Source organism: Opisthocomus hoazin, chromosome 3 (genome assembly GCF_030867145.1).
Source record: "Opisthocomus hoazin isolate bOpiHoa1 chromosome 3, bOpiHoa1.hap1, whole genome shotgun sequence".
In the NCBI taxonomy this organism is placed as follows: Eukaryota; Metazoa; Chordata; class Aves; order Opisthocomiformes; family Opisthocomidae; genus Opisthocomus; species Opisthocomus hoazin.
This window is the reverse complement of record NC_134416.1, coordinates 21437208-21567879: the sequence shown is the minus strand read 5'-3', so window position 1 is coordinate 21567879 and position 130672 is coordinate 21437208. Positions and strand designations below refer to the sequence as shown.

General features: G+C 40.7%; 3 protein-coding genes across 6 annotated transcripts; 2 read left to right on the top strand and 1 right to left on the bottom strand.

The window, feature by feature from the left end:
- Nucleotides 1–37815: 37815 nt before the first annotated feature.
- On the bottom strand, nucleotides 37816–89973 carry NUDCD1 (NudC domain containing 1). 2 transcript variants are annotated; one of them, XM_075415675.1, is made up of 10 exons: nucleotides 89831–89973; nucleotides 80213–80367; nucleotides 68838–69023; nucleotides 66150–66333; nucleotides 61132–61317; nucleotides 58313–58520; nucleotides 53345–53489; nucleotides 50966–51091; nucleotides 45067–45226; nucleotides 37816–40784 (listed from the first exon to the last, which is right to left on the bottom strand). In XM_075415675.1, exons 1-10 carry the CDS (start codon nucleotides 89946–89948, stop codon nucleotides 40492–40494), a joined length of 1761 nt encoding a protein of 586 aa, XP_075271790.1. In that variant the 5' UTR covers nucleotides 89949–89973; the 3' UTR covers nucleotides 37816–40491. The 2 variants fall into 2 exon arrangements, with proteins under 2 accessions (XP_075271790.1, XP_075271791.1); XM_075415676.1 differs by lacking the exon at nucleotides 89831–89973 and adding an exon at nucleotides 84142–84204.
- A 102-nt stretch (nucleotides 89974–90075) lies between these two features.
- Nucleotides 90076–95158, top strand: ENY2 (ENY2 transcription and export complex 2 subunit). Of its 2 annotated transcripts, none has more exons than XM_075415673.1 (5): nucleotides 90076–90150; nucleotides 90536–90629; nucleotides 92481–92551; nucleotides 93890–93964; nucleotides 94874–95158. In XM_075415673.1, the coding sequence occupies exons 2-5, from the start codon at nucleotides 90562–90564 to the stop codon at nucleotides 94948–94950; spliced, it is 291 nt and encodes a 96-aa protein (XP_075271788.1). In that variant the 5' UTR covers nucleotides 90076–90150; nucleotides 90536–90561; the 3' UTR covers nucleotides 94951–95158. The 2 variants fall into 2 exon arrangements, with proteins under 2 accessions (XP_075271788.1, XP_075271789.1); XM_075415674.1 differs by lacking the exon at nucleotides 90076–90150 and adding an exon at nucleotides 90313–90438.
- A 9654-nt stretch (nucleotides 95159–104812) lies between these two features.
- On the top strand, nucleotides 104813–126625 carry EBAG9 (estrogen receptor binding site associated antigen 9). 2 transcript variants are annotated; one of them, XM_075415671.1, is made up of 8 exons: nucleotides 104813–104956; nucleotides 110511–110686; nucleotides 111588–111685; nucleotides 115152–115230; nucleotides 115417–115575; nucleotides 117467–117574; nucleotides 119211–119302; nucleotides 126090–126625. In XM_075415671.1, exons 3-8 carry the CDS (start codon nucleotides 111603–111605, stop codon nucleotides 126208–126210), a joined length of 642 nt encoding a protein of 213 aa, XP_075271786.1. In that variant the 5' UTR covers nucleotides 104813–104956; nucleotides 110511–110686; nucleotides 111588–111602; the 3' UTR covers nucleotides 126211–126625. The 2 variants fall into 2 exon arrangements, with proteins under 2 accessions (XP_075271786.1, XP_075271787.1); XM_075415672.1 differs by lacking the exon at nucleotides 110511–110686.
- Nucleotides 126626–130672: the final 4047 nt, after the last annotated feature.

Here is a 130672-nt window from a genome sequence, read left to right as displayed (position 1 = left end):
GGGGGGTTGGACTAGATGACCCACAGAGGTCCCTTCCAACCCCTACCATTCTGTGATTCTGTGATTTCTAAAATTTAACCTATTGACCTGTGACATTAATCTTGCTACACCTTCTTATTCTTATCTTATGCTAGGTCAATTGGTTTTTAACCCAGCCATGATAAGGCCTATACAGGGGACAACTGAGAGCAGCATTCCATGTTCATATGGTTTCTTAACACATCTGTGTTCACACAATTGAATCTATGTTTTAGTTCTATGATTTTATTCTATTCTATGGTCATAATCAATCTTCTCTATAATCAATCTCTAACAGAGAGGAAGACTGAAGGACAGGACAGCGTGCAGAGCAGGACCTGATCGTGAAGACCAGGGTGGAGGCAGAGGTTAGGGAGCTGGGAGAAAAAGACTTTTTTGCACTGGTAGAGTAGTGTGAGGAAGAGACACTGGAATGCCATTATCTATATCACTGAAGTGTCAGAGCCATTCGGATGGCTAGCACCATTCCAAAACATCCCTTGGTGAGTTTCAGGAGCAAACATGGCCCAGGGCTCTTCCAATATTCCAGTACTCTGACAGAATCTGTACTGTTTGAGAGGATGCACAGGATATGGGCTACTCAATGGTGTAAACACAGCCAAAGGAGGAGAATGGCCATGCTATGTGGTGAAATGGGTGGAGTACGGGGAGAAGACAGAAGGCTGCAATCCTCCAAAAAAATCTGTCAGCCCTTCCTAGCTCGTTCACTTCAGCTGTCCCCATGAGCGCCTGCGCAGAGCTCGTTCTGCCACTCCAAAAGAAGCATGTTTTGCAGCCACCAGGAAAAAGCCACCAGCCCTGAGGAAAAAGCTGGATGCTGGAACTTTCAGCCTTAGGGGTCCTGGGAGAGGGACATTCAATGTTCCTGAGTTCAAGAAGATTTGGGAAGGGGATTTTTACCTGCAGGGTGTTTTACAGGCATGAGCACAGTAATGCTGTTTCTCGCAGTCATTCTGATGGACAAATCCACTAGGCTGGAAACAAAATCAATGCAAAAATAACCTCTGATCCCCTTATCACAAGGAGTTCTGCCATAGATTTTTTACCTTGCCTCAAGGAAACCTCTTAAATCCTGTCTCAAATCACCTGGAAAACTAGAGTTAATTGTCAGCTTGCAGGGTTTGTGGTGCATTCTGAGAAACATAGAAGAACATTCAGTGTCTCGGGATTTTCCACAGATTTTCTCTTTTTAAGTACAAACAGGTCATGCATGGGTTCCACAAGAGACTCACAAAGCACAAAATATAAATGATGTTATTTCTCTTTTTTTGTTTGTTGATTTCTTTGCTCCTAGTACAGTTCTGCTGCTCTGCAGAAATTCAATTCTGTCTGTTAAAACATGAGCAGAACTTCAAAAAAAGGAGAAGTTCTAGATGCCAAATATTGTAAGCGTACAGCTTGGCTGTTCTCTTTGACAATTTTTATTAGTAAAATGCATCTTGGTTTGTTTTCAATGTAATTTGAAAAGTCAGTTAATACAAATGATGTTATGACTTTTATATCATTCATGGGGTGATAAGAGACAGGCACAGATTCAAGCTCATTCAGAAACAGCACTTGCAGATAGCAAAAGATACTTTATCACCACTAATATGAAAGAGGTGAAATATTTGTAATTAAAATACCGACATAAGAAAGAAAACAAGAAAAAAAAAAGAAAAGAGAAGGAAGCATCATCCTTTTGGAACTGGCTAGTTTAAGTCCAGTGTAAGTTAACATGTTTTCTTCTGAAAGGCATTAACAGGTAGAAATGGAAGGAAAACTATTATCCAAATCTTCGTTGTTTTTGTTTTTTTTTTTAAATCACTGATAATAATTCAACAGCTCTTAGAAACCACGAGAAACACAAATGAAAAAAATGTTCCCTCTTCTGGGCCAGCAGCTGCCATCCATGGACTTTCTGAGCAAATGGAATCTTTGAAAAAAAATACACTTAGGTATTGAGTGTAGCCCAGTTATAAGCTCCAGTATGAAATCTCAATTTTCAGTGCTACTGCAGTTGTTTCTCTACTCTGTAACAGAACTGTTTGGTCTCTGTGAATTATTTTGTAGGCTTGCTCTTCAATTTCAAGTAAAACTGCATTCTTTATTCTTACCAGCTTCTCAGGGGAAAAAATGCTGGTCAGACACTTAGCAGGGAGCGTGAGAGTCCGTGCTTCAAAAGTGGGAACTTCAGGAATATCTTGCCTAAAGGACAAGAGCATGATCCAGTCTGGGCACTTCATTCTTTTACTGCAATAAGTTGTATTAAAAATTTTTAATTCCTTTTACATTTACTGCATACCATTACATCACAATCTTATACTAAATTGAAAATGCACACAACCATGAAATTAGAGGAAACAAATTTAAAAGGAGTGTAATTTTATGAGCTAAATTTTAAATAGAATTAAAATTCCCTTTAAAATATAAAATAATTTTAAATTTAAAAGAGATTTTAATTCCATTTAAAACCAGTATTTGCTTCTATTTATAAAGAAAGATTCCTCTGATACAGCCAGCGCTGGCCACTGCTGGAGACAGGGTGTTGAACCTGCAAAATAAGTCTGACCAAATATGGCTACACTTGCATTGGTGTTATTTCAGGAATGAAAGGCTTAAAATTCAAACATTTAAATACAAACATATCTTTTTTTTAAAGATTAAAGAAATCAAAAATAGCTCATTTAGATTGTTATTCTTGACTGTGTTCACACGTACATACACACAGTTGTACACGCATGTGTATATATGTGTATATCTACTATAGCTTAATATGAAACCATATCTTCCTCTCAAATAAGTCTACTGCATTACCTTTGGATGCTTGTGGACATGTAACTACCGTGGTAAGATCCAAGGATTTTCAGATATTTTTGGACTGGGAAATGGGGAACAAATTCCTCTCAAGACTGCAAGAAGACCAGAGGGAAAGAGCAAGAATATATTTAATTCCAGGCACACCATTAGTTGTTCAGTGCAAAATCAATTCATTTAGACATTCAGTATAAAAGAAATTGAGTAATAACTTTTTTTTTTTTTTTTTAGCAATGAACTGTCAAAATATCACAAAGACAGATATAGAGAAAGAGAAAAAAACCAGAAGATACAGACACAGTCTGACTTCTGGTAGAAATGTAAAAATTTCTCCTATATAAGAGGAAACAGCATCGAAAATCTCATAGTTTATGGCATGCTTCTCTAATAATCATAGTTGTTAACAAGAATTTAATAACTTACCTGGTAAATAGACACCAGAATTAACAGAGAATGATTAGTTAAAAGTCATCAAGTCATGGGTTAAAGCCATAAAGGAAGAGTTTAGGCAAATTCTGTTATGAAGAGTGATAAAGATAAGAAAAACAACTTTTTGACTTGTAGATTATTTAGAAGGTTTTTTAATGAACAACCTGTATTCAAAATTTAAACTGTTTTGATTGACCTGATGTGAAATCAAATGGAATCTTACTTCATTAGAGGAAGACAGTTTCTACGTAGGCATCCAGCAAAGTTAGTGGTTAATAACTGGATTAAAAGTGGATTAAATCTGAAATTGCAATAAGCAGCCCAAACAGTACCTAATTTCTGTTGTACTGAACTAGAAGGAAACTGTAAAAATGAACCCTTTCAGAAATCCAGGTTTTTCTTGCAAAATTTTACATCAGATACTGTAAAATTAATAGAACAATTAAATGCGTGGATGTTTGGAAGCAATTCCCCTGTGAATTGTGATCCAGCAGAGCCACCGGTACCTGTTGAAGCTTCAAACTAACTTGTCCATCGTGGTCATCACCTGGTGAGAGCACAGACACGCGAGCATTTCCGGGTCTCAGCCAAGGGCGCTGGGCTGCTGCTGGGGAGGGAATGCTCAGTCGGGGTCCCGAGGACCTCAGCATCCTTCAGCCCCATGGGGCCCCAACTCTTAGCCTACACCTCACTGAGTTTCCCTCCTGAAATACATGCACTCACACTCACCATTGTATGTTGCTTCCGAAAGTGATACCGTAAAATGAAACAACACCCAACACTCTGCAGAAATGCACTAGGGCAGCACGGACCTACACAGATTAAACCGGCCTGGTGGAGCTTTTCTCTTTTGTGCAGAGCTCAGTCTTCCCCTTCCCAGAGAGCTCTCAGGCTCATGCTGTCATTTAGAGTCTCTTTCAGCGCTTGATTTCAGTGAGGAAAAAATTAAGAAAAAGCAAAGCCACATCTATGCTGACAGATCTCTATCCCGAATGCACGGTATTCCATCAGACAGGGAGGTATTTCTGCTCTGCACACATTTCAGATCCAAACAGGTGGAGGAGAAAATCTGTCTGCCAAGGCCAAAGCATGGGGCAAACAGACAGCAAGAAATCATGGAAAATAATAACAATTTCACATTACAAATTTCTGTTGAGTGTGGGGTAGATCAACATTGCTAAAAAACATTTATAGCTTGCATTGATCCAAATGGGGAATCATGAAAATAAGATTATAATAAGAGATTTTCACCCAAAAACTTCACTTGACTTACAGCTTCCAATAAAAAAGTACAGAAAGCAGGTGGAGTCTAAAATAATTGGCATCCATCCAACAATGAGTATTTGTGAGGTGAGAGATCTCTCCATGTATGATGTGCATACCCTGAGTTTATATCAATTTCAGAACATAATGACACAGGTCTCCTGCAACCTCCACAGCAGAATGAGGGCCTGTAACAAAGGAACAAAACTCTTGTCCAAAACCATCTTTTTCTTTCAAGCTCTGGACAGTAACTATATGTAACAAAATAAATAATAATGTGAGATGGCTCCCAGTGTCTGGAGGAACTACAGGCAGCGATTCAGGATAACAGATCAGTCTCATATGCCACTGATTTACATTTGAAATACAGCAAAGCACACTTAGAATGAAATTATGGAAAGATTTATCATTTCTTGAAAGGCAGTCTATACTGCATTAGGCAGATATTGTCATTTAGGAGGACAAAGAGCAGAAATTGCAAAAGGTCGGTGAGTTATTCAGCACATAAGATGCAAGTTTAGAAATGAAATGGTAAAAGAGGGCTCTGTTGTGTGGAAGCCGCTTCAAGAATTGACTCTTTATAATGTAAACATGAAATTTTAAAATGTAATACCGGAGCCTACCCTGTTTATGCAGAACAACAGTTAGAAGAGAGAGCAACATTATGAGAGGACACAACGGATGTGTGGAAGAAGCAGATGGCAATGTCTCTACTGCAGTGAGAATGGGTTAGTCTAATTTTTTAGAGGTCACATCTAGTAACAAGTTGCATATCAAAGAAACTTCAAAAGCTGTCGCTGTTACACTAAAATAGGATGCAACAAGATGCTTGAAAGAGACTGCTGTGTCTGATGTACTAAGAAACATAAGGGAGCACGGAGTGAGCTCAGGTAGTAAGATTGTGTTTTTCTGAATCACAAACTGTAGTTTAATTTCCCCAGTGATATGATATTCTGGAGTTTCAGACTGAAGTTCAATAGGCTACTTCTTATTTTGACTTCTTAAATTAAATATTTTGGTGTTAAGGAAAACTGTTCTGCAGGTGATAATTGCATGTAGTGAATAGTAGAGAATTCCATGGCAACTCGGCATGGGCTCTGTTCTGCCGCCATCGACGCTGTTAAGCTGTTGCACATCTCTGGAGCACACCTAGCCCCATGCCAAGCAACACTCTCGCAAGGAAAGGGCAGGAGTTCGCCTGGCCTGGCAGTATTCCCAACAAGCACTTTGGGTGTTGCCACCCTCTTTGCGAGTGTGAGAGAATTTATACGGTACGGACACACACCATGTGGTGCCTGTCAGCTCTGAAGCTAGCAAGCAGATGGTGGTCTAGTTTGAGTGTTAGCATACGCGCAGCCACTCTACCTCACGGGAACTAAATGACTTTACTGTCTTTTATTTACAAATCCTGTTCTCCAAAAGTAGTAACTCACCTTTCTACCCAGTCTCCATAATGAAGTTAAACTCACAGCAGCTGTTCTCTGCCCACTGTCTGCTTTCTTGAATGACAGTAGATGGACTAGCAAAAGATATCACTTCTCCCTAAAAAATATCACTCTGCTATTATAAACAAGAAGACGAAAAAAATTTTACTAGAATATGGAGTTATATTTTTCACAGAATAAGTGTTTTATACTGTTTGCAGATTGTGCTGTTCACCAGAAGCTAACAATTGGACAAGACAAATGAGCAGTACAATGTGAAGAAAGAAGACCAAGTGAACATGGTTAAAAAAACACCACAGGAGGGGTAAATGCCATCTAATTATGCCAGGACTAATTACAACTTTGTAAGTGCCTTTCTCAAAGACTCCAATTTTGTGCTGAAGTGCTATTGAAATTCTTCCTACCACCAAATTCATCAAACACAAGTGTATGCTTGGTGACCTCTATGTGCTTAAAAGCTTTGCAGGGCAGCATTGGCTAACGAATTAGAAATTTCTTTTTAAATAAGAAAGTGTATACATAAGCACATATATAAGCACTCTCACTTCAGTAAGACAAATCCCCTTCCCTTTGCACCCCACAGGTCAAGCTCCCAACTCCAGTTGCTGCCCCTGGCACAAAAAGCCTACCGCTGGTGTCCTGTTTTCTGCCAAGGAAACCACAGCACAACTTCACCTTGACCGTGCACACCAGCTCTAGAGACTGTGGCCTCTGCCTGACACTCCCCACGACACCAGGGGCACGACCACTGCTTACATGGAGACAGTGCCTCGTAGAGAATATGTCCCCCTTCCTCCACGCCGGCTACCATGAGTACGCTGCCGCATACCTGGATAACAGAGTAGTTGTGATGCTAGCAGAAATGGTAGCACCATTTGTCAGATGCCTATAGCAAACAACGGATAAACTCCATCTTTTGTTAAAATGTAAGACTAAATCTGGAACAGGGGGTGATTTTCTGCTCTTATTCCAGTGGTAAGACATTGCAGACTTTTCAAGCCTGATGGGATCTTACTCCTAAAAACTAATCTCGTTCTGGGGACAACTGTCACAGTAAGAGAAGACACGGGGATGAATTCTCTCTTCCCTCTTACTGAGAGCTGACAGAAGTCAGATTTTTCTGATGATGATTTTAACAAAAAAGCTGGACTTCTGACAGCATTTCTGAAATCTAATCTCTAAGGCTGTGCCAGAAGTAGCAAGTCTGCATGAATGTATTAGATACACAGTGGGGAATAAAAGATTGCATTGAAAAATATCTCATATGGGAAATAAGTTCTTTTAATTCCTTCTCTTTCAGTACTCAAATGAAACTCTTTGAAGTGATTTCCCTCAGTAAACCCAAGTGAACAGACAGGATATGTAGGACAGCTGCCATCAGCCAGGCAGCTATATGTAAATTTATAATATATATCTTGTAAGGCTAACCACTAAAACCTTTGTTTGTTAACAGTGGGTTTAATCAGCATACACTGACATCCATAAGAGAAACAAACAACAAGTAACCTCTGAGCTCTGCAGCTGGGATTCAGTCTCCAGACTTCTGAGTGAAGATGTTTTACTTTAATCTGTTGTCAGAAGGACTTTTTTTAAGGTTTATTTTTCCTCCAAAGGATCCTATCTAATGCACCCTTTCCCTTTTACTCTAGACCATTTATTATCCCCTAAATGTGCTATCCAAGCTGCAAATCCCATTTGATGGTTTATGGCTGGGAGGGAGTTGGAGTTTGATTTCTGACTTTGGTTTGTTTCCTTAGTTCACTAAGATAAAACAGTGAAACTCTTAGAGCACATAAAAACTAGTATCAGCCCCCACAAGCCAAGCATCCCTTCTGCTCTCCAGAACATCGCTGCTTTGTGAAGCTGCTGTTTTTAGAGACAGGCTTTGCACAAGGCTTACACCTGGCAGGCAGATGTCTCCGGTAAATCGTTATGCCTCACTTTCATCAAAGATATTTCCTTCTTGATTCTGGCATCAGTAAGGACATTGAGGGGGCATTATCCCACGGCATGTACTCTCTACCACTAAGGTTGTAAGAATCAGTGAAAATTTCTCCCAGTTTGTACACTCAATTTCAGGAAAGTTTTGAATACCTAAAGAGGCTGTGTAGAGTATTTGTGTTCTGGGTTTTATTTAACTTATTTTCTTGAGTTGTTTATTTGTTCTGTCCCCAATAATGTGGCTGCAACAGGCTAAGCTATGAATTGCAAAGGATATGGATAATCAACAGGTGCTTTGCATTAACAGGGACTGTGTGTTTACGAGGTATGAGTGCTTAAAGTTTGCAAAGCTCCTTTAGGAAAGGAGTAATAGAAGTGCTGATCATCAGTACAGCTACCCCTTCTTGCTTATTTTCCCCAGGTAGCAAGTCTGTAAAAAAGAAACAAGTATTATGGAGGAGAGGGGGGGGGAGATTTTCTCTCTAATTAAATTATAAACCACTGTAAAGGTCAAAGTGGTGTGTTACTGTGTCATCTTTCACAGAATGACTAAGAGATTTAAAACCTAATTTTTGTGACAAGAAGAGAGAATGTCACATGAATCATATCCTTTGTGCATGACTAGGAGTTGTACCAATCTAATCCATCATCGCTATAATCTTCAGAATGTCATTTTTCATAGTCCCTCATTTGAGGAAACTAATTGAAAATCAATAGAAATAATTGAAAATTAGAGGCTTGTTTTGCTGATCAGGAATGGAAGGGCGAGGCAAACACACCTTCTGCTTCTACTTCTGTTACCATCAATTCCATCAACAAATAGAAATATATCAAAAATTGGTTTGAGATTTTCTCAGTTTCAGACCTTGGTTGAAAAATACAGTATTAATTACTTATGCATAGAGTATTTATTCCTACAGTTGATCCAGCTGGTTGCAGAAATGAAAAAAAGCAGTCAAAGATTTGTGTAGTGTAGCATTTGTCTTTTAGGATGAGTAATTTCAGAAATGCAAAGGGCTGGAGTGAGGGAAGCAAGATTGCACTAGACTACATGTCCTTTAATAATGCCACATGAAATCAGAGAATAAAGCTTGAAAAGAAATATTTAATCTGAATATTGTATCAAGCAAATGGATCAGAACTTGCAAACTTACTCTGAGGAAACAAGAGTCCCTGGACCTAACTCCCCTAGGCCTTAGAGATACCAGAGCCCATCAAACCATGCACCACTTTCAGCTCCCTTTCCCTCCCTTCAGCTGCCACTGCTTCTTTAATAGCTCAGCATGAGGACCGGTCAAGGAGCATCCCTGATTATACACAGGCTGTTTCTGTCGCAGGCTCTTTCACAACAGATAAACAGCAGATGTGCTCTAAGCAAAACATCTGAATAGTTCAGAAATTGCTTTCTTCAAGTAACACATTTTAGCATCCCGAAAATTTAAAATATCAAAATAAATTGAAAATTCAGAGTTGCTATTACCATCTGCAATGTCAGGTCCTGTACTTGCCTTCAAGTACAGTGCAGTGCAGTGGTGAATTCTCCCAGACAACTAAATATATGCAGCTAAGGAGCGAGTGTTAGACCTGGTAGTACGTGATTTTAGCCTCAGGACAGTAAAGCATTACTTGCTACTAGAGAATAACTCGCAGTGAGTAATAAAACTAAGAAAAGACTACAAGAGAGGAGAAAGCCGCTGAGTACTTGCAGCAGTTCTGTTTTTTGTGACCATACTGAGGAAGGGGATATAGTATGCTTCTCACTATACTTTGTATGCTACTTACACCTCACACTTACATTGAGAAGGTGTTTTATTTCAGAACTGATTCTATGTGGCAGTTTCAGTGCCCACTGAAAGCTGTTGTGGGTAAAGACCTGTAAGTTAATGTTAGTGCTTTGCTAAGTAACTATTTTCCTTTTGAATAGAATGAAAAAGAAAGATGATGAATATAAAGAGCAGATCAATAATTTGAAACAGTCACCTTCTGGTACTGCAAGCCCGGAGGATGCAATAAAACCATATTGAGTCTTACTTATTATTGAAACTCATTCAGTTCATCTTTCTTGCCTATCCTCTCCTCTCCAGCTACTCTAACTTTTCTCAGCTGTGGTGATTTACAGTCATTGACAGGGATGAGCTTGTTCCAGTATACGGAGCCATGCAGCAGAGACACTGAAGTGCCATAAGGCTTGACTTCCAGCAAAGGAGGATCTCAGAGAAGCTAGGCTACCAAAGAAGACATAGTCTAATGCTGTGAAACTTACTCCTGTTGGAGACTCAGATGGGGCATCCTGGGACTCACCTGCATGTTTCTGCTGGGCTAGGGGACCGGCATACAGAGATGCACGTTTCCCTGCTATATCCCAGGATGAAGAAGATGAGAGATTCAAGCAGGCCAGACAGAATTTCATGAAGAAGAACTAACTTCTGGAAATTGCAAATGATTTCTGAAGTTTAATCAATTTAAAATTAGAGGACATGGAAGCTGTCAACTGCATCAGCACCTTCCCAGTGGTAGAGGAGCATATGCTGTTGGTAATGTGGAGAGCTAAAAATGAGTCCCAGACACATCTCAATTTCTCTCTGACACATGAGGTTTTATAGAGGAAAAAGGAAGCTTTGACTTTTCTAGTACTGAAGAACACATTTCTTAATTATACAGGCATTAGTGTTTATCAGATTTTTCAGACAGAAAGAACCAGTAGCTTCAAAGTGCAGACACCTACTCTTCTTTTCACTGGGTGAAAATTAAGATGGCTATGATATTACTGTTGAATGTCAGCATTGCCAATTAATTTGATAACCTTCTAAGTACATAAGAAATGAGAGGAAACATCTTATTATGGAGAGCCAAACTATCCACTTTGAATGAATGACAGCTCACTTTCATGACAAACTAATAATGTGTAGTCTTGCTGAAGGATATTTGGGCTGATTTTGTTTCTTTATAAATGAGATCAACTTTCAGATGCTGGGTTTGATAACTTCAACTGGCACTGACTCAAGAACAAATTAAGTTTATCCTAAAAAGTGCGACAATGTGATCTTGATTCCATGGCTGTTGAAGGCATACCCTATGACATGTTCAAAGGAATCACAGATCTCATTAAGCCGTTGCCAACAACAATTGATTATGCTCCTTTAGTAGCTTGTTTCATGTATTTTCTAGGTGAGGGGTTGATATTTATGCTCAAAACTCTAGGGCCAGTTATTTAGGAAAAGTGAGTCTTTCCTAAATTCATAGCATATCTGAAGATTCAGAGAAAACTGAAGATGGCTTTAAGTTTAAAACTATTTTTTCAAGCAGTTAACTTACTCTCTTGAGACTTCATCCAGCCTCTTTGTTTGGTACAAAGGCCAGATTTTCCATACATTTCTGGGGCTAGAAGTGAAAGTCCTGCCTGAAATTATCATCACCTCTCCACGTGTGTTCAGAAAGCTCTGCTATGATTTCAAGGCCAATGGCATAAGGGTACAGATGAGAAGTTGCTCACCTGTAATTTAGGTGGTCTGAAGATGACATTTGACAAGATTTCCATATTTACTTCTAGATGCAGAAAACTCTCAATAGAAAGCAAGGAATGATTTGACTATGGGAGACATTAAATAATTTGAAAGAATCGTTCAGGTCAAAGTCAAATCTTTGGATTTAATAGACAGAACTACCCTACTTGTAACAGTGCTGTCTAGGAGTGATAGTAACTAGACAACTGTAACAACCATGTCCTTAATTAAAGCCGTGTTTAAAGTAGTATTCTGAGAACCAAAGTCAATAGGCTCAAGATTTCATCCTTCCTGTGTAGCTGTTTATGAGTTCTTTGTTTACTTTCTTGTCCTTTCCTTTTTTCCTGATTACAATTTTCTTCATCTTATACTTTAGCCTCATTTTATCCTAGAGTAAAATGTTTTTTAACCATATAATATCATGGTATTTAATTCAATATAATTATGACCTGCATTGTCATTAATTTGTCATCCTCGTAGTAGCTTCATCTTGGGTGAAAGTGCAGATTCAAAAAAGACAACCTCTCTGATCCTAAGGGAAGACACTGAGCTCCCTGAGCAAGAAGGCATGTTGTATTTTGCTATAGGTAGAAGACAGAGGTGAACAGTACAAAGCAAGGAAGGTACCTGCCTCATTTACAGTATTTTCAAAGGAAACACAAGGTGACATGAGGGATCCCAAACTGCCCATGAATAGTCCTGGAGCTCAAGAGATCAGATCCCATATCCTCCCACAGAAAAGTAGAAGCCTGTGTTCAACAGCCAGAGTCTAATAACAGAATCACAAAATCACAGAATAGTAGGGGTTGGAAGGGACCTCTGGGGATCATCTAGTCCAAACCCCCTGCCAAAGCAGGGTCACCTACAGCAGGCTGCACAGGAACGCGTCCAGGCAGGTCTTGAATATCTCCAGAGAAGGAGAATCCACAACCTCCCTGGGCAGCCTGTTCCAGTGCTCCGTCACCCTCAGAGGGAAGAAGTTCTTCCTCATGTTCAGACGGAACTTCCTGTGCCTCAGTTTGTGCCCATTGCCCCTTGTCCTGTCACTGGGCACCACCGACAAGAGTCTGGCCCCATCCTCCTGACACCCACCCTTGAGATATTTATAAGCATTTATTAGGTCCCCTCTCAGCCTTCTCTTCTTCAGGCTAAACGAGCCCAGCTCCCTCAGTCTTTCCTCATAAGAGAGATGCTCCAGTCCCCTCACCATCCTTGTAGCCCTCCGCTGGACTCTCTCCAGTAGCTCCTCATCTTTCTTGAACTGGGGAGACCAGATCTGGACAAAGTACTCCAGATGGGGCCTCCCTAGGGCAGAGTAGAGGGGAAGGAAAACCTCCCTCAACCTGATGGCCACACTCCTCTTGATGCACCCCAGGATCCCATTGGCCTTCTTGGCAGCCAGGGCACACTGCTGGCTCATGGTCAACCTGTCATCCACAAGGACACCCAGGTCCCTCTCCGCAGAGCTGCTCTCCAGCAGGTCCGCCCCAAGCCTGTACTGGTGCATGGGGTTGTTCCTTCCCAGGTGCAGGACCCTGCCCTTGCCCTTGTTGAATTTCATCAGGTTCCTCTCTGCCCAACTCTCCAGCCTGTCCAGGTCTCGCTGAATGGCAGCACAGCCTGCTAGTGTGTCCACTACTCCTCCCAGTTTGGTTTCATCAGCAAACTTGCTGATGGTACATTCTGACTCTTCAGCCAGGTCGTTGATGAAGAAGTTAAACAAGACTGGGCCCAGTACTGACCCCTGGGGGACACCACTAGTTACCAGCCTCCAACTAGACTCAGCGCCGCTGATGACAGCCCTTTGAGTTCTGCCATTCAGCCAGTTCTCAAGCCACCTCACCGACCACTCATCCAGCCCATACTTCCTGAGCTTCCCTAGGAGGATGTTATGGGAGACAGTGTCAAAAGCCCTGCTGAAGTCGAGGTAGACAACATCCACTGCTCTCCCTTCATCTACCCAGCCAGTCATGCCACCGTAAAAAGCTACCAGATTGGTCAGGCATGATTTCCCCTTGGTTAATCCATGCTGACTACTCCTGATAACCTTCTTTTCCTCCACTTGCTTGATGATGACTTCTAGAATGAGCTGCTCCATCATCTTTCCTGGGATGGAGGTGGGGCTGACCAGCCTACAGTTCCCTGGGTCCTCCTTCTTGCCCTTTTTGATGATTGTAGTGACACTGGCTTTTCTCCAGTCCTCGGGCACCTCTCCTGTCCTCCAGGACCTTTCAAAGATGATGGAGAGTGGCTCAGCAACAACGTCCGCCAGCTCCCTCAGCACTCTTGGGTGCATTCCATCGGGGCCCATGGATTTGTGGGCGTCCAGATTGCTTAAGCGATTCAATCTGTATTTGAAACAGAAGTCTCTAACTAAATTTGAGATTTTGAAGACCCTTAATGGAGGCAAGACTTAGGAGCACTGAATGCCAACTAGAATTTCTAATATTTCTAGAATGAGCTTGTCTATAACAAATTCAATCTCCTACATGAATGTCCTACAGCAAAAACTACTGTAGCTTTCTCTATGATAGAGTCAATATATTTAACTCTCCATGATGTAGCATCAAATGTGCCAGAGCACATCAGGTCTCTTGAGAAGAGGAAATAAGCCATCATCGCTGTCATTTTCAAATCAAAATTTTGCCTTAATTTTAGTGCAAATATAATCTTTCTTTATTAGAACTAGAAACTCTTCCTAACTAGATGAGTAATCAAAGATGCAAAATGCTTATAATTGGGTGGCTAGTCAGAGCTGCAGACTGTCTGGTTGCTTAGAGCTAGACATGCTTTCATGTTCAGCTGAATAATTAAAATTGAATGTTTTCTTGTAGAAAATGAGATACTCCAGGCATAATTTGCAAAATATTTAAGTATTAGCGGCTTGAAGACTCTGTCAAGCTAGAGAGGAAGAACTAAAAATGCACGTAAGTATCTGTGCTTTGAATTTGGATTTGTTTTCCCCCATCACAAGTCTAGTTTTTCAAAGCAATGAAAGGTGGGGGAAGTTGTCCCTTAAACAGTGGCTGTGCTCCTCAGAGATTCCACCTGTTTCAGCCAGGAAAGATTAAAAATATGTCCATACGATCAGGTGCACCTGCTTCAATCACAGTAAATAGCAGAGTAATGGAGGACTTGGTAATTTTTGTCATCAATGCCTGGTACTTGTGGAGTGCTTTTCAATTCTGCGTCTTTTGCAAGGCTAATTTATCATCATTGGGAGGCAGGTATTAAGGTTACACCATGGACTGGGCTCTAAAAGTGGCTTCCTTTTAGAGTCTGAGCATATATGACTCCAGAGTGATCTCCTTCTAATTCTCCAGCTTTAGGTACAAGAGTTTTGACTGACATGTTCAGATCCAAAAATTGAATGAGATTTAAAGTCAAAAGTAGATACTCAAAACGTTTGACTCCCAAGACTACACAGGGAAATTTATACAGCTACCATTTAACATTTCCATATAATCTGAACAACTTCATAGGCTGTATGGAGTCAAATCATACTAGGGTACAGTGCTAAAACACCCAAACTGGTGGCAAAAGCCGTTCAGATAGAATAGTTTCACATAGGTTCTTTTGGCAGAATTGCATGTAGACTAACATGGATGACACACTGTGGATGACACACCATGGATATATCTATGGTACCTTCAGTTCTAGAGCTGGTTGTTTGAAGTTAGGTTGGCCGTCTATGCCTGGCACTTGTCTCCGTGTTGACACAAACACAGTAATTTAAATAAAAACCCCTTCTCTCAGAATTATAAGAGATGAACTGTGTGTTGTTACCCTCGTGCAGTACTAATCCCTTATCTCCTTGCTGTGTGCAGCATGCTGAGGTTCAAAAACTTTTCCAAGTCAGTTTGCTGGACCAAACTAAATTAAGATGCTTCCCCTTCAAACTCCCATCCTTGAGAAAAGTTTCCCACCAATTAGCATTGCTGAAGGGCAGGAAAAGCTGACTTCAGACCAAGCATTGTCAAAGCTAAATATATGGAGCTTTAGGCACAAGAACAAATGTAGATGCTGGATGCATCTTTATAAACAGAGGTAGTAAAGCATTCACATATGTGCAGAATCTCCACAGGTGTTGATGGGACAAGCATTTTTCCCATGACAGTGTAATTTTACTTTCACCAGAGTGAAAGCAACAGGCTCTACAGGTTTATGATTGAATACCAAGGTAGCAGAATTTACAACTATGAGTGCAAATTTTAATCAAATGCAGTTATAAGGATCCCTCTATAGAGAACTGTGGTTGGTTATTTTGCAACAGTTCAGCACTTTTAAAAGACAGAATTTTACTGCTTCTTCTCTGTCTCAACTTTTGTTGATTAAGAACCTCTACTGTTATTCTAACAGGTCCAGGAGGAACAGGGAAAACTAGATACGATGCCTATCATTTACTAGAAGGGAAGAAGGTGGCATTGGAAATTATAGATCTAGCCCACTAACAAAACAGGAGCCAAAATGTTTTCATTAAAAGTCAACGATGAGATACAAAAAGAGTTACATATATATCTGAAATTCAGAAGGGGTTTTGACACTGTCTGGAATGATGTCCTCATCAGCCAGCCAAGGAATTTCATTCTAGAAGAAACAACATAATATAGCACAAAATTCACTGAAAAGCATCTTCCCTAGTGAGTAATTTTCAGTATCTCAGTGACATTACGAATGCCTCAGCTAAAATACTGTCTGCTTTTGGATGGTGAACTTTAAGATAGATGTAGGCAAACTAAGAATCTGAAGTAGATTGTTAGCAATGACAAGATCTTAAAAACCAGGACCCTTAAAGAGAGCTTGAAGGATTTGAGAGTTGATGTAGAAAAGTTAGATTGAAAGATGCAGGATAATTAACTGTTAACTCAGGCACTTCAAAAAAACAAAGAGAGTCACTAAAAGACCTTTAGTTTGGATCAGAAGTTCCCTTGGAGGTAAATCTCCTAGTTACCTTTACAATGGTTTGCATCCTGGAAGTCTTGGACTGTGCAGTCTGGATTCCTTTTGGATAAAACTAAAGGACAAACTGTGCTCCAGTAGCAGTCCTAATTAACCGCAACTACTACGGGGCTGATGCAAAGCTGCCAAGAATACTAGTCCAAAATAAAACAATAAATATATTAATATGCTTAATTAATTTGTTCATTTATTCAGGTCCAAATGGGTCTTTTTTCTTTCAATACCAAAGGAACCTCACACATTAGCAGAAATCATCCTAAAGCAGCACTTCTGAAGATCTAATTTAGATCTATCTAATCTGCACAGAGTTTTACCACCTCAGTTGGTCTCTTAATAGGAAGTGCAATCTGCAAAGTCCTTGATTACCTGAGGCACCTTCATCTGCCTGGTACATCACATCCAAGTATTCTGCATGCTGGAGTGCTCATTGAAATGTGCTGCTGATGGAAGACGCACGAGAAAAACACAGCTGGTGTCCTGTTAACTGAGCAGCTGCATCTCGATCAAAGCATCTTTGAAGCACAGCACAACAGGAACCTGTGAACCAGATGATGTCAATTGTATTTGAAACATTGGGAGTTTGGGGCTCAAATCTTACCACAGTGCATAAGCAAAATGTTGGGATGATGTTGGATGACACTGCTGCTGGATCAGTCAATAGCCAATCAAACACAGCATTAACATGAAATTCATTATTACAAGTATACTATGACCCTGTAATGTATTTTATAGCAGTATCTTTATTGTAAACAATATTTTTCTCACCCTCAGCACTCACACACAACAGGAAATTAAACAATATTAGCTCATGGTACTTCTCTGCCTATTTGCCTGTTAATTGAACAATAAACCATAGATGTTTGCGATGTTATCTTCAAGTCTGCACTTGAGGTGTTCTCCATTTAACTACCACTAGCACATGCTTAAAATATGATGAGCTTGAGGGTAAAGAAAAGGAAAAAGTGAAAACACACTTGAAAACATCATGGAAGGTTCCAACCAGAAGTTGAGGTCATTTATCCAAGAAGTGGGCAAAAGTACAGACCAGCTTCAAGTGTGGACTGGTGAAAAGGTTTTAAGGAGGTCTGCAACTAGGAAACATGTGTGGGAGAAGTGGCGCATGTTGAAACCAGAAGCCCATACCAGAATAGGGTAATGATGGGTAGAGATGCATAGTGTTGGACAGCATCCTCCATCTGTTGTTTCGTTTCATTCCTTCCAACACATCCTCCTACTAAATTATTTTCTTTATCTCTCCACTTGTCTCTATTTTCACATTCTCTGGAAAGCTTCTATCACTGTGAAAATATTAGACTGCTGCAAAGATCTCTTGCTTTCAAATGCTGGAAACAAATCTTTCCAACGTGGAAGCAAGAATCATCACCTATGGTCTTCCAGCATCTCAAGAAATAACTTAGGGTTCTTCCCAAAGCTCTTGAGAGGAAAGACAGGTCACAATTGTTTTGTGATAACCCAAAGGCTTTGAGTGTATCAGAATGTTTTCACTATTTAGAAATTGAAGTTTGCTGTTTGCTTTTTCTTTTGGATGTATTTATTTTTTATATACATTTTTCCATGTTCACTTATGCATTTCAGGGAAATTCCCTTCTCTGCAATTTTTGAAAATCATAAATATTTATGAATTTTTCTCAAATAAACACTACATTTAGGTAGTGAAGTTGTTGTCTTCCTCTGACCTACAGGCAAATTGTCTGGCCCACATTTTACAAACACAGAAATTGCTGGAGGCTTATGAAAACCGTGGCACATCAATTCTTGTGGCAATTGTACATGATCTTCTACACCCTACACCCAGGGAACTCTCACCCAGGGAACTACAAGGAAAATCTTGTGCTATCCCTGACATTTCCCCCAATGAGAAATTACCTACATCACTAAAATACTAAGAAATCACCAAAAATAGTGAAAGCCACCACAGTGCATTTTTTGAGTACTGCCATTTCTCTGCCAGTGGATCACTCTCCATTATATTAAAAATGAATACAGCATACAGACTACACTACAAATTCAACTTATAGCAATAAAAAACCTATCATTGTTTAAACAATGATGCTTTTACTATGCTTCTGTGCACCATAAGACACAGTATGTAATTTTGAAGCATATGAGAAGGCATGTGTCCAAAACTGTACGCTTTTCCTCAAAATGGAAGGCAAGGGAGCTGTGATAGCATGTTCTCATCAACTGTGGTCAAACAGTTAGCAATTGTCAGGGGTTTTAAATAATTCTAAAAGCTTCTGAACTTTAACCCTTCTCAGTGACTCTCCCTCTCTTGCTGCCACTGATGACCTCCACAACACAGTGATACCTGTAAATGTAAAATTTCCACTTACTAGAGTAATTCTAATTAAACTAAACTAGCTCCTTGCTGTTTTGAGAAGACAGGAAAACACTAAGATAAAGAGGCTCCTAAATAACGCTACTTAGACAAACTTGACTTGCTGTTTTGGGGGGGGATAGGAAAGCTCTAAGACAGAGAGACTCCTAAATAATGTTATTTGGACAGCTCAGCCTTGGGAGGGCAGATGCACTAAGCTACAGAGATAAAGAGACACCAAGAGGGCGACAAGACCAGAGCAAAACAACCTGGAAGGACACGGTATAAGTGATCTTAGAACTGAGTTTGCGCAGAAACAAAAGGTCAGCCAGCGGACACTGTAATGAGGTGTATAAGCCTTCATCTTGAGACCCCAAAAGAGCACCCTAGGATGCTAACAGACATGCATGAAAGACATTAACACATGCTAATTACTTCCTGGAAAAGTCATGAATATGCTAAGCATTTATTAGAAATATAATGAATATGTATATTATGATTGTATTTAACCTGAAATGGCAGGGTGTTTGGCGTGCATGTTTGGAGGAGAGATCCCCCGTGTGCCCGGCACCGCAATAAAGAATACCTGCTTAACAGCCCTCTGACTATTGAGTCTTCAACTCCGGCTATTCACGGCATCAACAGCCTGCAGGATTCATTTAAGCAGGTATCATTCAGTTACCTTAACGTTCCCAGTTAGTATGCATCCATCACAGAATCATTAAGGTTGGAAAAGACCTCTAAGATCATCAAGTCCAACAATCCACTCAACACCACCATGCCTACTAAACCATGTCCCTAAGTGCCACATCTACACGTTTTTTAAACACCTCCAGGGATGGTGACTCAACCACTTCCCTGGGCAGCCTGTTCCAGTGCTTGACCACTCTTTCAGTAAAGAAATCTTTCCTAAAATCCAGTCTAAACCTCCCCTGATGCAACTTGAGGCCATTTCCTCTCATCCTATCACTAGTTAGTTGGAGAAGAGGCCAACACCTGCCTCACTACAACCTCCTTTCAGGTAGTTGTAGAGAGCAAGAAGGTCTCCCCTCAGCCTCCTCTTCTCCAGACTATACAGCCCCAGCTCACTTAGCCACTCCTCATAAGACTTGTTCTCTAGGCCCTTCACCAGCTTCGTTGCCCTTCTCTGGACATGCTCCAGCACCTCAATGTCCTTCTTGTAGTGAGGGGCCCAAAACTGAACACAGTACTCCAGGTGCAGCTTCAACAGTGCCAAATACAGGGGCACAATCCCTTCTCTACTCCTGCTGGCCACACTATTCCTGATAAAAGCCAGGATGCTGTTGGCCTTCTTGGCCACCTGGGCACACTGCTGGCTCATGTTCAGCTGTCTGTCGACCAACACACCAAGGTCTTTTTCCTTTGGGCATCTTTCCAGCCACTCCTCCGCAAGCCTGTAGTGTTGCATGGGGTTATTGCCACCCAAGTGCAGGACCCGGCACTTGGTCTTGTTGAAACTCATACAGTTGGCTTCAGCCCATCGATCCAGTCTGTCCAGATCCCTCTGCAGAGCCTTCCTACCCTCAAGCAGATCGACACTCCTGCTCAGCTTGTTGTTATCTGCAAATTTACTGAGGGACCACTCAATCCCCTTATCCACATCATTGATAAAGACGTTAAACAAGACTGGCCCCAAAACTGAGTCCTGGGGAACACCACTTGTGACCAGCCACCAACTGAGTTTAACTCCATTCACCACCAGTCTCTGGGCTCAGCCATCCAGCCAGTTTTTTATCCAGTGAAGTGTACACTCATCCAAACCATGGGCAGCCAGTTTCTCCAGGAGGATGCTGCGGGGAACAGTGTCAAAGGCCTTACTAAAGTCCAGGTAGACAACATCCACAGCCTTTCTCTCATCCACTAGGCAGGTCACCTGGTCATAGAAGGAGATCAGGTTGGTCAAGCAGGACCTGCCTGTCTTGAATCCATGCTGGCTGGGCCTGATCTCCTGGTTGTCCTTCACGTGCCCGGTGAGTGCACTCAGGATGAATCGCTCCATAATCTTCCCCAGCATCGAGGTCAGGCTGACAGGCCTGTAGTTGCCAGGATCCTCCTTCCGGCCCTTCTTGTAGATGGGTGTTACACTGGCGAGACTCCAGTCATCTGGGACCTCCCCTGTTAACCAGGACTGCTGATGGATGATGGAGAGTGGCTTGGCCAGCTCCCTCAGTACTCGGGTGGATCCCATCTGGCTCCCTAGACTTGTGAGTGTGCAGGTGGCATAGCAGGTCATTAATCGCTTCCCCCTGGGTTACGGGAGGTTTATTCTGCTCTCCATCCCTGTCTTCCAGCACTGGGACCAACTACCCTGGGAATAACCAGTCTGACTATTAAACACTGAGGCAAAGAAGGCACTCAGTACCTCAGCCTTTTCCTCATCCTTGGTGGCAATATTCCCCCCCCCCCACATCCAATAAAGGATGGAGATTCTCCTTGGCCCTCTTTTTGTTGTTAATGAATTAAAAAAAAAAAAAAAAATTTGTTATCCCTTACAGGAGTGTCCAGCCTGAGTTCTAGCTGGGCTTTAGCTTTTCTAATTTCCTCTCTGCATGACCTAACGAGACTCCTGTACTCCTCTTGGGTTGCCTGCCCTTTCTTCCAAAAGCGGTAAGCTCTCCTTTTTATCCTGTCTTCCAGCAAGAGCTTCCTGTTCAGCCAGGTTGGTCATCTTGCCCGCCGGTTCTTCTTGTGGCACATGGGGACAGCCTGCTCCTGTGCCTTTAAGACTTCCTCCCTGAAGAATGTCCAGGCTGCCTGGACCCCTTTGCCCTTCAGAACTCTCTCAACCAGTGTCCTGAACAGGCCAAAGTCTGCCCTTCGAAAGTCCATGGTAGTGGTTTTGCTGACTCCCCTATTTACTTCACCAAGAATCAAGAATTCTGTCATTTCATGGTCACTAAGCCCAAGACAGCCTCCGACCACCACATCTCCCACCAGTCCTTCTCTGTTTGTAGACAGCACGTCAAGCGAGGCACCTCCCCTGGTAGGCTCACTTGCCAGCTGCATCAGAAAGTTATCTTCTGCACACTCCAGGAACCTCCTGGACTGTTTCCTCTCTGCTGTGTTTTATTTCCAGCAGATGTCTGGTATGTTAAATTCCCCCATGAGAAAAAGGGTTAGCGATTGTGAGACTTCTACTAGTCGTTTGTAGAATGTTTCATCTACCTCTTCATCCTGGTTAGGTGGTCTGTAACAGACACCTAGCAGGATGTCTGCCTTGTTGGCCTTCCCCCTCATCATTACCCATAAGCGCTCGACCTTACCATCACAACCGTTGAGCTCTATACAACCAAAACACTCCCTAACATACAGATCCACCTCACAACCTCTTCATTAACCAAATGCAGCATCCAATTTTCATGCTTCATCTAGAACAGTGATAACTGGGTGGACTCTGTAGGATCACTGCAGAGTTTGTTTTGCATCCTTCATGAATTTCTAGTCGTGGAAATTGCACTTTCATAATACAGACAACTTACAGACAATTGTACTCTAAGCAGTACAATTTTCTAAATGAAGCATTTGTTATACATGCTTTGTCAACTTCTATGACCAATATTTCTAAGAAAAAGCAGAATTACTCAAGGTAGGAGACCATAAGCTTGTATCTCTCCAGGCCATCCCAGCAGGTCACAAGAGCGCCACTCTCCTACTCATAGAAAAAAGTAGGTCTGATTTCCTGAAAACCATAGCAGCATGCACTTTTCCAGACACTGTGGTAAGTACAATGGGACAGTCAATCAGCAGAGCACTGCAGAACAGATGGGGTAGGGATTCTCTAGAGAGTCCTGCGTGTTGAAGCCATCAATAAACTTCCAAGGTCTGACAAACCTTGAATACATAGTGGTGATACCTTTTAAACAGAGGTGAGTATCTGAAACTCATTGATGGTTTCCAGGAGAATGCCACTTGACATCCTGAAGCTTGATTCAGTTATCACAGATCTGCAACATAATCCTTTCACACCTTCAACCTTTACTTTTCAAGACCAAAGAGAGCACCCCACCATGAAACTATTAAGAGGAACTCTTCTTGCCTTATCTATTCTCCTATCTTCTCTTTATGAATGTGTATCTTGTGGTGACATGAAGCGCCTACAAACACAAATGCATGCAAGCACATTTTCGTGCATTTCTGACCCCAGAATGCTGTGGTGGCAATGTGAAGGTAGCAACAGCTACTCAAACAATTGGTACTTCATAAAACAGTAGGATTAGAAGTCCCGTGGATTCTGAATTAAACACCTGGAAAAGGAAGTCTACCATTTCCAGCTATGTTCTGCTAGATATTCCACGTGGTACTGCAAGGAAAATCTCCAAAACCTTAAAAATTGGTAGCAAAGAAATGCTTTAAAGGAAATCCATTCTGTGTGGTTTTAGCAAAGTAAATAACAGATGTTAATTTGGAAGTGGTTATCATGTATTAATTAGCACAGAACCTTTATGAGCCTGATTTCGTGCTGTATCAGCCTGCATAATAAGCTGCAAATAAGGACAGAAACCCAGCAAGATCTAGCATTTATTTTTATACTACACTTACAGATTATTTTACATTTTATACATACATTGCATAGTATGCATATATTTTGCATAGGATATTTGCATATACGCACAGTTAGGGCCTAGTTATTCTAAAGGCAACTTTGCTTCCTCTTGATTTCCCCAAATCAGGGAAAAATTGGGATCCACCAAATCCCAGTTCCATCAGATATCCCAAGGTGTGACAGCTGCACATTATTTCAAAATACTTTGCTGTTATTGTTTGAGAAGCATTATGTAGTTTGTACTCTAATTGCCTGAGCAGTAGGAGCCAAATTTATTTCCACAAAAATCAGAAATTTCTTCTCACCTAGGACAGGTACACATTGACCCAGGATTATTAAAGAGGATATTACCCAAGAGGAACGTGCCTGGAGAAATTTAACATCTGCCTAAAATTTTAAGAACTTCCACATATTTAAGGTTTAAAACCCAGTCTTTTTGTATTAAGAAAACTGGAATATTTTTTCTTTGAAACACAGTTGAAAAGAGTAGAAATATTTCAAAACAGATGTGTGATAGCTCTTTGGATATCCTAAGCCAGTTGCCATTTGCTTCTCAGAAAGTGGATTTTACTATCTGTTTGCCTTAAATTTGTGCATGACAGTTGTCTACTTGGCATGCTTCCCAGTTTTCCAGCTCTGGAAGGTATTGGCAGTGCTTTCACTGTGTAGCTCTGCCTTTACTGACAAATTTCTTTGTAAAACTCTCATTTCTCACCTAGCAATCTTATATTTTCTGAGACAGGCAGCATCACATCTTAACTTTGGCAGAGAAAAACACACTTTTAAAATAACTTCTAGTTTAAAATATATTCTGTTATCTGGACTATTATTGAGGATGATCGCTTCCGTGGTAGCTTGCTTTCAGGCTGGAATTTTTGTTATCCAAAGTTGTCTGTTCTCTCCTCCAAGGGATTCCTCATCCTTTCCTTGACATTACGAAAGGAAAGAAAAAACAACAGCCGGAAAATAAAAATGGTTAAGAGCTGTCTTTCTTCTCTTTATAATATGAATGGGAATATATATTAAAAACGGGAAGCTTGGCTTTAGATTCGACATTGCAGAACTACTCTTCAACCCAAATCCCTCCAGTCACACCGCCTCTCATGTGCCCTACAAACACGATACGTATGTCACGTTGCACATCAGTTGCTTCACCCACCATGAAGCGTAGGTCCCTTGGTGGTGGCTGTGGCAGAAGTTTGGGGCTGTTCAGTTCTCTCTCTGACAGCGGCGAGCTCTGGTCAGCGGAGTTTAATCCTGTGGTCTGCGACACCACTGTTTCGGTACAAAATTGATGATCACGGTTGTCCCAGAGCTGCTGGGCCCTGCATTTTGGGAAGCTCTCAGGAGATGCAGCCCCGGGGTGAACCTCCTGGCTCCCCGGAGTCTGCTGGCTCGGGAGGTGGAGGGCTGGGGCGGCTGGCCGGGGCTTCCCGCATTTCTCCCAAGCGGCGAGACCTGCCCAAGAGCAGGCTTACAGACGGCATGTCTGTGCTGACTGCATTACCGCATTCCTTCACGGGTCAGAATAAACACACAGGAGTGACATGAGGTTAGCGCTTCAAGCCACAGAGCAGGTTTTGTTTCTAGTGGGGACCAACCTCAGAATCACAGAATGGTAGGGGTTGGAAGGGACCTCTGTGGGTCATCTAGTCCAACCCCCCTGCCAAAGCGGGGTCACCTACAGCAGGCCGCACAGGACCTTGTCCAGGTGGGTCTTGAATATCTCCAGAGAAGGAGACTCCACAACCTCCCTGGGCAGCCTGTTCCAGTGCTCCGTCACCCTCAGAGGGAAGAAATTCTTCCTCATGTTCAGACAGAACTTCCTGTGATTCTGTTTGTGCCCACTGCCCCTTGTGCTGTCGCTGGGCACTACTGAAAAGAGTCTGGCCCCATCCTCCTGACACCCACCCTTCAGATATTTATAAGCATATATTAGGTCCCCTCGCAGCCTTCTCTTCTTCAGGCTGAACAAGCCCAGCTCCCTCAGCCTCTCCTCATAGGAGAGATGCTCCAGTCCCCTCACCATCCTCGTAGCCCTAAAAATACTCTGGTTTCTCTTCAGCTTGTGTAAATCTCGAAACAGTCCTCAAAAATTTCCTGTCATCTCTGGATGTGCTAAGACAGCTTTGTGATTTGCAGTTGGTCTGTGACTCTTTATGCACTTCAGACCCAAAACAGGGTCTCCAGGCAGGGCAGAGATGGACGGGGAAGGGGACCTCCAGGAAAGACCAGATTTAAAGCAGTTTGACGCATCATCCAAGACTTGTGGGGGAAAGCAGACAATATCCAGAACTGAAGTGACAGAAAACAGATATGAGCAGCAGGGAAGGAAAAAAAAAACAACCCACACCTACAGGCAACTCAGTCAGGACCTGAAAAGGCAGAGGTTTAATTAATTCCAGACCTAGATAATTAGCTAGATTTTTAGCCATGATAATTTAGAGCGTAATTTGTGACATCTTCCTGTCAACACTGCTGAAAGTGAGACTGAACACAACCACTCTCCCACTCAGTAAATAAAGACAGGCCATCTAAAATCAACAAAGAGCACTTAAGCACTTCAGCAGGCTTTTTCACTTCATTAGGTTTAGCCATACACTAATCAAAGTAGAGGTACTCTTGTTCTCTAGTCCTTATCTTGTCTGAAAATCCTCTTGCATTTCAGATGTGCCAGCATATGCAACGTGGGGACAGAGTTGGATCTGCACGATGGTGCTGCTCCCTGTCTAAGTTATTCCCCTTTTTGCACTCAGAGCACATGCACGTCCCAGCCCGGCTGCATTCGCTCCCTTATGTGCGCCGACACACGGGCACGAACAGTGTGTGTTTTGTGCGAGAGATCCACCTCCCAGGCTAGACTGGGCCTCAGGCTATCTTATCAAATGTTGAGTCTCTAAGATTTCCACATTACAGGCTGAGATTCAAGGCCAGTTATAGCTAGTCTGTATCATCATCCTTTTTAAGACTCTCCTCCAGTACAAATTCATACTGTTCAGCAGCCCAGTATCCTTTCCATCCTCATGCGTTTTCACACCATCTCTGCAATTCAGTCACACTCAGGACTGGACACAGACTGTGTGTCTTTTTTTTTTTTTTTTTTTAAGGATTTAGTTAATGATATACACACTCTTGGAAACAACTTGTTCCACAGAATATAAGATTAAGGAAATCAGTCTTGTTTCCTAGAAATTTTTTTGAGGGACTTCCTGATGCTGGTGTCAAAGAACAGTAGCTCTTACTGATGCCTTTGCCTCACTTGTGGTGTTTGTAGGGTTTCTTTCCTCTTCCCAGCAGCTTATTATAATGAAATTCACAGAAGTCATATTGTGTGGAATTGTTCATTTCTCTGTTGAACTGGGTAGAAGTCAGTCAACATAGAAAACCAGGCAAAAAGTAAATTAACTTTTCATTCAGTAAGAATGTATGTTTTTAAATTTAGCTGAGAGCATAATCAAGTTGAGAGCATCCTTTATACTTCCGGAAAAATATTTATCTCCAAAAATTCAATGAGCAACAATTGCAAATGGTACTTGAAAGCCATGTCATATCAAAGGATCAAAGATTTCTCTCATGGAGAATGAATGGCTAGCACGCAACACACTCGGTATAGTCTGTGTCACTGAGCATACCACTGAAAGACGTCAATTTTCTTTTTTAGGATAAAAAGATGAAAAAAGGAGAGAGAGAATAAAGTAGGTTGCTGAGATCCATCTTTTTTGATGTAGCAAGAGAAAAAACCTGTCAACTTGAGCCTTCCCAAGAGTCACAGAAAGAGTGGTAATAGGTTTTATTCCTACCACTGTCATACTTCTAGGATGTAAAAGATCTCCTTTTTTGTGCTTCTTCTCAGGTTCATGTTGATCTTTTTTTGCTTCTCCCCTCAGATCTTTCTAGTACCCCACCGCAGGTGCAAACCTCCCCAGGGAGACAAAGCTATTCAGATGAATACCAAGCTGAAAGTGAGCTCTCATGAGCTGGTTTGCTGCCAGTAAAGGCACATAAAAAAACCACAAAAATTACGTCTCAGCTTTGACTGTCTTCAGTATTTTATTCTGCTCTGGCAGCAGAATAGGAAAATTCTTTCCCACCAGATAAGTATCCCTCTGAATGAACCCTCACGTGCAGGTCTCTGGGTGAGGGGCTCAGAGGACAGAGCCAGGAGGGATGCCTCTGGCTCCACAGCAAACGGCAGCAGGGACAGGCCAGATCCATGTACGGAGCCCAGGACACTGAAAAAGAGAGCTTTCCAGACGAACTGCAGTTTCAGCTTTCAAACTGAATGCCAAAAAGTTTTAAGAGCGCTGTTTAACTCATCTCACAGCAGACCTTAGCTGTGAGATTCCAGGGCTTTCGAGGAGAACACCACCATCTCTGTTCGGTTACTTAACTGAGAAGCGATCATAAACAAACTCCTAAACTAAGACCCGCCTGGACGCGGTCCTGTGCAGCCTGCTGTAGGTGACCCTGCTTCAGCAGGGGGGTTGGACTAGATGACCCACAGAGGTCCCTTCCAACCCCTACCATTCTGTGATTCTGTAAACCTAAATCTCAAAAGGAGAGCTGGGTGGGATGAAGGGTCTCCAGCTCCAATTCACGGCATAAGTTTTAGAATATCTTCATTTACAGTGGAGTTGGGTATTCTCCACAAGAACAACTGCTTCACTAAGACATGTTTAATACTGTAAATCAAATGCCTTTTTAAATATAATTTACTGAGAAAGCAAAGCACTAATTTCCTTCTCATGGCATCTGTCAAACAGCCCTTCCTCTTCCTTTCATATATGGCTGCGGTGATGAGCTCCAGAGCACATCTGTTAATGATGCTGACCTATAGGCAGTTCCTCAGCTCTGCTTTTGCCTCATCCTAAAAAGACTAAATCTGACTGTAAATGAGTAAGTCTGAGTCCTTTCCAGGAAGGAGAAATCTTAGCAGCTGCAAAGTGCCATAATTGGCATAAAGCTCTGTGCCAGGTATGCCTGAGCCAGCACATGTCAGGGAAAAGGCAACTCTTACCTCCATTTCTCCATCTGACTCACTAGCACCTAGGCATTGCTCACCTCAGTCAACACCAGTGCAGCCTGCAAACCAGAAAACTTTACCATTTCCCCTTGGGATCATTTTTTAATCCTGTGTCAACAGTATTCGAGGCCAAGAGAAAATCCAGCCCAACACAATTTAGCATGAGAGCTGGCCAAATAGGTGTATGGCTCCTTTTCTCCACCCATGCTGCCAGAGAAAACTTGTCACAGTTCCACATACCTCTGTTTAAAACCTAAAAACAAGAGGAGAAAAACACACACTCTGCCAGGTAAGACACCAATTTCTTATTTATCAGCAAGCACCATAAATCAGTGGCTCTGCACAAACAGGAACCAATAATTCCTGTAGTTTAAACAGCCAGTTGGCAAAACTAGAACATAGTGTAAATCTGTCATTCATCCTACAGATTAGTTCTCAATAAGTAGTAGTGAAGTCATTTCTACTTGTAAATAGAGCTAAGTGTATAGAGTACTTTACAAAGAAACAGATCCCAAACAGCTGATTATGTGGAGGCCTGAACTGCCAGTATTTACTGTCTGGCATGCAAGTGAAGACCAGACAAAAGCCCTAGCAGCAAAATGAAGTGACATCCATACGGAGAGTACGAATTGAACAAGTAGTTGATGATTTATGTCATATCCTTACCAGGAACAGCTTTCTACCCATACTGGATTTTGACCCATGTATTCACACTGCTAACACCTGAAGATTTCTAACAGATTTTGAGTCCATTTGTTGTAGTTTGTTGTAGAGATCACTGGGTTATTAAGTTCCGGGGCTTCAGAGTCAACAAAGCAGTTCAAAAAATTAAGCTAGCTAGTAATGTCAGGGGCAGAAAAATTAAGGTTGAGGTCTTCAAAGCAGCAACAAAGAACCTCTTCCAGCACCCTTAATGCCATAAAAATTTTTATTCACTGACCAAACAGCCTTGAATTTTGAGGGCATCGCATCTTAATTGTGTCTATTTTTCCCCTGACGTGCTGCAGTCCCTATCTGATGATTTACAAGAAGTGGCTGCCTTTGAGGTGGAGCCAGACACATCTTTCTCTCTTGATTACAGTAAAATTCAGAACAGAGTGGAGAACCACGCTGTGATGCTCAAGCCTGACTAGTAACTCCTCAGCAGGCCATGCGTATTACCAAGCAGCTGGAATAAAAACAATAACAAAAAAAAGCAGCTGTCTGCTGCCTAGCCCTTAACCAGGAGATGGCATCTGGACAGGGTGACCACAGAGTATGTTTCTGCAGACAGGACATCTAAGAGCTTGATGGAAAAGAACACAGGTAGAGGGGGAAGTCATGACGGATATGCACAGCTATTTCATCTCCAGATAAATGCATCCTGTATACCCTGCCAAGAGAGAAACAAAAAAATCAAACTGCCAGATGATGGACACGTGTAAAAAAGTGCTTGTAAACACAAGATACAGACAATCACATCAGCAACGGGTTGGAGCAATAGGTTTGGACTAGAACCCCCTCTTCACCTGGATGTCTTCTGCTTTTTCAGGTCTGTAGGGTACTAGAGGTACCAGACAGTACCTCAACCAACAGGATTTGCCTTAATAAACATGGACTTGTTCTTGAAACTAATGCTTGTCTTGAGCATCAGAGATGTAGGAACATTTAGGAAGATTCTCTGCAATATGACCAAAAGAAGGGGTTTCACAATTATCTGAAGCAACAGACACTTGGGAACTTGAAGCACATGAGTGTGTAACATTTAACCACTAAATTAAGCTATTCTTTCCTGGCCTGTAGCGGAAGGGGAAGAGAAATAATATGTATTAGTATATATGATCAGTGTGTGTTCAATAACAATAGCAAGTAGAACCAGCAGGCTGCTATTAACAGAAGTGAGTTAATCTAGATTTCAAACCATATGGACATCTCCACGATCTCACTTGGGCAACAGACTTTCTAAGTCTGAAATACATTACAGCATGGTCACCGTTCTGGATTGCCACTGGAGATTGTCTGGAGACAAGAACATTTTAATTTATAGTAAAACCAGAACAAAATTTTACATAGAAAGCCAAATTCTGCAAAGCTTGTACAGCAAGAATGAGCAAGCTTGAAAAAAACCTTGACAATTTCTGCATCAGAGAATGATGTTTCAACAATACAGAAGAAAATGAAATGAAAACAAATATGTAACTAAGATGAGGATCATGGAGAAAGGAAAGAGGAAAGCCCTGAAAGAGAAGATAAATCTAAATTACCCTATAACAGAGGGTCCTTGTGTTAAGAGCCCAGGCAATTTTCAGTGACAGCAGCAACACATGGACAGGACAAGACCACTCATTATCTGCAAGGGCATGCTCCTGGACACGCTGTATGTTAGGGCTGCCAAGGTAACAGAACGAAAAGAGATGATATGGGTTGGAAGGGCAATATATATAAAATCTAACCACTGGCAGCTCCCAAAGCACATGAGACAGCCTTCCACTGAGGGCTCCAGAATACCAGCTAGTGTGGGGTATCACACACAGGTACAGCTGCTTAACTGCCCCTTTCTTTCACTCAGAAGTCAGCATTCACACCTATGTCAAAGCTTTATTCATTCCTGCCACTGCAAAGAACACCAGCCCCAATGGACCTGCAGTTTAACACAACAAACCCTCGGCCTTTTCTCCCTTCCTGTGAGTTTTGAAGTACAGTCGCATCAGTGGCTCTATTGGGGCTGGTCTGGGGGCAAGATTCTGGCCACGGTTCTTCAAGCGAAAACATTCCCTTCTAGAAGATAAGAGTTATAGAAAACAATACAACAAACCAGTGTAAAAACGCTCACCGATTTAGTGTTCTGGTGCCCAGCTTGAATGCAAGCACAGAGCAAACTCAGAAGCAGTAATAAAAGGCGAAAACCATTCCAGAGCTTCACAGGAAACAGAGCTTAAAAAAAAGTTTAGGTACATGTGGATAAAATATGCACTTCTTTCTTAAAATCCTCCTGCACTTTTAGTTAAATCAGCTACAAGTTATAAAATATAAGCTATTTAAAACTAATTAAAAATACAAACTTCCTGTTAGCGTGTGGTTGTCTTGAAGTACAGTTTTCTCTGCAGAGGGATCAAAGAGCCATATTGCCACGGATTCACAGCAGCCACGGTTATTCCTTTGTTAGCAAACACACACACGGATGCTCAGACAGGGCAGTGTCAGCTGCTCCATTCAGGTTGACTTCCTTGACGAGGGATGATGACAGGGACAATCGTTGATGCATCACAGGCAGAGTTTTGCTTTCAGAGGCGCGACAGGAGCTGGCTGGCAGGAGGTGACTCTGTGTTTGCTTCCACTCTGGGCGCCAGCCCGAGAGGGTCCCTGGGGCTCCTCTCTGCCCCAGACCTGCGAGGCAGCCTGGAGCCGGGGGCCAACCCCGCAGCCCCCACCTTCAGCTAGAGCAACGTCGGTCCTCCTGCGCTACGCGAGAAAAATAATTTCACTGGTGTCTCATCAATACGCTCACTAAAGCTGTTTGTTTGGGTTACTGGAGACACTGAATGCTGCCGGTTGTCAGTTAATTTTATTTAACTAAAATCTGATTAGATTTCCATGTAAGTTTAGTGATACTACTCTCACATGAAGATGATGTGATTTTTAATATGCCTTCAAAGTAAATCTAAACAAACAATGTGATGCACCATTACTGTTTACTATGTATATTTCTTTTCTTTCTAGGAAAGCACAATATTAAGAATTCCAGCTCATGCGGCTTAGGGCACACAGGCCACACAAAGTCTTGGCTGAAGTGAAAACAGCACGCTACCACGCAGCTTTGCCGGGTCATTTATGTTCTGTTACAGAGATAGCTGGAATATTCTCCATACAGCTCCCATCCTGGTGCTGTAACAACAATTTCAACATCCTCCCCCAGGGAGAACATCAGCCCCAACAACAAAGTCAGCCACATCCTTCGTAAGACGTTTGGAGGGCTGACTGGTCACAGGGTTTTAGGGACAGGGGCCACCACAGAGCACATCAGGCAGAAGGAATAATCAAGTTTTCAACCTATTTTTTTTTCTGACTCGAAAACAAAAATTTCGCTAGAAGAATGCCCAAATCAACGATCTTCTGACATGCCCCTGCTGCTACACACAGGCATCCTGAAGAGACAGCTCCAAACATCTTTGCTTTGAACTTGCCTTTGTGCATTGTTTCCAATGCATTTCTTTTCTGATAAGTTTGTTATTTCTGCCAAAGAAAAGACACCGAGGAAAGGAAGGAATCTTGTATAAAAACCTTTCTCTCTTTTATAAAGGGAGAAAGCATGTATTTTGAAGCCCATAAGTAAAAGGGATGGCTCTAAAGCAATTTTTAATTACTCTGTTTCAGTAATTAAAGAAGTTAATACAGTTGTTCATAGAATATTTTTAGAGTCTAAGAAAAAAGCCTGTAAACATCAGGAAACATGCTTGCAACTAGCTACAGGGCAGCACAAATATATTAAAAAAACAAGCTCCTTTTATTTATATTTCAGTCTTAGTAGAAGTCCAGACTTTTTTTTTTAAGTTCTTTTTTTAAGGGCTGCTTCTCTGACTTTTTAAGCTGGATGCTGGCTTGTTTTTTGTTTTTCAAATGTTTGTATATTGATTCAGCTACTTTCCTGAAGCACCAGCATGCGAACATCTGAACCCCATCAGGCTCATATACATCAATGCTTAGAGTTATTAATTTCCCTAAGCGGTACAACCATTTGTAACCCCCTGCCATATGGCTCCATTCTCTCCTCATCTTCTGTGCACATTTTCATACATATAAACACATATGATACTTAATTTATTTAAAATATACCCTCAGCTTTCTCTGAGCGTTTTTCTCAGTTGGCAGCAATCATACAATCTGTTTCCTCTCAAGTATTTGAACAGGAAAAACTGAAAATGGCTTAGAAAGTAACGCACCTTCCTTGACCTGGCTTTTGAAGAGTTTCTCCAAATTTTGGCTCTGTGCTGTTGTCGCAGGAGCTCTAACCCACGCCACAGCTAAAGGCACAAAAGTTTCCTCCATTAAAACTGAGAAGGAAATGCAAGCTGGCCCAGACAGCACATGGAAGCAACATGGTTTAGCCATGGTTCAGAAGCGTGTGCCCAAAAGCTGTTGCTTAAAGTCCATGAGAGGCGGACAGACTGAGCTTTGGCCTGACCACTTCATTATGTATTTTATATTTCAAACCCAACCACACGTATACCTTGCATTTCAGAGGAAAGCTCTGTGCATACAGGCACAGCTGGACATCATTGGGACAAACACATTATTGCTCTAACTCCATCCAGTCAGAATCTCTGCAGAGCTGCAAGGCAGCACAGACTGGGTTCTGCAAGTTGCTTCTTCCTAGGCTATCATCTTGCCTCGGGATGATGACGGCTGCTATGCTTAAGCAACATCCAGAAGCAGTAGGATCTAAGCAGCTGTGCTCCCTGGGCATCAGCAGGTTGCTTTCAACTGGATGCTTTTAAAGCACCACAAAGTGCTTGCTAGTCCTCTCTAGCATCGTTGACTTTGACCACTGACAGTACTAAGGAGGCAAAGCTCCACCTTCTTACTCGTAGCACCTAATGAGTTGCAAAGTGAACTAGTTCTTAAGGGTTTCAAGAAACTTAGTTCACATAATAAAGACTGAGTAACCAACTGAAAATTAAATACTAATGAGAAGTGCTAATTATCTCCAGTTCTGAATTAGTCTTCTCAAGTTTACCTACAGGTCAGTGAATAATTCCACTAGAAAACTGGAGTTGTGGGAACTCATTAATTGTAAATATTAATCAGCTCAAAGTCAAAACCACATAAATTATTTGTCACGATATAAATCACATCTGAAATAGAAATGCACCTCCAAGAATCTACTTTGTGCTCTTTCATAGAATCACAGAATCATTAAGGTTGGAAAAGATCTCTAAGACCATCAAGTCCAACCAGCCACCCAACACTACCATGCCTACTAAACCATATACCAAAGTGCCACATCTACATGTTTTTTAAACACCTCCAGGGATGGTGACTCAACCACTTCCCTGGGCAGCCTGTTCCAGTGCTTGACCACTCTTTCAGTAAAGAAATTTTTCCTAATACCCAATCTAAACTTCCCCTGATGCAACTGGAGGCCATTGCCTCTCATCCTATTGCTGGTTAGATGGGAGATGAACACCTGCCTCACTACAACCTCCTTTCAGGTAGTTGTAGCAAGCAATAGGGTCTCCCCTCAGCCTCCTCTTCTCCAGACTAAACAGCCCCAGTTCCCTCAGCCGCTCCTCCTAAGACTTGTTCTCCAGACCCTTCACCAGCCTCATTGCCCTTCTTTGGACACGCTTTCCTTCCAAAGTAGATACTGCAGTCTGTTAGCACATTAACTTACAGAGATTTGTGATGTTAGATAACTGAGCAAGAGCACTAAAATCTGTGTAGACACATCAGATGTGTTCACACAGCAGAACGTTGTGCTGACTAGTCCACAGCTCCTTTTGTCTCGGCACCCGAGACCACCCAGTACATTGAATTACACAGAGCTCAGAGACTGTAGCAATGTAAACTGCCACAGTGAACCTATTACAAATAAGCTGACTTCACTTTTTTGCCCACTTCCCGATGGAACAGCTAGCAGTTCAAGCAACTCGCACACTAATTTTTCTCCACAGCATTAAGACACACCAGGTTCAGACTTTGAGGATATTGCATCTGTTTCTTAAAGCACAAGACAAAGATTTCTCAGAACAGAGAGAAAAAGATTATTGAGGTACTTCCCAGGAAAAAAAAAGTGAAACAAATCACAAAGCAGCCTGAGTTTTAGGGTATTTTTGGTTTCATGTGAAAATGCAGATTTTATCAGATGTCACATTGGATCCAAAGAGGCTCAGAACTGCACTGTTAACAGCAGTCAATACTTTTTTTATTGAAGTATCTTGTTAGCTATTATACTTGTGAATTTTTCAGACAGTAGTGAGCACCTGGAGCTACACCAGGCAAGAAACAGCACAAAAGGAGTAACGCCGATCACACCGGCATCCAGGCATTTTTGCCGATGACTTACCCTTGCCAAATGCATATAAAGCGGGAACAGAGGCAGCGTTGATCACACACGTTCTCCTTCTGATCACTCCAACTGCTTTGAATGGAGTATTGCATGTATTTCTAGGAGATTTTAAACGGCAACCTGTGTATATTTTATCCTGCCTTAGCAAGCTTACTCTGCACAGGTTCCCATGTTTTTACTCTTTTTAGAATCTGACATTGCAACTCACAAAAATGTCTTCAAAGTATCAGTTTCTATTTCTGTTTAGATGGTCATCGGCTCTTGATCAAATCAAGAGCCAGTGTTCCTGGTCTCTTTACGACTAGACATATCCATCTTGTACCTCATGCCCATATTTTAGATACCGCATGTGCAAGCCTAATTCATTTATTCAGGAAATTCCAATAAATCGTTCGACCTTAAATTACCATAAAGCACTCTATATTTATTAAAGCGGACACATGGAACAGGGAGAATGAACAGTTTCAAAGAGAAAAATCATCAAAGGCCCATCAGCAGCAATTTCAGTGATAAAGTGACTGAATTAGTATTCAGTGGATCTTATTTTTTTTTCCCCACTAAACCTCACTAATTTTTATAAATGTTTATTACTCCTGCATCATTCTTCCAACTTGAGGCATCTGCTTAATACTTGGCCTCTGAGCTGTTTATGTTTGGGTGTAACGCAATGCTGATATCATATATTTAACCCTCAGCAGACGAAAAACTCCACAGGATTCGTAACTGATGTTTTCACACAGAGCAGTTATCACGGCATTACAACACACTTCTGCCAGACTTACAGGTGTTTGCATTTTGATGTGGGAAAACAACACATGCAGGAAAACTTGACCAGTAAAAAAGGTAAACCAAAAACATTATACAGATTGCAAGGGGCCTTTGAATTAATAATCAGGATTTCTTCACATTCAAGAACTTATTCCCAAGTGTAAATCCATGTTTTAGCAGAAAGCAAAATATTTATATTTAATACCAATGAAGAGGTTAATGAAGGATTTATGCTTTGCTGTCAGTAATGTTAAAACATTTTCCTCTCCGGAATCCGCCCCATCTTCCCCAATACTTTGAGGCAGTATGAATATATACGTGTGTGGGCATACACGGGTGCAGATGAAAATACAACCACATATACAAACACAACTCTTTCATATTCAGAATGTAACTAACGCATTAAGAAAAGCTCGTGGCTAATGTATATTCATCACAGCATAATAAAAGTGACACTATCATTTCTTAAAATTTGAATTTCCTGTGTTGCTCTTGACAATTCCATGCAAGTGCCAATTTACTTAGATTGCAAAACCACACTGGAATGGTTTATATTTTTCCTAGAGCATTAGATCAGTAAAGATTATGGTAAATATTTTCGAGGTCTACATCTGAACTTGTTAATTACATCTATCATCATATTTTAATCGATACCCAGCTACCACATCATGGTAAACATCTTCGTTAAACGAAAGTAATTTTTCAGAAGTAGCTTAAACCTTTTTTTAAAGGGAAAAAAACCCCTGATTCCAACAAATACTTCTCCAAGCAAAATAGTACTAAACCTTGAGTTTGAAATTGTTGCAATACTCTTGACCAGAAGGCTTGGTTGATACTTGGTTCTTCTACCTCAAAGACTGCAGCTTAATTGTCTTTTGAACTTGCTGATCTTTATCCATAGCACAAATGCAAATGCATTGCATGGGGAAGAGGGGAAACAAATCTCACCAGATTTCCAGAAAGCTGTTACGAATGGCACATAGGACTGGAAGCACAAAATTTCAAACCAAACCAAAAATTGGTATTACATTCTAATGAGTGATTGACTGCAGGCTTCAAGTTCATCTAATCTGCATAATGAGAATAGCAAATATAAATTGACAGAAGGCAAGGAAACTCAAAAAATATAGTGGTAATAATGTCCATTATTGAAAGGAAGCACAGCAAACAAATAGAAGATAAGCTTCAACCTTATTTGTTACTCTCACAAGGTCTGCTGTTTCATTAATGAAGAGCCACTTTTTGACACAGGACATACATAGACCAAATCCTTCCTCTTCTCCTTCACTCACCTGCAAAAAAACAGCCCTGGGCTGAAGTAGGGGGAGAGGAGGGAAGCGCAGATCTCTCTCTCCCATCTAGAAGGGTTTGTCCAGATCATCTGAGTCTTGTACACAGCAAAGACACAGGACGAGATGGTGCAATGTGCACTTCAACACAAGAATACACCTAAACACTTAACCACCCCCTCCAGTAATCACCTCTATAAATCTGTATGTCGGCAGATACGGGACAGGAAAGAAGACTGTACAGGGATTTTCACAGACATGAACAGATGTGACTTGGCAGTGCAGACGCCCTTCAAAACTCTGCCCTAACAGAAAGCTCCTTAACAAGTCTTATTTTAAGAAATTTCTTATTTCCATTTTTCTATTTTGTTTCAGTAGCATAAGAAGGATGCACATTTAAAATTAACAGAAATACTTTAAAATAATTTAAAAAGCCCTTTATTAATAAATTTAACATTTTTTCCATTTATTAAACTTGTAGAAGAATACATGATACATTCTAAATATGCAGCCAAGGAAAATACTGAAAAAGAGTATTAGAAATAAATAATGCAAGTCTGTAATAGCCAAATATTTTATCAGAAATTCTGTAAACAGACTGTGATTGGGACTTCTCAGGAAGTACTGTGTCTTACAATGTAAGATTGGAAGAAATAAAATCCTACAAAAATTGAAGTATGGTTCTCAGAGAACCACCTCTTTTAAATATCCACATTCTATACTTTGTATAAGCCTACATTAATACACTAAGCCTTAAAATTAAGGGAACACAGAAATGGAAATGCTGATAGGAAGTGCCTCCCTGAGGCTTGCAGCCATTTAGTTATTGTAGCTTGCTGTGCAACAGCATGCAAGAGTCCTCAAGGCAAGAAAACTTTTAAATTATACAATGCGCTTAACTCTCAGAAAGCACAACAGAAGAGAGACTATCTGACACATCCTTTCCGAGAACACCATGACTGCAAATAGATGAGTAACATGTTTAGTTGTTCCCAGGAGCAAACAAGAACCCCATTGAAACAGATACACATTTGGGCAGAATGAGAGTTTTAGTCATTACATATCGTAATAGGGCTTCTGACGAGGCAACCGTTTACCTGACTATTTCCTCTGTTGCAGGAGACAGCAGAAGTATGTTTCCAGCATACCCACAGCAAGCAGAATTTGACAAAGAACAGCTGAAATTCTCATCTACATGGCAGCTTCGTGCAGTAGACCTGAGGTGACAAAAGCACGTTGCCTGTGTATCCCTCATTCCTCCATTTCCCCACTATCACAATGTGTTCTTAATTGCATTCCCAATGATTAAATCTCAGGTTACCAAGTAATATTCATAAAAATTTCAAACCACTTGCTTTATGCTGCAAAGTAATCAACTACATAAAAATAATATCTGAAAGGCCTCTGTATGAATTCTATCACCTTGTTTGACATTTCGCCCAACAAGGAAAATCTAGACACAAAACAGTCATGAAACAGTAATACATTCACTGAGCCTTTTTAAAAAGTATTTTCAAGACAGTTTTAAAAAAACAGAATGAGAAGGGAAGGTTTGCAAATCCAGTCTAACTTACCCAGACAAGGAGGAGAAAAAACAGGTTCCTTGAAAAGCTCCTGTACTTGCAGGCTTTTTTGCAAGCCACAACTGCTTGTCTCCTTCTGAAATTCTCACTGTATTATTTAATCATTTCACTGATACAAATACGGAGAATTTACAGGAGAGTCAAACAATCACAACTAAGAAACTGTTAGTCCATAAAAAAGGAACACTTCTTCTCAACAGATTCTTACAGAGGTGTGAAATAATATTGGAAGAGATACAAACTATTACCCTCCTTGTTGTATTTGAGTCTGGTCTCAGTACTTTGGTACCACAGATCCCAGCAGCTTTCCTGACAGTACACAATATATTTGGCATTATTTGCTACAGAGTTGTAAGCAAACTATGAAAAAAAACCCAACCCAGAGTGGAGCTGTCACAGCTGACCCTTTTTTGGTTTAACTGTATTGACAATGTCAATTTAAAGTAAGACAGAAAAATCTTCAGATCAAACTATTCAGTACAATTAACCATGCCAGTTTGTCATAGCCTGTGTACTCTCACATTGTAAATACACCACATTTGGACTTGTGCATCACAGACAGAATGGCTAACTAATAACAGTATTTACAGTGGTCTCTGAGGCAGAAGCAGCACTTCTGCGTTTCCCATCTCAGGCTGCAATACAGGTGCTTTTTCTGTTAGCCATTTTCTAACTGTAAATTAGTCACTTGAGGATGAAGTACAATGTCAAATGAAAATGACACAGCTGAGAGTATAACTAGACCTCGACTAGTACTATTCAGTATGTAATCACCAGCTATACACTAACCCATACTTTACTTCAGGAAAAAGCTACTAAAAGCCATTCCAGTGTCTCTTAAAACGTGAACAGATTTCACTGCAAGCAGGAGTAAGTCCCAAATTGATAATCTAAAACATGCATATACAATGAAATTATTCCACTTGAATGAATTGCCTGTACAAAAAACATAATACTCCATTCATTCCATTCACATTTCACTCAATACTATTGAATATTGAAATATTAAATAATTTTTTGGCCAATAGTATTTGAATTTGGGATTTTTTTTTCTTTATGATACACACTTCCTTACTTTGCATATCATATGTTTGTAACTCAAGGCTTTATTTTCTTTATCTGACTGCTTCTTTCATAGGTTAACAGTGGCACTTAAAAACAGAAGTGAATTTTCAACACTCAGAAGTATGGCAAACACAGTCATCTGGAAAAAAACAATGAATAAATCTATTCACCTATGCAACAGCAGCCTCTGACAATTGCTTTGAGAAAGACGCTAGGGCAGAAGACATTTTCCCATAGCTCTGAAAAAGATTACTTCAGTGACAGCAAAGTTGAAAAACTTTCTCATTATCTTACAGACAAATTCTGATGAAAAATTTTGAGTCCCCTGTAAAATATCTCCTTTTTAAACTTCGGCAAATTGTACCGAAATTCTCAGATCATTTACCTAGCCAGTTCTTTAACAAATTGTTAACACAAACTACAGCAGAATATACTGAATAATTAATTTCCAGAGTTCACCTTTATTAAAAACAAGGTTTTTGTTGTGAGAACAAATAATCTCTCACTTGTAGCTTGAAAGCCTAAGATAGGATCATTGGCTTCCAGGGTTGCTACCAGCTGCTTAGCAACCTGTCCTACTTGTCTTCCTTCCTTCCTGTTGTAGAGCACTGTGGACAGAGGAGTCGGCTGACGATAGATGAAAACTCGTCGCAAGCACTCACAAAGAGCAGCGTAGGAGTAATCTGGAGCACAAGCCATAAACTTCTTGTCTTGTTTTGATGCTTGGACATAACCTTCACAGCCCAAAAAGAAGTAGAAGGGATAAGTATTATATTGGTTTCAACGGCACTTTAACTGGCTAAGACAAAAATCAAGATTAGCTTAAAAAACAATATGCAATTAGTAACAAAAAAAGAAAGAAAGAGAGAAATGTTATTTAATAAACCAATAGTTTTTGGAGGTATGCATTAACCAATTTAACACCAATATATAATTCTTCTGCACATCTTCCTAACTGGCATTTTTCGTGCATGTGTATGTATAGCTGGATACTGTTCCCACACCTAGCCCCTCTCCGCCTGACACGGTCTTCCACTTTCTCAGCAGGATCATAAGGCACGGATACACATCCTGGCCCAGCACTGGTAGTCTACACAGAATAACCCTCTTCTGTCCCCTCCTGTCCCAGTTTACAACTACATTTACCCTTCAAGATTTCTGAGCCTACCTAATCTTGAACAGACACTTAAAACTTGTCTTCTATTTAGAACTGACCGAAAAAACATGAGTTACTTTCCAGCATACTGTAATCTTTGTTAATGTTCACCGAGAAGGAAAAAGTTTCCTTTTCCTCTTCCACTACAGAACTCAATCAGTAAACAGACTTATTTCAGACTGATTTCCTTTCAGACTTTTGTAGAGAGACTAGAGATACAATCTTTGCAAAGTGATCTACCATCTTTCTGAAAGGTTATTTGCTTCACTTCCATTGAACAATGAATGGCAACAGGTATCTCTGAAAGACAGCACCTCCGCGAACAGCAAGCAGGCTAGAGTTTACTTTTTTTGACTCTCTCTCTTTCCCTATTATCATAGGGTAGAGTTCAAAGTACTTGTACTGAGGCTGGCTGGGATGGAGTTAATTTTCTTCACAGCAGACCATAAGCTGCTGTGTTTTGAATTTCTGACTAAACCAGCATTGATACCACACGATTTTTTGGCTGTTGCTGAGCAGTGCTGGCTCATTGTCATGGCTTTCTGTTTTTTCAGCGTTGCCTGCATCCCCATAGGTTGGGGACGCACAAGAAGTCAGGAGAGAACACAGCCAGGACAGCTGACCCCAGCTGACCAAAATGCTCAGCCCAGGAGTTTCCTTACTTTTCTCTCCCTATTCTCTCCGTGGTCAGGGCAAGGGAGTAGGAAGGGAGAAAGCAGTGCAGAGCAGTGCTTAGGTGCCCACCAGGGCTAACCCACTACTGGACCACTGCACTTTAACCCTACATTTTCACACCTTATGGGCGTTTTTGCTGTTTTGGTTTGGGGATTTTTGTTTTGGGTTGTTTTTTTTTTTTTTTCTTTTTTTTAAAATGTTAACCCTAAGACTTCTAAATTTACAAATGCTTGCTACTGCCCTCAAAACATGATCTCTGTTCAAATCCAGCTTGACAATTTTCACCACAAAACAATTAGTAAATATACAGATAGACTATCAGTTGACATGATTGCTGCACTGGGAAATATCTGGACAGCCAGAAGAAAATTTTCCAAGTGTAAGTTGGTTAAATTGATTCATATATTTAAACACTAGCACTAACAAATCCTAGAAGTAGGATTTAAGCATCAGCTTGCAGGTGTGTCCTGGGTTCAGCTGGGATACGGTTAATTTTCACAAGCAGCTGGTTGGGCTGACCCCATCAGCCAATCAAATGGGATATTCTATACCACGTGATGTCATGCTCAGTATTTAAGTAGGGAGCTGGCTGAAGGAGAGGCTTTTGCTACTCATGAGCAAGACGAGCATTGGGTGGTGAGAACACTGCATGTTGTATATGCTCAATATTATTGATTGTTGTTTTCTTCTCCCTTTACCATTCTGTTAAACTGTTCTCATCCCAGCCCATAAGTTTTGCCTTTTTTCCTTCAGATTCTCCTCCCCATCCCACTGGGGAGGGGAGAGGAGTGAGAGAGTAACCGCGTGGCTCTTTTGTGGCAAATTGAGGCAAAACCACAACAAGGTGAAAGAAGCTTCTGAGCCAGGGGACTTGTATTTAAATGGTATTTCCCAGAAAATCGTAGGCTCTTTATTTTTTCAAAAAACAAATTTAAAAAATGTCACTGTCCTCTATTTTTCTGCTTTATAGATACAACTCTGTTAGGAGTGGGGGATTTATATAGCAAGACTAATGAGCAGTCAGTGAAAAATACAGGCTCCTTCAGTAAACTGTGGTAAGAACAGGCAAGATCATTAGACATTAGCAGTCAAAGGTCTATTCAAGACCAGTTGTTTTTTTCAATAGCAGGTTGTTAGGACACACATATAGAACAAAACACTTGGTCCCTTCAGTTTCCCTTTGGTTCCTTCCTTAGGTTTCAGTCCAGGATTTGAATTAAAAACATTAATTTTTCAAACATCATCTTGTATAGCATGTTAAAAACCAACTCCAAGAGCTCAAGCAGAGGAAGAAGGAAATAGGGCTACTATCATTGCTTCAGTCAATATAACGAATACTCTAGGTTTTGGAAAAACATTCTTTTATCCTAGAAAATACTAATTTTTACCACTAGCTCTTGCAAAGTACTTCTAAATTTGGTTGTAGGTAAACAAGCTGATGACTAACATCACCTCTGGGACATAAAAGGTGAATTAGACTAGTGCATAAATGTAAACTTAAATTTAATACTGCAAAACAATAGTACAATAAGGAGAAAAAGCAGAGCAACAACCACAGAATCACAGAATGGCAGGGGTTGGAAGGGACCTCTATGGGTCACGTAGTCCAACCCCCCTGCCAAAGCAGGGTCACCTACAGCAGGCTGCACAGGACCTTGTCCAGGCGGGTCTTGAATATCTCCAGATAAGGAGGCTCCACAACCTCCCTCACCTTAGGTACAAAAAGCTCAAAGATATCAATTTCTTTCCTGTTATTCTCAAAACAATAGAAACAGTCTTAAAACAGTACTACAAAATCAGCACAGAAACTTGAAACTAATACTAATTTGAAAAAATTTCTTAATCTTTATCATCTGGTTTTTTTCCCAGCATAATGAAATTTGAAATGACTAAACAAAGAACAAATTGTGAAATTAATCTCTTTTGTTAGAGGAGTTGTTCAGATGCTTACAGCTTAATTTGATCTTAAGTTAAAAGAACAGGCTATTAAAAAATCATTCCTATTACAAAACTAAATAAATTACAAAAACTCAGAACAAAACCAATTATGCGTTATGGTAACCTATGTGAGCTCTATAAAACAGCTAATAACTTCCCTTTCATTTTGGACCTAGCCTGAGTGTGGTGTAGTCAAACAAATGTATTTGTGGGAGGAAGGGAATAAATTGTCACATTCATGGCATTATTGAAGGAATGGGTCTAGAGAACACTTAGAGAGCATAAAGACTATAGTTGCCACAGCAGAAGCAAATTCTAGACCAGATTAATTTTCACGAAAAAATATTTATCTGTTTCTTACTTGATAGGTACAATGCTGGGTTACATGGACCATCCTATTTGATCTGATTTGGCAATTCTTACTCTTGCATCCCTATTTTTCAAAGTATTTTCTTCTTCTGAGCTTTAGGATTCTGCTTCCGACAGTGGGTAAAAACAAATTCTTAGTCCTGATTGCAAGAATACACCAACAACTAATGATTCTTCACAATCACATTTTCTACCTTTCTGGCAGTCTCTAACTTCAGAAGAGCTAGGGGCTTCTTGAACCAGAGCTGGCACAGCTACGCTCTTGATGGATTTTTCCTGTCATAATGATTTTTTCTCAACTCTAAATCCCTGAAAAAATTCCACGTCCACAAAGTTTTGCAGCAGAGGATTCCATAGCTTAAATGTGCATACATGAAGTATTTCTCTTCACTTCTTTCGAACCTACTATGTACCAGCATCATTTGATGCTCCTAGCTGTTACAACAGAAGAAACAGCGAACAATCTATGTCCAATTCTTCAGATTTGTCACCTGGGCCAATGAGATAGCAAAAATCTAAAAGTCACTTATTTAAACATCTTACTATAAGCACATATACAGCTAGACATGTCATCAATGAACTGCAGCTGTTTCCCTGATGAGGTGATGATTGTGCTTTGAAGCATCTAAGTTCACTCATCCAAGGAACTCTCCTTTTTACTGTGCAGTACTGTGCTTGCACCCTGTATATGGTCTGAAAAGGCTTGTTTTCCTCCAAGGCATTAGCATTTTATTTCTTATGTTCTAATACTTCTAAAATTAAGCTACCATGCTGCAGAATTATAGTACCTTTCAATTCAAATCTAATTAAGTGAAATATCAACAGAAGCCATGCTAAGAGCATTCGAGAGGAGTGTGACACAGAAGTTAATTTCCTACCTAAAGCATTAAAAGTTGCTATGTGTTCCCACATGTTCTCTGGTTGGTCAGAGTGGGGCTGCCAGAGGAGAGCATCAACATCATGCCTCAGGCAGAAGCACGGCATCTCTCTGGGATCCACAACAACTGAGAAAAGATACTGGTTGCTTCCAAGATTAATCTGAAAACAAAACCAAGAAATACAAAATATTGATTCAAAGCATAACTAGCAGACTGTGTCACACATACTACTGAAGTTAAACAATCAACAGCTTCATGTTTATTAGCTGATAAAATGTTTGAATACATTATGCTGCATCCCACTGATCAACAGCTCAATACACTGCAGGTAGCTAATACATTTCAAGCATACGCAATTAAGTTTCTTGGGATAATATCTAGGGAAACATTCTGTCCACTACACCAGCAAATGGGAATGTGCTTTGTGTAGAAACGGTTGTCTAGGATAGAGGATCTTAACCTACAACTTTTGATCTTAGTAAAAGATTCTCTCTAAGTATTCACATCTGGTTTTCTGCAGTGCCAACAGGAAAGGAAATACTGTTCCTGTGCGGTAAAATTGGCAAGCACTGGAACAAGGAACAGTTAAGATACTAAAATTATGATTTGTCAACAATTTTTATTTACTCACAATCAAATAATTACTAAATTTCAGATTAGCACACTCTTCATCAAATATATCTAGATCACCAAAAACATTCAATAACCACTTCTATTCACCAGGAACGACCAATTACATAAGAAAGACAAGACAGGCATACCCTGCTACCTGAATAAACAGTAGTAAAACTAAACAATAAAACAGCACATATTTTGATTTTTCTCAGTAAAGCATTCTAAAGGAAGTTAATAGCAACACTTTTAATGTGGCACTATGACTAGCAAATGCTCAAAGGGGAAAGAACAATATCTTCCCTTAAGGTCTATCGAGAAAGAAAGCTCAGAAATTCCTGTTTGTACTCAGAGCTGATCTACATTGTTCATGTTACCAGATGAACAAACACTTCTGAACTATTTTTTATATCCAGAAGCTACATCTGCAACAGCAACATGTAGGATTACACTCTAATACATGGTACAATACATTACTCCTCAGTGAGCTCAGTCGTCAGACACTGACACTTGTTGAGTAATGGTTCTCAAACAGTTGTCACAGCACTCTCTTTATTACATGTATTGTGGCAATAACTGTGAACTGGAAGCCTTTTATGCTATCATTCTACAAATGTCACAGGATGAAGGCTCTGTCTTGAAGACCTTAATTTACACTTAATATAAGATCCAGTGGACAGAATCAACAGCTGTTGAGACCCAGAAATTTGTTTACTCGAGGTTATACAGTCTATAGCAGAACTAATATAATTATCACAATTTATTAAGTCTAATGGCTCAACTTCAAAACAGCCTTCCACTACTACGCTGTTCAACAGCCATACAATTCTTCAGTTGTATTAAAACTACAACAGAGGTGAAATAATCCTCAGTCCCAATTAGGGCCAGATGCAATCATGAAATCAGGGCTACTAATTTTTTAAGCAACTCAAAGGCAAAGAAACATTAATAAAGACAATGTCACAAACTCCACTGCTAAGGTGCCTTAAAGAGAGAACAGGAGGCAGGTGTTATACTGGTGCAGCTGTGTGCCACAGTGGGTCCACTGGAGCTGTCTGGAACCAGCAGTGTCTGCCACAGTGCGGCCCCAGCCTCTTCTTGCAGAGGGCAGCCCTGCAGCCCCCCTGCTGCCAGCCCTTGGGTACAAACACCCAATACAGCTCCACAAGCTGAGGCACCAGGGATAAGTGTCTCCTCTTTCTTAGTGTTGTATCTCAACCAACAGCAGCGAAGCATCTTTGAGGTGGACAACACGGAACAGTCTTCTCATCCACAGCTCACTTCATTATGCATCAGTGCTTGAGCCAAGGGAAAGGGTCAGACTCAGGAATCAACTCCTATGAAATTTCTTTGAGCCGAGAAAGTAGTTTCACTGAGAATCAAGAAAACTCCCCAAATGTTCATGACACCACAGTAAAATGCCAACATTAGCATAAAAGTAGCTTTGAAGTCACGAGCAATCACTATTTTCAGCCAAAGGTACAATAGTATGTTACCTACATATGACAAGAATAAAGCCTTATAGCACACAGCACTGAGTAATTTGTAAACGTCTTTCAACAGCAGCTACATAGTTTTACGAGACAAGCACTTAATATTTCGTAAATCCCTTTTCAAGTAAAGCACATGACAAAATTCTAAAAATACATTCTTTTAGAAGTACCATGTCAAAAATGTGATAGTTTTACAAACATCGTGTTTTTGGTTTCAATAAAAATAAACATCTGTAGTTAAGCAAAAAACCCCACCAAAATATCCAACATGCAATTTAAATCTACACCCCCTAACAATAACATTATTACATACATGATAAGTACAAGTGTCATGTTATTAGCTATCATTAATTTTTTACATCACAAACAGTTTTGAACAGACTAAAAGAATTAAGTTTTTTTTCCAGGTTTCAGTAAGGTTGTGGAATATGTTGAAAAATATTTTACATGTACAGCACCTCAGCAAAGTAATTCTGAACTTTGATTAGTTTTTCACCCCAGAAATAATTTATAGTGTTTTGAAAAACCAAATAAATGCTATTTAAGTTGGGTTAGTTGCCTATTTTACATGCAACTGGGATACAGATCACACTTGGACAAGACAGCCCAAATGCAAAAAAAGTTTTGAGAGTGTTGTCAGAACATGAGAAACTCAACTGCAATAAAAAAAACCCCAAAACATTCAAACCTGAATCAGTTATTCAGGTAAAGCATTCAGAACCAGAAAACCTTGCCTCTTCTCTTGTCTATCACCCCTAGAGCATCTCCACTCCAACAGACACACGCAAATACATGACATGCCTCCCACACTCCTGTAGCTCAGATGCAAGCATGACGTATTTCACAGACTGACACGCAGTTTTAGTTAACAGAGGTCATTCTGGCACCTACTGAGAAGGCAGGCTCATGCTTCCATGTAGGCATACGAGCAAGGAAAGAGCGACCTTATATGGCAGCTAGTAGAAAGTGAATATTAGTTCTTCTGTTGTGTTTCCATAATCCACCAATCAACCAGAAAAGCCTCCTGCCACAAATCAACTGCTGTCTGAAATTACCTACTGCGATTGACTATTCACAGACCCACATTTACATAGTCCATTTCCTATTTTGTCCTTGCTCCACAAATCACTGGGAATACTCTCTTCTTTTGTACCTAAAAAACAAGCAACATCTCTTCCCTTAAGACATCCCAGTTTTGCTAAGGATTGGGACACCTGGGTTTCCTCACTGCAAGCACACGGCACCACTTTGTACTTCAGGCATCTTTCAGCATTTTTTCAACTACTAGTTTCTGTACATTTTGTCATGCACCTGCCTGCAACTGGTTTTAACAGGATGTATAATACAGAACTCAACCATATGGTAATATACACGCTAATCTACATAGCACAGAAGGCAAACTTCATGTTGTAAATGCTACTGCAAGCAGATCAAAAAACAAGGTAGCATTTTTTAAGTAGCCCATACTTCACCTCATAAAGCCCTCCACAGTAAAAAAAAAATGTTGTCCATCACGCATCTCTAGTTTCCGATGGTTTGGAAACACAACATACTGAAGTTTAGGCCACTGTTAACCTAACTTAAATAATTTATATTAATAAAACAAATATTTCTCTGTAGGAGAAACTGAATAACTGCATTTGAGCTGAAGGAGACAAATGTAATTTTGCCACCCAAGAACAGACCAGTATAGCAATATATTTGACAAAGATTGCTGGCTGTCAAACCTATTTATTTCAGCTAGATATTGCCAGTGAAATGCACTAGAAAATGTCAAGAAAAATAGAATCAAGTCTCTTTACAGAACAGATATCATTACATCATCAATGTTCTATAGACTTAAACTATACTTCAAGTGGAAAATGTTCCTGTATAAATATTTCACGGTCTTAAATTCTGTAAGATTCTGGACACGTTTCACAAAATTCTCTCCAACTTAAGAGCAAAAAGACATATACAACTGTACACTACTGATGATGGTTTACGACAAAAATGAAAAGCTGTATCAGCCACACTTCCAAAGGAACAGGCCCCCAAGTTGCTAACTAAAAAAAATCCCAAATAATCTGAAAGAACAAAATCAAAGTGAAAACATATTCCTGTTATGGTGAAAAATCTACTGAAATACTCATGTTTCTATGCCCTCCAACAAGGAACAAAATCACAGGATCACATTGTTGAGGTTGCAAGGGACTTCTGGAGATCTTCTAGTCCAATCCTCCCTGCCCAAAGCAGGGTCAGCTAGAGCAGGTTATACATGTATGAACATTTCCTACCCACCATAAATGTCCTTTGACCACAATGCTTTAAACACATTAGCTTTTGGATTACTTTTATGCTACTCATTTTTAAGAGCTCTTTACAAACACCCTGGAGTTCAAATTCGCTCCACAATGTCTTGCTGCCTGCTAGAAAGCAGCATACATCAGATCTGCCTTTCTTGATCCCATGATATCATGTTCCTCCTCGTCTGTGAAATGTCTCTGGGGCACAAACTTCTTATCCTTCAGGGCAAGAAGCAGTAGTTTTTGTTAAGTTATTCAGAACTTTATCCAGTCCGGTCTCGAAAACCTCAAGGACAGAGGCTGCATAACCTTACTTGGCAACCAATCCATGCTACAATCCTGGTATAGAAGTTTTTTCTTCCATCCAGTTTGAACCTCTTGTTTCTATGTATGCCTGATGTCTCTTCTTTCTTACCATGCATCACTGAACAGCTAAAATCCACTTGAACTGAGCTGCTTTAAAATGTCCTTCTACCAATTACTGATTTTATTTTTATTTTCTGATAAATATTACTTATCACACTCTATCCACAAAATGGACTACTTTCTTGGTGGAGCACGCTAGCCTTATTTTTTTCTTCAGCAGCACAAATACATGTACAGGCATATATATATACAGACACAGATATACATACGTATCTGTATTGCCAACGGAAAAAAGATAATGATATTTTTATTTCTAAAAAAAACGAACAAACCAAGATCTGTAAGACACGGACTTAAGACTTCTGAGCTTTTCTGAAGAAACGGGAAATTATGAACTGATGCAAAATCTTATCCTGTAACTATGACATTTTCTGTACAAAACAGGTTATCCAATACGTGCTTTGTGTGACACAAGGCAGCGATGAGGTGCAGCACCAACATTTATTACAAATATAGTAGAGACATCTGGAAAAAAACCCCAAGCCCCCAAAATCCCCAAGACAACTTAATCTGCGATGCTTTCATATGATCATTTTGTTTCCCGCTTTAGCCAATGGACCAGATAAAGCCCTAACTTCCTGTTAGCCAATGTTGCTTACAACCCAGATCAAACCTCCTAGTCAAGCATGTTGCTTACAACCTTATTTCCAGTGTAATTGACAAACAAGTATCATAAAGAGATCTGTTCTCCAGTACCTTCGTAAAAATGGTCAACTTTCTACCAGGCTACCCGAAAAATTACTGAGAAAAATGCAAAATAAAGAATCGAAAAGAACTGCGCACCACCAAGAGAGACCCCTTTCTTGTAATTATTCTGACCTAATTTTGCTTTCACAAATGGCTAACTTGTGGAAGTATATATATTTTTTAAATCAGAATAAAAGCAGCCTTGTTTTTACATTAAAATGACGCTAAAGAACACATACTGGTTGATGATTTCTTTCACTACCATGATTTTACATTATGCAATAAATTTATGTGGTTTCAAGAGTTTGCATAGGTTTTTGTTCTGATAATAAAATTCAACTTGCATATCATAAAAAAGTATTTTAAAATATTTCTGTAACAATTTGCAGCACTTACTACATGAGTGACTTTCAAGGTATCACCATCAAATCTGCACAAGCTTGCACTATCTTCAAGAAAAGCATCACATTCTTCTAATTCTTGAGCATTACAAGGTGGGTTTTCCTTTTCAGGGTTTGGATTCTGAAATAGACAGACAATGAAGTACACTGAAAATCCAAGCTACTGAATATACGTGTGTGTATATATATATATAAAAAATCCCTTTTCATCACAAAAAGGTTCAATAGAACAGGAAGAATCATTTGCATATCCTTACATACTTACAGGTCAAGCTACTATGTACTTATTCAAAACAAACAGAACCACTTCTGCTATGGATGACAGCATGAGTGGTAGGTACAACAAAACCATTTCAGTTTCAGGAAAGGTACGTAAGCCACTAAAACATGGACAATGAATTCCCTTCTGTAAGTAGCAAAAACATATACTCCTGAAAAATCTACGAAGGTTTAGTAAATTTACATCAATGTAAGCTTCTTTCAGATTGCCACTGGAAACGCTCTTCAAAAAAATGGGTTAATTTTGTAAGTAGGTCTAAATACATGCCTCCTTTTAGCTTTGCTAATAATGATTTAAAATTAATAATGTTGTTATACATATTTTTTCAATACACTCAAGAAAAAAGGACATGTATTTTTTAACATCCCACAAGTCAAAGAAAGGAAAAACGATCACTTTTACTACTAATTCGAGAGCAAGACAGAACACTACTCCATACAGAAACAGATTACTTCAGTTAATGACATCTTCCTTGCATAATTTTCAGAACAACCAAGCTACATTACCCTCGTGATATACTTAAAGAACCAGTATCATGGTAACAGAAAGAGACCTTGATTTAACAGATGGCAAAAAATACACACTTCCTCATTAAGTATGAATTAATGTTGCTCTTGCACAAAAAAGACACATCTTGACAACTAATACAAGCCAAAAGCTGAGGCCGAACAGAACATGTAAGGGAAGATTAGACAGGGCACTGACTCAATTCATCTGACAGGGAGGAGTTCTTGAGTTCCTGTGCTCATTTCTTCATCCATTTCAGCTGATGAAGGAGAAGTTGTATTTTGGTTCAGCACAGGAAGTGAAGGAGATCATCACAATTTTTTTTTTAATTGCTAAGACAATTAAGTACAAAGAAAACAAACATTAAGAGATAACAGAGAAACACCCTTAAATGACAGAAAATAGACAAATTAAGGGTCATTCACTGCAGGCTAATGCAGATGACCTACAACAGAGTATATTGCCTCTTTAGAGGCTAGTCTTTGGGGTTCACCTCTTCTCTATCAAGCATTGTTGATGGCCTCTGATTTAATGACTTGTTGAGTGGCTTTTAAAAAAACCTTCCAGGTAAACATCACTACCACAAGCAATTGAGATGACCCAAAAAAATCCATGCCTTTATTATACATATATCGTGAAAGCTGCAGTATAACAAAATACGTAACACTTATTTAAATGAATAGTTACCCAAGATTTTTTTTACATGATAGTTATTGCACACAAGCTGAAAAGTTGTGACAAAAAAATAAAATCATGACTTTAAGCACTATAAGCCCTAACCCTAGGTTGGAGTTACAAGAGAAAAGAAAAATGAAGTTCCCAATAAATCTATGGTCAAAAGATATACTACAACATCTTGCCCACAAATACTGAGCGAGAGAGGAGAGAAACCAATTTAGAGCACGAAGCACTTTTCAGCTTTATTAAAAAAAGTAATTATACAAAACTAATATATCAAGACCTATAGGGGCTCACACTTCACAAGTCTTAGATGAGATGCCATTTTCTAATTAAACCAAAAGGGGAAGTATCAAGCAAAGAGCAGTTAAAAATTACATTCTATTTTGTTTTAAGTAGACTTCCTGTATAACAATAATGCCAGAAAGTTCATGAGTCATGAATGATTATGCTTTCCTAAATTTTTCTTAAAAATGTCTTCTATACTCACAGTCTATACGCCAAGTACAGCATCCCTAGGAAGACAGTATAAAAGTGTTGCTAACCTATCGATAAACAAGAAACAGGTATCCTTCAAAATTACTTAAATCAAGTGCTTTCAAACAAACTGTCACATTGTAAGTGGTGAAAATAAAATTTATTTTCAGTGTTAAATCAGACTTCTGTTCTGGTGCACAGACGCTACCATGGAAGCTAAATTCAGTCCCCCATGAAGATGATATTACTGTTCAAATTATATTCACAATTTGTGCCATTAGTTTGTTAACAGTTTCAGTTATAAATGAATGTAGAGTTAGGATTCTGAATAGTAAATGAACTGATGTGCAAACGAAGCGCAAATTAGGGTATCAAGAAAATACAACACGCAAACGTACAAGAATTTTAGATGTTTTATTTTCAACTCCTTACCATTACTTCAGAGGTAAGATGCATCAGGCTTTCAGTTATTTCAGAGCACTGGGAAGAGTCCATTATGAATTCCCCTCTTGTGTCACCAACTATTAGCTCTGGCCACTGGGGTCCCTCATTTTTCTTAATTAGAGAAATTTCCAAACTAAAATGCAAATAGAAGACAAAGAGTAGTACATGAAAACACTGCATCCATTTCTCAGGTTAGTCAAAAAGCTCTACGTGTAGATTTGAGCACTTCTCTCCAAACTGAATTAATAATGAAAAATCACATAACAGAAATCACTAGCATTCAATTTATAAAATAAACTATTCTAATGGAAAAAATTCTAAAGAAAAATAGACCAAGGGCATGTGATCTCTAAAAGCCGAAGAACAAAGAGAATCTATTCATGTAAGTGTCCTCAGAGTTTTCAATGTAAATGCAGTTTCCCCTGAGGCAGCCTTATTAAAATGCCACAGGAGATCACCTGTAAAATCTATTCAAAGAGTGACAGAATTTTACTACAGAGGTTTATTTGAAATCTAAAAAGTACTTAATAGGGCTACTTCACTGTACACTACCTTTACAGAATCACAGAATCACAGAATAGTAGGGGTTGGAAGGGACCTCTGTGGATCATCTAGTCCAACCCCCCTGCCGAAGCAGGGTCACCTACAGCAGGCTGCACAGGACCTTGTCCAGGCGGGTCTTGAATATCTCCAGAGAAGGAGACTCCACAACCTCCCTGGGCAGCCTGTTCCAGTGCTCCGTCACCCTCAGAGGGAAGAAGTTCTTCCTCATGTTCAGACGGAACTTCCTGTGCCTCAGTTTGTGCCCATTGCCCCTTGTCCTGTCACTGGGCACCACTGAAAAGAGCTTGGCCCCATCCTCCTGACACCCATCCTTCAGATATTTGTAGGCATTTATAAGGTCCCCTCGCAGCCTTCTCTTCTTCAGGCTGAACAAGCCCAGTTCCCTCAACCTCTCCTCGTAGGGGAGATGCTCCAGTCCCCTCACCATCCTCGTAGCCCTCCGCTGGACTCTCTCCAGTAGCTCTTCATCTTTCATCTTTCTTTATATAATATCTAAGACAAAAATACTTGTATTTTATAGACCTCAGAAATACTACAACAGTTAATTATCTACATTGTGTATCTAAAATCATAATCAGAAGAGATACGGTTTCTGTAACCTGTAAAAAAACCCCCAAACTTAAAAGAACCTGGTATAACCATTAGGAATAACTAATTAAATAAAAACAAACCAAGAGACTTATCCCGATGTACCAACACAACAATTCCACTTAATTACTGTGTTAGACCAGCACATGGATATAACGATAAAATGAGAGCTAGTTCTATTATATTCACTTATTAGATACACTTCCAGTGTTTACAATGACAGTTTTTACCTGACAAAATAGGAAAACTTTCTAAGTTACTAACTACTGCATCATAGCAACAACTATTCGGTGAAGTCTCAATCAGGTTCCATACGGAAGGTATTTGGAGCAAGTTTGAGATTTAAAGTGGTACTGCAGTACCAACAGTAAGAACCAAGTGCGACTTACTACATTGAAATATGTAATTACTATTTCCCATTAAAACAGAAGTCTAACATTCATGCAATATTGCTCACTTGACTGAGTAATAAAAAATTTTAGTTATTTTTCACTATGATATCTAATAATCAATAACTGAAAAGTCACATTTTAGTATGCAGTATTAGCATAGCCTCTATACAAATATTAGTCCCTCTAATTCTTTTGGAGAATAACCATCTTTTACAGTTAATCTTTTGGAAAAAGACAAGATTTTTGATGAGGAAAATCAAAAGAGAATCGTGGAATCACAGAATATGTCAAGTTGGAAGGGACCCACAAGGATCAGAGTCCAACTCCCTGCTCCTCACAGGACTACCTAAAAACTAAATCATTTCTCAGAAGAAACTGAAAAAAATTTTAACTGGGAACGTCTGGCAGAAAATGTCATGCTAGTTTTCTTACTATATTCAAATTTCACAAGGTATATACACCTGTATACTTCACGTAGAAGTTCAAACAACGCATTAATAAAAAATATTGACATCGAGCTTGTCCAAGCACCCAGAAGTCAGTATTATCTCCACCATAACTTATTTCACTTTGTATTTTAAGCTATTATAATGGCAAGAATAACTACTGTCATATGTATTACATACAAAGTGATATGAAAAACTATCATAAGAGACAATATCTAAAATGTATAACACTGTTCCCCAGTTTCAACACTTCGGGAATGGTAGTGAAAACGTATGTATTTACAAGTTATCATTTAAAACCGTAATGACTTTTTAACTACTGCAAACATGGCCTCTAACAGGAAAAAAAAGGGAAGGAAAAAAAAAAAAGAAACCTCACAATACCATAACAGACACTGAAAACCAGCTGATTTAATTTTGTTCTTATTTAAGTATGGACACTCCTACTACTCTGAACTCCTTCTGTGATTATGCATTTATCATAATAGCTCTGATATTAACCAAGGCTACAATAACAACCAAATATATAGATGGCCAGCACTGATTACAACACTTTGCCTGTAGTTAAGAAGTATTTAGGTGCCTAGATTCACAGATATTACAAAGAGAATACTTGAAGAACCTGGACAGCTCTTCTCTTGCAGTAAGTATCAATATCCGATAGCTGTGGACTTACGCACAAATCCCTTCTTGAACATTTAAGAGACTAATACAAGATTTCTAAATAATGAAACCCACCCCTAGATTAAATAATAACACACTGAGTTACAGATTGTTGAAAAGTAGTTTTCAAAGTTCAGAGGTAGGATCACAAAGCTCTTTGAGCAGAAAATGTTTAGTCCGTTCCAGACCCACCTCCCTCAGGCAGACGAACAGAAACCCACCAGCGCAATCAACAAGAGAAGCTATAAAAATTCCAAGGCACTTTTACAGGCAATATGGACTTTGGGTACAAAGAGAACAAGATCATTAAAGTGTGGATCAACTACCTGTTTTTTGTAATGCACATACTGCATTTCATTCATGATAACTTAAGCCTTACTTAAACCATTTAGACAGTGCTTCAGTTCTAGCTGTTCTGACCAGGTAGCACAAGGGGAGGTACAACCGCAAAAGATGAGTGCAGCCTTTCAACCCCTCTTGTAAGTGAAAGGATCAAGAGGAGTATGTGTAGCAGTATTTAAGCGTTCAACAGCTCTCTCTGTTCACGTCCTACAAGGTAGGACAAAACGGTGCATGTAAGTGTTCACTGCACCTGTTAACTGCAACAAAGAAAGTGGTTTATACTACAAGCTTTTAGCTTCAAGTCTCAAATGGAAAACTCAGAAGGGTACATTTCCAACTATATAGGGATTTCACATACCCTTTTAGATGTGCAGAAACACATGTGAAAGTAAATCTGAATACTTCTGTCACTTTCCATATATGAGGCCTTTTTATTGATGCAAATACAAATGTTGTAGAAAATGTGCACCCACCAAAAAAGAAAATAAAACAATGGTTGAACACATCTTGTCACTGAGATCAGTTCACGGCTCTGAAGGGCCTTCTGGAGGCTCTAATAATGACAGAGTCTAAGCAGAATGCAAAATTAGATGTCCAGAATTAGGTTGCATTTCTCTACCAGAGAACTAAAATTCTAGAACAGGTTTTGAAATGGAAACAAAAAAAAAAGGTAAATTTGGCTATGGTTTAGGAAGGCCTGAATTTTTTTCCTCTCCATTCTTTCATGTTTTTATTTCAGAAAGAAAGAGACAACTAAAATTTACTTATCAAATAAAACCATGAACATTTCTATGAGGTCTACAGCATGTTAAATTCACACATACAACCATGAAAATTTCTATGAGGTCTACAGCATGTTAAATTCACACAGATTAATTTTATATCATGTACATAATGTACAATGGATTATGAAAATATAATAAGGAACTGTAAGTCAAACCTGAGGAATTTCTGTTATGTTCTTACCCAAAAAGCTTCTGTGTGTGGAAAGCCGAAGTAGAAGAGAAATTATTAACACAAACAACAAGGTAAATACAGGCTAATCAATCCTAAAATTTAGTTAAAAAAAAAAAAAATTGTTGAACTAATTAAGTTTACTCTGCTTACAAAGCTATGTTTAACATTTTCATACCTGAGGTATTTTTCTGCCTATTTGGAAAAAAAAAAAAGTTTTTCTTCAGTACTTCAAAATATTACTGAATTTAGTTACTGAACTTATCACTAATTAGTTATAGTTACCACCACAACTATATGATACACTGTCTTTATGAAAATCATTCAACAGTTTACCTATTCACTTTTCCACTGTGATCAACTAGAAGTGAATGGACAAGTTTATAAAGACAATTAAAATTCAGGTAGCCATACAGACAGGTAGTCACACAGACATGCATGGGCTAATCTCCAGTAGCTGGTATCACCAAATACTGTTTTAGAAAGGCAACTGACCATTAGAACAGGACATTAACTCTGGCTGCAAATAAACACAGGCAAAGCTTGTGAAAATAGTACGAGGAGGCTAACATTATGAGCATCAATGTATCCCTAATGTTGCAAAGAACTTTGCTTGACAGCCCAGTAGTAGAAACTCAATTTCCTGGTCTGAGATACAGGTGTAACTGTCAGTACACACGGTTATACAGAATGCTTTTTTTCCAAAATGAAAGAATTTATTGTTTCAGAAGGGCTGTTCTATGTTGTTGTAGAAAATAGCTGGTCATGTAGCAAATAACTGTGAGAGGAGGGGATTAATTTCACAATTAGCTAAAGAAACAGTATTGTGAGACAGCATTGCAAAAGCCAGCAAACTATTTTCAGCAAAGGAGACAGACACCTGTAAGGAGGCATGCAGGGTGTAGCATTAGATAAGTCCATTCCCAGAGGGGCCAGAAGTCAGAGATATGGTATACACTTTGAAATCAATTCCTATCAATAGGAAAACTAAAAACCATATACAACACCTTTTATTCTCTCTAATTATCCATGTGCAGCTTTCATGGTCCACAGATGAAGCGAGTTTTCCTTCCATCAAAGGAGGCTGGTCTTTCAGTGTAACACGTATGCTATCAGGGGAAAAGCGTACTTTTATGTCATCCTTAGAGATGTCTTGAGGAATGTGAACTGTTATTGTCACATCATCTTCAGTCTGTTGCCAGTAATAGAGAGGGTCTACAATTGGAAACATACAGAAAAATACAAACTAGATTACAAATGCTGTCCTGGATTTCACAGCATGTAATGCTGGGACACATGGAACAGAAGTTTGTGGAAGAATGGAAACTAACCTTGAACAATTTACATAAAATTGATTATTAAGTGGAGAAATGTTTCAATCAAGTTCATTTGTGTCCCTCGTGGTGAGCAATTTATATTCATGTCTATACTCAAATGAGCTGACAGAGTCATACAATGGGCATTAACTATTAATCTAAATTTATTGGAGCATTAGTAAATTGATAACAAAAATGTACTCAAATACACCAAAACATTAATGATTAATAATTTGGTTGAAGAGACATCAGGTGCAGTGGTACTGACAAGCTACTGCATGCTCAGAATTATATGCCATTCAGAGACGTAAACAATTTTTCTTAACTATATTGCCAGAAGCTACACTGGCTATTCAACAGAAATTATTTCAGAAGACCAAGTAGTTGTCATCTGCCTCAGTTGATGGAGATGAAATAAAACTGTCTGCCCAGAGGTAATGTCTGACTTCTGCTCCTGGGTCTAGAATCTGCCTGGTGTCTACCTTGATTATTAAACCACTACAAGAAGTGCCCTTTTAAGATAAATGTTTATACAAAAGGAAGGCTATGACAGCATGACTGTGTAGTGCACAGTTGATCACAGACAACAGACTCCTCCATTTTCTAAAGAGCAATATTTGTATGTTACCATCCTATTTAGAGAAAAAGTAAAGTATGGATAGACCCATTGGCGCTCTCAAGTTGTCACAACACAAGACAAGTTTTCATTGATCTAAGCTTCATGTCAGCAAACGTGACTCTGGAAGGACTCTCACGCTGTTGCCCATTACCAAGAGCTTCCCGTTTGCAATGGATCAGTCACAGATACACTTCCCAGAAAATATCAGCTTCTGAGATACGACAGCCTTCAAAACTCTAAACTTTGACACATATTATATCTGATATTAAAAGTCTTAACTTGTAAGAAAACTGAATGACACCAAAAAAGCGGCTTAGACTTCCCCTCTCTCCCATCTTCAAGATAGCCTTCTCATAATGTTAAAACTGTGCAAAAAAGACTATGAAAGAACAACCCAGAAACCAAAACACCCATGTGCAACATAACTTCCTTCATATTTTTTGTGTGTTGTTGTAAACGCCTACAAAAATTAGAGTTCTATTGCCAGCACATCTTCTTTCATTATCTGGTATCTATTATGCCTGAAAATTCATATAACCATGCAACTAAAATTACAGCCCACGTTAGGTTTAGCTAAAGACAAATTCTCTCTTAAAGAGGTATTAGACTTCCCACTGAACTAGGAGTTCAGGTTTCAGTACTGTTTCTACCACTAGATTTTTGTGTCATGAGGAGTCTTCTAAAAGTCTTGCTGCAATCATTACTCCACACATTACAGATTTCTGGGCTTTAACACCACCATATGTGCACTTACATGCACAAAATGAGCTATGCTAATTGCCATACAGTGCTCTCTACCACGTTTCTTTATTCACGCCTAACACACACCTCCAGAATCTCTTAAAATCCTTAAAACACTGAACTAGCTAATTCGGGTGACAACTGCACAATCATTGCAATATGGTGCTCAGTGCACTGAAGAACTCCTTTGCCTCAAGATTTACATGTACAGATTATTCTTAATACAATCACAGGTACAATGTCACAATTATCAGTGTGTAACATTAATACATTCCAGAAAATTGATCTTTTTGTATTGATTCCCAAACATATTTTTGCACCATTGACAAAGATTGTGCTAGTGTCCTTCAATTAGGACTGCCTCATATTCAGAAGCAAAAATCAAATCTGAAGTAATACAACTACATAAACACACATATTACAGAGCTCAGTGATATTTAAGATGAAACAATTTTATTAATATATTTTTACAAACTTGATTTTGTTTTGATCTTAAAGAAAAAAAAGTATGGATGCCTTTTGTTGAAGTTTATTATTTATTCTGAACTGCTTTCCCACTGGAGAAATGATAATCTTCTACAGGATTCTAATTCTTCAAAAAGTTTTTTTTGGTGGGGTTTTTTTTTTTGGTTTTTTTTGGTTTTTTTTTTTTTTTTTTTTTTTTTTTTTAGAAAAACAAGAGTAAATTACATACCAGAGAGCTTTGTGATGAACAACCATCTGGGGGAGTCAATGGGTGCCATACAGCCCTCTCTCATCTACGAAGACTGGCTTCTTAATTTTAGTACCTCAGCCAGATGGCTAAATTTAGGTGTTACCTTAGCAATCCAACTGCTAGCAAATACTTAGTATAGTTGTGTTTGCAAAATATCCTTTTCCTTAGGACAACAAAGTTCGTTAAGTGTCTCCTATTCAAAAAAGCTTCACATATAGGTTTATGCATAATACAGCTTCCCAGGGTGAAAACAAACAAAAAAAGCCAATCTGTCCTTACACACACACAAAAAAAAAAAAAAAAAAAAAAAAAAAATCTGGAAGATACTAAGACAAACATTTATTGCCAGAGTTTCCAAACAGATGCTAAACTGACAAGCTGTTTCCTAAGCCAAAAGAGAAAGCAGCCTATCAAAATCTGCCAGATAAGTCTTACCTTTCTTTTCATTTGTTGCTTTTGCATCGTCATTTTCTTCTAATTTGTCATCTTCATCTTGTACAAATTTGAACGGTTTGTAAGAAAGAATCATTAGACCATCCCCACTTGGCTCTATTGCTGCATAATGGGGGACTGATTTTCCTTGTAAAACTCTCCTTTTAAAGATTTCATATGTAGGATCACCTACGAAAAAAAAAAATCTTAGCAAAAGTATTTTTCTAGAAGACAAATTATTATACGAGAATCTCATTACACTTAAAAATACTCCGCAATCCTACGTTAAATCACAGTACCATAGTTTAAAAAGAAATTTCTCTTTTGTTTTCCAAATAGTTTGTTAAATCTGTAGACTCTAAAACTAATCTAATGTTGCCCTTTTTTCTTATGACATCTTTGTTGATCACAGCTAGCCCTGCAATTCATAAAACCACTCACAGCCTCCACACAAACAAGTTTTCCAAATATTTCTTGAGCTGCTGTAAAAACTGGAAAAGCAATGAAACAGCTAGTGGTAACACTTTATTCATAATGCAAAATGCCCAGCGTCCTCCACTGTTGTAAAACAATGCCCTTTACAAGGGAGGTCCCAGATGTTAGCGACTGGCGCCAAGGACCATGCCATTCCCTAACATGCTCCCAAACATGAGGACTGATGACTCAAAACACCAGTAGGTGAACAGGTTCTAGCACGTTTATTCTTTTTCCATTAGAATCCTTACTGCCCACAGTGTCCACAGTAATTGATCAACTTCCAAATAATAACAGATTGTATATATGGATTTTTAGCTAAAAACAAAACAACTGGATAAAATTCTCACAAGTGATAAAACTATCCCCAGGAATTGTTTAGCTTTTCACATTTATGCTTCATCTCTTAATTAAAAGAAATCACTGTGCTTGTAACTAAAACTTAACTTGAAAGAAACTAGGAACTAATTAGCAGAGACAGACAAGACCAGATTATGATGGTAAATATCATCTATGGCACTCTAGTACTCCAAAAAGTGTTCCTGTTTGACCTCAATGTTAAGCACAGAGAAACATCAAAGTCAGAGGAGAATACAGATAACAATGGATAAGCCAGGTATAATTTAAGCCCTCTCAGTTGGTTATCTTGTTTGCTAAGCAAGAAGTGTAGTAAAGAGTAATAACCAGACTATAATGTAATTCTGGTACTTAATGGTGTTAATTAAAGCATCCCTCTTTTTCCTAAAGTTTGGTTGGGGCAGGGGGTGTGGGTATTAACTGGAGAGATTCAAACATGCTAATTAGAGACAGAGTGAGAGATCTATACAATCAGAAGACACCAAGCAACAGGGTAGCCTGCTTTAAAAGATTAAGAAATTACCTCGGCTTAGATATATGACCAAAAAGAGCGTGTCTTTGTATTAGGGGGAAGTTGGCCACTCATTGAACGAGCTGTTATTTAACTGACTGAATTTAACTGTGCACTGAAACATCTCAAAATTGTTTACACATCTCTCTTACACCATTTGCTCACTTGTTAAAAGGCTCTATAACCTCACACTGTCATTGTGTGACCAAACCTTTTGTAGAGTATTTTCAACCAATCCTCAACACTTAAAATTTTTAAGTAAGTCTATGATCTTTTTGGTAAGTTCATACATACTACGTGATATTGCTTGTAAAGAAGGTCAGAAGACAGCTAAGCACTTAACATTTTCTCAGCCTAATAAAGCAGCATGGTGGTTCTTAACTTCAAGCTTTCACAGTGAGGATTCCTAAAACATGAGTTAACTAAAGAAAAAAAAAAATGTTGGAAGGGTATACCTTTGTCACAACCCTCTGAAGTACCATACAAGATGTGAACAGACATCTGTTCACTGCTTCCATTCAGATTTATTGTCATGCCTCCATTTTTTGTTCTTCAGTAATGCAATAGTGGGAGGTGTGATCACTTTGTCTAGCCAGCCAGACATAGCAGAGAATCATAGAACCATTAAGGTTGGAAAAGACCTCTAAGACCATGAAGTCCGACCGTCAACCCAACACCACCATGCCTACTAATCCATGTCCCTAAGTGCCACATCTACACATCTTTTCGTCATCTCCAGGGATGGGGACTCAACAACCTCCCTGGGCAGCCTGTTCCAATGCCTGACCACTCTTTCAGTAAAGAAAGAGTGATTTTTCCTCATATCCAGTCTAAATCTCCCCTGACGCAACTTCAGGCCATTGCCTATCGTCCTGTCACTAGTTACTTGGAAGAAGAGACCTGCCTCACTACAACCTCCTTTCAGGTAGTTGTGGAGAGCAAGAAGGCCCTCCCTCAGCCTCCTCTTCTCCAGACTATACAGCCCCAGCTCCTTCAGCCGCTCCTCGCAAGACTTGCTCTCTAGGCCCTTCACCAGCTTTGTTGCCCTTCTCTGAACACGCTCCAGCACCTCAATGTCCTTCTTGTAATGAGAGGGGCCCAAAACTGAACACAGTACTCGAGGTGCAGCCTCACCAGTGCCGAGTACAGGGGCATGATCACCTCCCTACTCCTGCTGGCCACACTATTCCTGACACAAGCCAGGATGCTGTTGGCCTTCTTGGCCACCTGGGCACACTGCTGGCTCATGTTCAGCTGGCTGTCGACCAGCACCCCCAGGTCCTTTTCCTATGGGCAGCTTTCCAGCGACTCCTCCCCAAGCCTATAATGTTGCATGGGGTGGTTGTGACCCAAGTGCAGGACCCGATACTTGGCCTTGTTGAACCTCATACAGTTGGCCTCAGCCCACCAATGCAGTCTGTCCAGATCCGTCTGCAGAGCCTTCCTACCCTCAAGCAGATCGACACTCCCACCCAGCTTGGTGTCATCTGCAAACTTCCTGAGGGAGCACTCAATCCTCTCCTCCAGACAACTGATAAAGACTCTCACAGCTGTTGGTGTCAAGAGACATAACTATGTTTTAAGGTTTTGCTTTGATGAAGCACAGATTTTGGTAATTTTAGAGATGGCTTGTTGATTAACTGCTTATTTTTACTATAATTTGATTTGATAAACTGCACCCACAGGCAGAGTTTCAAGAAAAATTAACAATTGCCTACTGATAAAAGAGGATGCAAGGTATTGTAATTCCTCAAAACAGCTTTTATCTTCAAGACTGGTTCATACATCACTCTGATTTGCAAGATATTTATTTAAAATAAATCAAAACTTATTTCGCTCTTCATAATGCAGGTCTGCTTTGAATCTTGTTATTTACATCTCTACTGACTAATTACAATGTTCCTTGGAAATGCCGGAGAACCAACAAGATTTTTTAGAACAATTTTTGAATCCACGGAAATTTATGGAAAAAAGTTTCATTCAATGAACAGCTGCCCTAAGTTATAAAAAACACACCGTAAAAAAAAATTTGTTAATGAAAATATACAGTGTAATAAAAGTTTGTGTTTGTGCTGTCTTTAAGCAATGGTCTTCAGTTCTAGACTGACAATATTACCGATTTAACTTTTCTTACAAGATATAACCAGAAACTTTCATAGGTTTCTGTCTCTTGTCAAGCTGCCCACAAAAGCACAAGGCAATCTCACTTGCCTCTCAGAAATATTTCCATCATTCAAAGTTTCAACAGCAGATGATGTGAATAAAGCCATCAGGGCAACACAGCTGGTGATAGGGCTGGAAGGCATGGCCCGTGAGGAGCGGCTGAGGACTCGGGGCTTGTCTAGTTTGGAGAAAAGGAGGCTGAGGGGCAACCTCATTGCTCTCTACAGCTTCCTGAGGAGGGGATGTGTAGAGGAAGGTGCTGATCTCTTCTCCCCAGGATCCAGTGACAGGACGTGTGGAAATACCTCAAAGCTGCGCCAGGGGAGGTTCAGCCTGGACATTAGGAAGCATTTCCTTACCAAGAGGGTGTCAGACCCTGGGAACAGGCTTCCTACAGTGGTGGTTGATGCCCCAAGTCTGTTGGTGCTCAAGACGCTTTTGGACAACGCCCTTAATAACATGCTTTAACTTGGCCAGCCCTGCTTTGGTCAGGCAGCTGGACTAGGTGATCCTTGTAGGTCCCTTCCAACTGCAACAGTCTTCCATTCTATTCCATTCTCCTACCCATACAGTATATGTAGGAGACTAAGTAACATTTGGAAGGTAACATCGCAGTATGCAATCACTGCTTTAGTTCAAATAGTTAAAGATCTTGCTTCTACCAGTATCAAAATCATAGTTTTTCGGAGATAATGAATGAGACTTAACCACAGTCTTCCCAAAAAGGTAAGTTAATTTAATCCGCACATCTTTAAATCAGACACTGAAGTATGGGGTCTTGTATCCTTTATGGAAATCATGATACTTAACGTAAGTATATATGGTCATATTGAACAGATAAATTACCCTTTGCCAAACTTTAATAGGATGATACATTAATTAGTAGGTATTCATACACTACTATGTTTTTAACGTGTTGGTCTAAAAATAACTGAATAACTTAATATTCTCTTATCATAGGAAATCTTGGAATATGCAGTATTTACTTTTTATGCTACAGTTCTTATATTTATCTCATACTAATTCCAATCATGTGACACTGTTAATTGGAGGCTAAAAAAACAATAAAAAAACCAAAACATAACCAAACAAAGCCCCATATCCAGCTTACAACATTTTGAAAAGTATAACAGACATCAGTTAGAAATAGTTCTGTATAATCTCGATTTTATAAGATCAAGCTAAACAGGAATTGCATTTCATAACATCACAAAGTTCTACCTTGTTTTTTAATTACCTTAACCACACATGTATAAAACTTTACTTCTTCCTGTCTTCCAAATGTTTGTCAGAATTTAGGTCTACAACCAATAACTAGATCTCAAAATGCAGGAAAAAATTACCTATCCAAGGTAAGTTGGATAGGTTTTTGGGAAAGGAAATTCCAAGCTCAAGTTTTGGGGAAAGGAAATATCAGAGCCTGAGGAACAATCAAAACTTCTAATTCAAAGAATAAAAGCACAATTCGTATTTTTTTAAACATTACTCACCAGTCATAGAAATGTAAAACACTTACCCTCTTTGCTTATCTCTGCAATTGTAACCCATTCCAAGGTAATATGAAATCCACTTCCTTTTGTGTCCAATTCATCTTTTTCTACCCTAAGCAGCAGCACAGCTACTGAATGCACATCAGATTTTACAAATGAAACACTGTGTGCTATAATAAATGGACTTCCTAGTTCTTCATTAAACACAATCTAGAAGACAAAATTGTAGTAGAAAGTCAGTCAGCTAAAACTGAAAGTCTTGCTGTTTCTCAGAAAGCAGTGAAAGGCTTCACTGAATGTCCAATCAGTTAAAGTTTGCTTCCCACAAACCCCTCTGCCAGTATGAATCCATGAATCTCATATGTTTCTGGTGCCTCCTTCCCTCTCTATCAAGCCACTGTTTTGAAATGCTTTTAATTATTATTGTTTATATTATAAAACCATTATAAGGGCCCATTAAACAAAGCACAAAGATCCACAAAACTGTCTGCATTATGTCTGCTTACTACTACAATAAGTAGAGGTGCAACACGTGATGAACAGAGTAAGATACATAAACACAGCATATCAGCTGGGGGAAATAGTCTCACACCCAAGGTGAAAATGCAGGCATTTCACCAAGTCCCTCGCTGCTCCTTGAGACACCCCAACATCCTGAAAAACTTTGTAGACCTCAACGTGCAAACAAGAAGGTAAAAAGGTCCAGTGCATCGCTGCTAGTGTTTAATCATCAACGAGTACTGGAGGGGTCGGTGTCTCTTTATTTAGCTACTATCTTTACAGAGAGATTAAATTTTCTTTCTCTATGAAGTTTCATGAAGGGGAGTAAGAAACAAAACCCTATATTTAAACAAAGGACTATGCTATTTATGTTTAGGAGGAGTTAGGGTTAGAAGTTTCTGAATTTTTATGTATAGGGTTTGGAAAAGTCCAATATTTGGATGGGACTAGGCAGGCAGAGCACGTAAATATTAATGTCATATCGAAAGGCAAGTAAGCACCACTGTAAACAAGAAATAATTTCATACAGAAGACTGCATGTCTTGTAGCTTGAGACATTTAGCATTTGGTACCTATAGTTGGAAGCTTTAATTCTAGAAACTATGTATTTCAGCTTTTCTCAACAAAGTACTCATTCAGTAAAAATCCTGAAAAGATAAAACCAAAATGAATCCAAACAGCACAGAAGAAGAAATGAAACATTCTTTATTTGCTAGAACATATAAAAATGAAAGAATAAATGACAAGAAATTCAAGCTTAGTGGCTGAAAGAGTATAGGCTCCATCTAGCTGTTGTTACTGAAACCTGATAAAGTTTGAGGATTTATGGAGTTGGGATGTTAACATCACTGTAAACCACTGAGTGCTCTAAATATTCAAAACTTGAATTTAAATGGTGACAGAACCTCAACATATAAATCTCATGTTTTAGTTACACTGACAACTCCAATGCAACTTATTTATGTATCAGCATTCTCACACAGAACAGAAAAAAAATCAGTTGGTATTTATCACCAACTGTCTAAGAACAGGATGACCAATTTCGTAGTGAACTCTCAAAAGATGCAGGGGAAGAAGCTAATCTATTATGCTGAAATCTTCACTTCAGGACATATAAGTTCCTGACAACACTAAAATCTCCTTGATTGCTTAGGAAACTGCCCTCTAATAAAGAAAATAGATGCAAAGTGTGGGTGCTTCATACCACACTCATCTCTCATGAATACAGAGGAACTAACCACAGACAAGACTCACAGTAGTTCAGGTAGAAATGTAACTTAATTATATTTGTTGTGTCCAATCAGGATAACCAATACCATTAGTAGTGTAGTAAGATCACTTGGACATGGATACAAAAAATGCTCCTCATCATGACTCTTTAAAATAATTAATTATGTAAAGAATTTAATCACGAGGAACATAAAAACATACTTCAATTACAAGTAACAATTTAAAGTAAAAATATTAAGCACCAATAATTTTCCAGAGCTAAGTGCAGAGTATGAAAACTTTCCTTAGCAGAGAGGTGGAAGTAATATTGCTTATATTACACCTGCTTTGCAGGTAACCCTTAGGGTTACACTTATGAAAGCTTTTTAATTAGCAGTTTTGTTTAAGTTTTGTTTTAGTCTCTGTGGATGTATTTTTAAGATGGGGCAAATCAAATGGTGAATATTTCGAGCAAATTACATCCGCACAGACAAACATCACACAAACCTCCTAACTTAAAAAAACAAAGTAGCTTTTAGCATGGTTGACAAGCTTTTCAGACTTTTTAAAGAAATCTCTATCATTCCACTAGCCATTTGAAACAGCAAACAATAAAAGACAGGGAGGCAAAATCCTGGACAGACAGATACGAATAGGGAAGGGAAAGAGAAAATGATTTTTAGAAAAAGTTCAGCTAGACAAGCACTTAGCCACCTATTTAGAAACACTTTTACTCAGACAGATTCTTCTTCAGTCAAAAGGCTGTTCCCTTTCCAACACTTGAATTTTAGGTATTTTGTACATAAAGAAATAATTAGTTTAGTCATTAGCAAAAAAATACCCCAATGATTTTTACACTTAAATACAATACTGTATCAGTGATACAGAGTTATGATTTACAGCTTAATTCTTCACAGCATTACATACACGCAAGTCTCATGAGAAATGCAGTAAGAATTATTTGGTAGATGTACAGTTCTTAAAAATATTATTGCAAGACTTACCTCCCACTTTTCAGATGCACTGTTTCCACGCTTGCCTGATTTAATTAAATACAGTCTTCCTGTACCATCAGAAAGGATAACCCATGTGGAAGACGAGAAGTGAATTGAGGCACAAAGGCGATTATCATAAGCTGTCAAGTCTGTAGGTAGCCTGAAAACTTCTCTTGGTTTTTGTAGAGCAGTGTCCTATAAGCAGTCACACACCAAGACTTTATGAAGTATTTAACAATTTCAGTATTACAGACAAACGAAGAATAACAAATCTCAGTAGCAATTCACCAGTTTCTTTGTGCAGTTCAGCATATTTGGGAAAAAGTGGGTAGCAAGCATATGTGGAAAAGGCGGTGGAATTTCATCGAGTCAGTTTCTATTCACTGAAAACATGAGTGTTCTATAACTGATATTTCAGCACACAATTTTTTTCCTTCCATTTTACAGTGCTAATTACATTTTGCATTAAAAAAAGGCTTTTCACTTCTTTTCCCCTGGCATTCCCACATAATTAATCACTTACCTCACATAATTCTAGTCCCAGTAAAAATTTGAAGACTTTAAAAGAAATGAAAGCCACAGAACTGTACTCAAACTAGTTCATAAAAACTCACTTCTAAACTAAAAAGAATTTTAGCCTATTCTCTTACACAGCTGGTATATTCATGCCGACTTCTCAGTTTTCCTAGAGTGGCCATGTTACTCAGTAAGTTTGAGAAGTAACAACTGTGATTAGTCAGCAAAGAAAAGCTGTACTAAGTCATACCATATTTGCAAATAACTTTTCCATCACATCACGATTATACTATGCATCAGGATGAATTTATTTAGCTAACTGTATCAGTGGCACACTGCAATCTTATTTTTTAAGCCAAACTACAAGCATCATAGTTTTTGAGCACAAATAAACAGAGACATTAAAGTGATCAAAGTGCACAAACAATACAATTCTCCAGTGAACGACACATCAATTTTTACAAAACTATACCTATCACTAAATTTTACAAAAAAAACCCAAACAAACCAACCACCAAAAAATTTGGTCCATCCATCCAGTATTTCCTGCTGTATAAATTTTACATAAATCAGCCTCATTGATTAATAATGCAAAATTAACGTTAGATTACCAATTTCATCTATATTTCTAGTAATTGTTCTCAAAAGTTCTGCTTTAGTTCTGTGTTGCCTTCTTAATTTCCAGCTAATTCTAACAGAAGAAACTGCTTTCGTGCTGTAAATTGGATTTCCAACTCATGTCATTACGTACAAAGGCATGTCTTCCAGGATATCCTCTAGGGATTATTCCTCATCTTGTGCCTTCACTCTCACATACTCACTGTCTTTGCTGAATAAGGCTTTGTAACTCTCTGCTTATTTGGCTAGCAGAATGCCAGCAACACCATTGTCTGCTTTGGACTACGATTTACCTCCCTTTGGTGAGCTGAAGGAATCTCTGAATATCTAAGAGGCTTGTTAAAAAAAAAAAAAACAAAACAAAACACACCACGTGACCAAACCTTTATGATTTGAAAAGAACTTGGCATCACAGTTTAATAAAAGGTCAGGACATGCTTTATCAGAAATACAGCTTGATCAGCTACTTATGAAGTAGATCAGGCTGCAGTATTAAGAGCACAAACAAAATATTCTTACAGAAAAACATTAAATGAAGACTGGAGATTCAGCAACATCACAGTCACATATATATAATCTTTCAAATAACTGAAATAGAACTTAATTGCTTCAAGTCTTTCAACTGAAATAAGCAGCTGCTAAATAAAACCAGCTGGTGGTCTGTCATGAGTGGGGTCCCCCAGGGACTGATACCATGCCCCACGCTGTTCACCATCTTCATAAATTACCTGGATGATGGGATTGAAAGCACCCTCACCACATTTGCTGCTGACACTAAACTACATGATCAGGTAGACATGTCATAAGGGAGAGCCATCTTGCACAGAGACACAGACAGCCTGGAAGAGCAGGGTAGCAAGAACATTGTGAAGACACAAAAAACCAAGCGCAAGGTCCTGCACCTGGGAAGGAATAACCCAAGAGCTCAGTACAGGCTAGGAACTGTGTGGCTGGGGAGCAGCCTTGCTGAAAGGGACCTGGGAGTCCTGGCGGACAACAAGCTGACCATAAGTCAGCAGTGCAATGCTGCAGTAACAAAGGCAGATTGGACCCCGGGCTGCATCTGCAGGACCATTACTAGCAGAGATAGAGACATGATCGTCCCTCTCTGCTCGGTGCTTGTCAGGCCACACCTGGAGCACTGCATCCATTTCCAGTCCCCACAAGTGAAAAAAAGACATGGACAGACTGGAAAGGGCCCAAAGGAAGGCCATGAAGATGACCAAAGGGCTGGAGAACCTGCTCTGTGGGGTGACTGAAGGAGTTAGGACTGTCTCCCTGGAGAAAATTCAGAGGGGACCTCACCACAGTACTCCAGTACTCAAAGGACGGCTAAAAGGAGGACAGACGCTCTGTCTTCACAAGAATTGACATGGAGAAGACATGGGGCAATGGGTAAAAGTTTGTCCTGGTTTTGGTTAAAACACATTGGATCCTCCTTTATGAATCTTCCTTACAGCCAAGTTCCCCTAAGTAACTGCATTTTTCTGAAGCTGGCTGCATATTTCACAGTGTCCTCTCCAAAGCTGGTAACACCTGATGTTTATAGTTGTACTGAGCTAACGGTAGGAATGGAAGGCAGAAAAAGGCCCCTGCTTATAATTATTACTATAGCAACCACGGTCACTGACAGATCTCTTAGGTCCTGCATGTGAGATGTCATAAAGGGTCACACTTGCCAGGAAGGGCAGACAGAACAGGTGACCCAATATTGACCAACGCGGTATTCCATGCCATGCACGTCATACTCAGGTTAAAGCTGGGGGATCACGAGGGTCTTGCTCTCTTCGTCCATGGCTGGCTTCTGAAGAGGACCCTGCTCCTTGTCCCGCCTGTGATCCTGATCCAGATCCAGATCCGTGCATTCCTGAGTCCAGTTCCTGTCTACTGCTGAGGCCAGTCCGGGACTTCCTGCTGCTTCCTGGCAGCTGTTGGTGGGACACCAGAGCCCGGCACCCAACTCCGGGAAACTCAGCATCGGTTTTGTATATTTTGCATTATTTTCTTATTATTAATATTATTAGTGATATTAGTAAAGCTGTTTTAATATTAAATTTGTAAGTCTCTCTCCCATTTCCTTCTTTTCCCTTCCCGTGGTGGGGGGCTGGGGTTAACAGAGAGTATCTGCCATTCCGTTTATTGCCGCCCTGCTCCAAACGGTGACACCAAGTTGCACCAGGAGAGGTTTCATCTTGACATAAGTGAATTTTTTACAGTGAACAACCTCTCCCAGGACATGGCAGAGTCCCCATCTCTGGAGGCTTTCAAGACACAATTCGACAGTGCTAATCTTGTCTAGGCTCCTTTTCCCAGCAAAGTTTGGGCCATATGATCTTTTGAGGTCCCCTCCAACCTGGGCTGTTCTATGATTCTAAAACAAACAGTAGACACTAACAATATACTTAAATATATATATATATATTCACCACCTTGCCCCTTATAATGATCATAGATTTCAGGATCTAATGACTCCAAAAAGGTCTTCCAGTAACAATAAAACCAATTCCTGTTGTTTCTGTTCTGTATCTTAAAGAAACATTTCTCATGAAGTTATGGTCCTTCCCCCTCATGTCACAGTTACATATAGATATCTTATAAAAGAAAAAAAATTAGATACCATAGTTTTCATAGATATTTTGCAGGCTAGTGTACCTATATTTTTGAATAAATAAACAATTGTCACTGGGAAAAAAGGTGTCTGATTGGTCTTCACACATCAACATTTCCCTTTTTAAACCAAATCTATCTTCTTAATTCAAGAACAGATAAAATATATTAAGAACATAACTAATGGTCATAGAGCCAATTAAACTATTTTCAGTTTTATTTTACTAGGCTCATTTCCAGTCAGTTGACCTACAATTATTTTAGAAACTCTGCAAATCAGAAAACTCTGCTTAATGATAAGGAAATTCTTCCTTTGTTACTAACAATCAGCATTAGTGTCACTAAAATGAAAATATATTTAAGTAGAAATACATTTTAAAAAATAGAAAAACAGAATTTGAAAGAACAACATTACAGGGACCATTTTGAAGATATTTACAAGTATGTAAAAGGAAACACAAACAAACAGAAACACATTATTGTACTGAAAACCTGGGAGTGGGAAGCAAGTAACTATTCTATGCCACACAAAATGCACTCTCTTACTATAGTAAGGGTGGGCATGAGATTAAGAAATAGTAGTGAAAAAGTATCAGATTAAAAAAGCATTTCATTACAAGTCCTGAAATTTCAGCCACAAATTATTTTAATATTTTCTAAGCATCTCCTGTCCCTCTGTTTTCACTCAAGCAATGGGTAGCCTGGGGAGGAAATCTTCTATATACATATCCACTTCTAGTAAAAGAAACTCACCCATTCTGCCCTATGAAATAAGGCAGTCAAGAATATATGTACAAAGCACCATCTTTAGAAGAGTTCTTTGCACCTGTGCACGTGTATGCAATACAGAAAGAGCACATTTGTGCATGCAAAGCATGCCACGGTCTCATTTGTCGAGAATCCTGTATTTGAGGGGATTTAAAATCCTTCATATTTTCCAGATGTTATTAAAATCAGGTGCGCATTCAGAACATGTTCAAAGGTATGCAAGACAAATTGGATTTGGATAAGTACCATTTTAATAAGCAACAGCAGAAAAGACCAGATGACACACAGCCTGCCTGCCTGCCTTTTGGGCCTGCTTGAATTCGTATTAGAGAATACTGTGTACTACAAAAAGGCACGGGGGTTGTAAAGGAACCTGCAATGAAAAAGATGCAAATTTTATTTTTAATTACTGGAAGCATTCAAGGGCCACTTCGTAGATTCAGTTGCATCACTATGCCCCTTGAACTATTCTGCTAATTTATAACACATTCAGGAGGGGAGAATGAGTTAAAAAAACAAACCAAACCAACCCAACCAGCCAAAACCCCAAAAACCAAATCCACAACCTAAACAAACCAAACAAAAATCCCCCAAACACTAGGAACAAAGATTTTTGGCTTCCTCATCTTTTACTTAATTTTAAGATTTAAGAAAGGTAGCGTTTTCTACAATAAAAGCATTCCATTGTAACTAGCAATGACTACTGTGCCTAGGAAAAAAAAAAAAAAAATCTCAAGCATCTTATCATGGAAAGAAGCATCATCATCTCCGTTAACAATGATTTACAGGGCTATACTATGTGACATTACAGAAGATCACACTGTTGACAGCCTTCAAGTGTATCTTAACAGTAAGCTTCAAATAGTTTTGGGTATAATTTTTAACAAAAAATAATTATCAACTACCAACTATTTAATCTTCTACAGCTCACATCAGATTTATCAGCACTGAGCAGGAATGTCCTCAATATAACTCCTGAAAAAAAGTGAAAAATCATCTTCATTGCACATTACAAAGCCTCCTCCTCAATCGGCAAGCAAAGAAATGCACTTATTCACATTTCTGTTCACTAATTTACCTTCAGGCATTTATCAGAACAGTTTCTAATCTCAGTCTGACAATGAAAAGGAAGGACTTACTTCATGCTGAAACAAAACCTCCCCTCAAAACCCTTCCGCGTCATATCTGCTTTTTGACTTACTGCTTCTCTGCTCACCAGCTGGTTAACAGGGCTTAATAGCAACTCCATACTCCATAAGCATGAGATGCTGACATTAGTCACATATTATACTAGCAAGAACTGCCTAAAACAACTATAGCCATTTTAACAGAAGTCATGTTTACTCACTGTAATTAGGTTTAAACGACAGCAACACAGTTTAGTGAAAATTTACTTAGGATCTTTGGAATGCCTATAAGAGTTCAAGTGGCACACCTGTAAGACTTACATGTTTTAAGCTGTATTAAGAAATTGTATTGTTCCAAAGTCACACACAGTTTGTCATACAATACAAACAAGTGATATTTCATAAGAGATTGAAAATAAGAATGAATTTTCAATGAGAAAAAACAAACATACCAAAAGAGAAAGGAAAAAATAAAAGTTGTAAGTTATATGGCAATTTCCAGAAAGTCACCATAACAAACACAAAACTTCATTTTTATGAAAAAACAAAATACCTAGGCATTTGACAAATCTGAGCAAAAACGTCCACACCCAGCATTCTGAATAACAAAGAGACAAATGTTTAAAATTGTGATAGCGAAGTCCAAAACATTTTGTTGTTCTTCACTTTATCTGATTCCCTATTCTGACTTGCTTCAACCAGAATTCCCACATTTCTGGTGCCACTAAGTTGTTCTGAAGTTAACTGCAAATTACAGAAACAGCATTCCACAGCTAATTCTTACTGGAATTCAGAAAGATGAAAATATAGATACCATTAAGGGTTTTAGTTAAGTGTGAGAAGAATTACTGTTGCCACAATTTCTCAATTCCAGTACTTGTATATAAAAAGAAACAAGGTCATCCTTGCAAAAAGAGCTGAAGGTGAAGAAATCAAGTCCAACTACTTAACTGCTGGAAGAAAAAAGACATTTAATATTTTCCAGCTGTATTCCAGTATTACAAACATCAAGCAACTAAAAAAAGTCAGATGCAAAAAACCTCAACTCCGTAATCCTATCACTACACTACCCATTGAGTCTCTAAAACAAAGTACCGATGCTATCTTACTGAATGAAAATTAGTCTGGGTAGCTGAAACAGAAGAATGTTAAAGCTTTTTATACAGTATTGTCAGCAAAGTTAGGGTAACAGTTTTTGCAGCCTGGTATAAAAAAAAAAAAAACACTTTCATATCCATCGACTCAGAAAAACTGCTCACGTTGATCACTTTTCTTTCTCAATTATGTCTGATATCGAACAAGTGGCAAGGTATTATACATACTTATTGCCTTCACAGATCAAAGTTGCAGGAATAATTCGTGATTTCACAGAATCACAGAATCACAGAATAGTAGGGGTTGGAAGGGACCTCTGTGGGTCATCTAGTCCAACCCCCCCGCCGAAGCAGGGTCACCTACAGCAGGCTGCACAGGACCTTGTCCAGGCGGGTCTTGAATATCTCCAGAGAAGGAGACTCCACAACCTCCCTGGGCAGCCTGTTCCAGTGCTCCGTCACCCTCAGAGAGAAGAAGTTCCTCCTCATGTTCAGACGGAACTTCCTGTGCCTCAGTTTGTGCCCATTACCCCTTGTCCTGTCACTGGGCACCACTGAAAAGAGCTTGGCCCCATCCTCCTGACACCCACCCTTCAGATATTTGTAGGCATTTATAAGGTCCCCTCGCAGCCTTCTCTTCTTCAGGCTGAACAAGCCCAGTTCCCTCAACCTCTCCTCGTAGTGGAGATGCTCCAGTCCCCTCACCATCCTTGTAGCCCTCCGCTGGACTCTCTCCAGTAGCTCTTCATCCTTCTTGAACTGGGGAGCCCAGAACTGGACACAGTACTCCAGATGAGGCCTCACCAGGGTAGTGTAGAGGGGAAGGAGAACCTCCCTTGTCCTGCTGGCCACACTCTTCTTGATGCACCCCAGGATCCCATTGGCCTTCTTGGCAGCCAGGGCACACTGCTGGCTCATAGTTAACCTGTCGTCCACCAGGACACCCAGGTCCCTCTCCGCAGAGCTGCTCTCCAGCAGGTCCACCCCAAGCCTGTACTGGTGCATGAGGTTGTTCCTCCCCAGGTGCAGGACCCTGCACTTGCCCTTGTTGAACCTCATCAGGTTCCTCTCTGCCCAGCTCTCCAGCCTATCCAGATTTATGGATATTTAGATTTATGGATAACTAACACACTGCTACATTAGAATGATCGCCAATGTAACACCCATCTACAAGAAGGGCCGGAAGGAGGATCCCAGGAACTACAGGCCTGCCAGCCTGACCTCAGTGCCGGGCAAGATTATGGAGTGATTCATCCTGAGTGCGTTCACCAGGCATGTGAGGGACAACCAGGGGATCAGGCCCAGTCAGCATGGCTTCCTGAAATGCAGGCCCTGCTTGACCAACCTGATCTCCTTCTATGACCAGGTGACCTGCCTAGTGGATGAGGGAAAGGCTGTGGATGTCATCTACCTGCAGTTTAGTAAGGCCTTTGACACTGGAAAATCTGGCTGCCCATGGTTTGCATGGGTGTACTCTTTGCTGGATAAAGAACTGGCTGGATGGCCGAGCGCAGAGAGTGGTGGTGAATGGAGTTAAATCCAGCTGGCAGCCGGTCACAAGCGGTGTTCTCCAGGGTTCAGTTTTGGGGCCAGTCCTGTTTAACATCTTTATCAATGTCTGGATGAGGGGATTGAGTGCTCCCTCAGTAAATTTGCAGACGACACCAAGCTGGGTGGGAGTGTCGATCTGCTTGAGGGTAGGAAGGCTCTGCAGAGGGATCTGGACCGGCTGGATCAATGGCCCGAGGTCAGTCATACGAGGTTCAACAAGACCAAGTGCCTGGTCCTGCACTTGAGTCACAACCACCCCATGCAATGCTACAGGCTTGGGGAGGGGTGGCTGGGAAGCTGCCCAGAGGAAAAGGACCTGGGGGTGTTGGTCGACAGCCAGCTGAACATGAGCCAACAGCATCCTGGCTTGTATCAGCAATGGTGTGGCCAGCAGGAGCAGGGAGGAGATCGTCCCCCTGTACTTGGCACTGGTGGGGCCGCACCTGGAGTACTGTGTTCAGTTTTGGGCCCCTCACTACAAGAAGGACATTGAGGTGCTGGAGCGTGTCCAGAGAACGACAACAAAGCTGGTGAAGGGTCAGGAGAACAAGTCTTATGAGGAGTGGCTGAGGGAGCTGGGGCTGTTTAGTCTGGAGAAGAGGAGGCTGAGGGGGGACCTTGTTGCTCTCTACAACTACCTGAAAGGAGGCTGTAGTGAGGCAGGGGTTGGTCTCGTCTCCCAAGTAAGTAGCAATAACACGAGAGGCAATGGCCTGAAGTTGCATCAGGGGAGGTTTATACTGGATTTTAGGAAAAATTTCTTTACCAAAAGAGTGGTCAGGCATTGGAACAGGCTGCCCAGGGAGGTGGTTGAGTCCCCATCCCTGCAGGTGTTCAAAAAGTACGTAGATGTGGCACTTAGGGACATGGTTTAGTAGGCATGGTGGTGTTGGGTTGAAGGTTGGACTTGATGATCTTAGGGGTCTTTTCCAACCTATGATTCTATGAATCAAAGTTGCAACTGAAATAGGAAGCAGAACTAGAAATAATTATGCGTCTACAAGCACATGTGTTCTTTAACTTTGGATTTAGGACAAGCATGTCACCCTGTTCCACCTCCTGTTTTAAAGACGACTGACATTGATTTTATTTGTGGCCATTGCTAACTTGTAAGGTATACTTGGCTGAAAACAATATTATGTGTAATATACATTTGACTAATATACAACCAGGTACATTTGTAATGAGACACTTTGTTGACTTTTCTGAATACACGCTCCTTTTTATACACATGCAAATAAGTTTCCTTTCCAAAACACCACTGTGTTGTGTATTAGGACACAAGATGGTGGCTATTTATTTCACAGTTGTAGAACGGAAACTTGTGACAAGATATTAATCAAGTGCCGTTTTCCTGAAGATTGCAACGGACCGACCAATCCTAGGGAAGAATATTTATTATTTCCATTTACTGCATATAAAAATGCAAATTACAGCCTGTTGTAAAATCCTTTATCTAGTTTCTCTGCTAAAAAACACATTTACACACTTCAGTGCCCTCCTAATGAAGGAGCATACTGGGTGTCTGTTTTGTGCTGGCAATGGGGAGCGCCGGGGGCTGCCCCGAGCTCCTTCCAGCTGGCTCCGATGGGCTCACCCCAGGGTACAGCCCAGCCTGCCAGTCAAGATGCTGGCATGGAGCAGAGGTTCCCCTGCAGCCCTTAGAGAAGACCATGAGGAAGCAGGTTGTCCTCCTGCAGCCCATGGACAACCACAATGGGGCAGATACCCACGCTGCAGCTCACAGACAGCCCGCTCCAGAGCAAGCTCCTGGCAGCAGCTGTGTGTAACTTTGTTTCTCATCATCCTACTCTAGTTTTAACTGGCAATAAATTAAATTAATTTCCCCAAAGTCGAGTCTGTTTTGCCCGTGATAGCTATATCTTCCTGTTTTTATCTCAATCCACAACCTTTTCTGTCTTATTTTCTCCCTGTCCTGTTGAAGAGGGGGACTGAGAGCCTGGGTGGGTTTCTGGCAGCCAGCCAAGGCTAACCAACCACAAGGAAAAAACACAAAAGACTGGGACAAGCCACTGTTAACAGCAGGCTTTTGCTGACAAGCTTCTTTCTTTTAGACATTGCTACTGGGAACCCAGATGATCTTCTGTGTTCTATGAAAACTAAAGAACTGTTTTGCAGCTTCATTTCTCAGCCTATCACCGTCCAGAAACCTGTATTTCCTGAAAAATCTAGAACTACCATTTCAGGATTTTTCCCAGTTTAGCCCTGGCCTAGTAATTTTTACCCCCAGAACCTTGCACAAAGTAAGCCACACTCTCTCCAAAAAAAAAAAATCAATCATGCATCACTCATTGTTTTCTTTTGTCCCACAGGGTTACAGGTCAAATTCCTTGGTAGCATGACAATGGATATTTTCCTTTACACACAGTCTTTTATTCCTTAATGACCAAGCACTACAACTGCATGTACCAGAAACACGGTGTTCATAGGGCCATGTCCTTTCACCTCCAGAATGAAGCATAGCTTTGTAAAGTAAACCCGTGCATTAAAATGGCTCAAAAGAAATACAAGTTAAACTACTTGAGGACATCTGTATAAAAGTGGAGGTCTGTCATGTTTTTCAGACCTGGCCTAGGTTGCTTACACTGTATTTCAAGTTTGGCCAGGGCCACTAGCAACTTTTTGCCTCCAACAAGTGATGCCCAGATTAGGCTAGTAGTTCATAAAGGCCTGCATTTCCAATTCTAACGCATACAGCTTCTTTCTCTCCTTATATTTACAATCACTGGATTTTCAAATTAGCAAACAGATAAACATTAAGTTAATGCAGGGGGGAAACAGCCAGCAATTAGAAAAGAAGCGTCTACTCTTTTTCAGCTTGTCACCACGTCTATCTTCCCCAGAATGGAAGCAGATGCAACACTATTGCAATACTAATGCAATACTATCAATGAAAAGATGTTGGAAACCTCACTTAAAATCTTTTCATCCTTCCTGGTGAACTGCATTTTTGTTAGTTTACCTGTCTTCCCGGCAATACCTTCCCCCAGTTTTTGCACTTGGATCCTACCTGCTATATTTTCTACCTTATCTAACCCCCATCTTTTCAAATTCAGTAATTTTTAAAAAAGTTTATTCTTACCAGAGTCACTGAAAGATTCATAACCCTTCCAAACTGATCAACATAGTAGACATTATCCTGGTACCAGGAATCAAGGTGAAGATAATTATACATTCCAAAAGCACGCATGTGGTCAAGGGTATATTGATCATCACGAAGTTTCACTTCTGCTACAGCTGGGGAAAAAATAATAATAATAAAAAAACCATTTTAACAATTATTCGTTTATAACAATGGTTTAAAGTTCAAACTAATAATTTGAAAATAATTCTTCCATTCGTAGTCCATTTGAAGAAAAATACGTTATGTATACACAGTTTAAAATTTCACCATAAACCTGGAAAGCAGGTCATCCACACTGAAGCCCACAGCAGTCATTCACTGTGATCTTGTAATAACTATAGCCATTTATGGTGGCGCGACCTTGGCATGATGCCAGGTGCTTACCAAGGCTGGTCTATCACTCCCCTCCTAGCTGGACAGGGGAGAGAACATATAATAAAAGGCTCATGGGTTGAGATAAGAACAGGGAGAGATCACTCGCCAATTACCATCACAGACAAAACAGACTCAACTTGGGGAAATTAGTTTAATTTATTGCTAATTAAAATCAGAGTAGGGTGATGAGGAAAAAACCCCAAGACCTTAAAACGTGTTCCCCCCACCCCTCCCTTCTCGGGCTTAACTTTGCTCCTGATTTTCTCTACCTCCTCCCCCCCAAGCGGTGCAGGGGGACTGGGAATGGGGGTTGCAGTCAGTTCATCACATGTTGCCTCTGACACCCCTTCCTCCTCAGGGGGAGGACTCCTCGTACCCTGCCCCTGCTCCAGTGTAGGGTCCCTCCCACAAGAGACAGTTCTCTACAAACTGCTCCAGCGCGAGTCCTCCCAGAACAGGCAGCTCCAGTGCGAGTCCTCCATGCGTCACAAGTCCTGCCAGCAAACCTTCTCCCACATGGGCCTCTCTCTCCACATGTCCTGTCGGGAGCCTGCTCCGGCATGGGGTCCCCACAGGGTCACAACCTGTTTCAGGGCATCCACCTGCCCTGGCATGGGGTCCTCACTGGGCTGAATGTGGATATCTGCTCCACCATGGACCTCCATGGGCTACAGGGGACAGCCTGCCTCACCACAGGCTAGATCATGGGCTGCAGGGGAAAAAAATCTCTGCTCCAGCGCCTGGAGCACCTCCTTCCCATCCTTCTTCCCTGACCCTGCTGTCTGCAGAGAATTTTCTCTCACATCTTCTCACTCCTCTATCCCACTGCAGGTTTTTTTCCCCCTTCTTAACTATGTCACCACAGAGGTGTTACCACCATCACTGATGGGATTGACCTTGGCCAGCAGCACGTCCGTCCTGGAGCCAGCTGGCATTGGCTCCATCAGACACAGGGGAAGCTTCTCGCAGCTCCTCACAGAAGCCACCTCTACAGCCCCCCCTGCGCTACCAAAACCTGGCCACACAAACCCAATACACCTCCATTGTCTCTTCCCAGTATGTGTTGAGATCAAATTTGTCAATAACCCTCACAAGATGAAATACACATGTAACAACTACGTATAACCTACTTTTAAGTCTGCTTGGGAGGAGCACAAACACTATGTACATGGTTTTGCAGTAAGGGGAAAAAATTCTGCTCTACAGTAACTCCAGTAAAACAACAGCTAAAAGAAACATCCCATCTAACTACACAGACTTCATAGTCTTAAATTCTGAACCAAGCTATCAACACTTGCAAGGCAAAACACTAAAACAGTACAAAGCACAATTAGTACACAGTCATTACAAAAAAACCCCAAAAATCCTAGGTTCCTAGCACTCCCACAGCGGCTGAAATCTTGAGAAATGTCCAAGTTACCATGAAAATTTCAGACCAAGCTTTTTCTACCTGAATGAGGCTGCAAAGAATGGCTGTTCGCTGCAATGGTACCTTCTTCCAGGCAAGAAGCAGGCTACCTACAGTTACCCACTTGAGCAAGATTCTTCCGAACAGTAAACCTCTCCCCAGCTACCAGTAATCAGAACTGGGGTTATCTTCCTAAGACGAACCACATTTTTATTTAAACTAGTTGCAGCTCTTTATTCCATACCTACACAGAGATCAAGCAGCTGTAGTCCAAACATCTCAAAATACAGAAAATCCTCATGTTTTAGCAAAGACATTTGCAGAGGTGTAGTCCATCCTTTCACAAACAGTCTCGGACAGACTGGAACTCCAGTACACTCATTCCACGATCCTTAGCTTCCCTGCAGGAAGTTTGTCTCAAAGTTCACACAAGCAAAATTCTTTAGAAAGTTGTAAGTAAACTCTGTCAGCCCACAATGAATAGCCTTCAAACCCAGCATATGGGGAAAGCACCTCAAGGCTAATTCTTCTCATAGCAAGTTATTTTAGTTCCTACATTTTCAGCTTCCACTTTCTTCTCTTTTCAGCTGAGAAGCAGAGCAAAGCTATTTCCAGTATTTCACTTCCATCCACCCCCGTAATAGGGACCATTCACAACTCCACGCAGCAGTCCTCATCTTAGATTTCTAAAACTCTTTTTCAGCATCTACCTAAAACCTACTGAAGAAGCAGTAGTCTGTTCTCCTCTGTCAGAACGCCAATTACTGTGAACAGTAGATCATTTTGCAGTGCAACCAGTGCCACTGCACAGCTACCACAACACCATCAATCAGATAGTCACTAGATGGCTCACAGATGACCCCATTAGAGACACTGGCTATTAACATAAAAGTGGCTATAGGAAACTATGCAAGAATATACCGTCCAATTAAGAAAAAAATTGAGTCATACTATACAAAATGCTTGCGAAATGACAGTATAATTAGCAATTAAGTCTTCTAATCACCGTTGATATTTGCAAACCAACAGCATTAACTCCACTCAGCTCAAATCATTATTCATATTCACCAGGCAGGAGGGATTTCAGTACCTCTGCAACTAACAAATTACTGCTCCCCAAGCCATGGCCCTTCAAAAAAAGCTAGAATATCAACAAAGGAGGGAGATGAAAATACACGTGTCATAATGGGAAAGACTGCTACCCATTCCAATTTCTACTTTAACTAATTAGAGTATTTTACAGTAAATTACACTGTAAAAGAATTTAGAAGGATGTGTTGTGAAAACGTGTTTTCAATCTGTTTGTACAATCAAGCTTTATCACAGAGATATTTTTCCCAACAAGACAAGAGAGTATGTGAATATTCTGCAAAGACAAAAACAAATATAATCCAGGATAATTCTTTTCAGTGAAACCAAGTATATGTCATCTACATCCTGTATAGCTACATTAAGTGATCTTCTGAAATTAGAATACACATGTGGAAGCACATAAACCTTTTTTAGCACAGAAACCCTGAAATTGTCTTATTTTGTAATGCTTCCTTCCTCCACTTCTCCCCCTCTGCCCCCCTAGACAAGTTGCTACTGTCAGAACTGTAACTTGAACATATACAAATGGTGAAAACAGTACAAACTAGATGCTTCCTAAAGCAAATGTAAAACCTTTCAAAAAATTCTTGGAACAATACACTATTGATTAGCTGACTGTACGGCGTTAAGCTTTATAAAAGCTGGAAGAACATGAATACATTCTCTGTCCTTGAGTTTTTCAGCTTGCACTTCTGACAAACCCTGAATAATAAGGGGTCGGGAACAGAAGATGAAAATCTTTTGCATAATTACAATACGTAATTAATTCTTCATAAACTAAGGGCAGAAACTATACAATCTGTAGGTTACTTTAAACCAGGAAATCAAACAAATGTGTACCATACTGTCATGAAACACTTCAAATAAGGTTATCAATTGCTTGCAGAACGTGTCCTGTATATATAGCTCTCTGCCAAGAAGTAATCAGAGCAACTATCCCATCCTCGATTAATTGAAATCTACTCTATGATCAAATGAAATGTGTGCACAAATGCCATCTGCTATCACATACCATGTGCTCAGATAGTTTACAGGAGTTTTTACACTAGGATGAAGTTCATTCTTTCCTTTCAACAGCTACAAGGTTCAAGTTTGCTTGATGGTCCTTGGAAAAATGAGCAGAAAACCAACAGAGCTGAGTGCAGAAAAATTATGGACAAAAGGGAGAAGAAATGAAGACTTTTAATAAAGTAAATTCAGAAAAAGACAAGTTAATATAAAGAGCAAAGAAGAACTACTTCAACCAGATCATCACCTTATTCAGTCACATAATTTCGTGTTTTTTTCGTTGGTTGCTTGGTCAGGATTTTTTGCTGATTTTTTGTTGTTGTTTGGTTTGTGGTTGTGGGGTTTATTTTGATTTTGTTTTGAGGTTTTTGGTTGGTTGGTTGGTTTTTTAAGAGCCAGATTATTTCACTAGCTTCAGCTTTTTGGGTTCAATTAACAAGCAGCAGTTAATGACAATTATTCAACAAAATGTTACATGGTGTCCTTCAAGTTTATGATAAATAAATCTGCACTACTAAAACCCAGGCACATTGATTCATACCCTGTCACACAAGAAAAGAGAGCAAATATACACAGCATATAAATTAAATCTCAGTTTTCAATATTATTTCCCAACAACCCTACTTAGGTGGGATATTTCAGACTAGTAGAAAGAAAATTATGCCACTTCTCTAGAATTGTATTTATCTCCAGCTCCATGCTTAAAAAAGTAATTTGACTCAAAACAGTTCAAAGATAATTAAGCAAAGATTTTCACTCACACCGCCTTTACTTCAATGCAAAAGCACTAAATACAAAGCAACTCATAAGAATCAACAGAAGGAGTAAGATGTCCCTAACTTAACTGGATCTTACTATAATTATTACTAGGCACTGCAAAAAAAAAAAAAAATCTCCTCTGAATAAAGAACACTATCAAAGGACTTCTACTTTAAACGAATAATGAAGTCTTACATCTGCCACCAAGCACTGTAAAGCAGAACTGAGGAAAAAAAAAAGCACAGAAAAAGGGTGAGAACATCCCCCCCCTCAATTTTTAGATATTTTACTGAATACATCAAAACAACTTTACAATACTGGAAAACATGTAAAATAACTATATCAACGTATTGAGGCATGGAACGTTACATGCTTGTATGTCATACTTTGTTTTGCAATGCCACCCAGTGGAAGCAATTTAGTATTTCATATACACTCACCTACTAGTGGAAGAGATTACATTAATTTAGTTTCTAGTATTAGCATTCAAAGATCCTCCTAAACCTGCATTGTTTTTTCTTTTAATATTAACAAATATGGGTTTATTATTAATAGCAGCATCATCTCATCGCTGTTGTTGAGCAAAAGTACAAGGCTTGTTAATTCTACTGCAGTATGTTAATAGACTAAACACAAAAACTTACTGCTTAATAAACACATAGCTTGCTGAAAACAAGCATGGACTGACAGATAACATGTAATGAAATATTTTTACCTCATCAAATTACTTACAGAGATGTGAAACGTAAATGGGATCTATCACGCACTACATCGAACAAGATCCAAAAACTAGCAAGGGCATTTGTGAAAGCATCGTTATGGCAATGCCTTGATTTGTAACCTGACCTGTGCCAGCTGCAAGAACCATTTTCTTTAACACTTCCAAGGCAGAACTTGCCTCTACATTATCTTTTTCTTTCTCAGGAACTTGAACTACAACACAAGAACAGATACACGTGTCTGACACCTAAACCTAGATTTATGAACTACAGCTGTAAACGTCTGAAAAAGCCTTAGGTCTAAGCCTAAGTTTCTTAGTATTTCCCATATATTACTTCAAAGACTTTTTTCTATATTTAATTTTTCCAATGGCAAGTGCAAATGGAAATCTCTATAAATGTTTGAAACATATCAGTGCCTTTAGCTCCATAAAAAGACAAATATGCATGTTTTCCATGTAGCATTTCTAACGGACAACGACTTTTCACTGAAGTATAGACCTTCTAGCCTAAACAGGCTGCAAATAGGGCAGTCATCTATTAACACCATTTTCCAAAAGAAGTGATAAAAAAGATAGATGCACATGATCAAAAGGAATGCATTCTCTGCATATTCTCCTCGCTTGCAACGGGTGCTGCATGTTTCAGTGAACATTTACCATGCTCTTCAGCTGTTATTGTACCGAAAAGCATACATTATGTCATATGTATAATGTTTCTACCAAAGAGACAAGATAGAGAGAAAAGGCATGAGGGATATCCACACTGAATAATTCTAAGCCTCTGGAAAAAAAAACAAAAAAAGGCAGCAAGCTACATCTGACCAGTGGAAGTCAAGAGCAAGGTTGTCACTCCTTTAAAAATGTCCTGCATCTTAGGCATGCTCCCTGCTGGAAACAAGGATTTGCCCCACAATCACTGCTTTGGGCTCTGCCAAGATCAGATCAGGGCAGAAGAGGTGACATTAAATGAGCTGCTCTTTCCTCCTTCCCAAAGGTTCAGTGATCTAAAAGAAAGGCTTTACAAAGCATTTAAAAGTTATAGACATAAACTAAGGAAAATAAGGAGAAAAATACACACAATGTAGGATGAAGAGCTGGGAATTTAAGTTATAGTAGTGTGGGACTCATTACTAGTTGAAACATGTTACAAAGATGAGAGATGAGAAAAGATAAATTACTGTGAAAGTTTAGATTAACTAGGATAGAATGGGTAGGAGTAAGGAAGAAATAAAAGAAAAGCATGCAAATCAGAGTATTTAAAAGGGAACATAAGATACCAGAGTTTCACCATACTTCTTCACTGTGACCATACATTTAAGAAACTCACTGGAAAATTCTCCTCTACCACAGGTCTAATAAATAATATTTTGCATTTCTTTCTGCTTCAGCTGCACATCTGACCACAGCAAATTCCTGGGGACCACAGTTTGACAGTTTAAGGCAAATTAGAACCAAACACTAAGTTTTTTTCCTGGTTTTGGCTGGGATAGAGTTAATTTGCCTCCCTGTAGCTGCTGTGTTTCGGTTTTAGTATAAGAAGAATGTTGATAACACTGATGTTTTCAGTTGTTGCTAAGAAATTCAGGACTTTTTTCAGTTTCTTACATCCAGCTCATGAGCAGGTGTGCAGGAGCTGGAAGGAAGCATACCCAGACAGCCAAGCTGGCCAATGAAATATTGCCGTACCATGGATGTTATGCTCAGTTTATGAATGAGGGTTGGCCAGAGGGGCAGGAATCTTCTTTTATGCTCTTTTCGGGAGTTTCAAATATTCTTTTTTTCCTGGGAGTTTGAACTGTTTTGTGAGTTTGGGGTTTTTTGAGAGTTCCATATTCACAAATCCACGAGTTCTGGGTTCCGTGATCGCTGCTCAGGGACTGGCTAAACAACCGGTCACTGGGCAGTGAGAAAAATTGTATTGTACATAGCTTGTTTTGCACACTCAGTAGTAATAGCAGTAGTATGAGCATTCGTACTTCCTTTGTTGTCTTATTAAACTGTCTTTATCTCAGCCCACAAATTTTACCTTTAGTTCATTCTCTTCCCCATCCCTCTGGGGCAGAAGCGGAGGGGTGAGCAAGTGGCTGTCTGGTCCTGGCTGCTGGGTTAAACCACGGCAGTTTTACACGATGGTCAGAAAACAAAGCTCACTAAATATTACTTTAACAGGCCTTCTCACATAGTATTTATTTCTTCTCTCATGCAGTAATCTGAAAAAGCCATGGCCTACACACCACCCATGGTCTCTACAACTCAACCCCTTAGGCCTGCACAACATAAAAATGAAGTTATGGAAGGATGACCTCAGTCTAACACATATGTAGATCACCGTCACCAGGAAATACAAAGTTCAGGTACAGAACATCTCTGTACTGTGAGGAAATTGCCTTGAAGTAAGCAGAAGAAAACCAGCAAGGACAGCATGCCAGCTGTATGGCCTGAGAGCAAGCTGAAATATGAACAAACAAAACATCTAGAAGACAGATACAGGGCCTGGTTTGTTTTTTATTTCATGTTACTGATTTTAAAAAACTACTACAAAGCTTTCCACTCTCCAGTGGACCAATATCTATCTATATATACATACACACACACACACACAGAGAACAGAGTAAGTGACTTGGTACTAATGATTTAGCAGGACAGCCGAGTAAGTTAGACTGAAATGAGTCAGGCTTGTTGTGCTGTGGGAAGCAGAGAAAGAAAAGAACACAGGCACACATACCGATCTTCTATCACACGAGTTACTGTAGCTATTACATAAAATATCTGAATAGTCAAGAACTGATGAGATCCATCTCTCCTTCAGCAACTCCATCATTCAAATATTTTAATAAAAATCTGTAATCCTTATCTATTCCAAACAGGCACACAAGTGACCACCCAAGAACCACATAGCTTGTTTGGCCACAGGCCATCAAATGAAGGACAAACCAAGAGACTGTACCTACGCTACGCTAACTGCAGCCATCTTTAACACAGCTGTAGTACACTCCTAACACACGTACATGCGCATCTGGACTGTCTTTTGGTGACACCTAAATCAGTCTTATAGTAAAAATGTCAAAATAGATAACAAAAATGTTACTCGCACTAAATTTTCCAGTCCTATCATACAGTATCAATCTTATTCACTCCTCATACAGTATCAACCTTATTCACTCCTCCTTCAACACACAACTCACGTACAACTCCCGTCTTACTGCTGACAATTCACCACGGCAAACAGACCTTTCTGACCCTCTGCTAATACAATGTATTCAACACAAAACTAAAGTAACACATAGCTGACAACCCTCTAGACAAGTATATGGGTCAGTAAATACAGAGTGGTAGAGATCAGTCCACACAAATTGTATATTACTGTTCCAGCTTTACCGAAAACTAACTCATCCACTTTACAAAAGACCTCAATTCACCAATCAATAAAGGTAGAATGCTGAGAGATTTCAGGGGCCGTCGCTAAGGCTGTAGGCACATACCCAACATGACTTCGTGCTAATGTTCCTCTTGGTGAATTAGCCCATTAATGGACCAGTACCTCAAACATTAATGACCCTTAGCAGAAAAAGCAGAGCATGGAATGCAGAGCCCGAAGACCCTCTGAACTTCGGGCAGAGTTAAAAAAAAAAAATAGCTAATTTGCTGAAGTTTGTACAAGATTCTTATTTCATACCTATTCCTCTGAACCGCGTGTACACCACCACTCTGACCGCCTCAGCTGGTCGTCTGGCCTCACCACCCGTGCACAAGCCAAGACCAGATTTCGCACGGAGATTTCCTGACCCGCTTCGAAACTCAGCTCAGCCTCGCAGGAGCAGACAGCCGCCAGGCGGCGATGCGACAACGCCCAGGGACCCCAGCCCACCAGGGAGCCCCGTGTGACCCCAGGGCAGGACCAACCACACCACCGCAGCCGATTATCACGGGAAAACCCGAGGCGGAGCGCCGAGCCTTCCAAGCGCCCGCCGTTCCCCGCAGAAGGCCGGCGCGCAGGCCCCCCGGCGAGGCGGCCAGGCTTCCCCCGCCTCAGGGCACGGTTCCGCCGAAGGCTGCCGGGCCAGGACGTGGAGCCCCGCAGCAGGAGGCAGGGAAGCGCGGATGGACGCGGTGCGGCCTCCCCCCCCGCCGCAGGGTGAAGGGGAGGCCGGCGGGCTCACACCGCCCCCCCCTCAGCGCCGCGCTCGCCGCCGCAGCCACCCTCGCTCCTCACCCGCGTCGAGCCCCAGCTGGTAGCAGGCCAGCGGCTCCAGGGACAGCTTGTAGCCCTCGAACTTGGGGTCCAGCAGCAGGCGCTTGACCCGCAGCGAGCAGTGCGCGGCGCCCGCCATAACTCCGCCGCCCACCGCTCGGCGCGCGCCGTCGCAGAGCACCACGGGAAGGGCCCCGGGGCACGCCGGGAGTCGCAGTCGGCGGGCGGCGGCACCTCCCCCGGGCAGTGCTTCCCGGCGGCGCCCGCGCGCGAGGGGGGGGGGCAGGGCAGGGCACGCGGCGGGCCGCGCGTGCGCCAGGCAGCCCCGCCTCCTGCGCCGGGTGAGTAGGGGCTGCGCCGGGCGAGTAGGGGCTGCGCCGGGCCTGGGCCGGAGCCGAGATCTGAGCCTGAGGCTGAGCCTGAGCCTGTCCCGCGCCCTCGCTCTGGCTGCGGCGGGGGAGCCGCTGGGTGGGCCGGGCGGGGGAGGTGGGAGGGCCGGGCTGTGGGGAGGCCGCGCCTGGGCGAGCGGCCCGGTGAGCCGCCCGTCCCCGCGGGGCTGGGGCAGACGGGCAGGCGGAGGCCGTGCCGGTGGTGGCGGGCGCTCCGGCCGTTCCTCCGGGGATGTGCAGGTGGGCCTGGGACCGCGTGTCGTTCTGTGCGAGTGGCTCGCGTTGCGTTGCGTTGGTGAGGCCGGCGTTTGCCCGAACTCTTCCCCGCCCCGTGCAGGTCTGTGGAACGGCTCCGTTTCCAAAATGAACAAAGATGCCCAGATGAGAGCGACCATTAACCAGAAGCTGATAGAGACAGGAGAGCGAGAACGGTAAGCAGGCTTCCCGCTCCCTGCCAGCGAGGGGCTTTAAATGGTGTCAGACATGAACTGTACCTGGATGTAAGGATTGCATAAACTTAACTCCATATTCTTCAAATGTCTGCACATGAAAGTCTTCCTTATTATATAAAGCTGTATGAAAAAAACCCGACCTTATTTTTGCCTTTGAACAGTTTTATTGTCGTTTTGCACTTGGAAAGCTGCAGAAATAAAGGGTGGGGTCGTTGGCTTATGAACTCTAAAGCTTATTCTTATTCCAGTGTTTTGTGTGGGAAGGCTCATGGTTCATATAAAAGTGACCACTAAATGCAATTTCTTGCAGTTAAACCTTGCTATTTCCTGATAAAGAGAAGGAGATAAAACTTTGCTAGTAAGTTTCTCTTGTGCTTTGATCTCTTCCCTTGTTAGGGAACGGAATGTACAGTGGAACACATTAAAGTGCACTTGTGCAAGCCATTGTAGAGATCCCAATAAAGGCAGATAAGTAAATTACACAGTGTAGCGTGGCAGCTAGTTTTGGCCTTTTGTTGTCTCTTCAGTCTGTTCTGTTTGCATTGTATTTGCATATCACTGGCATGCTTATGACGTTTCGCTCCTCATCATTTCACTGTATTTGTAGCACCATGCACCGAAAGCTTTATTTCCTTCATTTTTCGAGGCCTGTATGAGAAGGAATTGTCTCCCTAGGTCATCACGTAGCCCTGGGCCTAGTGTAACCTTTTGTAGACTGACACCACGTCTGTGCTCTGCTTCTTTCCTGGTTGTGAGCGTCCCCTTGGAGATGGCACAGAGCTTCAGCAGACCAAGCAGTTACTTGAAATGGTATTGGGACCTATTTTACTCTAAGAGTAGGAAGAATTTTGACAGGATGTCATAAACTGTATTATAAACAAGCTTTATCAGACCCGTACTATGATCAGAGACAGAGCACTCGGATTTCTTGAGTTAAGAAATATCCAGAAGCAGTGAATTTTACCTGTGTTGTTACTGTACTTTTTTTGTCGTCAGTTCGTCTGCTCTCTTCACAGGTCACTGAGTAAAAGGGACTAGACCAACACAATTCAGCCTCTTGCTACGGTCCCTTCATTCATAAAACCAGAATTTTGCTAGAGTTATTTCAGATGGTACAAAATAAGTAGGCTTGCTATGGAGATATTAAAGCTTATTTTATCATGTCGTACTTTCATTTTCCCTTCTTGTGTTTTTCAGTACCAATTTTCACTTTTTTAACTGTCTTTCAATATTCTGATATATGTCATAGATGTATCATTGTGGCAGATTGTTGGATGTCTTCTCTGTTTAATATCTGAATCTTTGTTGCTTATACTTGTAATTGCTAACCACACATAGAAGGATAAGATACATGATCCCTTTGTCTTCACCCAACACGAGGTATAGTATAACTGGGGAGAGAAACCTGCAGGTGAAGACAGTAGTACAGAATTCTCATTTCAGAAAGGGGGGGGGGAAAGGTGTTACTTATTTTGAAGGCCTGGTTTCATGTGAAATATTCTGACTTTGAAAGTTAGCATACATTTGCTAACAGAGTAGACACAGGCAGTTCAAGTGATTCAAGGGCTCTTTTCTGTGGCTGCAGCATCAACGCTGCCTGAAGAAATACTGTGAATTAGCTCCTGAGGTGCCAACCCCTTGTAGTCCAACATGGTAAACTGAAATGGGTACTCATTTGGGTTAGGGTTCCCACACTGCTCAGCCTTTTCTGCTGCTGGTCTGGGAGTTCTGCTGTGAGTAGGAATTGTAACCTTAACTTTCACACTGAAGCATATTTAAGCTGTCAGGAATGTTTGCTGTTCCTAACAAGTTTGTTTATTGTCTTAACAGCCTTAAAGAGTTGCTGAGAGCCAAATTGATTGAATGTGGCTGGAAGGATCAGTTGAAGGCACACTGCAAAGGTAACGGTGGTCAAATAACTAATATACTTTGCAGCCAGCTGAGGGTCTGGCCAAATAAAAGTCCCAGATGAAAGCTTTACTAGTCAATTTAAATGAGACTTGGGCAAAAGGAAAGCATCCCTGGCAGTTGGTTTTGCATGCAAGAAAGCATCTTCCTGTCCTGGCAAAAAAAAAAAAAAAAAAAAAAAAAATCTTATTCTCTGATCTGAAACTTGTTAAGCTTCTGAGAAAAGTATGGGAATTGGTTCCCTAAATATTCATCATGATAACAGCTTATTGTTTTGAGAGAGATCACTTCCTTGCCACAGGAGAATAAAAACCGAGATAATGGAAAATGGAGCAAATACAGTGGTATGCCACTTAGAAATTTTAGAGAACTTTGTTGTCTGCGTATGGGACAGAAAGAAGTGCATACTCTTTCTGAATACAATTCTTGAAAACAAGATCATCTACTCAGATAAGAGAAAACAAGCAGATGAGCCTCTGGCGGGGTGTTGGTAGCTTGTTGTAGAGCCTCTTGCCATGGTGGATTAGGGCCAATAATTGAGGATTAATTTCTGCAGGGAAGGCAGCCGAGAAAAACAGTTTACAAATAGTCCATGTGATGTCAGTTCAGAAAACATATTTAGTGTCTTGGCAACAATTAATCGTATGTACTGACGTATAGTTAAAAACATTCATGTAAAGACAAAATCCTTCAGGTGTATGCTGCTGAATTGAGGTTTCTTCTTAGCATTGACTTCTGCATTTTTCAGTAGCCTTCAAGGCACTATAACAGGACAATTTGTTTAAATACTGGTATGTATTAATCATACAGTATATCTTAATCATAGCTTTTATTTTGCTGTAGATGTATACCTTTTTTTCAGATATGCTTTTTTACTTTGCTGAAATACAGAGAGATGTTATTTAAACCAGTTGGGAAGAGTAGTATTTACTGTCTCTGTGCTCTCCTTTGTTGTATGTTCCAATTGCATCTCTTTCTCACTATTATGTAAATAACATGTTTGAAGAGATAATCAGACCAACTTGTGAACTGCTACAACACTCCAGTAATATGCACATCTGGTAACACTCAGATAGGCTTAAATTTGGTAACGTTTCATTTTGATACACAAGCTGATCAAGATGCATCAGCAGTGCAGTATGGTTCCCATCCTTAAACCTATGGTATGAATGAGAGACTAAATCCATTGTACAATGCAGTGTAGGTACTGAGTGGTTAACCTCCGTTTAGGTCACAAGCTACTTCATCTTCTCAGATGACCTATGCATACAGGTTTTGTCTTCTAATGAATGAATTAAAAGACTAAAAATACCTGTCTTGGTCTTCCCTAGATGTCATTAAAGAAAAAGGATTAGAACATGTTACTGTTGATGATTTGGTGGCAGAAATCACTCCGAAAGGCAGAGGTAAGAAAATGCAAACACAGATGTGATAGTACAGCAACAAACATACCTACCTGTGTTTCATTAATATTTTGAAAGCAGCACTATGAACTTGCCTGTGTTGGATTCAAGGAAAAATGTTAACAGCTTGATATTAACTACAAATAAACCACATGAATTTGTATAGCGTAACAGCCATTCAAAATCTGTGACGAGCTGTGTGTGTAGACTAGTTTTGCAGGTTGAGTTATTTAGTCATGAGTCTGTATTCATCTTTATAATTGACTTAATGGTACCAAGAAAACTTGGGGTGTGAGAGGTTTTAAAATTCCAAATCTTTGTAAGATGGGAAATCTGAACTGACAGTACAAGTGTAATGGGAAGTGGGAAAAGGAAAGGACATAGCATACAGAGTCAGGAAAATCAAATCTCTTAAGGAAATACTGCAGTCGTCTTTGTGTCGTTCTTGGACTCTCGAACAGACTTTGGTGTTAGTGGGAGAAACTTCATTAAGTCTTAAATAAAAATAGGCCTTCAAAATAAATTGCTGAAGACCCTTACTCTAAGGTCATGGCTGAGATATTTTTTTTTTGTCTTAAATTTGTGAAAAGTACGATTATCAAACTAGTTTCTGATTATTACATCCTGTTTACTGTTGAATAATCCTTTCCCTGAAACTTTCCAATTTTCCTGGCTGTGGCTAGGCAGAAAACTACCAATAACAACAGTGTTTTCAACAGACTTCAATTTTAGCCTGTTGCAAACAGGAGAATTGTAGATATGCTACATGAAAATCAAGTAGCTTCAGTTACTTTAGGTACTAACAGAATTGCAAGAACAAACAAAGAATAGAAGTAGCTGTTGTAAAAGGCTGGTATCAGCATATTTTCCATTTTGCCTTTTTCACTGCTTGTTTTCTTGTTTGTGTTTCAGCCCTGGTACCAGACAGTGTAAAGAAAGAACTCCTGCAAAGAATAAGAACCTTCCTTGCCCAGCATGCCAGTCTTTAACTTGGACGTTCATCTGGGATACAGTGTTTCCATTTCTGTATTATGTCAGTCATGTCAGGATTGGAATGCAGTTTCCATACGTGAGGATGGACAGTCTTTTTTTTTTTTTTTTTTTTTTTGTATGATGAGTTGAAGTTTCTTTGCACTGCATTGATTTCTTAAACTTGGTGTTATTTTAATAAAAAATTTTGTGGACTCGTGGTTCTAAGGCTCTTCTCTCTGTGTATTCACTGTAATGTGGTGTCACCTATTCCAGTTTTTAATAATCTATAATTTTATACAGTTGTGCAAACTTGCTCAGATTTGCAAAAAAGAAGCGTGATTAACAAGGATGTTAACTAGAAATGTAGATGGGGAGAGAAGCTCTGTGGAAAATGAGATATGACACACTACTGAGTATATCCTTTCTAGTGTTCCCTGAGCAGCTGGTCAGCGTGATGAAGTTACGACTCTGTGACACCGCTGGTGGCCTTCCTCTCGGTACGTCTTTGCTAGAGAGCGAGTGGTTTGAACTCTGACGAGTGTTGCAAATACTCACTCGGTGATTCACAGGAGGATGAAGTCTTCTGACAAAAAAGGCAGTCATGTCTATTGTCAATAATTCTCGCTTCACATTCACTTTAATGAAAAAGAGTCACTATTCTGACCAAGGACTACTGTTCTCTAGCTTTGCCCGTATTACTGGTAATTTTTAATTATGTGGGTCTTTGGGGTCTTTTGAAATTGGAGTGTGATACGGTAATTTGCCACCATAAGTCTCTCAAGATGATACATTTTAAATTCTCCTACTTTGAACTGCACCATGAGCCTGGCCTATAAGTACCTGCAAAAATACAGTTGAGGAAGGGAGAGTGTAATAAATGTATACATATAAAATTTGTTCTCAAACCGGCTGATGGAGAAAGAGGAGAAGCCCTGTGATGAGTGGATTAACTTCGTTCGTGAAATCGCATGTGGGTGTTAGAGTTTCTTTTGCAACTTAAGCTGGAGCCGAAGACATCCGGAGGAGTGAACAATAAGTAAGGGAATGGCCCATCTGCTCATCAGCAAAGGAATGGCTTGGGGGATGAATGAGCAGACAGCAGGACGCCTGAGAAAGACTTCGGCCTTCATCCCAACGACCACCTAGCAACTAGTCGCGCAAGCGCAAACACAACGCAGAGAATACCAAAAGTCACGTATGCAGGAAATGGGAACTCCATAAAAAGAGGGGTTGCATCTGTTATTGGTGCGAACCGTTGGCAGAGCACTGACTCCCCGGTCGCCCAGCGCTGTTTTGCTCTTTTATCGGTTCCTAATAAATTCACTTTGATTAATGAGAAATTGGCTTCTCAATTTGATTTGAGCACGAGCGTCTATAACAGAGAGGATCAGGAGGGGGACTTTGAAGTTTCTTTTTTGGCAGCTTCAGTTGGAGTTTTGCAAACTGCCCTCTGCACAATCTCAGTTTCTACTCATTTGGTTGAGTATTGAAAACAATGGGTAACGCTCAGGATTCAGCCAGAACATTATTGTCCTGTCCAGGTTTTTTTCGCACACTGAAAAATAAGATGGTCTGTGCTGTTAGAGGTTCCATACCTAGAGCATATACGGACAGACAGATGCGTTAACTACTTTTTCTTCAAACAGCACCCAGAACTACATAGCCAAGAAGTGACAATTTAGGATGGATGTGAATTACCTCAGCTGTGAGCATACAATTTTTTTAGATGGCAGCCCTATAGATATACTGTAGTAGCAAATTCAGCATGGTCTTTTTGTAGACAAGCCTGTAAAAAACTAAAATCAGTTTGTAAAGTGACATTGAAATAATGGGTCAGATAACAGCTAGAGTAAATCGGTATAGCTCTAGATGGGCACTAATCCAAATTCTATGTGACAGTGAATTGAACGGTCCTACTGCTGTCAGTGAAAGACCAACAGGGAAAAATGAGTTTAGCCTCTCCCTTAGTCGGGCCCTGGGGGTCTCAAGCACACAACGAACTGAAACTGCTTAGATTCTAATTTATTTGATAATTATTTCCCCATGAATACTTCTCCATATTGAGAGAGTCCAGTCAAAAAATGTTATAAAACAGTAACATCACCAAGAAATTCTGCTGAGATGTCAAACTGACATCTTAGAACCTTACTATTTTGCCATTGCAGGTTTTTAATTTTTTTTTTCTTCTTCTTCTATTCTTTTTCCCATTCTTCTTAATTCTTGTTTACTGCCATAACATTTCAGTACGGAACTTTATCACTTGGAGAACAAGTATGTCTGAAGACTGTATAAATCCATCAGTGCTATTAAAAAATTATTGCTACTTCTCAGTTCTTCTCTCTGGAAGGACCTTTGGGGTGACAGCTCTGCACTACCTATCCCATGTCCTCATCTCTTCATTCACGTAATGGAATATGTTTAATTATAGTGATTGTGGTACCTTGATAATTTGGCTCTAACTTACTTAGTGACTGAGTTTTCGCTGGAGCAATGAATGAAGAATATCCAATGCTTTTACCTCCTGGCTCTTTAAATTTCTAAATATTTGCAGTTTAAATCAGAATTGTGTTCTATTTGGCCTGTTTTTCTCAGCTATTCAGTTTCTACAAGAAACAGCTGTGGTTGCAAGGCCAAATTTGTAATTACTGGAGCCCAAAATGAAGCAAAACACTTTCCTTTCCTCATCAATAATTTACACTTCATCGGTTTATGGTAATGAATAGGTTAATCAGCATCTGCTTGGAATGAGAAAAGGCTTAATCTCACTTAAGTGTATTTCACATTCACAGTGGTGCTTTCCTCCTAACAGTATGATTCTTAAAAATGTTCTGTTACAACTAGTGAAGTGATTTAGTAGTAGATCATAAAAAATTCCCCTCTAAGAAATCCCTGCTGATTTCTTTTTGTTGGAATTACTAGGGAAGAGGTTATCCATTCTCTCAATCATTGATCAGGAGGTAAAGTATCGAGTTGCTGCTGATAAAATCTGCGGCTGGCAGCCTGTGGGTGAATACCGACAAGGGCAGAGCAACCTGGCCTCTTGCGTTGGCTGGCTCCCATCAGCTGCCTGTGTACAAAGTCAGTGCAAAGCTGAGTTTTCACATTTAGTGCAGAGGGCAAAAGCAACACTTAATTCCCTGGAAAGCAATGACACTGGAAATCATAGTGAAAAGCTTTTGTGGGATCTTTGAATATGTATGAACAGAGACGAGCATAACACTGTTCGTAGCTTTGTATGCCGCACTGGTGAGGCTGACACTCATGATGTACAATTGGCAATCTTAAAAGGAAAAAATGGAGTACTGAAAAGAGAAAAAGGGATTATTGAGGGCTGGCACTGCTGGTTAAGTTTTCAAAATCTCCCAGTGTTAGTTTATTGAAAAGAAAGCTGATTGATTGATAGAAAATCTGGTTGTGGTGTATCAGAACCTCCTCAGGAAGAAAGCAGGAAAAAAAGGGTACTTTAACAGAGAAAGGCATAAACCAGTCGATGGAAATAGAAGTCAGAGAAATTCAAATTTAAAACAACATGGCATTTGTAAAAGTACAGTGACTTAATCACTGGAACAAACTATGAAGAAATAGGCTGGATCCTTCATTTTTCAGTGCTTTTCTGAGTACAAGATGCCTTCCTGGAAGAGCTGCTTTAGCTTGGGGTTACTCAAACTTTCCAGAAGTGCAGTATTCACCTGTGAGTGTTCCCTGGAGCTGGGAGCAGCAACTCAGTTTCTTCCAGCTGAGAGAAAGGAAAACCAGAATAAATACTCGTGTTTATACGTCTGCTGCCTTGCGAAAGGAACTGAGATATCCCCAAAAATGTAAGGTCCAGAGCGGTTCACTGACTTACATAAATGTCCTCTGCTTTTTAACTCCTCTGTTCTGGAGAAGCTGAGCAGCATCTTAAACACTATTCTCAAACACTTTCCAGGGTGAACCTTTTAACAAATCCTATGGACTGCAGTTTCCATAAAGAGAAATGCTGCTTTAGTTGAACACATGCAGAAGTTACTAGCCCCAGTACAGGTGTAACTGGGTGTCATGTAATGTCCTCAGAATCTGCAAGAGAAGTGGCAGTAGCAGTTGAGCATAACATAGTTTTTTTTGTAACTTGGACTGAAAAATGCTTCTATCTAGCTAATCTGTTTGTTAACTTTTTCATGCGCATTTCATTCTGAGATAAGCTTCTGCCCAAATACCGGATCAGTTTGCTAATATTTGAGCAGTTCGTATTAGATTTAAAAATATCTGTTTACATAATTTTTGCAAGGGAGTGTTTCATCAAATAGTTGACAGATGGAAGAGGGCTGTTCTTTCTCTGTTGAATAATGATCAGAAAGAGTATTATCTATGCCTGTTTTTTGCCTGCTGACTGCTGCAATGATAAAGATGACTTACAATGCTTCCTCGCTATCATGAGGTAAACAGGAAATCTTGATGAAGAAGGAAAAAATGTATTTATTTCACTTCCTCATTTCCCTTCTTTGATTGCTGTCTCCTCTAGACTATATATACAAGGTTACGCATTTATATTCAAAACCAGTTGTTGGCTTCCCCCCTCCCCATCAAAACTGGGATCCAGATGACCCAATCCAAATTTTACCTTGACAGTAAAGTTCATCTGAAGCTGGCATTGATTTTAGTCAGATTTTGAGAGCTCAGCACTTCCAACAGCCACTTAGGCTTGGCATGTAGGTGCTTAGGTAAGACCTTGAGTTTTGAAGTTTCTGAGCTATGAACATAGGTCTTTTTTTGCTGAACTGGATTGTTTTAAAGTGGGAAAAGGGAGGATTCATGATTAATTTAAGGATTTTTTGTTCTGCTAAGTCCTTTTCCCAACTTTAGAACAATTCTTCTTGAAATGAGATGATTAGATCTGGCAAAGGGCATGAAAAAGAAAAGAAACTCACAGTTTAACAATAGGAAGAAATTCTTCTAACAAATGCTGAAGTACGAAGAAACAAATAACAGCTTCATGATTCTCCCCTCCTCAAAAAGAAAAAAAAAACCAACCCAAACTAGAAAGAAAGTTCTTTGTTTTCCTAAATGCTTTCCCTAACAAAACTTCATGACTTTATCTTTCCACGCCATGCACTGTCTCCTGTTTTCCTAAATGGAAATCATACACATGCAGACATGCACAAACAAGCATAACCATGTAGATAACTACTTTGATAAAGCAACATGCTAGATACTCAAGTATTTAGAGGATTTGAATTCAAATCATATCATAGAACAGTTTGGGACAGAAGGGACCTTAAATATCACCCATTCCAAGCCCCCTGCCATAAGCAGGGACACCTTCCACTAGACCAGGTTCCTCAAAGCCCCATCCAACCTGGCCTTGGACACTTCCAGGGAGGGAGCATCCACAACTTGTCTGGGCAACCTCCAAATGCTAACACTATGCCTAGGGTCCATCTTCTAATAACGTGAACTTAGTGCATAGAATTCTTTTTTCCTTAATAAGAAACAAAAGAAAGGAATACTACAAAGGAATGGAAAATGCTTGTAATGATGGAACTGCCCCCTCTCATCTAGAGTTTCATGACAGTTAATGATGAACTTTCAAGGAGCAGAATATGAATTTGTAGCAGCAATATAGAAATTTACTTCTGAATTCGATACTAAAACCCTGCAGTTTTTCTGTGGTTGAAACTATAAAAACTCTACTTTGACCAGAATCAAACCCTTGTCAAGGGTAAAATCTCTTCTGCAAATGTAAAACTCCAGCTGCTGCACAATTCAACAAGACCGTAATTGAGGAAAGGCACCTTTAGATAAAAAAGCTATTTGTAGCTGAACTGTGAGAGAGCACACAAGTAAATGAAGCACATATGCCATAGGAAGGAGAATTCGTATTGAGAGACTGTATCCCTTTTATGTACAGAATGACGTTATTAAATAGAAACATGAATGTATCAGGATGACATCTACCTAGTGGCTGTGAAACAACCAGCCGTGAAGTGGTGGAAACTGCTTTAGATGTAAAGAAGCAACACTAGCAAACTTAGAAATTGTCAGATGATATGATTGTTTAATCCTTAGTGTCCTGGGTTTGGCCAGGACAGGGTTAATTTTCACCGGACTCCAGGAAGGGGCACAGCCGGGGGGTGAGGGCTGACCCCACCTGGCCAAACAGAGCCCGGTATTCCATACCATGTGCCGTCACGCTGGGTTCCGGTGGCGGGGGGGGGGGCTGGGGGTGGCGGGAACTCTCTCGCGCTCGGGAGCGTGCTGTGCCTGTGCGGTCCGAGAGAGCGGGTCTGTTTTTGTCGTGTTTTCTCCTTATTTGTACCATTGTTGTTCCTGTTTCCCTCTGTTTGCTGTTCTGTTAAACTGCCCTTATCCCGACCCACCAGTTTCTGCCTCTTTCTTTTCATTCTCCTCCGCACGCCGGCGGGGGGAGGGGTGGCCGCGTGGCGCTTTTGTTGCCGGCGGCAGCCGAAACCAAAACACTTAGTATCTGTAAAAGAAAAGAAAAGCATTATTTAGAAAATTTAGTTCCCTAACAAACTTCATTAGTTTACTGTAGCAGTACTACATTTGCTGTAGCATTACTGAATTCGCTGTGGCAATGAAATGTCTAAGATTTAAGATCTCTTTGGGAACTGATCCAAAGGAATCCAAGTTAAAAGCTTAAGAGCTAAGTGTTCATGATGGTTTTGAACAGAGAAGTATTTATCCCTGCAAACATTTCTTTTAGAAATTAAGTTATGTTTATATTATTCCTAAATTTGAAGTTGCATAATTATGTTTTTTTATGAAGACAGTTATTCTTCATTAGCGGTCTGCCAATTTCCAGTTTTTTTTTTTCCATTAATGCAACAGCCACACGCAGGTCTGTTGTGCATTTAGGGGGACAGTGTGGATGAGCCACTCTGGCAGTTTTTGTATTAAGTGTGGGTGTTTATATGCGTATTTTGAAATGTTTCATTTTCAGTGTAGCATATTCCCCATTGAGTATATAGACTGTAATACCAAAAATTGAATGTATTATCAAAGAAAATGTCACCAGTTATCTTCTTAACCTGACCTCTCCCCATGTGCCATGCTTGCAGTTCTGCTTTTAGGTGTGAATGCAGATGAAGATTATTTTCCAGTTTTGGCTTTAGACAGAAAGCTATACTGACAGACGTAAATCTTTGCTACACAAATGGTTTTGAAAGTGCTCAAAATTAAAACCAGCATTGCATATATTGAGTAGCTTTTATTGAATGCAGGTCCTGCAGGCATAAGGGTGTCAGTCCCCACCTGAACAACACTGTAGGAGTGCCGCCCTTCAGCTCGACCACAACTGTGCCCTGATTCGCTGTGGACTCTGTTCACCCTGGACCAGTAGACAGACTCCCTGGCTTGTCCTCAGATCTGCCTCATCACCAAGAACTTGCCTGACAGGCTGGACTCTGAGGTGCCCCCAGCCTGCCCTGCTCGGGTCGTGGCTGGCAAGGCCCTGCCTTGCTGCCAGCCAGATCATGCTTGGCTCCTTGTCCCTTTGGGACCTGCTTCCTGATGAAGAGTTGGGGATATGGAGTTACAGTGTCTTGTCAGGACATGGTAAGAGGGAAATGAACGAACCCTGTATGATACCAGTGCCTCCCCACAAGAGCCCTACCCCTAGCATCCATCTCCTCACTGCCTGAAGCAATGGTACCGAAAACAGCAGCCACAAGGGCAGGGTACCCACCTCTCCCCAAGCAATGTCTGGGTCAGCACCTCTCTCATCACTGCAGTGGAGCTGGCGAATAACTCCTCCCTCCATGCACCAAACAGCTGTAAGAGGAGAGGCTGCACGCTGGCCAAGGACCTGTGTTACCAGGGTACCTATTCAACACATGGCAGAGGAGCACTTAATGTTGTCCTTTGCCTTGCACTACTGAAATAGTGGCTCCCACTCCTACCCCTACCGCTAACCCCTTGTCAAGTTCTTCTACTGAAGCTGTTCCTCTCTGAATGTAGGAGTTTAGCATTTACTGGTGAAGGATGCGAGTGAAAATAACTTTCTAGTTCCAGGGAGTGGTTTAGAATAGGTCGCAGCAGGAATTGAATCCCAGATCTCCCCAGCCCCCAGCCAGATCCTGTGTCATTCTTTTTCTTTGGCAATCTACTCATGTAAAGGAAAACATGGAGATGTGTCTGAAAGTGTTTTGAAGCCCTGCAGCTTCTAACTGGTAAGTAGGAAATACAGAATAAGGCACAACAAGGAACTGAAACCCTTCATCTTCAAAAGCAAGATCATCCAAATCACCAACAAATTTGAAGAGGTGGAATGCTTCCTCTAGGAAGTGGACTCTCTGCTTCAGTATTTCCTGATATATTTCCACATGCAACTGGCTTTTATAGATCCTGTTCTGCAGTACCTGAATCTTCACAAGAACTGTAAAATAGCTGTGCTGCGATTAGATGGCAAGTAAATGTTATTGCATTCAACATTACAGCATCCAGCTTCTTTGACAGAATAGAATATCACGCAGAGAGATGGAACAAAATCTCATTGTAGAGTTCCTGCAATCTCATGCAAACTCTGCTTCAATGAATCATGAAAATATTACATTAAAACTGATCTTTCTCATGCAAAAGAATGTTTTTGCAGTTTCTAGAATTGAAAAACTGCAAGAGTGGAGAGGGAACAATTTTAATACATTTTCCTGGACTGAAGAATATCAGAACTAAATGTGAACTCAGTGTCCACAAGTAGAAATGAGGACAGTGGCTTTTGGTAGAAGTGCCTAGAAAGATGACTGACCAATATTAAACATCAATTAAATGGCAGTCCCATATGACTGAAAAATGAGTATTTGACTGCCTAATCACTTTACCAAAACCTGAGAGCCACTGTCACATGGTGAACTGGACATTTACAGAGAGTTTGGCTTCTTTTTCTACTTCGATGATTATTGCTGTATCCAGGTGGTTGAGACAGATGAATCCCTTAAGTCTACCAGGGTCAGCTAAGTTCACAGAATCATGCAGTCAATAGAATGCTTTGAGTTGGAAGGGCCCTTTAGAGGTCATCTAGCCCAAACTCCCCCCACAGTGAGCAGGGACATCTTCCACTAGATCAGGTTGCTCCGAGCCCCGTCCAACCTGGCCTTGAATGTTTCCAGTGATGGGGCCTCCATTACCTTCCAGGGGAACCTGTGTCAGTGTTCCACCACCCTCATTGTACAAAATTTCTTCTTTCTATTCAGTCTAAATCTACTCTCCCTTAGTTTAACGCCATTACTTCTTGTCCTGTCACAACAGGCCTTGCTAAGCTAGGCGGAAGATACACAACACGAAGTGATGCAGAACTAGAGGTTACTGAAACATTTTCTATGTGGTAGTTGTGAGGAAGCACAAAAATGCAGGTTAGCTGTCCTGGCAGAACAGGAAGCCTTTCAGGGAAGATATTTAAAGAGAGCAGAAGGAGCCGGGTGGTACGGTTTGGCGTCGAGGGGACTTTTTACTAGTGCATTCCCAGCAGCGGGCCAGGCCTCCCAGCGAGACGAAGACAGAGCCTCCCTTTCCCTCAGAGACCGCTGAACGTAAGGCAGCCGGCGGTGCGCACAGGGCCCTGCAAAGCCTTGCGTTACTTCGCATCCTCCTCCTCCTCCCCGGTGCCGCCCGCCCGCCCGCCGCCACTGAGCACGCCGGGTGCACGCCGCACCCGGCGGCCAGCGATCCCGACGAACGGACCAGGACGCTGCCGAGCCCCGCTGCCAGTCGAGGCCGCGCCCGGCCAGAACCTCCTTCAGCAGCCCAGGGCGCCCGTGCTGCGGGCCCAGCGCCGTCCCCGTACAGAGGCCTCGTCGCCCCTGCCCGGCCCTGCCCCCGCCTCAGCAGCGCCGCTGGCCCGGCGACCCAGCACGGGAGGTGGCTGGCGGCGCGGGGGGAAGAGGCGCGGCCGGAAGGGGCGGGCCCGTCTCCCGGTGACAGGCGGCTGAGATGGCGGCGCAGCGACGGGCGCCTGGCTTTGAATGAGGGGCAGCCGGCTCGGCCCCTGGCGCTCCGCGCCCCCCGGAGAGCCGCCCTCCTCGGGGCCAGGTGAGCGAGGAGGGCCGCTGCCCTCGCTGCTGGGTCCCCGCTTCCGCCTCGGCGCGGCTGGGAAGGGGGGCCCGGCCTGGGCACCTTCCCGCTGCGGACCGGCCTTCGCGGCTCTCCCGCGGTGACGCCCCCGCCCCGCTCCCCGCCGTGCCCGGGGCGCCCCGGCCGTCGCCCAGCGGCAGGCCTGCCCGGCCGGGCCCGGGAGCGCCAGGCCCGCGGCCGGCCCGTGTCCCGGCTCGGCTGGTCCGGGCCCCGCCTGGGGCCTGGGCGAAACGTGGGGTGACTGACGAGTAGGTGGGCAGCGTCTGGGCAGTGGGGGAGGGGGTTGGCACCCTAGGGGAGAGGGCGGGGGGGCACTGTCAGAGCAGGCGGGGTTTAAGCATTTTGACTGTTTTTAGGAACTCGGTGGGACTGTGCTGCTTGGGGTTAGCCGATCTGAAATTTTCCTTTGTTAATGCTACTGACAAATTGCATAAAAGTTAACGTGAAAGTTGCTTAGTACACTTTTAAAGACTTAAGAGTCTGTAACAGGACACAGAAAATTGAAGTGCTACCATCTGGCTTTGGCACTGTCTCCAGTAACACTTGAGCCGGGGCTGGTCTGCAGAATGGTGGGGCACGATTTCATGGCTGTGAATTCACAGTGTTGAGGGCCTCAGTTGCACATCTAATGAAAAGTAGTGCAGCTTGCTGCTGTATAGTGCTTCTGAATACTCTGGAAATACAGACATGTCCTCGAGAGATTTCTTTAAGCCATCTTGCACAGCATGTCTGGCAGTGTGTCTTGACTGTAAATAGCTGGTGCTTGTTGGGACAGCAGATGTTGCCAGATGATTTTGTCATAGTAGCAATGAGGGTGTCATCTCTGACTTTCCCTGTAGATACAGATAACTTGATAAGTCTTGAAATCTCTTCCTGGATGTGAGCACTTTGGATGACTTAGCTCACTCGCATAAATCGCAGGCAGAATGGTCTCTTCTTCCAGCTGCCTCACAACTGCCTAGTTAGGATGCTTGCACTGAAAGTTGGAGCATTAGTGTTGAAACTACCGTGCCTATTACGGACATCCCCCAACCATCTAGCTGTAGTTAGATAGAGGAGATGCCTCCTAATCTTCCCTTTGGATTGTGCTCCTCACTCTAATGCCACAGTAGCATGGTTTCCAGGTTCAGTCATGCTGCCATTTAATCTAACCATTTATCAAAATCAATGATAAAGACATTGACATGGTAGACTTTTTCCTCCTCCCTCGGTGTTCCCAATACTATGTTTATGTAGAAAGTAGTTAATTAAAAAACCCAAAGGAACAAAACCCAAACACAGAATCAACCAGTGGAACCTCCTCATTAGGCTGTAGAGTCATGGTTGCTCTCTTTTAAATGCAAGAGATGCTGGTTGTGTCTTTCAGTACCTGACAGAATGCTGTTCCTGAATCATTACGTTGCCTTTTTTTTAAAACACAGATTGTCTTTGTACATCTTGCAGTGTACGTGATTAGGAAGAGGGTTTGTGTGCTTGAAAATAAAGGGGTTTTTATTTCTATTTACCAATCTTCATAAGATTCCATCTCTCTGTAAGCATGCTTAGGCATCTTCAGATTGATGTGGCCACTTTACTTTTGTAAAATTTTGTACAAAATGGACTTTTAAGAAATCCTGTCCTTGCCACTGAAATTTTGGACTAATCATATGGTACTTGCCAGGTTTTTTATCAGCTGTTCTTGTGAAAACATGCTGGTTCAGTGTTACTTTTGTGGAGTTTTGATGTAGACACAGCACTCCGAGTCATGTTAGTCTTTTGTACTGGGAAATTTTATTTTGCTTTAGGAGGATGAGGCTTTTTTGTGGCTACTCATGTAAATATGTGGTTGGCGGGGAGCCTTTCAGTTTCAGACAAGTTATTTTTAGTCTTGGTTTAGATACCATCCTTTGGCTATTTACGTAGCTGTGTTCAATATAAGTTAAAGTCACTGTTTCCAAGATAGCTTAATGTGTGCATTCTAGCGTCACAGATGAGCTGATGTGCAGGAAAAGGTAATCAATTCACAAAGCACTGGTTAGTCAAGGCAGAAATTTCATTTAGAAAATGGTGATATTTTAAGAACACTGCACAGTACAAATCAGTCAGCGTTGCGGAGGAACAGAGGAGAGCAGGATAGGTGCTCTATAATATGAGTGTTTTGACATATTTTTCGCTGAGAGTAGGAGGTGAGTTCACTAGGGGAAAATAAGTCTTTAAAGCAATTCTAGTGCCACAAAGTGACTTTATTTTAGAATTAGCTCTGTCTCTTGAAATACTGTTTAAGTGGTGTTTGTGTGTGCAGTTAGGTATGAAAGAGGAAGTGCTTCTCTGGATGACTGTGTTCATTGTACCATAATGGCCAGTGAGAGTCTTGCTTATTGCGCCATAGCTGACTAACTCAGGTGGGCTGTGTGTGGTGCGAACGGTTTGCTGGCTGGTGTCAGTGAAGTCAGAGGTGCCAGGAGTTCTAATGACACTACTGCTGCAAGCCGAAAGCGATGTAGGAATATTTCAGTTAAATTCTGAACTTTCCATCTCTTCACTATATGTCCTTTATGGATCCATAAAATGTGTTTGGGGATTAGATGCCTCATCCTCCTGACTTGGCTCTAATGTGTTTAACATCTTACTGCTGCCATGCTTTAATCCTTTCTGTGCTCATCTTCTGTGTGAGCAACTGCTGTGACTTTTTACGAACAGAGCTACACAAGTATGTATGAGCTACACAAGTCAAACTCCATCTAAATTTGGTGTGTTACAAAATTGTTGCATTGGCTGCTAGAATTAAATTAATTAGGATTAATGTCCTGATTTATTTGCTTATTTATGTCTGTTTTAATGGTACTTAAAAGTACACTTGACAGTAAGTCTGATAAATGTGATACATTGGAAGCAATCTCAGTAATGGGAGAAGGAAGGCTCTGTCCCATTTTACAAATGGGAAGGTGAGGCATGATATACACAAGTGTGTATCAGGCTGACAGGCAACTCTCTCAGATTTTCTGAATTCTAGTCTAGTGTTTCACCTCTGCCTCCATCTGTTAAAAAATGTTCTAGGATTTTTGCTGGAGCACTACCACTTTGTATTATGTCTCTGTGCCATCCTGTATCATAGTCGGCTGCTGATACAATTGTGGTTCCTTTTGGGATTGATTATCAGGGAAAGGCTGAAGAGAAGAAAAGAAAGAAAGAAGGTGGTGGCCCCCTGAGCATTACACTGTTCAGTATTTGTTCCCATTCATGAGATAAGGAAGATACATGGCTGTGCTTCTTTCCAGTGTTTGAGAAAGATGGACAACAAGAAAAGAATTAATGCTTTGTTTCACTTAATTCACCTTATACCATTACACTAAACTTGTTAAGTTTGCAGTGAACTTGGGAAGTCTTAAGGTTCTGCGTACATTTGTATTCATACAACTGCTTCAGAATAAAAAGTTATTTCCCCTTGAGGAAAATTAATTAATAAACTCTTTTTTTAAAAAACCAACAAACCAAAACAAACAAAAAGCCTAAACACAAAAAACCCCACCCAAAAGGCACCAAACAAAACTCAAAACCTTTAGCTTACCTTTAACTTTTCTTTTTGGCTAGTGCTGTCCGTAGAGCAACAATGCAAAGGTTTCAAATGTGATTTCAGACACTGGGGAGAATGCTTAACTTGTCCTAATCTTGAGCCAATAATTGTTTCAAGATTCGAATTTAAACAGCCTGTAGCATATTGCTAAAATTAACGCATATATACTGCTTCATGTCTTCATTAGCAGTATAAAAAACAGATACACCCATGAAAGTACTGTTTAAAGGTGGAGGATTGCTGATGTTGCTGTGGCTAGCTGATAGCATCTTGTTGCCGAAACTCTGGTTGTGCATCTGGCAATTTTGTAGTACACAGAGCTTAGCTTAGCTGGGAAGACTACAATCAAAGTTCAGAGAAGAGGCAGGCAAAACAGTGGGCCTAGCACTGCTACAGCTGAAGTGAAATGCAGCTCTAACACAAATGTGTTCTGTGGTTGTGTGTGTGTCTCGTCATAACTCTGAAATTTTTGCGTGACACATAGAAGGTGGAGAGGGACAAGTTATCTGATTATTATGGGGAATGACAATAGCTATTGAACTCTGCCAAAAGGCATGCTGATGATGTTGGAAATGTAGTCACTCATATATAGGAATAACTTGGGAAAAATGCATTAACATCTGGTGGCTAACTCTTGTCAGCAGTGGACTTCACAAGCATGCAAGCCAGGCTTCTTGTGGATTCATTTTTTTTAGTGTTTAACTTGATATAGAGAAGTCAATACATTAAAAAACTGAGATGAGCTGAAAATCTGAGGTGTTATTTATATATAGTATGTACACATGCATACATATATATGTAACTGACACATGTGAAAATTGTTTTGGTTTTAGTTTTGCACTTAGGTAGTAAACTTCCCAGTCCTTTGAACTTAGGCACAACTAATATTGAGTCTGCGGAGGTTTTTGAGTAGTGGTTGCTTCCTAAAACAACCTTTTCAAACAATAGCTTGTTTCCTAATTTAGGATCTCTCTTGGCTGTCCAGTGTGGCAGTTAGGTAGGCTGAACAGTGAGCAAGATGGCTTTATTCTTTCTAACACTGAGTACTTTTCTAGTCGTTCCCTCCTGCCCCCCAAGCTGATACAGGAGTGAATTTTGGTAGAGAAGAGTGGAGTGAGCTTCTAAACAAGCTTCCTTTCAGAAAAGACATACCTTTATTTGCCTTTCAGCAGGTCACCTGCTCTTCATACCTCAGATCCCAGGTAGATGGCTTCTAGCTGCATCTTAAAAGTAACAATTTCTTTCACCAATTCAGCATTAGTTTGCAATAATTTCTGCCTTTAGAACAGAGAACTGTCCATCTGGTTGCCATCCACTGTTTTTTCACTAGCTTCCGCTGTTTCTGAATCCTTCACGTTTTTGACTGATGCATTCTCTTGTCACCTAGATATTGACAAAATTGTTTGTTCCAGAAGGTAAGGAAGTACTTAAGCACAACATGAAATGATAGTCCTGTCTTTAAAACTAAAAGCTTAATGTGTTGGATGGTGTCTGCTGTTCTTGCTTCTTTGTCCGAAGTTTGACTTTTCCCTATACCCACTTAGCTTAGATGAAAAGCTTATTTAATACCAACTCTTGTATAAGGTCCTCTTCATTTTTAAGCCTCCCATGATATGAGACGAAGAGAACGCTAGTGTTGAAGTAGTGGTGAAATGTGTCCTATGAGGCCTTTCTCCTGAGCTACAGCTTGGTAGTGCGGTCTGTGATTTGGCTGTTACTTACTGACTTAAGCCTTCCATTTTACAGTATAAGGGCCTGTTTGTTTAATAGCCACCCTGTATGATTTTTCAGTAGCAGAAATTCCTTATCTGGACTGTATGTGAAGCATATTTCCAGTACTATATTACTGCAGTGTTTAATGCTAGTTACATTATCTAGCAAATGAGCACCAATAAAAAATAAACCTAAGCTCCATGAAGCTCACAAATCCCATTATGTACTTTTTAATAAAATCCTCAGGGCAGTATTGGAGCAGCCTACCTAATGATCCACCTTCCTGAGTCTTCCTAACTTAAAGCCTGGACTGTAAAAAGTGATTTAAATGCCATAGCATGTTTGAAATCAAGCTGTCCTTCCATGGAATACTCATGGCCTGAGGAGAATGTCACAGGGCTGCCTTCTCTTCTCACCAGGAGGTATGTTAATCTTACAACAGAAAATGTTGTTACAAGTGTAGATGCGTATAATGAAAAGCTGTTTATGAAGCCTAACCTCCTCTTTACTCTGAAATGCTCACCTGTAGGAGAGGGATCCGTGAATTACAGCAGATTATTTTGACTCAGTCTGTACCTATTTAAGGGATCTGTTGGAATAGTGTGGTATACAAAGTATAAATTCCCTAGATTGACACTGAAAAATAGCTGCCAACAGAAGTGGCTTCAGCCAAAGATTGTTTTTTTTTCTGGGCTGGCTTTGCTAGTGTTGTCCAGTCTGGCATAGGAATATTGATCTAGGGGTTATCTTGTGCTATAGTGCCCGCAGGATGATCAGAACCTTTCTTCACTCATGATGTTTCAGTGACACTAGTTCTAAAATAAACAATGTTTGTTCTCATCATACATTTTCATCAAAATGGAAACTAAATTTAAACGACCAATTTTGGGTTTTGACTGAATGACTAAATTTATAATTTGTATATGCAAGACTTGCTCAAGCAAGTGTGAACTGCTTACTGATGATTATTCTGTTCTCTTTGCATTGCTGGTGGTCAGTGCCATTGTTAGTGTCTAAAACAGATCAGCAGTAAAGTCACTGCAATTGATTGCCTGCACTTCCCGTGTAAAAGTAACTGTGACTTTACCTGTGATCATGTGCTGTTTCTTTAAAGGCCATGTGCATTAGGTACGCTTATTATTTACATCAGTGAAATGTCCTGATAGTAGGCAGGTAGCGTCTTTGCTCCAGGTATTCCCTCTCTTTTCTTGCATTAAGAGAATTTCATAGAATGCTCCTTGCTTATCAGCAACTAAGGAAATTGACTTTAAGAACTACATAATTATGTATAATCCTCTAAATCTAACTTTTTTTATTTTGCAGGAAGGGTTTCTCACCATGGCTATAACACAGTTTCGACTCTTTAAAATCTGTACTTGCCTGGCAGCAGTGCTTTCTTTCATTAAAAAGTTAATATGCAGGTAAACTTGTCTTATTTAATTTGGTTACCTGTTCTTTTTTAATTACATATTCTTGCACTTCTTTCCTTCTCCCAGCACTCACCCACAACTTTTCGCAGTTCTGATTTCACTAACTGCAAAACAATCAAGACAGATAAAAACTTACAAAAAAAAAATCATTCTTTAATCTGCGTGTTCCTTCAGAGTTCAAAAGTCTGTGTAGTGCAGTTGTGAGTGTACTTTGTGGTAAGATATCTCTAATGAGAAGTGTTTTCTGAACAGCTCTGACAGGGTTTTAAAACTACCATTTAAAACTATCCTGTGTCAAACTTGAAAAAAATTTGTTCTCTGTGTTTTCTGGAAGTACTTGGCAAGTGACATTTTGGTTTTTTTAATAGGTTCAGTTAATGACAGCATGCACCTAGTCAGCAGGCTTTCATTATAATGTAAGTGATTCTCATCCTACTTTGTAAGGAAGCAGTTGCCTGAGACTTCAGATTGTTGTGCCTATTGAAGATTCTTTCAGAAGTTTGGAGGACAGTGATTAAAGGTCAAGAGAATTGCTTTTTTTTTTTTTTTTTTTAACAAACATGACTTATTTTTGCTTACTCTTATAAGTCATAGTTAGTGTGCTTTTGAGTCATAGACCCATGAACGCAGCAGTGTAGTACCTAGAAGCATTCAGAAAACCCTCAAGAGTTACGATTATATGATAGCAGAGTTCAGTAGTACTGTAGCAGAGTACCTGAGATAGATCTTCTCGGCACTGTGCTGTCATCTGAATTACTGTTGCTTCTTGCCACTCTTGCAGAATGGGTTTTTTTGCATAAAAAAATAGCAGTCTAGAGAAATGTGTTCTCCTTTTGTGTAGGATGACTACTACTTTGCCGGTGAGGTTAAAGCATATGCAGAATATGTGGTAGACAAAAAATAGCTGTTTATTTCCCGTTCACCTTTACTTTTTCCAAGAATAAGAGGAAGCTCTCAACTGGTTGGTAAACTCATTACAGATCTAGTGAAGCTTTAAAAAGATAAATTTTAATGCTGCATACAGCTATACAGATGTCAACCTTAGTTCTGTGATTTGAATTCCAAATTAAATTAAGAATACTTGCAGCTCAAGTTTTAAATGAAGTCAAAACACTGAGTTGATGATACTTCTGTATTATGTGGACCGTTCATCTCTCTAAGTGTTAAGATGCTTTTATAAGCAGATAATTGTTTAGTAGATGTAATGAGAGTATTTTCCTCCCTTTTTCAACTTCTGAATGAACTAAATCCTTGAAGTGAACAGCTGAAGAACTGCTTGGGAGTAAAAAGTAGGATATCTTTTCTTCTGTGAATAACAATTAGTTGAAAGAGTGAAAATCTGAAGTCTTTCACATAAGCAAGTCAGTGGATCAAATTAGTTCGGTCTGTTAACTACAGATGTTTCTCCTGCTTAAACAGGAGATGTCTCTCCTCCTCTCTCTTATGCTTTGTCAGGTGCAAAGTATGGCTTGATAAATTTTGTTTTCCTGTAATGCACCCCTGCATATGAGTATGCCTGGTAACCAGCAAATGTGATTTAATTACATGTGCATTTTAATTCAGTGGATATGAGCTAGTACTGATTTAGATTATATAGTTTATATTAGTTTTTAATTTAAACAAGTGCCTGTGGAGATCGTTCATACTTCTAGTCAGTGTAAAGCCTATGTGTAGTACTTGTCATCTCTTTAGTTAAAACTTTTTTTGATAAACATCAGCCTCCCTGAATTCACTGTTTCCAGGGAATAGAAGGTGTAAATAAAAAGAGGTGAAACTTCGTTCTGTTTAAAATAGCTAGTTATCTTCTCCAGCTGAGAAGTCTGGATGCTGCTAATTAGTAAGGAGAAACAAACCCAAGAATTCTTGGGGCATTTGGCATTCAGAACAGTCATCAATATCTGTGTAATGATGGTTGTGAAGCAACTGTTCCTTTAAACAACTTTTCCACTTTGTAGAAAAAGAATAGGAGATACGTAGCCTTCTGCAGTGCTGCTCTGTGTAGCATATTCTTTCCTCTGTTGTACAACAGAAGCTGTTTCCTTCCACTTTCACCCTTGTCAGTGTAATCATTTTGGCTAGGTGAACATTTGTTATAAGCCACTTGCTGAAGTCTTCTAGTTCATATAAATAGGGAAATATATATAATTGTGGAAGCGATGGATTGGAATAGTATTAAAGATACATATGTTGTACAGGTCTGAAGAAGGATGTCTCCAAGCTTGGGTTTCCTTTAGAGACATCGACTAGATCTGGTCAGCCAGAACCAGAAGTCTTCAGTGTGTTTGAGGGAACAGTGTTTTCGCCTTCCTTTACCCCTAAACTGTGTTGCTTTTCAACTTAAAGGAACAGTTTCTAAAGGGGCTAGAGTTAGTTATATAAAGCTTGAAAATTAGATGATAGCGCTGGATATTTCCTAAGGAAGAATCTGTTGGGCTTAAAGTAGGAAAAATATGTCTAATAACTCAGCAGCACACAGCAGAGGTGGTATTGCAGGCAATTCAGCTATTCTAAGTTGATGGTAGAATGTTCTATAATAGTGAAACTAATGGATACGAACTCCAAATTGTAGTTCCTTGGTTGTATTCTTATCAGTAGTAAAAAATGGAACTTAACTTTTCTGAGCTGTGTAAGGTTAATTGTGTGACTGTCTTGCTATAGGAGCTTATGCTCCTTGAGGAAAACATGAGTGTGAACCTGAATTTTATTCTCATGTGTTGTAAGGTTTTAAAATACAGTGACTGCCAGCTAAGAATATTTTAATTATTATTGTGATCTTTGAACACATTGTCATTAGTAATGAACTTTGTCATTAAGTAGATATCTAGGTGGTTTGTTTGTAATGCATTAGTGTTTGTCTTCAATTAGAATTATTTGATATAGTTGCTGAAATGCTTTCATTAAAACAGTATTCTTTAAGTAAGTAGAAGCATGTGTTGAACAGAAGCTGTTGACTTGCATAATTTTGTACTATCTCTGTTTAGACTTTGAAGGAAAAAGTGGTTTAGAGGGGCCTTCAAATCGAACAGCACAGCTTGATGTTTAAGACAAGTAGAAAGATTTCTTAGCTTGCAGTAGAAACGGTTATCTTGGAACAAATGCAGATCAATAGTGTTTGCTTCATAAGCACTGACAATCTAAAAATTCTAACTGACTGTATACAAATAACTGAGATGATTTGTCCATTTTCATATTACTTAGAATTGCTTCTCTATTTCTGCTGCAGTTTGAAAAGTAAATTGCACTTTGAAATTCTTGTGAATGCTGCTTTAAGTTCACGATGAAATTTGTTTGTTTAGCAGACTTTTACTGGCAGTAGTTAATACTAAGGTAGTTTAAGCACATAATGTTTTAGCCATGACTATTTTCAGTAGTGCTGTTCTCAGACTTCCTTTTTGTTTTTTTTAAACTTAGTGCTCATGTTTTCAGAGCTTGGAGGAATCCTACATTTTTCTTTCAGGTCTGGAAGAGGGCGAAAGTTAAGTGGAGACCAAATAACTTTGCCAACCACAGTGGATTATTCATCTGTTCCTAAACAGGTAATTGCTTAAGTGGTAGATGACTTAATCACTCTGTTAAGTGATTATCTGTTGTATCAGTACTACAACAGGATTGCTGTATATTTTGGAAAAACAATGCTATATAATAAGTATATATCTTAGTAAGATAAAAGAAGACAAGTTTTTACTTGCAGATAACAACTTGTACTGTATAATTCTCTTCAGCCGGAAGTAGAAGACTGGTCTTCATGGGATGAAGATGCTCCCACCAGTGTGAAGATTGAAGGTGGCAATGGTAATGTGGCTGGTCAGCAAAATCCTTTGGAACAAATGGAACCTGATTATTTCAAAGATATGGCACCAACTATAAGAAAAACTCAAAAAGTAGGTATTGTACTTTCAGCTATACTTACAGAGGGTTTTTCTTGCTTTAGAGTAGGCTATAAGTAAATTGGCAACTTGCAGAAGGTGCTTCTGGTAAAATTAAGCTGTCCTGTTGAAATGAGAATAGGTGCTCATGTCTAGTTTAACATGTCCAATTACAGATACTGACTTTGTGAGATCTTACCAAATGTGATGCTAGTTCACGTTTGCATCTTTAGTCTCAGAAAACAATGGTTATTTGTTTCACCAAGTTATGTTGGGGAGGCTGGAATTAGGGCGCTGGTATTTCAAACTAGCTTGCACTTCAAATGTCCATTATTATGGAGACAAGACAGAAGGGCATATCCACAATAGCATCAACACCGTAAAGAAATGCTACTTAAACTTCTGGTAATTAGAAGTTTTGTTTCTATGTGGAAATCTTCCAGCTGGATACTTATAGGACTTTGAGTCAATTGGAAAACCTTTTTCACAACGAAGGCAGTCAAGTACTGGAACAGGTTCCCAGAGAGGTTGTGCAGGTTCCATCTCTGGAATTTTTCAAGACCCAAGAGGATAAGCCCCGAGTACCTTCATCAGCCTCAGAGCTGGCAGTGCTTTGAGGAGGAGACTGGGTTACAGACCATCTTGAGGCCCCTTCCAACCTGGATATTCCTGTGGTCTTATGAACTGGAGATGATACTGGGGTCAGTTTTCTGTATATTCAGGTTCTGCAGTATTCTGTGGACTAAATTCTTCTAAGGACTTTGATCTCCCAGAATCTGGTGGGCAGAGGAGGACTGGGGAGAGGTAAATTTCTGCTTTGTATCTAATGACGTTTTTTTGCCTAATACATTGAGCTTTGGATACAGAACGAAACTTGAGAAGAGTCCGTGCTGTTTGAATACTGTGTACTGGGTTTAGTTTAAACCTATCTCTCAGGATGACTGCAGGCACCATGAAGAACATTCCTGCTAACTTGGCCTTGTTACCTCCCGTAAATAGAATTTACGTTTGTATTTCCACCAAATCTGGGCTCAATATGAGCCCCAGGATCTGAGGTGGAACCTAGTCGTGTTACTGCTCATATCTGCAATGCCTGGAAATGGATCTTCAGTCAAATAACAGAGTCTGTCATTGCTAAGGAAGATGGTCTAGTCCTGTGTCCTTTCTTTCATTGGTAGTAGCATTTGTACAGTCAGTGGAACTGTGAATTTACGTCTTTTGGAAGCAGCAGAGACTTAAAGTAGGCTAAACGAAATACGTGAGTAAGTTCGTATCTTGAGGTCAAGGCAAGTAAAGGATACATGATCTTAGCAACCATGTTAAATTTGCTAGTAAGTCTTTTAGGAGAAGCATTAGTGCGTGTTTTTCAGCCAAATCAGTACAGAGCCTTACCAGTTGATGTGATGGTGGACTACATTTCAACTGTTTAAACTTAAATTGTCTGTACAACTAAGCCACTGAAGTAGCTAAGAAAGCTCATGTTCCAAAGCGATGTAGATGTGCAGACAGAACTATCCTCAAGAGTAGTATCTTACAGTGACCTGTTAAGGAAGCAGGATTTCTCCAAGGAATATGTCATGTAATTGGTAGCTTATGCGAGTACTAGGAGATGTGGCTGTTTGATCTGTAATTCTTTGCACCCTTTCTTTGCCTTGGTACAGTCATAGGTTTCCATGTAACTTAAGAACAAGATAGTGGAGGGAGGAGGGAGTTCTTGTGTCTTTGCTTCTACCACTTATCAGTTCATCTGGCTGTACATTTGTCTTCCAGAACCTGAGCAGGTTTGAGACACAGTACGGTGTTGTATAGCTGTACCTTCACAGGCACAGTTATGTGATCACCAAGAAATCTGTGCAGTGCTTTTGACTTACCACTTTTTGTTCTTTTTTTTTTTAAATATTTTCAGATAGTTATTAAAAAACGAGAGCCTTTAAATTTTGGGATTCCAGAGGGAAACACAGCATTCTCTAGCAGATTAGCAGCTACACAAGATACTCCTTTTATTCACCAGTCTGTAAGTATGCTCTAAGTATTGGGCTTGTATTTGACAATTAAATGACTGTTCTGTAGGAGAAGGAATAGTGTGCCTAAGGTCTGCATTGTGGGGAGTGACGTGCGGAATCAAACTTCACAACTCAGAGAGTTATAAAGCAGGTATGTTTATTGTGGCGCCGGGTGCAAGGGGGATCGCTCCTCCTAACTTGCACACCGAGTCACGAAGCATGCGCCTATTTATTACAAAGCTTATCTAAGTAGGCTGGACTATTGTAATTATTTCTAGGAATTCATTATCATACTCCACCCCCCTTTAGCACTTGCGCAGTGTCGTCTGGTGGTCATCTGTGGGGGTCTTCTGGATGAAGGCTCATAGTCTTTCTCGCTGTGTGCTTTCATCTTTGGCTCAAAAATTCCTGAGTTGTCTGCGTTGGCTGAGTCCCAAACCATAGAAACAGTTTCAGCTAGAGAGTTGCTTCTTACAGACAACAAAGTTCTGGTTATCAGTCCTTGTTTCTCTTCGTCTGTCTCGCAAGCAGTCCTTGTTAGCTACATTTGAGACACAACAGTCCTTGTTAGCAAGATTACAAAAGAACAGAACTAAACTGAATAACAGTGTTTAACTCTTTCTTTAACATAGATGCAAAATTATATAACAAAATTAAACTAAAGCTATAGCAAAATCGAACTAATTTTCAGTTCCCCACATCAGGAGCAAGAGGAATAGTTGTGGAATTATGTAAATTGTTTTAAAATTGAATATTTGGTTCAAAGCATTGAAGTAGTTTAACTAATTTTAACTTATTTATTCTACAAGAAACTTAACAGATCAGTGATAAAAAGGTAGGAGCCTCCGAACACTTGTAACTTGCAAATCTTCTAAAGCAACGGACTATATGTTCTTTTTTGATTCTACGCAGTAAGTTCCTAATGAAACAGAAGACTGACTTTTTTTTTTTTTTAAGCCTCTGGGCTACCTTTGCTTTGTTGTCTTGGATCCATTTTTAAATTTCACCTTCTCCCTTCTTTTCTGTACGGATTGTATTCTATCAGTCTCCTAATTTTTTCTCTTCAGCCTTTGAAAAAATAAGGTAGTTACTTAATAACCTGTCTGTTTAGAGGGAAATGCTCACTTTCTCTCTTTGTCTGATTTAACAGTGCTTCTGCTTTGATTAACATAGTGCACAAAAGGGTCTAGGCAGAAAGCAGCACAGAAAGGTCATTCCACTCCTTAGGCTGTCCATAATGAAAATAATTCAGGAAAAGACTTCTAGTGAGTAAAAGCAGCACTCAGGTGATATTGGACACAGAAGCACATGGATGTACATGTTGTTTTGTCCATGCAACTTCAGAAATCTTTTTACACTATCTACCCAATTCATCTGCTCAACTTAATCTTCTCCTTCCTAAAAATGCACTCGAGTACTTCCTTCCTTCCTCCTTTGTTACTGACCAATAGAATCCAAAAAACCCTGCAGCAATTAACTGGAAAATGTCAGTATTGGAGCAGGGGAAACATTTTCAACATTGACAATAAGCTGAGATGTACTTGTCATATCTTAGATATTTCTGGAAGTCTGAAGCATCAAGGTTAAAAATAAAAGTGTTTTATCAAATTTTTCCTCATACTTAGAGCTTCTCTTCTTTTGTTTCAGCCTGAACTGGGAGACTTGGATACTTGGCAAGAAAATACAAATGCCTGGGAAGAAGAGGAAGATGCTGCCTGGCAGGCAGAAGAAGTTCTTAGGTAACTGAAAATAGTGTAACACTATGTAAACTCTTACATGTAAAAGAATTAAATACAAGTTTATTTGTTGTAACACCTTTCTGGTAAGTGCTAAGAATTGTTCAACAATTCTTAAGAAAAATGATTTTACGCATCTAATCTCTGTGTAACTGGTACATGGCAGAATACATTTTAGATCCAGTCGATTTAGTAGATGAGATAATGGGGGAAAATGGAGAATCACTAGGATGTTGGAACAACACATTAATCCTCTTCCAAAAAAACAATGCCCCCCTCAAACCCAAAAATTTGTTATGTACACTTAACATGTTTCAACCTGATTAACTAAAATACCACTGAATGTCCTTGTAAAAAGGGTCATACTCATGTGCTGTAGAGTCAGAATAGTTCAGGATAGAGGGTGAAGTTATAAGTGTGTTCTCAGAATCCCCGTAGGAGCTATGCTTTTCTAACTTAACTAGCTGATAAGGCTCAAATGTAAAATCAGTGTCTTGTGCAAAGTTAGCATGAATACTTCATCTGTTCCATTTGTGTTCTTTTTTTCCCTCTTAAAAACGTGGAAGGAATGCAAAGGGTGAAGAGATGCAGACTGGGTTGAAGCTAATCACATGCAGTGATTTGAATCTGTTTCATTTCAAGGTTTTATCAAACTTTAATTGCTTGCTACATCATCAGACAGCCTGCCTCAGATGGCTCCACCTTCCTAACTTGCTCTCATTCTGCTCCCCAAATCACAAATATGTGGCTTCCGTGGGACAATAATGATCATAGAATCATAGGTTGGAAAAGACCTCTAAGATCATCAAGTCCAACCTTCAACCCAACACCACCATGCCTACTAAACCATATCCTGAAGTGCCACATCTACAGGTTTTTTAAACACCTCTGGGGTTGGGGACTCAACCACCTCCCTGGGCAGCCTGTTCCAATGCCTGACCACTCTTTCAAGTAAAGAAATTTTTCCTAATATCTAATCTAAACCTCCCCTGGTGCAACTTGGGGCCATTGCCTCTCATCCTGTTACAAGTTACTTGGGAGAAGAGGCCAACACCTGCCTCACTACAGCCTCCTTTCAGGTAGTTGTAGAGAGCAATAAGGTCCCCCCTCAGCCTCCTCTTCTCCAGACTAAACAGCCCCAGCTCCCTCAGCCGCTCCTCATAAGACTTGTTCTCCTGACCCTTCACCAGCTTTGTTGCCCTTTGCTGGACACGCTCCAGTACCTCAATGTCCTCCTTGTAGTGAGGGGCCCAAAACTGAACACAGTACTCCAGGTGCAGGCTCACCAGTGCCGAGTACAGGGGCATGATCACCTCCCTACTCCTGCTGGCCACACTATTCCTGATACAAGCCAGGATGCTGTTGGCCTTCTTGGCCACCTGGGCACACCGCTGGCTCATGTTCAGCCGACTGTCGACCAGCACCCCCAGGTCCTTTTCCTCTGGGCAGCTTTCCAGCGACTCCTCCCCAAGCCTGTAATGTTGCATGGGGTGGTTGTGACCCAAGTGCAGGACCCGGCACTTGGCCTTGTTGAACCTCATACAGTTGGCCTCGGCTTATCAATCCAGCCTGTCCAGATCCCTCTGCAGAGCCTTCCTACCCTTGAGCAGGTCAACACTTCCACCCAGCTTGATGTCATCTGCAAATTTACTGAGGGAGCACTCAATCCCCTCATCCAGACATTGATAAAGATGTTAAACAAGACTGGCCCCAAAACTGAGCCCTGGGGAACATCACTTGTGACCGGCCGCCAGCTGGATTTAACTCCATTCACCACCACTGTCTGTGCTCGGGCATTCAGCCAGTTCTTTATCCAGTGAAGAGTACACTCATCCAAACCATGGGCAGCCACTTTCTCCAGGGGGATGCTGTGGGGAACAGTGTCAAAGGCCTTACTAAAGTCCAGGCAGATGACGTCCATAGCCTTTCCCTCATCCACTAGGTGGGTCAGCTGGTTGTAGAAGGAGATCAGGTTGGTCAAGCAGGACCTGCCTTTCAAGAAGCCATGCTGACTGGGCCTGATCCCCTGATTATCCTATGATGATATGAAATAAGGACATTATGTACTGAAAAATTATTCCAGAACTGTGAATCTTTAAAGGAAAAAAAAGTATTTAACAAAAACCCAAACCAAATGGATTCTGGTCAACTATTTATTGTAATATTTGGGAAAATTTACTTTTTAGACTAGTAGAATGAGACAAGAGGGAAGTCACCAGCACACTTTGGATGCATTAATGATAGATAATAATCTCAACCAATTCTAATTCTGTCAAATCTTGCTCTGCAGCAGCTTAACATGTTAGGATAGGGTGGTAATGCAAATTTTTTTGGTAAATTTGATCAGAGACCTCTATGTGTACTTGTTTTTTTTGTTTTGTTTTTTTTTTTACTTCAGTACTGAAACTGTTTCAGGCCTTGTCTTTCACTAATGTATCACAGAAGTACAAGCTCTGTGATATGAATGATGTGCCTTTGGGCTGGTTATGTTCCAAGGATAGTACCTTTTCCTGTGAAGGATATCAGTAGGCTCAGTAAGATCTTTAATCTCTAAAGTGCAATCCACTGAGACTTAATCTGTGGTGTACCAGACAAAGAAAATGAAAGACAATGAAAAAAATTGCTTTTTTTGAACTGAGAACTGGAACAACTACTTTTGCTAACTGCACAGGCCGCGTTGTAATTTACTTAACCCTTACGACATTCTATTATGGCTGCTGTTAGGACTATGAAAAGAAGTTATCGAATTTTCCGAAGCAGGGACTTGTATTATACAAATTAGCTACTAAAAATAATCTGGTGTGTGCGTATGCCATCTTATTTCTGGAATGTAGAACTTGGGTAGTGGATATTCCCAGTTTGGTCAAAGGTATATTGTCTGCCAGTTGTCAGGCTCATGCTCTAGAACACTTAGTGAGAGAGATTTCTTACATGGCAATAGCAGTGGGGTTTTCCCACAAACTATTTTCAAAGTGTTACCTTACTTGGTGTCACCGTTTGGAGCAGGACAGCAATAAACGGAGCGGCAGATGCTCTCTGTTAACCCCGGCCCCCCACCATGGGAAGGGAAAAAGGGGGAAAAGGGAGAGAGACTTACAAATTGAATATTAAAACAGCTTTACTAGTATCACTTAACAGTACTAATAATAAGAGAAATAATACAAAATATACAGACTGATACTGAGTTTCTTGGAGTTGGGTGCTGGTGTCCCACCAGCAGCTGCCAGGAAGCACCAGGAAGTCCCGGACTGGCCTCAGCAGTAGACAGGAACTGGACTCAGGAATGCACGGATCTGGATCTGGATCAGGATCACAGGCGGGACAAGGAGCAGGGTCCTCTTCAGAAGCCAGCCATGGACGAAGAGAGCAAGACCCTCGTGATCCCCCAGCTTTAACCTGAGTATGACGTGCATGGCATGGAATACCGCGTTGGTCAATATTGGGTCACCTGTTCTGTCTGCCCTTCCCGGCAAGTGTGACTCTTTATGACATCTCACATGCAGGACCTAAGAGATCTGTCAGTGACCGTGGTTGCTATAGTAATAATTATAAGCAGGGGCCTTTTTCTGCCTTCCATTCCTACCGTTAGCTCAGTACAACTATAAACATCAGGTGTTACCAGCTTTGGAGAGGACACTGTGAAATATGCAGCCAGCTTCAGAAAAATGCAGTTACTTAGGGGAACTTGGCTGTAAGGAAGATTCACTAAAAGAGAATCGGTTCTGTTTTAACCAAAACCAGGACACTTGGCTGAAGCTGTTCTAATTATTTCAGCCTGGCATCTTTACTATTGAAAGGCTTCAGCTCAAATGGTTTATTTTTATAGAATTCCTCCCTAGCCACACTAAAAGATATCAAACTACTTGTTGTCAAAGAGATGTGTATGTGTCCAAATATTTCAGATAAATAGAAAGAACATGATCAGAACTGTAACTGTTTTACTACCACTTGGCCAACTATGAATGGCCATCTCTGTACAGCTGATGATTGTTTAAGCTGTATCCCAGCTGTGTGAAGTAAAACCTTTGTTTTATTCATGATGCATCAAATTACAATGTTTTTCTGTAATTGAGGAAAGTGCTGGCTAATTTTCAGCAAGATTGATAGGAAATAATCTTCTGGGTTTACAGTTTCTCTTGCAGTAGACATCTGTGATGTAATTAACATCTAACACTTAACATAAGCATAGCACTTGGCAAGACTGCCTACATACTGTAGTAAGGAAATGATCTAGAGTTTCTTCTTAGTGCTAGAAGACAGCACTGTTGTCTACAAAATGATCTGAAGATTTCAGACTACTAAATGGGAGACCAAGTCCCCCTAACCCTTCAGAGGGTTAATACTGACAGTACTCCAGCAGTGCTTAGTGAGAATGAAATGAATGTGCAGAAAAAGTAAGGATCTCCCTTAGGTGGCTGATGGTTGGTTAGTGTTCAGAAGTGTCTTAGACTGGAATAATTTTTGTGTAGTAATGGAGAGCTGGTCAGTCATGCGATACTGGGCTGTGGCCTGCTAAATAGCAGAGAAGACTCTGTCCTGTGGCCTCTGTGGTGACTCAGTGGATATACTGAACAGTTGCAAGGAGCATGCGTAGTAAGCCAAATGCTTCCTGGAATCGAAGCATGCTGGCGGACAGTGCTGAGCAGTAGGCTACTAGTGCCTGAGAAGTTCCTGCACTCTGTTGACTCCTTGCCCCGCTCCCCCGTCCCCCCCCCAGCAGGTCTGGGCTGGGATGCACTGAAATTCTCCAGTCAGTGATGAAGCAGCGTAGTGGATGATAAACTGGATTTTCAGTTCACTGAAGTTAGTTCGATGTTGGCTTGTTCTGCAAATTGTAGATACCTATCTGCACCTTTCGACTTTCTAATACCAATGAAGTTTTTCTTCCCAGTGGGAACAGGTAAGCTAAATGGTGGTGCATTTTAATTGTGGTGAGGTCAAAGACCAAATGCTATGAAACCATTCTTATTACAGTTTTTCAGTATGCATACAGTAAATAAAAACATCCTAGAAGAAGCATATCTGCTAATAGTGTTGTGATTATAATTAGCGTTCTGCTAACTGAGGAGAGAGGTTTAGGTCTTTTTGGACGTATCTTGTGTTAGGAATGCAAAGCACAAGTGACACCAGGAATGGGTCCTTTCCTGGTTTAAACAACTTGCATCATTCCGTCCAGACTGTGCTGAACTCCTTGCTTTGGAACCCGGACAAAGTGAGCCAGATATGGCTGCAGTTTGTCATAGGCTCTTCCTTTATGGAGAAATGAAACCTTTCTGAGCCTCGAAGGTAGTAACTTTATGTCCAAAACATGCAGGAGGTTTGGAGTAGAGATCAATGTTTTGAGTAACGACCAAGTGAAAAACGAGTGGAGAGGCAGTCACTGTGTGGTAAGCTACTTGTTGAATTCTTTTGTGACTTCTGTTCCTCTACCTGCGGTGCTGCGAAGGTCTCTTCTCATTTGGGCGAAACTGAAGTCCAATAAAATGACTCAGCCAGTAGATGGCATGGAAAGCACTTCTCTGTGCAGAGCAGCTCTGCGTCCTGCGGTTTATCAGGGGGAGAAGAAACATTGTCTGCTGTGACTCTCCTCACTTCAGAATTGCAGACGAATAGCAGCATTGCTTAAGACCTCGTAAGGCTTTTTGGAACTCTGCTGTCTCTACACGCTGGCTGGGGTGTAGGTAGCTTCTTCCCTTCTGCGTGAATTCAGAGGTGTGGGGAATACAAGAAAATCTACTCTAAATTAGAATTCTTTATTCTAATAAATAATTCTTTATTCTTACCGAATCTGTGTTAAATTTCACTTTTTCAAGTGAGTGAAGCTTCATTTTTATTTCTAAAGTCCTCCTGCAAGCATCTTAGCAGATTTTTCGTATAAAATCAACTGACTCCAAAGCAGGAGTGACCTCCTTATGCCAGTCTCTTACTACTTATGCAAGACAGGAGAGAGTTGCACTGTGCCACTTGGAGTATGGGTCCTTGTTGCCCCTGTGCCACTCAGTGATGTGTTCTAGACAAAGTGGGGGAATAAAATGAGCGGCTTGTTGTGGTGTTTTTTTCCTTTGCTCTCGTCAGCTATGTGTTTATTGAAATTGGAAACCTATTTCTGTAGACAGAATCTTTGAGCTAGCAGATAGCCATGTCTGAGGTTTTATAGCAGTGATAAGAAATAATGTTAAAAGGATACACAGATGAAGACTTTTTAACTATTTCTTTTCTGTCCCTAGAGGCTATTGTTTATACGTGTACTGAACAGTAGAGTACAACACAGGAGACAGGGAATATTAGAAGTTATCCTCTCATCTGATCATGAGGAAAATGTGCGTAGTACTTTCATTACAAAGAGGATAACTACTGATGCCTCTGCTGAGGGAAAGGGGGGACACAAGTCAGTGTTCTAGACAAATGAAACTTTTGGTCTGAATATGAAAAGATGGGTAATCTTGCTACTCAAAGCATTAGATTTTTTTTTTCTAATTTTTCTTTTCCTAAATAGCTCTAGGCCTTAACTGTCGTACGCTCACACTGATTCATTTACTGTGACTTTTTGAGAATTGAGCGGCTTTTAGATCGTAAAATATTTGAACAAATATTACTGCCTAAGGCTAGATTAATCTGAAAGAAGGACTTCAGCACAAGAAAAGAATGCCTGTTCTAAGCCCGATCGCGGTAAAGTGAAGCTCTGTTTTTATAAGTAATAATAACCTATTTATTGACAGGAACTTCAGATACATGTGCCCTGAAAACTGGATTCCTGTTATTTCTCAACTGATGTTTTCTTTAATTACAGACAACAGAAGATAGCAGAAAGGGAAAAAAGAGCAGCAGAACAGCAACGAAAGAAAATGGAGAAAGAGGCCCAAAGGCTGATGAAAAAGGAACAAAACAAAATTGGTGTAAAACTGTCCTAACAGAAACCAGGCATCAATGGCAGTGCCAGTGAAAAAGAGAATTTCAGCTCTACAACATACATACCGGTATTGATTTCAGTATTTCTAGGACTTCAACACACTGCTTGGTTTCAATGCATTCTTCAGGTCATCTTGGAAGCCAGGATTCTCCAAAAATAGCTTGGACTAGCAGCAGGTGGTTCTTAAAGGAGAAAAACCCCACAGAAATTCATGCCTTGATGGAATGATGTTTCCTGCAATAGTTCTATTCCAGCACCCTTCTCGGCAGCAAAAGTGATTGAGCAAGGATGTGGATTGAAAGACACTCTTCATGAACAGCTCAAGCCTAGAGAAAAGAATGTCAATATTCGGTGGTGGGAAATCTACTGTATTGTCTGTGCTTACCTGAAACATGTAATTAAACGGTTTTAAAGAACCCTTTGCTTCCTGCCTAATCAAGAATGCCTGCTTTTGCTGTTTATAAAAAAAATATTTGTAAATACCTCACAGTTTTCCGTGGGAGATCGTGTTGACCTGTGCAGAAGAACATGGCTTGTTATGGATGACCTGCAACTTTAAATGTACTCCTGGTACATGGTGCCATGGTGGAGCGCAAGTTACACCTGAACACTGAAGTGGATTTCTTGTCACTCTGTCCCTTGCAGCTTCCTGTGCTACCATGGCCATTCACAACTCTGCAGTGGCTTCCAGTAGTGGCATCACTACGCAGGTAGTGCGTGCTGCATCTTTCTTGTAAAGGCTGAAGCGAACATGGGGGAGCGATTGAATCACTTACCTGTATTGCTAAATGGGTAGTTCTAGCAGTGATGTAGTTAGGAAGAAGAAAAATTCCTCACTCCTTACACTCCTGGCATAGGTAGTGTAACAAAAAAGATTGTGTGGTGAATAAAGCTAGTGTGAAAATTCTCTGTTCAGTTAACAACACTTTTCACTGTATGTGTTTCCAGTGGCATTCCTCTGGGAAAAGAGTGCAAGGTGAATAAGCATAGCGGACAACAGCGCTTTTGTGCAGAAGAAAAGTTAATGTCTGCTGGAAGGAGAGGTGTGGGGGTGGAGGGGAATGCCTGTGGTTCTGATGTCCAGCTCAGAGCTTCAGTGAATGCCTTGCCCATCTTCTGTTGCGTGGATGCTCTTATCCCTCAACTCACGGGTTGTACAGATTTCTTCTCCTGTGACAGAAGAGTGAAGACAGCAAATTTGGTGCCTGAGACTTGTTGCCTGTAAAAGAATGGGAAGGGAAGGGGGGGCTTTTTGACTAGATCATCTCTGCCTAGAAAAATAGAATCTTTAACAGAGTTGTAAGTAGATTCTGACACAAATTTAGCCCTACAGAGAAGTCCTTGAGAAAGCAAGAGAGTAAGAATTAGCCTTTAGTGGCCTTAGGCACCGAGAAAAGTTATTCAACGTTTAACATGCTTGTCATATTGCTGAAAATCTTGCGCAAGTCAACTGATCTGATGGCAATTGTAACAGATGAAAGAAGTCCTTGAGAAATGCTGATTTTTGAAATACATTTCAGAAGTCAACGAGACACACTTTTGTGCAGATTTTCTGCACAAGTGTTCTGGCTGGAGTGGAATGGATGATGACAATCAGTGCAGACTACACAGGGGCATGGCAAGCAGACCAAAGTATCTGGCGGAGGATGAGAGATAAGGAGAAAGTCTGTGAATACACTTCAATAACAAGCAGTGTCTGTCCTTTTAACCGCTCTGGTGAAGCGAGGAGGTACGAATCATAATTCTTTCACTACTGACGCAGAGCAGGGAAACTTACTATGTGTTGCCTGCTTCAGGTGCAACCTGTTGGAAGCTACGTCTCATCTTTTAGAGAAGTTAGTCCGGCGCTTACTATTGCTATTTCTGAGACAATGTGAAAGAGATGGAAATAAATATTTATTAAAAGTAATAGACCATGGGCTAGTAAATAGAAAGTTGTGACCAAAGGCCCTGAATATATCACCAAGGCACAACCGTTTTTTGAGTCTGCAGCCAGTTTAGAAACTGCGAGGTGTTGCCGCCCTCTTGCACGTCAGCCCTCCTGCATTGCTTCTCCCTCTCCTGCTCTGCACTCGCACTCTGTTGCTGTTCTTCCCTCCATCTCCATGCTGGTGCTGGAGCACAGCTGCTCTAGAAATTACTCCTGTCTGGGAGTCACTCCACTCAGAAGCTGTGGTGCTCCAACTCTCTTCAGCTGAATCAGTCCCATTAGGCGTGTCCTCACTAAGAAGCAGCCTGCTATCTGCCACCTCCTCCAGAGCTTGGTCCTCTGCCATGAGACTCTCTGGCATCGTGGCACACAACGCTGATGGCTTCCCCTCTGCATCACAGCTGTACTGCAGGCACTGCTCGTCCATCGCAGAGCTGTTCTGAGCCATTTCCATGCTCTGCAGCAAAGATTCCAGTTTCTTATTTTGAATGCTGATATCTATCAAGCATTTCTGAATGATTTGGTCTTTCTCAACAGCATTGTTTTTCATGGCTTCAATAACCTGCTTGAGCTGTTTAATTTTGCTTCTTGCTTCCTTTAAGGCCAGCTCCGCCTCCACACGATTACGCTCTTCTTCAATCCAGTCTTCCCTCATGCGTCCCAGCTGAGCTTTGAGCTCTGCTATTTCTGTTTCCCTGTAGCAAAAGAAAAATGGTGTAACAGCTCTGCTGGGTGGTCAGTTCAAGAGACAACATGAGGCTCCAGCGCACTGGGGTGGCTGCGCTGCAGAGACTCTCCAGGAAGGAAGCAGATTCCTTCCAAGGCTTGCAAGCAAGTGGGGAGAGATCTCTGTGTGAGATCCAGCCCTCGCTGATGCACAGGTCGCGCTATCCCGAACTGGACCGCAGGGTCCCTGGGACTCTGCCTTGGGGCTCCGTTCAGACCCCGCTGTGTGCCCGCTTGGGCTGTGTGTGCAGAGAGCCGGCTCTCAGGAGGGCACGGTTTTAGTAGAAAAGACGACATCTGTTGCTGTGTAATGCACATTGTCACTTCTTTGCTCAGCGTCCATACAAAGGGCTGCTGAGAAAACTTCAATATTGAAGCGACAAAAACACAGACGGGCATGCTGGTTTGTGTAAGAGCTTTTCTTTCATTAGGGGAGAAGGGGGACAATTGGAGTCCTATTTTGCAGAGTGAGGTAGAACAGGAGACTCAGGAAATACATGCTGGCGGGTAGAAACTATTGGATGTATCACAGGTCTCAGTGCTAAATCAGACAGGTGAAAAAATTATCCTTGAAAAATATTCTATTGGGAAAGTTCAAAAAAAGAGAAAAGTCAGACATAGTCAGAACTCAGCTGCATGTTATGGCTTCACTGAGCAGGCTATGAAACCTGAAATACCTGAAAACAACCTCATCAGACAGATAATAGTTCAAATTTCTTCATCAACAATTTATGTGGTCCAGAAATGAATAAAAACGTTCAGGATTCCCACCCCTAAATGTTTCTGAACAAACCTTTCTAACTGATTTCTGAAGTGAAATGTACCTTTCTTTAAGTTTGCTCTCCGATTCCTTCAGCTTTGTTTTCAAATGCCGCAATGTAGCTTCTTTCTGCTGCAGAGCAGTCAAATACTGCTCTGGATTTGGTGGCTTAATCTTGTAGTTGGCACCACAAGCATGGCATGTCCCTGAACGCCTGAAAAGAAAAAAACCCAAAGCGTCACGTAACATCACTGCTACAGTTCTGCGGTCCTAGCCAAAAGAAAAGTGTCCCGTTGACTGATACAAAGCTTGCCTCCTCTGGGGCTCCTCAGAGTCCGCACAAGTGACTCCCTCTGGCAAATCAAAGTACTCGAGGAAACGGCTGATTTGTGGCTGTAGTGCAAAATCTGCTACTTATTTTGCTTGGTGTCAGTGCCATTACATCACACGAGACATGGAACTTTAAAATACCCAGCTGTCCCCTCACTCGAAATTGGTGGCATGCCCAAGAGCAAGCACCCAGCTGTAGACACGGCCAGGTGAGGGAGTGCCTCAAAAAAACTCAAAGGGCTTTGACAGAAAGTGACCTTCAGTTTTACACTGCTGAGACAATCAAGTTTTTCCGTGGGATGGAGCAGCCTGTTGGCTGTCAAGCCACCAACACGAGCAGTCACACCTATGCTGAGAAGCACGGTGACCTACTCGGCAACTTGTACAGCCGAGCCCCCGTTACAGAGCAGAGGAGGCAATTCGGTGCGCTCGACACCGGGACGCTGAAATAAAGACTTGCCTCAGCGCTGGGCTGCTGTCGCTTCCTTTGTAGGAGCCGGAGCCTGAGCTGCTGCTGCTGCCTGAAGAAGCCCTGTAATTCTGACGGATGTTGGCAGGAGTCAGCTGGTTTTTGCACAGGGCTGACAGAGGCTCCTTCTGACGGGAAGCAGGTGGGCTGGCTCCGGACTTGCAGGATGAGGATCCGTTATTCTGACCGTAAGGGCCACGACTGGAGGGGAACCAGAATGGTTAAAGCATATTGGATTATCCTCGTCG

Coding starts and splice junctions, on each gene's coding strand:
- EBAG9 (XM_075415672.1), top strand. CDS start 111,603: ATGGCTATAACACAGTTTCGACTCTTTAAAATCTGTACTTGCCTGGCA. Junction 115,576..117,466: donor CTATAAGAAAAACTCAAAAA/GTAGGTATTGTA, acceptor AAATATTTTCAG/ATAGTTATTAAAAAACGAGA. Junction 117,575..119,210: donor CTCCTTTTATTCACCAGTCT/GTAAGTATGCTC, acceptor CTTTTGTTTCAG/CCTGAACTGGGAGACTTGGA.
- NUDCD1 (XM_075415675.1), bottom strand. CDS start 89,948: ATGGCGGGCGCCGCGCACTGCTCGCTGCGGGTCAAGCGCCTGCTGCTG. Junction 53,490..58,312: donor ATAATTAGAGAGAATAAAAG/GTGTTGTATATG, acceptor TTTGCATTTTAG/TTTGGAAATTTCTCTAATTA. Junction 45,227..50,965: donor CCTTGAAAGTCACTCATGTA/GTAAGTGCTGCA, acceptor TTTTGTTTTCAG/ATTAATCTTGGAAGCAACCA.
- ENY2 (XM_075415673.1), top strand. CDS start 90,562: ATGAACAAAGATGCCCAGATGAGAGCGACCATTAACCAGAAGCTGATA. Junction 92,552..93,889: donor GTTGAAGGCACACTGCAAAG/GTAACGGTGGTC, acceptor GGTCTTCCCTAG/ATGTCATTAAAGAAAAAGGA. Junction 93,965..94,873: donor AATCACTCCGAAAGGCAGAG/GTAAGAAAATGC, acceptor TTTGTGTTTCAG/CCCTGGTACCAGACAGTGTA.